The 119,626-nt window shown below is 48.0% G+C and overlaps 1 protein-coding gene across 2 annotated transcripts; it reads left to right on the forward strand.

Moving 5' to 3' along the window:
- Positions 1–5,955: 5,955 nt before the first annotated feature.
- LOC142303281 (lateral signaling target protein 2 homolog) lies at positions 5,956–91,491 on the forward strand. Of its 2 annotated transcripts, none has more exons than XM_075344525.1 (13): positions 5,956–6,067; positions 34,765–34,812; positions 37,620–37,757; positions 37,838–38,040; positions 38,402–38,491; positions 41,006–41,095; positions 44,290–44,391; positions 52,716–53,102; positions 54,350–54,429; positions 54,501–54,602; positions 71,912–71,989; positions 89,008–89,111; positions 89,587–91,491. In XM_075344525.1, exons 1-13 carry the CDS (start codon positions 6,026–6,028, stop codon positions 89,728–89,730), a joined length of 1,608 nt encoding a protein of 535 aa, XP_075200640.1. In that variant the 5' UTR covers positions 5,956–6,025; the 3' UTR covers positions 89,731–91,491. The 2 variants fall into 2 exon arrangements, with proteins under 2 accessions (XP_075200640.1, XP_075200639.1); XM_075344524.1 differs by having other exon boundaries at positions 34,765–34,905; positions 89,587–91,490.
- The last annotated feature ends 28,135 nt before the right edge of the window (positions 91,492–119,626 follow it).

A 119,626-nucleotide genomic window follows, 5' to 3' on the forward strand; every position in this document is an offset into this window, starting at 1 on the left:
CAGCGGGCCTGCAACAGCCACGCAGGAGACACAGACCCGGATCTCCATGGCTTGTGTGGTGCAAGGTGCACGGCCAAAGCAGGACACCAAAGATCACAGTAACAGCCCCCTGCAGACGAGCAGCCCTCTGCAGCAACGCCGTATAGCACCTGCAAGCAGTCCCACTCCAATCCAGGCTGCAGAGCAGCGCCGAAGGTCAGGGACCAGCGCCCAGGGAATCCAGACGATGATCTCGTCGGCATACCTGCTGCCAGGAGCAATGCCGGAGTGGGACCCCAGCATCTACCCTCGTGAGTAAAGATGAAGAGATGCTGAACTGTACATAGCCCCTGTCTGCCCCTTATTCTTTTCGAAGATGACACCCTTTCCTGCTGTACTGCCCCTAATGCTTTTTGAAGACGTCACCCCCCTTGTTATGTGCTACCGGGCCACTGAACTGGAATGTGGGCCCCGGTGGAAGTGTATGTGTCATGTCCTACCAGGCCACTGGACTTAGTGGCTGGTATGTTGTTTATGTGTCCTATGTAACCAGGCCATTGGACTTAATGGCTGGTTGATTTGTCCCATTATTGTTTGATTGAAAGAAACGAACTGCCGGGCTACTGGACTTGTTGTAGCCGAAAATGTAGATAGTTGCACCCGTTGTGCCCCCTACTAGAATTATGGGGGAAGTGCCCAAACTGTGCAATGAACTGAAAGTGCACACATAGTTTCTTTATAAGAAGTTTGCAACGTTAAAGTGATTGTGCCTCCCATAAAGGGAAGAAATGTTTTATTGTTTTATGTTTTGCATACCAAAAATGTTTTGCAGTTCTTCCACATGTTTTTGTTGTTTTTCAGCCCGAGGACGTGCTGGGATTTGCTGTGGGGGAGTGTGGCGCCCCTGAGGCTTCCGTCGCCACAGGTCATTGCACCCCACCAGCGGTGTGATGCCCCATTCTGGGAGAGGAGGAGAGTGAACTCCGGTCCCCTGGTAAATCCACACTACACCCATTGTTAGGTACATACTGGGACCAGGGAAAGTGGCAGGCAACCCTCCCATGCTGCATGCTGAGAGGGGCTGTAAGACCCATCCCTGCTCCCATAGGGAGGTAGCTTAGCAACTGGGGAGGTGGGAGGAGCCACCAGAGAGCAGATAGAGAAAGGAAGGTCAAGTTAGTTTCAGTCTACCTCAGGGAGAGCAAGGGTGAAGAGCCAGCATGTAGTTGGAGAAGAAGAACGAGAGAAAGGAGGGAGGAGGAGGCCTGCTGGAGGCAGGCAAGGAGGAGAAAGAAAAGAAAGAAAGAAAGAAAGAAGGAAAGAAAGCTCCAAGTCAGCCAGGAGCAGAGGAACTGAAAGAGACGCTTCCTGGTGAAGACCCTGGGACCCAGAGGTCCAGGTGACACCACGTAGGAACAGCAGGAGTCGCAGGGCCGCGGGTAGTCCTGGAGGTACCACGAGCAGTCCTTGATAGGTACCGAAGCGAGGGCCTAGAGGCGCCACGGGTAGTTGCAGGCTGCGGTGGCCTGTTCCACATTGACATCGGTGGAGTGATTAAGCTGCGACAGGGGACGGTCCGTAGAGACTGGAGGAGTGCAAAGACAATCTCCAAACAGTAAAAACCGAGGCCCAGGGAACGTTGTAAACTCCCAGGGCCAGAACCCATAGCAGACCTTCAGAAAAGGGGTAATCAGCCGACAGGTGACCCCCCAGCCTGGAGGCTGTAGTGGAGGCCAAGCCAGGTCCACCCTAACAAAGGCAAGGCTAAGGGAGACAGCGGAAGAAAGAGACACTAAGAGAAGGGCACCGGCTTTTACTCTCTGAATCACCCAGAAACGGCGGAGGTCCCTGACAGTAGTTCCAGCAGTCTGAGGGTCCCTACAGCTGTGACAAGAACTGTGAGTAAAGAACTTGAACTGCACCCTTGAAGTGGTCTCTGTTATTACCGCTGCATAGACATTCACAAGCACCAACTGTGCCCCGGGCATTGCTCCACCTGTGGGGAGCAGTACTACCATTGCTGCCATAATATCATCCCGGAGGCCTCACACAGCAGCGGCGGCTTATTAGCCGCATACCACAGGTGGCGTCACGAACACAACCATTAACAAGCAAGCCACATATTCTACTGACACCCACCAGGGCCACGGAGCCGGGCCCATCCACCACTGACTACCACCGGACTAGTCCGGCCCGGCACCGGGTGTCCCAAAGCCCTGGGGTGGGCGAGTCATACACCCCACCCAAAGTGGTCTACAAGCACTGCCTCTCTCTGGTGAAGGAGTGCAGAGCCCTCACAGCCTGGCGTCCGCACCTTCCTTCACACGTATTTTAAGAGACTTGGATCAGGTCTGTGTTTGTGGACCAGATATGGCTGTCCAACTCCACGCGCTCCGTGAGACACAGATGCAAATAGAAGCTTCTGATCTGCTTTTGTTTCTCATACATGCCTCGTAAACATATGGGTGAATCTATTTAGTGATAAACTAAAATATAATGTGACTTTCCAGTTTTTTTATTGGTTTAGAAGTGAACACGCCTCTTCAGTGAAAAATAAAAAACAGATGAGAAAAAAACCTGAAGCAACTCTAGGATGCCACCTGAGGAAACAAATGGGTCCATTTCCCCTGGATGGTAACACACAGGTGGGTGAATGTGGCCTTATTATACTGCCTATCTATAGAGCCTTTCAGAGAGGGGTCAGCAGATCGATCATCTGGGGGAACGTCTATCCCAGTCACTGCTCGGAGACCATACATCATTCTTGTGTGATCACATATTCTATGTGGGCATAAAAATGACCTTTGGTCAGGAGCACAAAGGGGTGTGACAGGCGGGGAAAAGAAAAGGAATGATCATCTGTACGGACCCCCTGAGATTGCTGCAACCGATGCCAATCAGTAATGCCAGAAGTCGATCTGCTGCTCCCCTGCATAAAGGATGCAAATGTGGCGCCCTGGACTAGGTACTACACATACACAAAAACAGCTTTTTTGCAAACATACACCCCCACCCCGAGACAGGCACATCAGCCAGACACAAAATCCTTGCTGCCTCCCTCCAGGGGCTGATGTCCACACCAAGTGGGGTGGAGCCAGGCGGTTGGCCCCACCCACTGAGGAGTTCACAGTCCTGGAGGCGGGAAAAGGAAGTTAGTTCAGTGGAGTCGGAGTTGAGAGTAGAGAGCAGTGAGGAGAGTGTGAGAAGTGGCAGTGGAGGAGTAAACTGACCGTGTCCGGGTGCGTGGCCCGGGCACTAAGAGCAAGGTTGGCAGACGGTGGTGGCCATCTGCAAGAGAGGCAGATCAACGCGGAACCGTAGGACCGGGGACGGGCGGTGGCCCGCTGGTACCGAACCGGGGAGCGAAGTGAAGCCAGCACACACAGGCAGGGCCTGAGGACCCCGACCAGGCTTGGAGCCGCCATTAGAGGTCAAATCCGTTAGTGACCGGAACCCCAGGGGTTTCCTAACAGCCAAGACCCAATTGAAGGCAACCGTCCGACCAGCAAAAGGAAATACAGCTACCGCCACAGCTAGAGTTCCAAGGGCCAGAGCCTGCGGGCAAAAGGGCTCCTCCGGCACATATACACGCTGGGGAGCGGGTTACCGGTGGGAAGCCATCGGGACCGAACATACACAAAGGTGCAGGGAAAGGCAGCCGCCACCAACCGTCCGGTAGAAGTCACAGCAGCCAGCTGCAGGACCCGTCCATCCAGCCGTTTGGTTTACCAGAGACTTTGCGTACCTTTGTGGCTGAGTGAGTACAACCGTGCCATCCGGCACCGCGCTGCGCAGTCCAGGTGACCCTGCACCTTGCCAACCCTGCCTCCCCGTCACCTCACCGGGCCCTGGGACCACCAACCCCTACCCACGGAGGGGGAAACAACATCCCAGCTGCTCCCTACCATCGCTCCCGGGATCCCCGTCACCAGCAGCTGTGGTGTCCAACCTCACCACAACCCGTGGGTGGCGTTGTCGCGGGCGGGGAGGAGGGTGTCAGCACTGCGCTCACCCCCACTGCTCGGGTGCGGCTGCTGCTGCTCAGTGGTGGCTCGAGCGGTGGGCCGGATCCCAGGGGTTCTCGAGCGGCGCTCCTCGCCCGTGAGTGAAAGGGGATTGGGTTTTGGGGATAAAGTCTATTGTCCGTGACGCCACCCACGGTTGTGGTGATTTGTTAGCACCACCGCTGCTCGATATGGGGATCCCGGGAGTGGTGATGTGGAGCAGCCAGTTGTTATGTTGCCCCTCCGTGGGTAGGGGTTGGTGATCCCGGGGCCCAGTGAGGAGGTGGGAGATGCAGGGCTGGATGGGCGCAGGGACGCGGGGGCAGCGCTATGCCTTGCGGCACTGTGGTACTCACTCAGCCAGTAATCAGGACACAGTTCTTGGTAAAACACTCGGCTGGATGGACGGGTACCCACAGACGGCTGCTGTTGTTCTCCCAGTAGGTAACGGTGATGTCCCTTTGACCTGCACCTGATGTTTCTAAGTTGGTAGCGATGGGTTCCCACCGGTAACCCGCTCCCCGACTTGGATATGGGCCGGAGGAGCCCTACTTTGCCCGCAGACGCTGGCCCTGAGGAGCTGGTGCCCTGGCGGTGGCGGTGTTCCTCACTAATGGTTGGACGGTTGTCTTCAATCGGGACTTAGTTGTTTGGAGACAGACGTCCCCTTCACTGACGGATTCGGCAAATTATGGCGACTCCTAGCCTTGCCGGGGTCCGAGAGGCCCCTGCCTTGGTGCTGACTGTCCTTTGTATACTGCTCCAGACCGCCGGGCCACTACCCGTCTGCGGTCCTTCCAGCAACCTCCGAGCAGTCCCCCTCCAGACAATCACCGCTGTTGCTGACCTTGCTGACACTGTCCTGCACTTAGCCGGACCAACTTCAGGCTTTCTTACTGACACTTTTACTCTTTTCTTCTGTTTCTCTACTACTACTTCACTTTCACTTAGCTCCTCTACCACTTCCTTCTACTTCACTCCCCTTCACTGTTCTTTCTGGTTCTTCCCGCCTCCAGGGCTGTTTACTCCTCGGTGGGTGGAGCCAACCGCCTGGCCCACCCCCTGGTGTGAACATCAGCCCCTGGAGGAAGGCAACAAGGATTTCAGTAGCCTTGGTGTTCCTACTGGGATGTAGGGTGTGGTGGTGTTGTGACCTGTGACCCCTGGCTTGCCCAGGGCGTCATAGCGTCACGGACCAAATCCCCAAACCAAACTACCCCCTTTCACTCACGGGCGAGGAGCGCCGCTTGAGGCCCCGGATCCGGCCCACCGCTCGAGCCACCGAGCAGCCATCGCAGCAGCGCTGGACCCGAGCGTTAGAGAGCGCAGCGGCGTCCTCCCCGCCCGCGACACAATCAAACAAGAAGGGAATGTTGTGGGGCTTCATCACTGGCAAATGACATGGAACAAAGGTTTGGATCAGGGGCAGACATAGTCTTGGTGCAGCCGCACAGGGGCCACTACAACAGGTGGCATTGTGCATTATGATGAGGTCTTGGGCTGCAATGGGCCATATATTGTCCGTGTACAGGGACCATTTCTGAGTCCACCAGTGGTTTGGATGATCATCGCCACATGTAAAAGGAAATAGGAGCGGAGTGGATTCCTGATCAGGGCTTTATAGCCCCTACTATCCTTTGCCATCTTGTAGTTTCCCACCTAGGTCATGTTTATGGCAGTGATAAAACTGTTTTATATAAATGTAGAATGACTTTTCTTGTTTCGTACAGTGAGTCATGGTGTGAACATTATATGATTCTGTGCTTCCAATAAAAGCCATAATTGAACTATAAAGCAGGATGACACCAGATGATGACATCCCCCACCGATATGGGAGCCGCTGCGATTATCACAGCGCACAGCGACCCGGCCCCTCCCCCACTGAAGCCGCGCCCACCGGTGAGAACACCGCACGGCAGATGTCCCAGTCTCGGTGACGTCAGCGCGGCAGTCATTGTTTGAACAGGTGAGGGCGGAGCGCGGTGTGGAGGGAGTCCTGTGCTGACAGGAGCGGCAGTGCGGGGCGCGCAGCGGACGGCGGCATGTTACCCTCTGTGGTGCGGAGGTGGCTGAACAGACCCAAGGTAAGGGGCGCTCGTCTCCATGCGGCATTGTGCGGGGCGCATGGTCCTGGCTGTAGTCCGTGCATGTGTGTGACCACATGGGCGGGATGCCAGGAGGAACGGGTCCTCCATAGAAGGCAGCACTTGTATAACCTGTCCCTGGAGATCAGCAGGACCCATCCCCGGCTCTATACAGAGGGCTGTGTGCTGCCGGCTACGTGCCCAGGGAAGAAGCGGAGAAAAGGGGCGACCAAGCCGTATAGGAAGTGTATAAAGGGGAACCCGCCCAGAGTCTCCTGACTACCCCATCACCGCTCATCTATGTAAGGAAGTATATAAAGGGGAACCCATCCAGAGTCTCCGGACTACCCCATCACTGCTCATCTATGTAAGGAAGTATATAAAGGGGAACCCGCCCATAGTCTCCTGACTACCCCATCACCGCTCATCAATGTAAGGAGTATATAAAGGGGAACCCGCCCATAGTCTCCTGACTACCCCATCACCGCTCATCAATGTAAGGAGTATATAAAGGGGAACCCGCCCATAGTCTCCTGACTACCCCATCACCGCTCATCAATGTAAGGAGTATATAAAGGGGAACCCGCCCATAGTCTCCTGACTACCCCATCACCGCTCATCAATGTAAGGAGTATATAAAGGGGAACCCGCCCATAGTCTCCAGACTACCCCATCACCGCTCATCAATGTAAGAAGTGTATAGAGGGGAACCCATCCAGAGTCTCCTGACTACCCCATCACTGCTCATCTATGTAAGAAGTGTATAAAGGGGAACCCAGCCAGAGTCTCCTGACTACCCCATCACCGCTCATCAATGTAAGAAGTGTATAGAGGGGAACCCATCCAGAGTCTCCTGACTACCCCATCACTGCTCATCAATGTAAGAAGTGTATAAAGGGGAACCCAGCCAGAGTCTCCTGACTACCCCATCACCGCTCATCAATGTAAGAAGTGTATAAAGGGGAACCCAGCCAGAGTCTCCTGACTACCCCATCACCGCTCATCAATGTAAGAAGTGTATAAAGGGGAACCCGCCCAGAGTCTCCTGACTACCCCATCACCGCTCATCTATGTAAGGAAGTATATAAAGGGGAACCCATCCAGAGTCTCCGGACTACCCCATCACTGCTCATCAATGTAAGGAGTATATAAAGGGGAACCCGCCCATAGTCTCCTGACTACCCCATCACCGCTCATCAATGTAAGGAGTATATAAAGGGGAACCCGCCCATAGTCTCCAGACTACCCCATCACCGCTCATCAATGTAAGAAGTGTATAGAGGGGAACCCATCCAGAGTCTCCTGACTACCCCATCACTGCTCATCTATGTAAGAAGTGTATAAAGGGGAACCCAGCCAGAGTCTCCTGACTACCCCATCACCGCTCATCAATGTAAGAAGTGTATAAAGGGGAACCCAGCCAGAGTCTCCTGACTACCCCATCACTGCTCATCTATGTAAGAAGTGTATAAAGGGGAACCCAGCCAGAGTCTCCTGACTACCCCATCACCGCTCATCAATGTAAGAAGTGTATAAAGGGGAACCCAGCCAGAGTCTCCTGACTACCCCATCACCGCTCATCAATGTAAGAAGTGTATAGAGGGGAACCCATCCAGAGTCTCCTGACTACCCCATCACTGCTCATCTATGTAAGAAGTGTATAAAGGGGAACCCAGCCAGAGTCTCCTGACTACCCCATCACTGCTCATCTATGTAAGAAGTGTATAAAGGGGAACCCAGCCAGAGTCTCCTGACTACCCCATCACTGCTCATCTATGTAAGAAGTGTATAAAGGGGAACCCAGCCAGAGTCTCCTGACTACCCAATCACTGCTCATCTATGTAAGAAGTGTATAAAGGGGAACCCAGCCAGAGTCTCCTGACTACCCCATCACTGCTCATCTATGTAAGGAGTGTATAAAGGGGAACCCAGCCAGAGTCTCCTGACTACCCCATCACTGCTCATCTATGTAAGAAGTGTATAAAGGGGAACCCAGCCAGAGTCTCCTGACTACCCCATCACTGCTCATCTATGTAAGAAGTGTATAAAGGGGAACCCAGCCAGAGTCTCCTGACTACCCCATCACTGCTCATCTATGTAAGAAGTGTATAAAGGGGAACCCAGCCAGAGTCTCCTGACTACCCAATCACTGCTCATCTATGTAAGAAGTGTATAAAGGGGAACCCAGCCAGAGTCTCCTGACTACCCCATCACTGCTCATCTATGTAAGGAGTGTATAAAGGGGAACCCAGCCAGAGTCTCTGGACTACCCCATCACCGCTCATCTATGTAAATATATAAAGGGGAACCCAGCCAGAGTCTCCTGAGTACCCAATCACTGCTCATCAATGTAAGAAGTGTATAAAGGGGAACCCATCCAGAGTCTCCTGACTACCCAATCACTGCTCATCTATGTAAGGAGTGTATAAAGGGGAACCCAGCCAGACTACCCCATCACTGCTCATCTATGTAAGGAGTGTATAAAGGGGAACCCATCCAGAGTCTCCTGACTACCCAATCACTGCTCATCTATGTAAGGAGTGTATAAAGGGGAACCCAGCCAGACTACCCCATCACTGCTCATCTATGTAAGGAGTGTATAAAGGGGAACCCAGCCAGACTACCCCATCACTGCTCATCTATGTAAGGAGTGTATAAAGGGGAACCCAGCCAGACTACCCCATCACTGCTCATCTATGTAAGGAGTGTATAAAGGGGAACCCAGCCAGAGTCTCCTGACTACCCCATCACCGCTCATCAATGTAAGGAGTATACAAAGGGGAACCCATCCAGAGTCTCCGGATTACCCCATCACTGCTCATCTATGTAAGGAAGTATATAAAGGGGAACCCATCCAGAGTCTCCTGACTACCCAATCACTGCTCATCTATGTAAGGAGTGTATAAAGGGGAACCCAGCCAGACTACCCCATCACTGCTCATCTATGTAAGGAGTATATAAAGGGGAACCCAGCCAGAGTCTCCTGACTACCCCATCACCGCTCATCTATGTAAGGAAGTATATAAAGGGGAACCCATCCAGAGTCTCCGGACTACCCCATCACTGCTCATCTATGTAAGGAGTATATAAAGGGGAACCCATCCAGAGTCTCCTGACTACCCCATCACTGCTCATCTATGTAAGAAGTGTATAGAGGGGAACCCAGCCAGAGTCTCCTGACTACCCCATCACTGCTCATCTATGTAAGGAGTGTATAAAGGGGAACCCATCCAGAGTCTCCGGACTACCCCATCACTGCTCATCTATGTAAGGAGTATATAAAGGGGAACCCATCCAGAGTCTCCTGACTACCCCATCACTGCTCATCTATGTAAGAAGTGTATAGAGGGGAACCCAGCCAGAGTCTCCTGACTACCCCATCACCGCTCATCTATGTAAGAAAGTACACAGGGGAACCCCTTTGGGGTCTCCGATCTATGTATATAAAGGGGAGCCCCCTGTAAATTGTACCTTCCATAGCCTCCTGACTGCCTTTGTTTCTAGTCTAGTCATTGTTGCAAGTTTTGAGACTGACACAAATTTTGGCTTTCTCTGATGTTTTTAGACTCTTCCCCCCTCCCCCGATGTTTGTGGTTACTAAAGTCCAATTCTAAGCGCACTGGATATCAGCTTCTGGGCGATACCAGACATGTGACAATATGCTTGCCTAATCAGTGCCTGTAGTTTATCACGATGTCTGCACTTTTGTTTGTCCAGGAATGACCACAGGTTGTCAATGGGATTGAGATCTGGGGGGCTAGTCATGGACCTGAAATGTCAGTGTTTTGCTCACTGAGCCACTAGTTATCTCTTGCCTTCTGGCCTAGCCTCCATCATGCTGGAGAAAGTATTGCTCCTGGATCGATGCTAGATGTTTCTCTTGGACGTTGTTTAGATACTATTCTTCATTAATAGCAGTGTTCTTAGGTGACGTTGCAGGGGGCGCACACATGGGTGCTCTCAGGATGCTTTACTGCTGACATGACACAGGGCTTGTGGGGTAAGCTCATCTTTTCTTCTCTGTACAAATTGTCCCTCCAGGGAGGAAGGAGACAATCTCTAGCGCTACCTATTGGAAGTAGAAATCCCAAAAGTCAAAAGTGGCTTTTTAAACAAGCCTTTTCATAAGACTTAGGATTTATTGCTAGATCAGAATCCCAGTTTGCAGACACGGTGTTTCGGTGTGATTGCCCCTCGTCGGTGCAAAGTGTGGGTATCTGATCCTGCTTATGAGAAGCTATGTGGGGACCACGTACAATCATTCTTCCAGATGTCCCAAACAGTATTAAGGGGTCTTCATCAGAGAAAAGATATTTGCAGGAACTAAAAGGATTGGACTGGAGAAGGGTCATTTTCACTAATGAAGCCCCCTCAGACTGTTTGGGACATCTGGAAGAATGATTGTCCAGAGAAGAAAAGCCTAGCGTTACCACGAGTCCTGGGTCATGTCAGCAGTAACGCGTCATGTGTAGTAGAGTTGCTTTTAAATTTGATTGCAATTTTGCCTTCAAACACTGCCATGAATAAATAATAAATATCTGAACAATCCTCCAAGAGCAACATCTACCAACGATTCAAGAGCAATTCGGTGCTTTTTCCCTATAATGGAGAACTATATCACAAGGTAAAAGTGATATGTGGCTCCATGAGCAAAATATTTAACGTGTTTGGTCCATGGCTAAAACTTACAGGAGCGTGATGCCACGGAATACATGCAAACGCCCACAGGGCGATGTGACACCCATGCGGCTAGAGACCTTGATCACTTACATAGCGAATATGTAAGAAAACATTTTTTGTTACTTTCATATTCCACAATATTACAACACAGGGATGGGTAGGAAGGGGTTAATAGGCCACACAACACTCTTTTAGCTCAGAATGCATATGGGACCTGACGGGTTCCCTTTAAAGGCATAGTACTTAGTGTATGATCTCTATCTCTCTCGTGTGTGATACATTTACTGTAGTAAAATGGTAACATCACTACTTATATCAGATTCATCTCCACTAAAAGCCGAGATCCTTTGATCAGGAATAGAACAGACATTTATGGAATATTTCAGAAGTTTCTCAAATTCTTATGAAAAAATATTCATCATACTGGATTGAACCACTGTACCCAATTTATTTTATATTTTAGGAGTTGTCCATTTTATAACTACTCCGACTCCACCAAAATGGACTCAAACTCCACAGCCCTGCCGAGCACAGTGATGCTCGCTCGAGTGGTTTGCATACGTTAAGCGCCTGATCTGCGAAGTTGAACACTGATGCATATGTATTTTAGGTTGTTTATTTTTTTTGTAAAGTCTATGTTTGGTATAAACATTAACATTCAGGTCCGCTCATCTCTAGTTATTGGTTGCCTGAGGAATGTTCTGCACGCTGAATGCAGTTTGTCAAAAATTAACATCAAGAGCCGCTGCTGGCAGCTTCTTCTACAATTGCCAACCAATGATGTCCCACATGCTTGCATGGGAGACCCAGCACGTTTATCAGACGCTAATCACAGTAGCATGATCATCAGGTGGCTTGATGTTGTCTTGTTGAAAAATAGCCTGTGTGGTACTTTCATGTTTCGTAGTGAACTGCTTTTCATGACATTGCCCGTGTGGTCTCCTTACCAACCTCTTCAGCTATCATTGCGTCAATGACAAAAGTGGGACTCGTCACTGAAAAGGATAGGTCTCCATTGCTGTCTTGCTCTGTACCACAATAGCCTTATGAGTGGTGGCATGTAGTCAATCGATGACCTGTATTTGGACAAATGTCTTGTAGCCCAAAGTCATGCGAATGCCATCTGATGGTTTTGTTGACACTGTTGCCTTTAAGCTTTATTTGTGACATCTAATTGTTCTTGCAGTACAGAATGGATCACTGTGCGCCGTTCTTGAAGTGGTTCACCCATATTTATTATTTCTCTAGTCCCTTCCACGACAGCATAGGAGGTTGTCTCTCCACGCCCTAATTGGGACAGGAAGTTCAAGAGGTTTAAAAGGACCCTCCCACCTCCCACAGCCAGTGTCTTTCCTGTCCCCATGGGGCATGGAGAGGTTTTGTTTTTCTCCTATGCTGTGGTGGCCGGCGAACTACAGTATATATATTTTTTTTTTTTCTTTTTCCTTCTTCCCCTGTTACCTTAAGCCGGACAGCATCGGTCGGGCCTTCACCGCTCCTCCCTTGCTGTTCCCTCACGCTGTGGGGGACCGCTGCTCCAGCCTTCCGGATCCTCCTGAGGGGTGATGCAGGCTGTTGAGCTCCCCGGCCGGCGTCCTCCCTGAGCCGCCGGCCGCTTCCCGCATGCACGCTGCCGGAGCGATCCGGAAGTGTTCCCGGGGGCGGGACTTCCGGTCTTGCGGACTTCCGGTCGAGCGCTTCCGGTTTGCGGAGGCAGCGTGGAGGCACGCCGACGGTGACACGGCCTGCCCAGGACCGGATGTGGGAGGCGGGGAACGTGCACCGTCACTGGGGGGGGCAGGCCCTTTTGCATAAGGGCTGCCACGAAGACATCAGATCATGGTAAGCAACCGTGCTCCCTGTCATGTCTTCCGCTGCAGCTGCATCTGCAGAACCCAGTGTGCCCCCTGCTACTGTGAGTATGGAGGGGAATGGTCCCTCGGACATAGGTCTCATCAGATGATTTATGGCTCTATGGTCTGTGTTTTCTAGGAGGACAAGGCCACCAAGAAAACTGACAGAAATGAAAAATCAGAGAAGCCTGAGAAGTCAGAAAAAACTGACAAGTCCGATAAGCCTGATAGACCTGACAGAGTGGAAAAAATTAAAAAATGTCCTATCTGTATAAAGAAGCTCCCTGCAGTATGGGATAAAAAGCTTTGCCAGCAATGTACGGACCAGATTATTAGGGCCGAACAACCATCTCTGATAGATGAGTTGCGGTCCATGATGAAACAGGAGATTAGGGCCTCTCTGGCCTCCCTTCCTGCTCCTGACCCTGCTCCTGGCCCTGCTCCTGGCCCTGCTCCTGGACCCTCTCCTCCAAAAAAGAGGAGACTCCAGTCGACCCCATCTGATCAGGAGGACGCTGATTCCACCTCTGAGGGTCCTGATGAAGGATTTCCATCTGGGGGGTCTGACCAGTCCTTTCTATTTCACTCAGAAGAGTTGGGGGATCTTATTGGGGCAGTTAGGAGCACTATGGGTTTGGAAGAAGTGCAGTCTCTTCCTTCAATCCAGGACGAAATGTTTGCTGGCCTGAAGTCAGTCAAACAGTTGGGATTCCCAGTTCATGCCAATGTTTTGGATATTGTCTCTCAGGAATGGGAATGTCCTGAGAGGCGGGTACGGAGTGACCTTAGACGCCGGTTTCCTCTGGAACCTTCGGGACTGCATTGGGAGGTCCCAAGAGTAGACGTTCAGGTGGCTAGGGTAGCTAAGCAAACGGCTCTTCCCTTTGAGGATACTTCCCAACTGAAGGATCAGATGGATAGGAAGGTAGAGGGCCTGATGAAGCGGTCCTGGGAGGCATCGTCTTCCTCTATTCAAGCCAACATTGCCTCCACCTGCGTATCCAGGTCCCTAATTAGGTGGTTAGACCAGTTGGAGGCTCATATTTCCCAAGGGACCCCTAGGGAGGAATTACTGGAATCCCTTCCCTTGCTTACAAGTAAAATATATCTTTGTACCGTGTTAGCCAGTAGAGATAAAAAAATTGTTTAAAAGAACAGAGAGTCCTCAGTGGTTGATACCTTTTAATGGCTCTTTCCCTTGCTTAGGAAGGCTTCCTGTTTTCTGGCAGATACCTCGGTGGAATCTGTCCGCCTGGCAGCCAGGACCTCGGTGCTGTCTAACTCTGCCCGACGTGCCCTCTGGCTTAAGGCCTGGAGCGGAGACTCCACCTCCAAAATGAGGCTTTGTTCACTTCCGTTTAAAGGGGATTTAGTGTTTGGGCCTGCCCTGGATGATATCCTGGACAAGGCGACCGATCGTAAGGCCTTGCCCGATCCTAGACCTAACAGGAAGCGGTCCTTTCGTCCCTCGATGCCTCAGGCCTCCCAGCCCAGAGGGAAAGGGAAGGCTGGCAGGTGGAGCTATCCCAAAGGTAGAGGGAGAAACATCCTCATACCTCCCCATCAGCAACGTCCTCAGCAGGACAAACAGTGACTCGGCCCGGGTGGGGGGAAGACTCTCAGCGTTTCTTCCCCAGTGGCAGTCCATAACCACTTGCCAATGGGTTCTGAAGATCATCTCGGACGGTCTTCTCATAGAATTCCTTTCCCCCCCTCTTCCGGGTCTCCGAGTCACTGCGCTGGCGTCGCCGGGTTCACAGGCTCTGTTGTACACAAAGATTATAGAGCTAGTGCACTCGGGGGTCGTTTCCCCAGTCCCGAGTCAGGAAGAAGGGGTAGGACACTACTCCCGTCTCTTCCTGGTCAAGAAGCCATCCGGCGACGTCCGTATAATTATCAATTTAAAACGTCTAAACCGTCAGGTCAGGTACCGGCGGTTCAAGATGGAGTCGGTGAACTCTGCTATTCCCCTGATAGGTCTACACCATCAGATGGCCTCTATAGATCTGAAAGACGCCTACTTCCATGTACCCGTCCATCCGGGACACAGGCAATACCTCAGGTTTGCGGTGCTTCACGGGGAGGAAGTACTTCATTTTCAATTCAATGTACTTCCCTTCGGGATCTCCTCAGCTCCAAGGATCTTTTCCAAGATCATGGCAGAGGTGGTCGCCTTCATGAGATTGCAGGGTATCTGTCTGGTTCCATATTTGGACGACTTTCTTCTCATGGCTCCATCTGCTCCAACCCTCCGGAGCCATGTGGAAAGGTCTCCTTCGGTCTCTGGGATGGATTCCCAATCTCAAAAAATCACAGTTAACCCCCTCCTCCACTCGGCAGTTTCTCGGAGTGCTGCTGGACTCCGACAGACGGGCATCTTTTCTCCCAGAGGGCCACAGGATAGCTCTGTTAGCCAAAATATCAAAGCTTCGCAGGCAGGCCCGCCCGACGCTTCGAGCGGCTATGTCAGCTCTGGGTTCCATGACATCCTGCATTCCTTCAGTCAGGTGGGCTCAGGCCCATTCTCGGTGTCTCCAGGATCATATCCTGACACATTGGGACAGACTCCCGTCATCCCTAAACAGAAGGTTTCGCCTCTTGGAGTCCGTCTCCTCATCCCTTCTCTGGTGGCTGAGTCCCGCCAACCTGCGGGTGGGGGTTGCCTGGACTCAGAAACCCCTGGTTACACTGACCACAGATGCCAGCCTTCGTGGATGGGGGGCAATGGTGGCAAATTCCCCATTCCAAGGGGTCTGGAGTCCTTACGTCAGCTCCCAATCCTCCAACTACAGGGAGCTCAGGGCAGTCAGGGAAGCCCTCCTTGCGGCTCAGGACCTCGTCCGGGACTCTCACGTCCTGGTATATTCAGACAATGTCACGACAGTGGCACATCTCCGCCATCAGGGCAGTACACGCTCAGGCGCCCTGAAGTCAGTATCCTCCCGAATCTTTCAATGGGCAGAACAATCTCTGCTCTCCCTTTCTGCGGTCCATCTGAAGGGCTCCCTCAATCTTCAGGCGGATTTCCTGAGTCGTCGGGATGTTCATCCAGGGGAATGGAGCCTGGATCAGGCGGTGTTCTGCTCTCTAGTGGCAAGGTGGGGTGCACCAGAGGTGGACCTCTTTGCCTCGGCAGGGAATATATTTCTCCCTGAACCCAAGGGACGAGGCGTTAGGGGTAGACGCTTTCTGCCACAGTTGGTCTTTTCGCCTCGCTTACGCGTTCCCCCCCTCTTCCTCTTCTCGCACGGGCCCTGAGGAAGATCAGAGACGAGGGGGTCCCAACTATACTGGTAGCCCCTCTGTGGCCCCGGAGGAGTTGGTACAGCCTGGTCATGACGCTAGGAATCGACGGCCCAGTCCTCTTAGGTTCGGACCCCAGCTTACTGTCACAGGGTCCGATTTTCCATCCGGCTCCCCAGAAACTCAACTTGGCTGCCTGGCTTCTGAGGCCCGGGCACTGAAGGCCCAAGGACTTTCTGACAAAGTTGTGGCTACGCTACAGAAGAACCGTAAACCTGTGACTAATAGTATATACAACAAAATCTGGAAGAGATTTTCCTCCTGGTGTGGTTCTCGGCCTCCTGACCCTCTTCGGCCTAATATTGCGCAGATTCTGGACTTTCTCCAGAGTGGTTTAGACTTAGGTCTTAGGCCTAGCACCGTGAAAGTTCAGGTGTCAGCACTCAGTGCAGTCTTTGACACGGCTCTGGCAGATCATCGTTGGATCCGTCGGTTCTTTGTGTCCGCTAGTAGACTCTGTCCACGTCAGAGGGTCCTGACGCCTCGCTGGGATCTCAATGTGGTCCTTACAGGACTATCTCAGTCTCCGTTTGAACCTCTGTGCTCTTGTAACATTCGTTCCCTTTCTCACAAGACTGCTTTTCTTGTGGCTATTACATCTGTTCGCAGAGTCGGCGAACTTCAGGCTTTGTCTGTTAGGGAACCTTACCTGACCATCAGAGATGACAGCATTGTTTTTCAGCTGGACCCTTCCTTCCTTCCCAAGGTGGTTTCGGATTTTCACCGTTCGCAGTCCATCGTCCTGCCTTCATTCTGTCAGAATCCTCGGACTCCGGGTGAGGAAGTGTTTCATTCTTTGGATGTCCGTCGGATAGTGTTGCACTACCTAGAGGTTACTGCTTCTTGGCGCCTTGATTCTAACCTGTTCATCCAGCCCTTTGGCCGCAATAAGGGCAAGAAGGTGGCTAAGAGTACCGTCGCCAACTGGATTGTGCGGGCAATTAGAGATGCATACCTCGCTCAGCATCTCTCTCCACCTACTGGATTCACGGCGCACTCCACCAGGGCTACCTCTGCTTCCTGGGCCGAACGGGCAGGGGCCTCCCCTGAGCAGATCTGCAAGGCGGCTACGTGGTCTTCGCTCCATACCTTCACGAAGCATTATCGTCTGGATCTGGATTCCAACAGGGATTTGGCCTTTGGCAGGAAAGTCCTGCAGGCTGTGGTCCCCCCCCTAGGTATCAATTCTTTGGTATTCCTCCTATGCTGTCGTGGAAGGGACTAGAGAAATAAGAATTATTCTTACCGATAATTCGGTTTCTAGGACCTTCCACGACAGCAGGTAATTCCCTCCCCTATGTATTCATATATTCCTGAATGTGTAGTACTTCTCATATGCTATGGATTCTTTGTAAGACACTGGCTGTGGGAGGTGGGAGGGTCCTTTTAAACCTCTTGAACTTCCTGTCCCAATTAGGGCGTGGAGAGACAACCTCCTATGCTGTCGTGGAAGGTCCTAGAAACCGAATTATCGGTAAGAATAATTCTTATTTTCTAGATCGATATGTTGAGAAACAAGGTTTCTCTCAAATACCTTATTTTGGCTATAGTGCCTGTGAGACCACTGTTCCCCATCACCTGACCCCCGGACTTTGTAACATCGGGGATCCGGTGATGTCACGTCAAGTTCCTGATCATGACATCACCACGGCCGGTGCCAGTCTTCTTGGGTTGCTGGGCTGTGGGCGGGGTTTCACTGCTCATCACTGCCCATTGTCTCCTGCTTGCAGCCCTTTGCTGTGAGGTAGCAGGGAGCTGATGGGCTGCCACGCTGGGCTGTGCTGAGCGGTGAAACACTGCTCACAACCAATCACACACGGAGACCGGCCGGTTGCGGTGATGTCAGGTTGAGAGGAACTTAAAGTTACATCACCAGATCCCTGAGGTCACGGAGCCCGGGGGTCAGGCGATGGAGAACAGCGGTCCGCAATAGCGCCTCTCACAGGCACTATTGCCAACATAAGGTATTTGAGAAAAACCTTGATTCTCAACATAATATTGATCTACAAATAAATATGGGTGAACCACCCCTTTTTAAAGTCTGAGTACATATGGGCAGTGCCATGAAGAGGCCTTTACAAGTGAAGTTACACCGATTCCACTCCTAGGAATATTATGTGGGCCGGCTTGATGTACCATAGCCTGACCTTTCTGGCCTTCACTCTAGGTACATGAACAGCTCAACTTTTGCATTGATCTGGTCATGGAACCTGTGGTACTGCCATTTCTACTTTCTCCCGGGAGCTGTTTTCGAAGTCATTTTGCTCATGCTAGTGTGAGCAGCCTGCCTGAGCTACCATGGCCTTCAGCATCTCCAGACTTGTCCCCCATTGAGTACATCTGTGACCTCATCTGGCCACAGTTGTAAAGCAGCTGCCAGCAGCGGATTTTGATGATTTGCATGTTCAGGTGCATTCAGTGTGGCAGAACATTCCTCAGACCACCATTGATGGCAGCCAAAGCGTGTAACTGTGTATTTGTGTGTGGTGAGATTTGATGCTGCAGAAATTGAGATGTTTTGAAACATTTGTTTACTTCAATGGTTTTCTGTATCATAAACAATATTTTTACTGATCCTGTGATTTTTTTTTTTTTTTTTTTCTTTTCCCCAATGACTTTTTCTTTATTACACTTTTCAACAATGAAATTGCTTCTGGATAAATATATAGAAGGAGATTCCACCGAAGCTGTATCCAGCCAGTCTGTCAGCCACAGAGTCTTCTGCCCACAAGTTCACTGACTAATTATGCCTACTGTTGTGGACTTGGCATCAATCCGTGTTGCCGTCATTCTGGCAGCCTTCTGCCAGGGAGAGCAGGATCTGACCCAGTCCTGGGTTGATTTATCTTCCCTGGTTCCGTTTATTTGGGTATATAATCCAGTGTTGGACTGGGCTGTCCAGGGCCCACCTGTAGCCTTGTTTCTGCAGGCCCACTCCTCAGCTACATGCGAAAATAACCTGACCCACAGTTAAGCAATTTACTTATGCTTCTATATAATAATTAACTGGGGAGTTTGTTTAGTGAATGATTAGGTTCTACCTTTGTCTGTAAATAGTGAATCATGTGTATTAGCATTGCTGATGTAGGAGGTTGGGAGGACCACTCCTTCACCGGGGCCCTCCTGGGAACTTCCCCTGGTCCTCGGTGGGCCAGACCAAGCCGAATATAATGTTCATTTATGCTGGTGAAATGCCATCTTTTCGAAGTCTAAATTCACACGTAATGTTTCAGAGAGCACAGATTCTATGTGGACGGCATCAGTGTAAGGCCATGTGCGCACTTTGTGTTCTTACCTGCGTTTCCGCAGCGTTTTGAACTGCAGCGTTTTCATGCCAAAATGCATGTGTTTTTGATTTTCCAACAAAGTCAATGGGAAATGGGGATTTCTTGTGCACACTTTGCTGTTTAAAACGCAGCGTTTAAGTTGGATATTTTTGGGCAAAAACACAGCGTTCAAAGAAGCAGCATGTCAATTGTTTTTGCCATTTTGACTGTGTTTTGCCAACATGTCAATGAGAGACTTCAAAACTGAGCCTGAATCAAAATTCCAGCGTTTTTCATGCTTTTTTGACAAAATAAAAAGTATGCGTTTATGCCTTTATAATATGTCCCTTTGCACACACATAGTCCGACAATTAAATTATTGAAAATCCATAATTTAACTTTATTTTATGCATAAATATTATAAAATAGTTATAATTTCAATGAAATGATCTATTTTGTACATGATTTTAAATGTTATGTTTTCAGTTTTTTTCAGTGTTTGACTGTTTAAACTTTATTTAGCAGTGTCTTTACGTTCAAAATGCATCTGTTTTTATGCAATGAAAAAGCATGTAAAAAGCGCTTAAAACGCGGTAAATACGCACACTTATTTATCGCGTTTTCGTGGTCAAAAGCAACTTTGGCAACAACCATTTCTACCAGAGGATGCGTTTAGAACTGCAACTACCTCGACGCAAAGTGCGCACATAGCCTAAAGGCTGTTCACAACATGAACCCGTAAATTGAAATATGGCATGCTTTTTGCTGACCATGGGTGCAGATAAGAAGGGGGGATTGAATGGGGTGGGCCTGTGTAAGTCATAAGATATAATGCATCTATGTGCTTGTCACATGTGTCAATGTGGCCTAATAGAACAGCAAAATAGTGTTTAATAATAGGAAGATATCATCCCAAACTAAAAGAAATGTGACCTCATCTGGCAGTCGCTAAATAAGATTTTCTGTATATTCCTCAAATGTATCTTAAATTTGCTCTGGAAGCTCTATTATAATTGACCAATAATAAGGTCAATCTCCACTGATGTTATCGGGTGACCATGTAATAAATGGCTGTTTACGAGACCTCAATAGCGTTGGTAAATTTTTCTTTGGGCTTTCCTCTCATTAATAAAGGGGAAAGTCTAGAGTCAGTGAGACCCCTTATGATTTCCATATGCCCAGGCTATGGTGGGGCTTTAACAAACCTTGCCTTTAAAGGGAACCTGTCAGGTGCAATATGCACCCAGACCCACGAGCAGTTCTGGATGCATATTGCTAATCCCTGCCTAACCGTCCCTGTATACACTATAGCATAGATAAAGAGATCTTTAGAAAAAGTATTTCTAAAGATCTTTTACTGGATGCTAATGAGCGAGGGGACTAGTCCCAAGAGCGTTGCGTCCCTTGCTAGTCAACTCCATTAGCATATTAGTACGCCCTTGTGCACATGCTAACATGCTAATGAATATGCAGTGTCAGAGGATGATCTCACTCACCTCTCCACTGCCATCCCATCCGACGCTGGATTTTGGCTCAGTGCACACGATCCTGGACTTTCAGCTTTGCAAACTACTTCAGTTTGAAGCCTGGACGCGTACACCCGGCTTCATTGTGTGCATGACAAACTCCGGTGATCGCTTCAGGTAATTGACAGCTGATTTGCAGTGGTTTAATAGCTTGTTTAGATAAACGGGACCTTCACAATCCCCCCCACCCCCTTCAGATGTGCACAGATTGATCAGTAGTACATTTATTTTGTACATATAGAATAGCATTATTCTCAGCAGTACGACTTGTTTACACAGGATGCTGTGCTGCCGAGACCGATCATTTCACGTGAAGAAATAGTATTTTGCTCCTCCGATGGCTGATTGCCGATCTGTGTAGACAAGCAGATTATTGAGAAACCAACATTATTAGAATTACATTCACATTTATATATACAGTATAAATGCATTTTTTAGGCTCTCCAATTTTGCTTTCTCTGTAACTTGTAAGTACTTTTTATGGTCACCCTTAACATATATTAAAAAGGTTTTCTCCACCTTGGGTTGACTCCCATCAACACCGTGGTAACTGGCAACAACCTATCTCAACTACAGTGGAACCTCGGTTTACAAGTAACTTGGTGTGTGAGTATTTTGCTATACGAGCAAAGCTTGCTGTAAATGTGTAACTCAGTTTACGAGCAAGCTTTGCTATACGAGCAAATACTCACCGCACACACTTCCGATTCCGTACTTTAACCGCACTCTGACCCGCTCTTACAGTCCGCACAAACACTCACACATTATGCTCACTTTACGTTCAGTTCCAACGCCGGCCTCATGGTTCTTGTAGTTCGCCGGTACAGGATTTTTATCGGGTAACCATTGCGACGGTGGAGGAACTTCCACTGTCAGCCGCTACTCAAAAGCAGCGCGCTGGCCAATCAGAGGCAAGCGGCTCATGCCTTTGACGGCAGCGGAAGCTCCGGCACCAGTTGCGATGGTTACCCGATTCACATTCTGTACCGGCGAACTACAAGAACCGGGAGGCCGGTGATGGAATGTAAGGTGAGCATTGTGTGTGTGTGTGTGTGTGTGTGTGTGTGTGTGTGTGTGTAATGGCACAATAGGGGACCAGGATGGGACATTTGAACAAGTTGTAGAACGAATTGTCTGAGATTCAACTATTTCCTATGGGAAATTTTGCTTTGCTAGACGAGTAACTTGGTTTACAAGCACACTCCCAGAACGGATTGTTCTCGTAAACCAAGGTTCCACTGTATTGCGCCTATCCCTATGACCCACCCCTGCTTGGAGAGACCCATTAGCATGGGCTAGAACCATACCAGAATAGGCTTGTCAGCCCTTCCCTCTCCTTCTTCCCCCTCCCCCTCTCTTCCTATCATATTTCTTAGTCTATTTTCTTTCTACCCCTCTCTATTTCAATAGCTTGTATCAGATTCTTTGTCATGTGGTTTTGGTTTTTTTGTTTGTTTAAACTTCTTGCAATGAGTACTCTCTCGTAGTAGACACTGGGTAGGGGAAAGTTTGATTTACATTGTATCATCAAAACATCAATAAAATATTTGAAACTAAAAAGGTGTTCTCTAGTTAAAGGGGTTATCAGGTCAATTTTAGTAATGTGTATAGATGGATATTACGTATACAGGGTGGTCCAAAAGTAGGTGGACAGAAAATAACATTTATTTTTATATATAAAATTATATTTACTAACACAAGCATAACATAGACAAATTTTATTCTGAACAATAATACAAAAGCCCTTAAATTTTATCAACACAGGTGCTCAAACGGTCTTCCATTACAATTTGCACAGCTTTTAAGTCTGCCTCTTACGCTTCGACAACCATTTTTGCACTAGTCTCTTTGGGTATTTAATTTCTTGAAATGCATCTGTAGCACCCAGGGATATGGGGTACTCAGTTCTGGGTAATGGCTCTATTGGGAGTGTCACGGTTGTGGTTGTTCCCGATTCCGTGCCCTGGGCCCTTTTTGTAATGGGGTATATTTACAGGGGATTTGTGAATAAAGTTATTTATGACGCCACTGGCAGTGTTGCGGCTAAGTGTAGGGAGTCGCTGCTGCAGATTTTGCTGGGGCTGATGGAATGTGCAGCTCTGATGACTTGGGCCCTCCGCAAGTAGGGTGTTACCCCAGCAGGTGTATGGTGTGGTGGACGTTGGAAGAAGTCCAGATAGGTATTCAGTGCAACTGGTTGCCCGAGGCCGGCTGGTTTCGCCTCCAGGTCCCCTTCGTCCCAGTGCCAGTCTGGTTCTCTGGTATTTTCTTCCCCTGCACCCGTCTCTGGTAAGTGGGTCCCTGTGGTATGGAACACTAGGGGTCCCCGGTTTGTGGTTTGTCCACCTCTGTCTGCCTGACATTAGCTTGAACCCTGTGGGGATGGAGTCTCTGGTCTTGTCCCCGGTTCTCCCTTTTGCTACTGAGACTTCGGATTCTTTAGGGTCAGCAAGGTCCTTGATGGTCCCCTTTGCTGTGCAGGTGTTAACAGGTAGATAGCATCCAGAGTGGATGAATCCACCCGGGTAGCAAGGTATCTGACAACAAAGTTGAGTAGAGAGCAGTGAAAAAATATAAATATTAAAACATAACCTTTAACCCCTTTACGACCGCGGGCAGTAAAATTACGTCCTATTTTAACGTGACTTAACGACCAGGGACGTAATTTTACTGCCTAAACTTCATTTGATTGCCGTGGCCATAGCAACGGCTTTCAAATGATGTCCCCTGCTGTTTCTTACAGCAGGGGACCTTTGCTTGACCCCAGGGGGGGGCGGCATCGCCACCCCCTATCGACGATCGATGTGATTGGCTGTTCAAATCTGAACCGCCAACCACATCGATCGCACTAATTTCGGCAAAAATAATGCCCGAATTAGTGCGATCCTGTGAGATCCAGCTATGAGATGCCGCAGCTGCTGCAGCATATCATAGGTGGACCTCAAACATGCCGCCCCCAGCCCCTGCAGCACTGATTGGAGCGATCGTGCTATGACGCGCAATCGCTCCAATCAGTGTGCAGTGGGGCGGTCTGATCTGCCGGTGGCCGCCCTCCCCAGGCCTGTGCTGGCCTGCGAGCCCTCCCCCAACATGTCTGCAGCGTGGTACTTGTGGTACCACGCCACCGCTTCTGCCGCCGCCGCCGTAGTAGCTGAGGTCACCGCTGCTGCTGCACGTGAGTACTGTGCTCACTTTGCAGCTCCCGTGGTGCCCCTGCGCGCTGCCGTGATAGCCCCTGCCGTGCCCCCCCGACATCCCGATCTGCTCCCCCCGACATCCCGATCTGCTCCCCCCGCGATCTGACTGCCTCCCCCATTATCTCTATTCTGCTTCTGCAGCTCCCTCTCTGGTCTCCCCCTCTGCTCTCTCCCCTCTCCCCCTCTGCTCTCTCCCCTCTCCCCCTCTGCTCTCTCCCCTCTCCCCCTCTCCCCCTCTGCTCTCTCCCCTCTCCCCCTCTCCCCCTCTGCTCTCCCCCGACGTCCTCTTACCTGTCTTCACTGGCCTGATCACATCTGCGTCCATCGCTGGGTCCTTCCTGGGCATTCTGCTGATCTGCCTGCTGCTCCTGTAAAGCTGTCCATCTCTCTGCCATCTGTTCCTCTGCAGCTCTTCTGGTCAGTGATCCTGCTAGTCCTCTGGGTACTGTGAGTATAACTTTTTTTTTTTTTTTTTCCCCCGTATCCCCTGTCCATTTTTACACCTCATCCGTCCGTGCGTCCCGCCGAGCGCTGATCAGGGATGCAGATAACGGATCTGCATCCATGGTCCGTTTTTGGCGTGACTTTTTTTCCGTATTCACGACGCTTTTTGTATCACATCCGTCCATGCGTCCCGCCGAGCGCTGATTAGGGATGCAGATAACGGATCGGCATCCCTGCTCAATTTTTGGCGTGATTTTTTTCCGTATTTGCGACGCTTTTTGTATCGCATCCGTCCGTGCATCCCGCCAAGCGCTGATCAGGGATGCACATAACGTATCTGCATCCATGGTCAATTTTTGGCGTGACCTTTTTTTTTTACGTATCCCCGACGCTTTTTTTTTTTTTTTTTTACCGCATCCGACCGTGCGTCCTGCAGCGGCCGATCAGTGCACTGCGTCTGTGCGTTTGAAAAGTCAAATGGCGCTCCTTCTCTTCTGAGCCCCGCCATGCGCCCAAACAATTACTTTCCACCACATATGAGGTATCGTCGTACTCAGGAGAAATTGCACAATACATTTTATGGTGCATTTTTTCCTGTTACCCTTGTGAAAAAAAAGCTACCTAGTTGAAGCAACCGTTTTGTGGTAAAAAAATTTTTTTTTTTCTTTTCACGGCTCAACGCTATAAACTTCTGTGAAGCCCCCAGGGGTTCAAAGTGCTCACCAAACATCTAGAAAAATTATTTGAGGGCTCTAGTTTCCAAAATGGGGTCACTTGTGGGGGAGCTCCATTGGTTAGGCACCTCAGGGGGTCTTCAAACCCGACATAGCGTCCGCTAATGAGTGCAGCTAATTTTGCGTTCAAAAATTCAAATGGCGCTCCTTCCCTTTCGACCTCTGCCGTGCGCCCAAACAATTGATTTTTACCACATATGGGGTATCAGCGTACTCAGGAGAACATGCACAATAAATTGTATTGTGTACTTTCTCTTTTCTCCCTTGTAAAAATGAAAATTTTATGGCTAAAGTAACATTTTTGTGTTAAAAAGTAAAATTTTCATTTTTTCCTTCCACATTGCTTTGGTTCCTGTGAAGCACCTAAAGGGTTAATAAACTTATTGGATGTGGTTTTGAGCAGTGTGAGGGGTGTAGTTTTTAGAATGGGGTCACTTTTGGGTATTTTCTGTCACCTAGGCCTCTCAAAGTCACCTCAAATGTAATGTGGTCCCTAAAAAAAATTATTTTGTTGGAAAAATGAGAAATTGCTGATGAACTTTGACCCCTTCTAACTTCCTAACGGAAAAAAAATGTGTTTTGAAAATTGCGTTGATGTAAAGTAGACAAGTGGGAAATGTTATTTAGTAACTATTTTGTGTGACACATCTCTCAGATTTATGGGCATACATTTTCAAAGTTTGAAAATTGCGAAAGTTTCAAAATTTTCGCCAAATTTCCTAAATTTTCACAAATAAACGCAAAAAATATCGGCCTAAATTTACCACTGACATGAAGTACAATATGTCACGAAAGAACAATGTCAGAATCGCCAGGATCCGTTGAAGCGTTCCAGAGTTATAACCTGTCAAAGTGACACTGGTCAGAATTGCAAAAAATGGCCCGGTCATTAGGGTGTTTTAGTGGCCGGGGGTGAAGGGGTTAATATAATCAGATAAAACATTTTAAACAAAAACGTGCTCATATAAAACACACTGTCAGCTTAGCAGTGGATATGTGGCACCCTATATTACAGACAGGCTACCCTATGAATGCCACTTCTCCTCCCAATGGGGAGAGAGATAATTAGTATTGGACGGACAATACTGCTTATTGCAAAGAAAGAGAAAAATAACTCTCATTCAGCCATAGGCACACATCCAGTAGATAACCTTTGGCAGGGAAATAGGACCATCCCAGTCAGAGAGAAGGGGTTAGGAGCAGGGCCTCATGTAGTGGGGACACACTAACCCTCGACCCACAAGCTCCCGCCCTTACAAGGGCAGTCCGCAACTGTCCCTAAACTGTGACTGCTCTACATTGATTCCAGTGCCTCCCTACACGTTTCACCGCTGTCAGCTCATCAGGGGAGAAGTGCACCACAATGTCAAATACTAGAACTAAATAAGGGTCCCCCACCAATTTCAGATGGGACCACTGACTGACAGGTGTTAACAGGTCGGCTTGAAGCGCTTTCCTGTCATAGGGTCCTGTACCCCGTCGGTGCATAGTTCCGGGAGTATTCCACCGTACTCCACAGGCAACTACCTCTCCTGGGTACCTGGTCACCGTCAACCCGAGTCAGGGAGTCCCTTCACTCAAACACTTTCACTTAGACTCCTCTAGTTAGACTCTACTACTGACTTCCTGTCTTCCGACTACTCTCCGCAGTCTGCCCCTCCCACCTGGTAAACTAGTGGACTGGAGTGGCTCCACCTCTAGGCGGCCATCCATGGTCCCACCCTAGCTGGGTACCAATGTATGGGGGATTGTTGGGGAAAACTGGGATTACCTGGGTGGTACCGGCACTGGGGTTCTGGGTACCTAAGGGGGTAGGCCCTGCATCCTGGTGGAGATGCAGAACCTTGTAGCACCCTGATGGGTTCAGGGGCGCTACACATCTCTCATGTAATTTTTAAAATCACTGACACTTTTTGGTTTTCAATTACAAACTTTGTCCTTGAGTACTCCCCAAAAGAAAAAATCCATTGGGGTCAAATCTGATGAACGTGCTGGCCAATCAAGTGGTCCTCTTCGGCCAATCCATTTATTAGGAAATGTTTCATCAAGATACTCGCGGACTACTCTTGAATAATGTGGAGGGGCCCCATCTTGGAAATGTAATTTGAATTAGGCTGTTGCTGTAATTGGGGAACAACTTGATTAATTAGAATTTCGAGATACTTATCTCTTGTGACTGTTCCATCAAAAAATATTGGTCCTAAAAGTTGAAATACCACCCCAAACATTGACACCAGGCTCATTTAGTTGTTGCTCTAATGTTAAATGCATGTTCTCATTATACCAGTAAATACAATTGTCTGTTAATATGGACGGATAATTTGAAAGAAGCTTCATCACTCCACATGTTATCTAAAATTACTGGATTTTCTTAAATTTCGTTAAGCATAATCTCACTAAATTGCAGCCGCCTGTCTGGATCGTTCTCCAACAAACCATGAAGTAGATGTGGACGATAAGCTTTCCACCCAATAGATTTCAGGATTCGCATGATAGAAGCTCGTGAAATTCCCAATTCTAAAGAGACTCTTCTGGGGACTGTTTAGGACTCTGAACAAATGTTTCAGCAACAAGTTGTTTGTTATTTTCTGTACAGGCTGTTTTGGGTCGACCAGTTTTGGAGCGTTAAGGATTGAGCCAGTGGCATCGAATTTGTCACTGAGGGACTGTCTGTAACCGCTCTGTGCCAGCAGAGATCAGCGCCGGGCACAGCAGGCTGGTAGTTGGCAGCTAACCGCCTGTTCTTAGCCTTAAAGTAAAAAAAAATTATAACCCCCCTTTTTTTTTTTATATAAACAAGCTCTCCTGTGAATTTTTTTTTTTTTTTTATTTAAACTTTTTGTATGTTGTCAATGTATTAATGGGGATGGCCACTACTCGAACAACCCCCTACTTATTCCCTTTGTTTGTAACCCTAAAAATAAATAAGCTTAAACTCCCCTCCGGTGCTGCTGCGGTTCCAGCGATGTCTGAAGCTGTGTTTCTGGGGCACGCGTGACATTATGACATATATGAGCACCGCGAGTAATCAGCGCCCAGCGTCTGTCTCCCCTTTTTCTGACATTATCAGGATGTGAGCGCTGCGCTGACTGCCTGCTCAAATGTCTGAAGGCGAGGAGAAGGAAGATGGCGCTGATTGGTTGCGGGGCCCACATGTCTCAACGCCTTGAACCGGGGGCGAACAAGGAGAATGAGCAGGGGTTGTCAAAAGTAGTGGACACCCTTTTTAATATACTCGCCTATCGCAGTCTTCTCCAGTGCCGTTCTGCTCCTGTTCTGTGTGATGTCACCACTTTTCAGTCTCTCTAGGCCGCACTGCGCTCTGCCTTTCCCAGAAGTGGCTTTTACAATGTAAGCCTATGGAGCTTCAGAACGAGGGGCAATTGCATTACTTTATACATCAGATTTCCGGCTGACAGAGCGATCCGGATAGTCTGTACTTCTGTCGTGTGCCTGAGAAGAGGTGAAACGGTGCTGGATAGCCGAGAAGAACCCAATGTGTGGTTGTATGAACTGATGTTGGGATTTGCTTACAAATTGCTTGCTTATTGTTAGTAACTGGTTATGCAGAAACTGCAGCCGTTAACCGGAACGCCCACGTTGCTTTTTGTTTTGTTTTTCTAGCATTTTTCCCGGCTTTTTGAAATCAATAAAAGCAAGGAAAAATTATCCCAGCAAAGTCTGACATTCCTGACTTTATGTGCACACGCTGCTTCTTTTCTCTTGCAGATTTTTTTGCGGAAAAAGCAGCAGCATGTCAATTGTTTTATTTCCTGCGTTTCTATTATCCTCTGTAGTCCTTTATTACTACAGTGGATTATATTGCAGCACTTTGCCTCACACACCGTGCATACAGCATGGTGTGTGAGGCTTTCGATAGCTCAGTATCCTGGGGTTGTCATGGTGACAGTGCGGTCACGAACAGGGACATGATCACCAGGGAGAGGTAAGAGATTCCTCTCCCTACCTCCTGAATCCTGCAATTGCATTGATCGCAGCATTTAGAGAGTTAAATTGCAAGGCACAATTCTGAGCAGGGAGAGTTTGGTCCCGACTATAACATCAGCTGGAGACCCAGCAGAGATGGTGCATGAACTCACACGGCCGCCCCACCATGATTAAAAAAAAAAAAAGCGTGGAAAAAATGCAAGAAAAGTTGCTTTTTTTCAGCTGTTTTTTTTTTCCTGCCAAAACATACGTTATGTGCAGATTTTCTGCACATAGGAACGCAACGTGGGCACATAGCCTAACAAGTGATCTGCGATATATTTTTAATGACCGCTGCAGTGCTTGTTATGAATTGGTTTCTTAGACTCCGCTCCCCAGATGTGCATGGACGTGCCGCACACCATGTGGGGCCCCAGCTTCAAACTCCTCCTCTTCACTTTTGACCGCAATCGATAAACATGCATAACAATCCTGAACATGGAAGCATTCAGTTTTGCGTCATGCTTGTAAAATGTGAGTTAGCCGGAATATAAAGATCTGCTCACAGAAGTATGTGTGTCACAACATGTCATTGTTGACTGTATGCAGACTAACCTTGCACCTGATTTGTAGCACATCTTTATATGACTGACTAATCCTAGTGTACACAAGCACTTTTTGAGCGAGCAGGAGTCTTCAAAACTGTGTGTGTGTGTGTGTGTGTGTGTGTGTGTGTGTGTACAATTTCCAAAATACTTTGTTATATAGTATTTCAGTTGATTGAAACTGGAATGCCCCTTTTAAAATTACAGCCCTCAGGTTGTCAGGAGCCTGTAGTCCAGAAGCCTGTGTATAAAGCCTAGGTCACACATAGCGACGCCGCAGCGATCACGACGACGATGTGACCTTATCAGGATCGCTGCTTCGTCGTTACATGGTCACTGGTGAACTGTCAAACAGGCAGATCTCACCAGTGACCAGCCAGCAGCGACGCGTGGAAGCTATGCTGCGCTTGGTAACTAAGGTAAATATTGGGTAGCCAAGCAAAGTGCTTCGCTTGGTTACCCGATATTTACCTTGGTTACCAGCAGACACTGGCTCCCTGCACTTTCAGATCGTTGCTCTCTCGCTGTCACACACAGCGATGTGTGCTTCACAGCGGAAGAGCAACGACCAAAAAATGGTCCAGGACATTCAGCAACAACCGGTGACCTCACAGCAGGAGCCAAGTTGTTGCTGGATGTCACACACAGCAACATCGCTAGCAAGGTTGCTGCTATGTCACAGAAAATGGTGACTTAGCAGCGTCGTCGTCGCTGTCGTTGTGTGTGACATGACCCTAAGTCTTGCTGCATTTGCCTGATTATAATAAGCAATAGGCTGGAATTTCCTGTTTGGTTTTTTGCTGACTTTACTTTGTCGATTGGTACATAGTTAGCAGTGCCATCTCATTGGAGGAGGATGGGAAGTTTCTGACATAAGACTGCCCTTCACTGGTGGCCTAGATGATGTTGGATATGGAGACTGACCGTTCATCTGTCTGTCACCTCCAGTTTGGGAAATAGGACTGGGCTTGATTATTTTCTGCCATTGCCCCCCCCTCCCCCTTCCCTTTTTCTTCCCTCCCAAGTAGTTTTGGTGTTATATTATTTTATTTTTTTTAGGTTTAGCAGCAAGTCAACACCCGTTCCACTCACCGGTTGATATGACTAGTCACCGTGACGCGCAGATGAACACCCAGCCCTACAGCGTTATTTAGAAACATGACCACACCGTCATTCCGGCAGTGTTTCCTGTTAAACCTGCCAGGTGACCGATTAATATTCTGCAGGTTATCTTCTAGTTTGAGAATAGACCTGCTTTCTGTATTTTACTTTTTATTTTTGTGAAGTATAGAATTATTCAACATTCAGTCATTGACATGAAGGAAAAAAGTTGCATTAACGTGCACAAAGCAGGTCATGAAGATTGATATTCCTATACACAGATTGTGTGTACACAGGCCAGTAAACGACCGCTAATCGTCTTGCATTTAGTGGATTGGCAGTCATTTAACAGCCGCTCTCGGGGCAGTGTAAGTGCACCCTAAGGTGTTCAGTGCGCATAGAGCATCATTGTTCTGTCTACACAAGGTGACGTGCTGCAGAGTGATTAAGCTAAAATTTCAGCATAAATCAGCTTTTTGCTTGTTCGTTGAGTGACTTGCAGCCTCTCTACACGGACTGATAATCTGAACCAAATGTTCCTGATTATCGGCCTGTGTAAATTTCCCTTTAAGGCTATGTTCACACGCTGCGTTTTTTTGACGCTGCGTTTTTGTGCGGTTTTGGCTGCTAAAAACGCACAAACGCCTCAGTAAAAAACATGCGTTTTTACCGCCTTTTGGTGCGTTTTTGATCTCTGCGTTTTCAATGCATTGCAAGGGGGACAAATGCAGGAAAGAATTAACATGTCCATTTTGTTTTTTTTTCTTTTTTTTTTTTTTTTTTTTCCTTTAAAGTCAGACACAACTTAAAAAAAAAAAAAAAGTTGTGTGCGGATAGCAAAAATGAAAACTCATAGACTTTGCTGGGGAAGCAAAGTCATGCAGTTTTGAGCCAAAAACGCACCCAAAAAACGTGAAAAAACGCACTGTGCGCGCACAGCCTAATTTATTTTTTTTTCCTTGTGTGAACCTGTTTGTCACCTATGTCTGAGTTCCCTAATAATCTTTCAGGTTGGCCTCAATGGCTGGTATCTCTTGATCCTTATTTACTGTCAGCTTGTCTTGCCTGGCCTGAACTACAGAAAACGTCAGCAGCTATCCATGGTTTCTCCTTAAACTATGATTCTTCTGGGTGATATAAACACAGTATGTAATATTAAAAATAAAAGAAAGCCATGGCTTTCCTCGCCTGAAGAGCTGGATGTTTCTCCTTTTATTTGCAATATCGGGCTGTGGCAGTGCCTGTCCGTGCTCCAGGGAGTGAGCGTGTACACGGTGAGCTGATATACATAAATTGGATGTAAAATTAAACCTTCTTTTGTGCCACATGACCAGAATGTCAGCGAATTTGCCACATTAATGGGCAGGTGTTATGTGGCTCTATTACCGTCTGTATACATAACATGCAAGTTAGTTTACATTTTGGTTATTTAAAGGTTTGCCAAACACTATGAAAACCGTAGTGCTTTCTTGCAATAGTGTACCTTTTAGTAATGAGCAAGCATGCTTGATATGAATTCGAGCATTGCGGGGGTGTCCAGGTATGCTCAAACGAGTATTATGGGTGCTTGAGTGAAAGCGCGAGTCCTCGCCCTGCAGGCTACTGGCATTACTGTGATTGGCTGGCCGCAGTCCCACGATGCGCAGCGCAGTGTCCTTTTAGAAGCAGTTCAGGGACAGTTGATGTAGTAGGGAGAGTGGAGTTAGAAGTCACCGCACACTAGAAATGCCAGGTCAAAATGAGGCTCCATATGTTGGATATTAGCACCAGGGCAATCGGGAAGAGCCGGGCAAAGCTTTAGAATTGGGGTGTGTGTGTGTGTACAAGGGCCAAATATCCATGGACTTTCCCAGGCTGACATCAGCCCCTAGTTGGCTGCTTTTAGGCCTTGTGCGCACTAGGCGTTTTTGCCGCGTTTTTGCTGCGTTTTTTGCCGCGTTTTTGTGCTGAAAATGCAGTGACCTTGCTTCCCCAGCAATGTCTATGGGTTTTCAGAAGTGCTGTTCGCACACAGCGTTTTTTTTGTAGCTGCGTTTTTGTGGTGACCACAAAAATGCAGCATGTCAATTATTTCTGCGTTTTTCACTGCGTTTTTCACCCATTGAGTTCAATGAGATGTTCAACAACGCAATGAAAAACACATATAGCTGCGTTTCTATGACTAAAAACGCAGCTATAAACGCAATGGGTGGGCAGTAAAGTGACGTGTACAGGAAGAGGATTCCTTCTTTTGGTAAACACAGAAGCATGAATCCTCCCGGTACCGTCACCGCTGCGTCCACATGTCTGGGCGGGAGGTGGAGGCGGCGGTGAAAACAAAAGTGAACAGTAGAAAAAAAAAATGTCATATATACTCACCTGTGTGCAGGGTCCCGGTGCCATGCCCGCTCCAATCTCCTCCTGGTAGCGCCGCTCTGGCTGTGTGCAGTCTCCCCGGGGCACGTACGAAGCTTGCAGGACCTGGCGGTGGATCACCTGATGCAGTCACCTGACGCATCAGCTGATCGTAATTCTCGCGGTGTCGCCGGCTTTTTCGCGCCCACCCGGCTATCAGCTGATCCTGCCGTCAGGAGACTTCAGCTGATTACTGGCAGCTCCTGCAGTGATGGGACAGGATCAGACTCTCATCCGATCGCTGCAGGAGCTGCCGGTAATCAGCACAGACGTGAGTATTTTTTTTTGCACTGATGCATCAGCTGATTGTATAATCGGCTTTTATACAATCAGCTGATGTGTGATGTGCTTCAGCCCCTAGAACCTGACACATCATCTGATCGCATTGCCTTCCAGCAAACCGATCAGATGATATTGGATCCGGATTGGATGGCGCGGGACCCTGACCCAGGATTACTGCGGAGTGGGGTTCTTTATTTCAATAAAGATGGAGTCACTAATTGTGTTGTGTTTTATTTCTAATAATATTTTTCTGTGTGTTGTGTTTTTTTTTTTATCATTACTAGAAATTCATGGTGGCCATGTCTAATATTGGCGTGACACCATGAATTTCGGGCTTAGGGCCAGCTGATAATATACAGCTAGCCCTAACTCCATTATTACCCAGCGAGCCACCCGGCAGCTGGAAGAGTTGGATACAGCGCCAGCAGATGGCGCTTCTATGAAAGCGCCATTTTCTGGGGTGGCTGCGGGACTGCAATTCACAGCGGGGGTGCCCAGAAAGCATGGGCACCCTGTACTGTGGATTCCAATCCCCAGCTGCCTAGTTGTACCCGGCTGGACTCAAAAATTGGGCGAAGCCCATGTCATTTTTTTTTTTTTTTTTTTTTAAATTATTTCATGAAATTCATGAAATAATAAAAAAAGGGCTTCCCTATATTTTTTGTTCCCAGCCGGGTACAAATAGGCAGCTGGGGGTTGGGGGCAGGCCGTACCTGCCTGCTGTACCCGGCTAGCATACAAAAATATGGCGAAGCCCACGTCATTTTTTTGGGGGGCAAAAAACTCCTGCATTCAGTCCTGGATGGAGGATGCTGAGCCTTGTAGTTCTGCAGCTGCTGTCTGCTCTCCTGCATACACTAGTTCTGCAGCTGTCTGCTCTCCTGCATACAATGAACATTTTGAAGAAGGAAATGACATCAGACCTTTTTTTTTTTTTTTTTTCATCAACAATCTTTGTCATTGTGCACTGATTAAAAACGCAGTGAGCAAAACGCACCAAAAAACGCACCAAATTGCGGTAAAACGCATGCGTTTTTGTCGTGTTTTTTTAGCCGCGGGTGCGTTTTTTGAGACAAAAACGCAGCGTGAAAAAAACGCCTAGTGCGCACATACCCTTACACTGGCTGGTTACAAAAAATACATAGGACCCAATGTCTTGTTTTGTGGTTTTTTGTTTTTTTTCTTTTTTTTTTTTTCTATGAATGTGATTACTTGCTTCCCAGCAGCGTGCTATAAAATGTCCAGGAGTCTTCCCCATGCTGTTCCCAATCCATTTGAGTGCTGTTTTCATCAATTTCAGCGTGGTTGGTTTTTTTTGTTCATTTTCTGTTCCCCACCCCTCACTAATCACTAGTAACCTTGTGTTATTTGTTATTTCTCTATAGAAGTCTGATCCTCGCTTGCTGGCCAAGTTCTTCTATGTTGATGAAGAGGTGAGCTCGATTGTACATGAATTACAATGCCTTGATGTACGGAAGGCTCCTCAGAACTACTTGGTTTTGCTCAGCCAGTTACACAACTGCCAGGTAACTTGGGCACTCTGGATGGCTGCTCTTGTAATTTATTGATTGAATGTTTATAGTATCTCTCCCCAAGTTTTTTTATGCTGGAACTTCATATCTTTAGGAGTATGTGGGAGTTTCTGGCTCCAAATCTGAATTTGTCCTTCTGCAGTCTAAGGCTATGTGCGCACGTTGCGTTCTATTACGCAGCGTAATAGTCACTGCATGTGCGTCTCAGAACACAGCCGAAAAGCTGCGTTCTGGGATTCATTCGGCAGAACGCAACGTGCGCACATTCCTGCAGAATTCATGCGTTCTGGATGCTTTTTCTGCCATGGGAAAAGCATCCAGTGCGGTCCCACTCGTCTTTGCTGCATCCCCATAGACTTGCAGCAGAGCCGACTGGGACCGGAATGTCAAAAAGAGCACATGGCTGGCTGCGGGAGACAGCCGCGCGATCAGAATGAACTTTACCCGACTTCATTGTGATCGTGCGGCTGTCTGTGTGCTGCGGCTTGATTTGCGGTCACAGGTGAAGGCTTCACCTGTGACCGCAAATCTGAGTGACTGCAGTGAGCCACGCGATCACCGGTGCCATCACTCAGGTTACCCGCGGCCAGCTCGAGTCCTCCACCCGAGACCTGTGGCCGTGGGTAACCTGAGTGACGTCCCCACACACATCCCGACATTCCCGCACACAACCCGACATTACCTCCGACATCCCCCGCACACATCCTGACATCCCCCGCACACATCCTGACATCCCCCGCACACATCCTGACATCCCCCGCACACATCCTGACATCCCCCGCACACATCCTGACATCCCCCGCACACATCCTGACATCCCCCGCACACATCCTGACATCCCCCGCACACATCCTGACATCCCCCGCACACATCCTGACATCCCCCGCACACATCCTGACATCCCCCGCACACATCCTGACATCCCCCGCACACATCCTGACATCCCCCGCACACATCCTGACATCCCCCGCACACATCCTGACATCCCCCGCACACATCCTGACATCCCCCGCACACATCCTGACATCCCCCGCACACATCCTGACATCCCCCGCACACATCCTGACATCCCCCGCACACATCCTGACATCCCCCGCACACATCCTGACATCCCCCGCACACATCCTGACATCCCCCGCACACATCCTGACATCCCCCGCACACATCCTGACATCCCCCGCACACATCCTGACATCCCCCGCACACATCCTGACATCCCCCGCACACATCCTGACATCCCCCGCACACATCCTGACATCCCCCGCACACATCCTGACATCCCCCGCACACATCCTGACATCCCCCGCACACATCCTGACATCCCCCGCACACATCCTGACATCCCCCGCACACATCCTGACATCCGCAGGAGAAGCCGCTGGAGCAGTGACAGCCGTGCAGCTGATCGGTGAGTATGAGAGATGGGGGGAGAGGGATAGACCAACAGAGAGAGAGACCGACATTACAACCAATACGCACAAAAGAACGCGCGCTTCGGGCAGCAGCCGAAGCGCTGCGCTTTAATACGCTACGTGCGCACGGCTCCTACATAATCTTCATAGATTATGCAGGGGACGCATGCAGTTACGCTGCGCTACAAAGCGCAGCGTAACTGCATGTAATTATGCAACGTGCGCACATAGCCTAAGTCTTGGATTAGGGTCGGGAGCCTGCAAAAAAAAAAAAAAGTAGAGCAATTTTGGGAAGATTATTATTTTGTATTCTACCTTTTCAGAATGATTGGGGATAATACCTATATTTACGGTTGGCCCTAATAAATTTAACAAGGCCTGGGCAAATAGTGGAGTAGAATTTATTCAATGAATCTGGGTAAGGTTTTGTAAATATGGAAGTCAGGAGGAGTATTTTTGGAAACTAAAATTATTAAGCTCTGTGTATAAGATTTTTCACTTTACCTATTTTGTGTGACTCAACAATTGTTAGTTTTAAGTGATCCAGAAAAACCAAGTACTCATGAGACGGATGCCAATTAACCTAAACTAGAGTGTGTTCTGGCTGATGGATTTTCAGTCCATGTGGAAAGCTAACTCTACCCCAATGTTTTAGGTTATGTGCTTGTTCACACAGATTATTTTTTACAAGTACCTCCTGGGAGGAGAATTGCAGGATTCGATAGTCTGGTCTATAAATTACACAAGAACATCACCTGTAATAGCCAGTAAATATAGGGACCAATGTGAACCTTTGAAGGGAACAATTTCTCCTTTCCACCAGTTCTGGTAACCCGGATTCATTCCTCTGTGATCATTCATGTCATTGGCAGGATTTCCACTATTACTGGTGAATAGATGGATATTTATCGTGTGACTTGCCCATCTTTGAGCTTTTTAAGGATTTGTTGATGCATTTACATTGGCCTTTTGTGGGGTATAGCTCTCACTATCGGCATTCAGTAATATGGCGACAGCTGGCCTGTTCTCCCATCGATCTGCCCCTGCCGGAGCAGTCCTCTACCTGTGGTCTGAGATGTTCGTTTTGTGTAAAAAAAAACAAAACAAAAAACTTTTGGTCAATTTAAAAACCAGTGTTTGAGGCTATACGAGATTATGGTGTCTTCTCTCCTTACCTAGACTTGTCAGTCATGACTTTCTGCTTTGACTTTTGGGTTATTTTTAACCTTTGGTATGTAATTATTTCAGACAATGAACTTGGCCATCTTGTGACCTGGAATGTTCTTTCTCCTGTAGGAGCGCATGCTTGCCATACTAGAGCAGATTCTGGAACAGTGCGTACCCACAAAGAGGAGGCAGAGGGACTATCACCTCAAGTTCCCCGATGACATTGTAAATAATACTATGACAACACATCTACTCTTTGCTGCTGAGGTAAGGTTGTGTGTTATCACCTTAGCAATCCTCATAGATCTATACTCTGGAGATTATAACTATAAAATATTATTTTCAAGCTCTTGGTAGGAGGTACATATGTTGAAGTCGAGGAGGCAGATGGCATTTTACTTCGCCCCCTGGCCCAAGAGCTGCTACGGAGTCTGGAAAATCTGAGAAGAGTCCTAAGAGAGCAAAGCCTTGAAGATCCTGGGATATATCCAGAATCCACCCACAAGGCTATGCTACAATATGACAACCTGTGTGCCGAGTTTGAGCTGAGGTGGGTACCTGCCAGCACTATGCTGTGGGGTTTTTATAAGTAATGGTTCCCTTTATCTGTGGCATGATGGAAACAGATGTGGACCGCAATAATACCTCTGTATGGTAGGCTGGTTTTGGATATCGGAAAGTAATTTACAACGGCTAGGCAAACTGTAGAGAACACACACAGCCTACTCTGTGATCAGTTACTAATCCACAAGCATAGTTCATGCTTACTAGACACAGAATGGGATAAAAAGTAGACCTGCAGAGATGAAAGCTTGTATGGGCTCAGGGTACTGCATTATGTAGTGATCAGGAATATACACGCTCTTCCTTATGTCTATTGGTAAAATGCTTTATTCTTATCTGTCTTGTAGGTATATGTCATTGGTGGTCAGTGTAAAGTCTCCGGAAGAAATCTACGAGCAGCAGGAAGTAGCTGTACTATTCTGTGAGACGGTCTCCAGGTAATCGAGCCATTCTCCATCAAGACTCCCCAGACTAAACTCTAATTTTATTTGTTTGTTGGAGATGGACGTATACATCCAAACAGATTTAGTTGGACACACGGCACAATTTTGCAAACCTTTTTGAGATGGATGTCGACCGGGTACATCTATAGATGTACAAATGTGAATCTAGCCTAAGATGTGAAGACATTTCTGCAACGAATCTGCAGAATTGCCTTTCTGGAGAACCATGAGGCGGGATTTTTATTTTATTTTAATTTTTTTATTTATTTTTTTAAAAAAAAAAAGGTCGATATTGACTTTTAGGACTGCTACTTCCAATAGGTGTCACTAAGTTTCCTGTCCTCTTAAAATGTGCAAATTAGACATTCTTTTGGGGTTTAATAAGCTATGTAAAATGGCCTTTACTGCCTCAAGGTGGGTTCATGTTCAGATCAGTAGTCTGGCTCTCGGACATAAGCCTTCTGCGGTCGCTGCAGGAATGACCGCGCTTGTGCGAGATCTCAGGTAGAGGGAATTTGTCAGAGAAGATTAACCTCAGTCACTGACTAGAGGTGTGCGGGCAAAAGTCAGAAAGCTGTTCATCATGAAAATTGGCAAATGGAGTTGTGTAAAACAAAGATACAGACATTAACGTTATCCTTTAGTTTTAAGGGGAGCATTACTTGGCTTATAAGTCTCTACACTGCCTTGCCGCTCTCCAGAAGGAGAAACTTTACCTAAAACCCCCTGCAACAAATCGGTCATATGAAATTCTAGTCACCAGTGTTTTACTCTCTCCCTTCACATTTCAGACCTATGTATACAATGCCTTGAAAAAGTATTCAGCCCTCTTGAATTTTGCAACCTCTTCCCATATTTCAGGCTTTAAACATAAAGATAAAAATTTTAAATTTGAATCAATAAGTGGGACACAATTGTGAAGTTGAACGATATTTAATGCTTATTTTAAATTTTTGTAAAAAATAAATAACTGAAAATTGGGGCGTGCAATATTATTCGGCCGCTTTAAGTTAATACTTTGCAGTGCCACCTTGTGCTGCGATTACAGCTGCAAGTCGCTTGGGGTATGTGTCTATCAGTTTTGCACATCGAGAGACTGAAATTCTTGCCCATTCTTCCTTTGCAAACAGCTTAAGCTGAGTGAGGTTGGATGGAGAGCGTTTGTGAACAGCAGATTTCAGCTCTTTCCACAGATTCTCGATTGGATTCAGGTCTGGACTTTGACTTGGCCGTTCTAACACCTGGATACGTTTATTCGTTAACTATTCCATTGTAGATTTTGTTTTTGTTTTGGATCATTGTCTTGTTGAAAGACAAATCTCCGTCCCAGTCTCAGGTCTTTTGCAGACTCCAACAGGTTTTCTTTAACAATGGTCCTGTATTTGGCTCCATCCATTTTCCCATCAATTTTAACCATCTTCCCTGTCCCTGCTGAAGAAAAGCAGGCCCAAACCATGATGCTGCCACCACCATGTTTGACAGTGGGGATGGTGTGTTCAGGGTGATGAACTATGTTGCTTTTATGCCAAACGTATCGTTTGGCATTGTGCTCAAAAAGTTTGATTTTTGGTTTCATCTGACCAGAGCACCTTCTTCCACATGTTTGGTGTACCTTCCAGGTTGCTTATGGCAGACTTTAAACAACACTTTTTATGGATATCTTTGAGAAATGGCTTTCTTCTTGCCACTCTTCCATAAAGGCCAGATTTGTGCAATGTGTGACTGATTGTTGTCCTATGGACAGACTCTCCCACCTCAGCTGTAGATCTCTGCAGTTCATCCAGAGTGATCATGGACCTCTTGGCTGCATCTCTGATCAGTCTTCTCCTTGTTTGACGTGACATTTTTGAGGGACGGTCGGGTCTTGGTAGATTTGCAGTGGTATGATTCTCCTTCCATTTCAATATGATCGCTTGCACAGTGCTTCTTGGGATGTTTAAAGTTTTGGAAATCTTTTTGCAACCAAATCCGGCTTTAAACTTCTCCACAACAGTATTACGGACCTGCCTGTTGTGTTCCTTGGTCTTCATGATGCTATCTGTGCTTAAAACTAAACACTGAGACTATCACAGAGCAGGTGCATTTATACGGAGACTAGATTACACACAGGTGGCTTATATTTATCATAATCAGTCATTTAGGACAATATTGGATTATTCAGAGATCCTCAATGAACCTCTGGAGTGAGTTTGCTGCACTGAAAGCAAAGGGGATGAATAATATTGCACACCCCACTTTTCAGTTTATTTTTTACAAAATTTAAAATAAGCAATAAATATCATTCACCTTCACAATTGTGACCCACTCGTTGTTGATTCTTCACCATAACATTAAATTGTTTTATATTTGAAGCCTGAAATGTGGGAGAAGGTTGAAAAATTCAAGGGGCCGAATACTTTTGCAAGGCACTGTATATAATGGTGTAAGGTCACTATTGCCTATAGAAATATAATTGATTTCTTTTTTTCACTAAAGGGGGAAAAAATCTCTATACTTTTTTCATTACAGAGCTCTACAAAGTGGGTACCTGACACAGGAGATGATTGATGACTGTGAGCCGGAGTTGATGATTTCCATTCCTCGTTTGGCAATTATCAGGTCAGATAACATTCCAGACTGTGGTGGGGAGTCTGCAGGTCACCATGCTTCTGCTTACTGTTGGTTCTCCTATGCTGTTGCCATTAATTTAAGGAATCGCATCCTGGATCTTCAGACGAGTTGTGTTTTGACCTGCAAAGGATAAAGAATAAAGGCCCAGTCACACACAACGACTTACCAGCGATCCCAAAAACGATGCGACCTGATAGGGATCGCTGGTAAGTCGCTGGGAGGTTGCAGGTGAGATGTCACACAGATCTTACCAGCGATGCAGGAACAATACAGGTCGCAGTAGCGACCTGTATAACGATCTCGGCAGTCACTGTGACCCTGTCACACAGTGTCAAACGCAGCGATGCGTCCTGCCCAGCAGGACATCGCCTTTGAAGAAAATGGCCTGGACCATTCAGCAACAACTAGAGATCTCACAGCAGGGGCCTGATCGCTGGTAGGGGTCACACATAACGAGATCGCTAACTGGATCGCTACTGCGTCACGGAAACCGATCGGGCTAGCGATCTTATGTGTGACGGTAACTTAAGGGATCAGTCACATCTGCATATAAATAGGTCGAATGCACTCAAACCAATGTTAATCAATGAGACAGTGCTGATCTGAAATTTATTTTTTCCTCCGCTGTATTCGTCCACAGCATGCTCGATTGCATGCGTATATCTGACGAGACTCGCCAATGGGAGTGAGAAAAAAAATCAGACGTCACATGGCCCATCCGTATGCCATACATTTTTTACAGCTAAATTACCATTCTGTAGCATAGGACACTGTAAATGGTCCTCTAGATGTTCAGAAAATACCCACATTGCATAAGGATGCTAGGTGAGAAAACAAGTACTCACTCGCATGACTTTGAATACCAAATGGATTTCACTTGCTCAACTTTTCTGGATGAAAATCGGACTGACTTATTATACGCAGATGTGAGTGAACCCTAAAAGATGGAATTTGGTCTTCTTTAGGTCATGGAAATTTTTTTCCCAAAGCTTTAGAACAGCTTTAGGCCACAAGCACATGTTGAGTCTTCTAAGGTTTTTTTCTTTTTGTTTTAACCTCAGTATTTGTAAGCCAAAACCAGGAGTGGATAAAAAAAAAATGCAGAAGAGGGACCAGAATTTCTATTATACTTTTCCTGATTGTTCCCACTGCTGGTTTTGGCTTACAAATACACTGCTAAACTCTTCAAATAGTCAGTGTGCACATAGCCTGCACTTATCAATTCGGTTTTTGGCTCGGGGTCTAATACAGCCATGTGTGCAGCGTTTGAGAATGGCTATTATGTAACAGTCTGCCTGAATTGGGGTATCCTTCCCCAGAACAAATGTGGATCTCCTTCACATGCTGCTGAGAAGTTGGCCTGAAAACTGTCCTTTGCTGCGATTTTAAAGCCTGCAACATGTGAATTTTTGTCGCAGATGTCCCTATTTAGCAACAAAATTCAGTGGATACTGTGCATGGGACTCTCCACCACCATCATGTGATGCGAGTATGCTCTTCTAAAGTAGTCACCATGCCTTCAAGGGAATCGGTCACCGGGATTTTGCAATGTAAGCTGAGGACCGCATGCTGCGAGGGTTAGGCTATGTGCCCACAGGACTCTGTATCTGCGGATTTTTCTGCATCAAAATCCGCAGCTTTCCCCCGGAAACCGCACCTTTTCATAGGTGCGGATTTTGCGTTTTTTTTTTTTTTTTTCTCTCCAATTGAATAGGCAAAATCCGCAACAATAATTGACATGCAGATTTTTCCGCATGAAAATCCGCACGATTTCCGCTGTGGAAAAATCCGCAGCGTGGGCACAGCATTTCCCAAATGCCATAGAAATGGCTGGGGAGTAGCTGTGCTGCAGATTTCTGGAAAATCCGCGGCTTTTCCGCGAGGAATCCACGGCAAAATCTGCGCATTTTCCGCAGCGTGGGCACATAGCCTGAAAGTAAAGACATCTGTGTTTCTTATCTGGGTCTGAGCTATGGTTTACCTATACTATATACTAAAGGGTTTATTGCTCTGATTTAACATTGGTGTAACTCGGTGCCCCCTGCTGTGTGCATTGACTGAGGTGTCAATCAAGCTCTAGAGAGCCTGGTGTGGACAGGGAAGCTCACTCGGCTCTGCTACACTTTATTCTGAGATAGTCTGAACTCTGCATGCAGTGATCTAAGGTAAGCATTGTAAGTTTCATAATACCTTTGCCTAAGCAGGGCTGTGTGCACACGTTGCTTTTTTTCATGTTTTTTCTCTCAGATTTTAATCAATTCTGCAAGAAAAAAAACTGATGCCAGCAAGGTCTGAGAATCCTGACTTGTTGTGCACATGTTGCTTCTTTTTTCCTTGATGTTTTTGCAGAAAAAAAAGCAGCATGTCAATTTTTTTATTTTTTTTTCTGTGGATATAATCCACTGTAGTGATCAAGCACGAGCACTGCAGTGGATTAGATCTGTTAGTGAGGCTCTCCATAGCTCAGTAACCAGGGTCGTTATAGTGACGACCCAGGGTTGCCATGGCAGCGATCAGGTTCCTGTGATCGTATTACAGGGACTTGATTGCCAGGGAGATGTAAGCGATCTCTCTCCCTATCTCCTGAATGACGTGATAGCATTGATTACAGCATTCAGAGGGTTAAACTACCAGGAGTGGTGCTGGCTTCCCTCTGGGCAGTGAGAGCTGGGTCCTGACTGTAACATCAGCTGGAGAGCGGCGGGGTATAGAGCAGGAACCCCCTTGATGGCCATAAAAAAATCCATTTAAAAAAAAAGAATTGTGATAAGCGAGTGTTTTTGTCAGAACAGTTTTTCCTGCGAAAACATATTATTTTAATAATTTCTCATGTGCAGAAAATCTGCACACTAAAAAGCAACGTGTGCACATAGCCTTATGCTGCTTTCAGATGGAGTAGCAAAAACCTGGTGACATTTTTTCTTTAAGTTCTACCCAATTGCTGCTACCCATGGGGTTTTCTATATACGGTAAGTGTTTAGGAGGAGCTTTGAGCTGACCAAAAGATTTTACTCTAGCATCCAGAACATTCCCAACTGTTCCTTAAATTTGCTACATGCAAAAAAAATAAATAAAATATAATGTATGTATGTGTTTGTGTTTATATGTATATATGTGTGTGTATGTATATACACCGGCTCTGTATATTTGGATCTCCTAATATGGAAAGATATCTTTTACAGTGGGCTTCTAATATTTCCTGATGGCCCATTGAACTTGGAGAAACAGCCAGAAGAGATGTGTGAACTTTTCAGTCCATTTTATGGTCTGCTGAAGAAAATAAGGTGAGTGAAAATCAGGACTTGTATTTCATTTACTGTCTGCCCAGTCGCCCAGCGGCTGGGAAGGTGGCGCCCTGTCTGCCCAGCGGCTGGGAAGGTGGCGCCCTGTCTGCCCAGCGGCTGGGAAGGTGGCGCCCTGTCTGCCCAGCGGCTGGGAAGGTGGCGCCCTGTCTGCCCAGCGGCTGGGAAGGTGGCGCCCTGTCTGCCCAGCGGCTGGGAAGGTGGCGCCCTGTCTGCCCAGCGGCTGGGAAGGTGGCGCCCTGTCTGCCCAGCGGCTGGGAAGGTGGCGCCCTGTCTGCCCAGCGGCTGGGAAGGTGGCGCCCTGTCTGCCCAGCGGCTGGGAAGGTGGCGCCCTGTCTGCCCAGCGGCTGGGAAGGTGGCGCCCTGTCTGCCCAGCGGCTGGGAAGGTGGCGCCCTGTCTGCCCAGCGGCTGGGAAGGTGGCGCCCTGTCTGCCCAGCGGCTGGGAAGGTGGCGCCCTGTCTGCCCAGCGGCTGGGAAGGTGGCGCCCTGTCTGCCCAGCGGCTGGGAAGGTGGCGCCCTGTCTGCCCAGCGGCTGGGAAGGTGGCGCCCTGTCTGCCCAGCGGCTGGGAAGGTGGCGCCCTGTCTGCCCAGCGGCTGGGAAGGTGGCGCCCTGTCTGCCCAGCGGCTGGGAAGGTGGCGCCCTGTCTGCCCAGCGGCTGGGAAGGTGGCGCCCTGTCTGCCCAGCGGCTGGGAAGGTGGCGCCCTGTCTGCCCAGCGGCTGGGAAGGTGGCGCCCTGTCTGCCCAGCGGCTGGGAAGGTGGCGCCCTGTCTGCCCAGCGGCTGGGAAGGTGGCGCCCTGTCTGCCCAGCGGCTGGGAAGGTGGCGCCCTGTCTATGCTGTAATACAGAGGAATCAGGAAAAATTACTGTATGGGTATTTTTTTTTTTTGTTTTTTTCATAAAAAAGTTAATTTTGTAGTTGATTTTAATCAATAGATCTTGGAATAATATTTTCTTTTTCGCTCCTAATTGGGAGACCCAGACAGTGGGTGTATAGCTACTGCCTCTGGAGGCCGCACAAAGAACTACACTTAAAAGTGTAAGGCCCCTCCCCTTCTGGCTATACACCCTCCCGTAGGAGTACGGATTCCTCAGTTTTAGCTTTGTGCGCAGGAGGTCAGACAAGCACGCATAGCTCCATTGTTTTTAGTCAGCAGCAGCTGCTGACTGTCGGATGGAAGAAAAGAGGGCCCATACAGGGCTCCCAGCATGCTCCCTTCTCACCCCACTGTATGTCGGAGGTGTTTGTAAGGTTGAGGTACCCATTGCGGGTACGGCGGCAGGAGCCCACATGCTGATTCCTTCCCCATCCCTTTTTACAGGGCTCTGGGTGAAGTGGGATTTACTGGTCTCCAGGCACTGAGACCGTGCTCCATCTACAGCCCCTGGAGAAGATGCTGGATGGAGCGGAGTACATCAGGGACATGGCCCTGCTTCCTCAAGGTACTCTGTGTCCCCGTGCAGGCGCTCACACCGCAGCATGCTGGGTGTTGTAGTGCGCCGGGGGACATCAGCGCTACGGCGCTTGTGCCATGGCCTCATTCAGCTTCGCTGAAGCAGGCACACTTCTGGGAATCGGTCGCGCCGGCCGCTGGGACTGCGGCGCGGCTGGCACTTGTGGTGCGCCGGGGACTTCAGCGCGGCCCGCGCTTTTACGGCGGCCGCGCTGATAACTCGAGTCCCCGGCTTTTGCGGCCTGCTTCCGTTCGTTCCCGCCCCCAGACCTGCCAGTCAGGAGAGGGGCGGGACGCTGGCCACTTCTAGGAATCGGTCGCGCCGGCCGCTGGGACTGCGGCGCGGCTGGCACTTGTGGTGCGCCGGGGACTTCAGCGCGGCCCGCGCTTTTACGGCGGCCGCGCTGATAACTCGAGTCCCCGGCTTTTGCGGCCTGCTTCCGTTCGTTCCCGCCCCCAGACCTGCCAGTCAGGAGAGGGGCGGGACGCTGGCCAGTGCATCAGCGCCGAGGGCTGGAGTCTTTTTTACATACTCCAGCCCTCACAATCGGCACAGAGGGGACACTGTTTCCCGCACTTTTGTTTGGAAACTCCCACGGACCGCCCCTCTCCACAGACGCCGGCAGCCATTCCTGCTGACACGCTGAGCTGCAGAGGGGAGCCGGGGAGACCCAGACAAGGAATTCTGCGCCTCTTACCCGCTATTCAGCGGGCGGTAAGCAGCCCTCAGGGCTCACCCCCTCTTGTGCCAGTAGTATTCTTAGTATTTTGTTTCTACAAATACTTGGTATTACATAGCGCTGGTCGCCCTTTGGCTATAGACTCTCTCACATTGCAGAGAGCCAGCAGCATGTCGCCCGTAAAACGCAAGGGTGCCAAGGCACAGACATTATATGCTTCCTGCACCGCATGTGGGACTTTTCTACCGGCAGGCTCCACGGACCCCCATTGTGTGCAGTGCTCGGCCCCTGCGGCGCTTGCACAGTCGGGACCTCTGCTGGACGTGACCCAGGGTGTACCACCTGTGAATGCTGTCCAGGTGACAGGAACTGAGTTTGCAGCTTTTGCTGACAGAATGTCTCTCACTATGTCACAAATTCTTGACACATTGCGAGCTAGGCCTGTACTGCAGGCCACGGACACTGTGCGATCATTGCCCCCTGGTCCCCCTCAGCTGAATTACCTCCAAGCTCCGGGACGGGCATATACACCTCAGGGTGAAGACTCTGACTCGGACGATGGCCCCGGGCAGCCTAAGCGGGCTCGCTATGACGGGCCTTCACATTCATCTCAATGGTCAGGATCCCAGCGAGATGAATCTATGGGTGATGAGGCGGACGTAACTGATCAGGATTCTGATCCTGGGACCGCTCTCAATCTAGATACACCAGATGGTGACGCCATAGTTAATGATCTTATATTTAACATCAATAAGATGTTAAATATTTCCCCACCAGCTCCTCTTGTAGAGGAGTCAGCTTCGCAGCACGAGAGAATCCATTTCAGATACCCTAAGCGTACATTAAGCACTTTTCTGGACCACGCCGACTTTAGAGACGCAATCCAGAAACCCCACGCTTATCCTGAAAGGCGTTTTCCTAAACGGCTTAAAGATACACGCTACCCTTTTCCCCCTGAGGTGGTCAAGGGTTGGACCCAGTGTCCAAAAGTGGATCCTCCAATTTCCAGGCTTGCAGCTAGATCCTTGGTTGCAGTTGAAGATGGAGCGGCACTTAAAGATGCCACTGACAGGCAGATGGAGCTCTGGCTGAAATCCATCTATGAAGCGATTGGAGCGTCATTAGCGCCTTCTTTTGCGGCCGTATGGGCACTCCAAGCTATCTCAGCCGGGCTTGCGCGAGTCGACTCAGTCACACGTGCATTTGCCCCGCAGGTAGCACCATTGACCTCGCAAATGGCGGCATTCGCGTCGTACGCGATTAATGCTGTTCTTGACGCTACAAGCCGCACGGCAGTGGCGTCAGCCAACTCCGTTGTTTTGCGTAGGGCCCTGTGGTTGAGACATTGGAAAGCAGATTCTCATTCCAAGCAGTGCTTAACCAATTTGCCTTTTTCTCGTGACCGATTGTTTGGAGAGCGTTTGGATGAAATCATCAAACACTCCAAGGGTAAGGACTCATCCTTACCGCAACACAGACAAAACAAACCCCAACAGAGGAAGGGTCAGTCTGGTTATCGGTCCTTTCGAGGACCGGGCAGGTCCCAATTCGCCTCGTCAAAAAAGACTCAAAAAGACCAGAGACGCTCAGATTCTTGGAGGTCTCAGTCACGCCCAAAAAGGACAGCCGGAGGAACCGTTGCCAAGACGGCGTCCTCCTGACTTGCGGTCTCCGATTCCCACACCCGCGGTCGGTGGGAGGCTTTCCCACTTTGGCGACATTTGGCTGTCACGCGTCAAAGACCGTTGGGTGAGGGATATTCTGTCTCACGGGTACAGGATAGAGTTCAGTTCTCGTCCGCCAACTCGTTTCTTCAGAACTTCTCCACCACCAGACCGAGCCGATGCTCTGTTGCAGGCGGTGGCCGCTCTAAAGGCGGAAGGAGTGGTGACCTCCGTCCCTCTTCAGGAACAAGGTCACGGTTTTTACTCCAATCTGTTTGTGGTCCCAAAAAAGGACGGATCGTATCGACCCGTCCTGGATCTAAAGTTGCTCAACAGACACGTAAAAGTCAGGAGGTTCCGGATGGAATCCCTACGCTCCGTCATAGCCTCAATGTCTCAAGGAGATTTTCTAGCATCAATAGATATCAAAGATGCGTATCTCCACGTGCCGATTGCACCAGAGCATCAGCGTTTCCTACGCTTCGTCATACCGTATCTAGACTACCTGCTTATAAAGGCACCCTCTCAAGAGGCATGCCAACACAGTCTGAAGGTGGCACTAGATACTCTCTAGAGTTTCGGGTGGATTATCAACTTTCCAAAGTCTCATCTAACCCCGACCCAATCTCTGACTTATCTTGGCATGGAGTTTCATACTCTCTCAGCGATAGTGAGGCTTCCACTGGACAAGCAGTGCTCGCTACGGACTGGAGTGCAATCTCTCCTTCAGAGCCAGTCGCACTCACTGAGGCGCCTCATGCATTTCCTAGGAAAGATGGTAGCAGCAATGGAGGCAGTCCCGTTCGCGCAGTTTCATCTGCGCCCTCTACAATGGGACATTCTACGCCAATGGGATGGGAGATCGACGTCCCTCGACAGGACTGTCTCCCTCTCTCAGACTGCCAAGGACTCTCTGCGTTGGTGGCTTCTCCCCACCTCATTGTCACAGGGAAAGTCGTTCCTTCCCCCGTCCTGGGCAGTGGTCACGACGGATGCGAGCCTATCAGGGTGGGGAGCGGTGTTTCTCCACCACAGGGCTCAGGGGACGTGGACTCAGGAAGAGTCCACCCTGCAGATCAATGTTCTGGAAATCAGAGCAATCTATCTTGCCCTGCGAGCCTTCCAACAATGGCTGGAAGGCAAGCAGATTCGGATTCAGTCGGACAATTCCACGGCGGTGGCGTACATCAACCACCAAGGGGGAACACGCAGTCGCCAAGCTTTTCAAGAAGTCCAGCGGATTTTGACGTGGGTGGAAAGCAGAGCGTCCACCATATCCGCAGTTCACATCCCAGGCGTGGAAAACTGGGAAGCAGACTTTCTCAGTCGCCAGGGCATGGACGCAGGAGAATGGTCCCTTCACCCGGACGTGTTTCAGCAGATCTGTTGCCGCTGGGGGACGCCGGACGTCGATCTGATGGCGTCACGGCACAACAACAAGGTCCCAGTTTTCATGGCACGGTCTCACGATCACCGAGCGCTGGCGGCAGACGCCTTGGTTCAGGATTGGTCGCAATTCCGACTCCCCTATGTGTTCCCACCTCTAGCATTGTTACCCAGAGTTCTCCGGAAAATCAAGTCCGACTGCCATCGAGCCATACTCGTCGCTCCAGATTGGCCAAGAAGGTCGTGGTACCCGGATCTGTGGCATCTCACGGTAGGCCAACCGTGGACACTACCAAACCGTCCAGATTTGCTGTCTCAAGGGCCGTTTTTCCATCTGAATTCTGCGGCCCTTAACCTGACTGTGTGGCCATTGAGTCCTGGATCCTAGCGGCCTCAGGTTTATCTCATGAAGTTGTTGCCACAATGAGACAGGCTAGAAAACCATCCTCAGCTAAGATCTATCACAGGACGTGGAAGATATTCTTAGCGTGGTGCTTGGCTCAAGGGTTTTCTCCCTGGCCATTTGCATTGCCAATTTTTCTTTCCTTCCTGCAGTCTGGGTTGGAAAAAGGTTTGTCGCTTAGCTCGCTTAAGGGTCAAGTCTCCGCGCTATCCGTATTCTTTCAGAAGCGCTTGGCACGGCTTTCTAAAGTACGCACGTTTCTCCAAGGAGTTTGTCATATCGTTCCTCCTTACAGACGGCCATTGGAACCCTGGGATCTGAACAAGGTTCTCATTGCTCTCCAGAAGCCGCCTTTCGAGCCTTTGAAAGAGGTTCCCCTTTCTCGGCTTTCACAAAAGGTAGTTTTTCTTGTGGCGGTCACGTCTCTTCGAAGAGTGTCCGAGCTAGCGGCGTTATCTTGCAAATCTCCCTTCCTGGTGTTTCACCAAGACAAGGTAGTACTGCGTCCAATTCCAGAGTTTTCTCCCAAGGTGGTTTCTTCCTTTCATCTCAATCAGGATATCACTTTGCCATCTTTGTGTCCGCATCCAGTTCACCAATTTGAAAAGGGTTTACATCTGTTGGACCTGGTGAGAGCACTCAGGATTTACATTTCTCGCACGGCGTCTCTACGCCGTTCTGATGCGCTCTTTGTCCTAGTCGCTGGTCAGCATAAGGGATCGCAAGCTTCCAAATCCACCCTGGCGCGGTGGATCAAGGAACCAATTCTTCACACATACCGTTCTGCTGGGCTTCCGATCCCATCTGGACTGAAGGCCCATTCTACCAGAGCCGTGGGTGCGTCCTGGGCATTGCGGCATCAGGCTACGGCTCAGCAAGTGTGCCAGGCGGCTACCTGGTCGAGTCTGCACACGTTTACCAAACACTATCAAGTGCATACCTACGCTTCGGCAGATGCCAGCCTAGGTAGACAGGTCCTTCAGGCGGCGGTGGCCCACCTGTAGGAAGAGGCTGTCTGACAGCCCGTTCATGTGGTATCTTTTTACCCACCCAGGGACTGCTTTTGGACGTCCCACTGTCTGGGTCTCCCAATTAGGAGCGAAAAAGAAGAAGGGAATTTTGTTTACTTACCGTAAATTCCTTTTCTTCTAGCTCCAATTGGGAGACCCAGCACCCGCCCTATTTGTTCTTAGGGTTTCGTTTTTCGGGTGCACATGTTGTTCATGTTGTTTCTTAAGTTCTCCGATCTTGTTATCGGATTGAATTTGTTTTTGAAACTGTTATTGGCTTTCCTCCTTCTTGCTTTGGTACTAAAACTGAGGAATCCGTACTCCTACGGGAGGGTGTATAGCCAGAAGGGGAGGGGCCTTACACTTTTAAGTGTAGTTCTTTGTGCGGCCTCCAGAGGCAGTAGCTATACACCCACTGTCTGGGTCTCCCAATTGGAGCTAGAAGAAAAGGAATTTACGGTAAGTAAACAAAATTCCCTTCTTACACAAATGGATGTGTTTAAAAAAGAAAAAAAAGCTATTCCTGTGCTGCGATAATCTTATATATGTGTCCCTGCTATGTACGGTGTAATGGCCGTGTCTGACCATACAGGGACGTGGTCTGATCATACCACCGCTCCTGGGCAGGGGAGAAAGAGAGGGGAAAAAATGTATACAGACCTTACAGCACACTCTTCTTCTTTGAGGTAAACAATATTAAAAAATTGGCAGTGAAATTATGCATCTCCACAAAAAGAATCAGTTGTGATCCCATGCTGTAATGACTTTTTACACTTTCATGTCCTCTCCGGCCCAGGAGCGGTGGTATGATCAGACCATGTTCCTGTACAGTCAGACACGGCCATTACACAGTACATAGCAGGGACACATATATAAGATTATCTCAGCACAGGAGCTTTTTAACACCAATTTTGGAAATTATTCCAAGATCTATTGATTAAAATCAACTTATGCTTGTTGGAAAACCCCCTTTTAACAGACACCTTAACAATAAACCAGCCTGTCAAGTTGTTTTTTTTTTCTCATATTTGGCAGGTACTTAAATTGCCTGTAGATTGGTGGGGGGTCGGGGTCTTGACACCCTCTCACCCCCACAATTTTCCTCAGTTGACCCCAAAAACCGAGCAAAGCTCCTATCTGAGCACACAGAGCAGACTAGACTACGGAACCTATGCTTTCTAACAAATCCCTCTGTGTGAGCACTCAGATTTGATCTGCCACACGGGACTTCTCCTTCATAGTGATTGTTGAATAATCACAAATTAATTCAACTCTGAAAGGAGCACCTCAACAAAATAAGATGGAGTTGTCCCTGCCCCCTGGTGACATCTTTGGAAATCTTTTGCAGCTTGTTGAATCTTAATGTGTAATAAACACACCAGTAAGATTTGGCTCCGCTTGCCTGATCCAAGCAGTCAAGTGACTGGAAATATAAAATTAGATGGCATGTGAGTGCAAGTATGCTAGTCTCATCCACATTTTGCAATTGTCTACTGAGAGATGCAGTCTACTGTGTGGCAAAGTGCTTACACCCCACTAGAATCCTGCAAGCTGCAGTTCTTGAAGATTTCACCAGCGGTGGACAACCCTTGGTAACACTTGTAAATGAGATTTGTCAGATACTATTTGCATAGGGATTTATGGCATAAATGTGTTGTTAGTAGTCTGGCTGATCTTTACAATATTCAGAAGTAATTCTTCTTCCTCAGGGAGCTGCTGTGCATACTGACTGAAGATGAGTTATTATCCCTTGAGAGAGCATTGTGCTCTTCCTCTGAAGATCCCTCCAAGTGCCTGTCCTCTACTGTGCCAATTTCAACTGAGACCAGTTCTTCGGACTACAGTGACCAATCTGTGACTACCAAGCTCTTATCTACTAGTGAGCAGAACTTCCAAAATACATCATGGACAAACTTTCCGCGTAGTAACATTGGTGCATGTAATGGTACAGTTCCTGGTACATACTATCCATGTGGACAGCAAGGTTTTGTGGCCGTAGACTCTGAATACAGAAGAAGCCAAGATGTCAAACTGCAGAATGGTACAAGACGACCTGCAGAAATGCTCCGTAATGTGCACGTTCGGTGTTCCATTAGGTAAATGGATGCATAAACCTCTCCCGCTAGGCTTCACTGGTCCAGTGCTATCTCAGACATCGATTATCTCCTATAAACAGCATATTTTTGAGTAAAACCAACAGGTGCACCTGTAGCACTGCGAACACACGGCAGTGTCACAGCTGTGTGTGCACATTACTTGCAGTCTTATTTTCATCTGCATTGAGTATAGCTGTTAAAAGGGGCCAACTCCTCTAAAATAGAATTTTTATGTATTTGATAGAAATTGAAATATAGCCATTAAATATTATTCTATTTCATCAGTTTGGCAAGCCTTGCCCCTTATGGTGGCAAAATCTTTCTCCCCAACGGCACCACCAATCCTTAACTGAAAATTGGCATTTTATGGAGGCTCATATGATGCATCTATCCACCATATTATTTGTATACTACTGCTGCAAAAGCAGGTAATGGCTCTTCGGTAGGATTGTCGGACCTCTACTGGTCAATAAGCCTCGTAATAGGGTGTCATAGAGATGCCTTTTTTTTGATGGCTTAAATTAGTAAAAACATTTTGGCTGGTTCCCTTTTTATCTTCTAGACTAGGGTTGAGGAACCTTTTTCTGCCAGGGGCCATTTAAAAAATTTCTACCATTGTTCGGGGGCTGCACGACATTATCAACTTGAAAATTACCCTACTATATTTGGTCAAACAATTAACTCCCTCCTACTGTGGCGGCTGAAGCTTCTTGTTTTTTTGTGCGGCTGTGATATTAGGCAATAAGCAACGAAATCAATGTCACAACTGGTTTACCAAGTTTGTGTCGGCTGGGAATACTGGGGGGTATATACATCACAGGAGGGGCTGGGGGCATATACATCACTGGGGAGCATAGACCTCACAGTAGACATTGAGGGCTTATATATCACTGGGGAGGGCTGGGAGGAATATGCGTCACTGGAGCGCACAGACATAGATGAGGTGACACAAACATTGCTGATGATATATACAGCACTGCGGAGGGGCACACATGGGCCTGTTGGCACAAACAAATCTGGGGGATGCAGGTTTACCTCTCCCACAAAATACATCCTGGTTTTGTTCCACTTACCAGTGTTTCCGGCTCCTCTCCTGCACTTGTCAGGTCAGCATTCCTGATAGCCGCCTCACATGATCATATCTATACAAGAGGAGAACATGTAATATTGATAGTGTATTCTGATACATTTGAAAACCAGTAAAACCACAGTAAAAGGGTTGAAATAATGACTTGTTTATATTGTAGGGGATCGAAGCTTAGTGAAGTGCGTTCCCGCTACCGCAGTGACAGTGATATGCTCCATCGTCTTTTTGTATGCATTGCTGGTGAGTCTCCTGACACTTGCTCATATCAGTATGCAGCCGTGGATGTGGACTAATTGTACGGTGTCTTGCAGGCGTTGCTGACCAACTACAGACTAACTTTGCAAGTGATTTGCGTGTTATCCTGAAAACGGTATTTGAGACGACGAGTTCCAGGCAGCAGGCGGATACACAAAGTAAGGCAGCTGAATAATATGTACCACTATATTTGCTGATCTGTTCTGTATATTCATTAAAGCATGTTAGATATTAGAGAAGCTTTCTTAACCTATGGAATAATCAGAACATTTTAACAAGCCTGGTCCTGCGGGTTCTATAGGGGTGGTTGTGGTCTAAGGCTATGTGCGCACTTGTGCGTAATTCATGCAGTTACGCTGCGCTTTGTAGCGCAGCGTAACTGCATGCGTCCTGCGTCCCCTGCACAGTCTATGGAGATTGTGCAGGGGCTGTGCGCACGTGGCGTCTTAGAGCGCAGCGCTTCGGCTGCTGCCCGAAGCGCTGCGTTCAAGAAGTGACATGTCACTTCTTCTGTGCGCTTTGCCGGCAGCTCCTGCTCTATGGCAGGAGCTGCAGGCAGAGCGCATGGAATCGGCTTTTTTTTTTTCTATGGACATTTTCTGCAGCGATTTGAAGCGCACGTGTGCTCTTCAGATCGCTGCAGAAATTTCTGCAGGGCTAGTACGCAACGTGCGCACATAGCCTAACAGTCATCCCCTACCCGCTGGATTGGTGATAGTTAGGGATGATCGAATATCACAAATATTCAGCAATATTCGGCTTCGCGAATATTCAATGAATAGGTCGCAGCTATGCGAATATTCGATGCGCAATGTAAGTCTATGAGAAGCCCGACTAGTTGCTATTCGGCAACTATTCGGGCTTCCCAAAGACTTACATTGTGCATCGAATATTCACAAATAGTCGAATAGCGGTGACCTATTCATCGAATATGGGCGTAGCAGAATTTTTGAGGTATTCGATCATCCCTAGTGATAACTCTTATCCTGGAGCTCGTCATACTAATGACCAGAATGGAGAATTTGTGGTATTGATTATCTACACTGATTGGTGATCCTCAGAAATAATTACCCCCCACACCCCCCCTCCCCCCCATCCTCCTCCCAGAGCTTCGGTAGTTGGCGGGATGGAAAGCAGTCACAAAATGTTATGCAGTCCAATGTGGTACCAATAAAAATTTCAATTCGGCTTGCACAATAAAAAAAGGAAAGGGAAGGTGTTATCTCTCAGAATATGGTGATGCACAAAACTAATTAATTTTTTTTTTTTTTTTTTATGTACATAACAAAGTTTGTGTCTGTGCAATATAAAGCCTTAAAAAGTGTTGCAGTACATATTGGGTAAACTTTAGGCTATGTGCGCTCTGCACTGCACCTAAAAGGTGCGCTTCAGAGCGCAGCGGAAAAGCTCCGTTCTGAAGCGCATGGTGCCGGCAGAGAACGTGCGCTCTGCATGCAGCTCCTGCCATAGACAGAGCAGGGGCAGCCGGCAAAGCGCACGGAAGAAGGGACATGTCACTTCTTAGAACGCGCGCTTCGGGCAGCAGCCGAAGTGCTGCGCTCTAAGACGCCACGTGCGCACGGCCCCTGCACAATCTCCATAGATTATGCAGGGGACGCAGGACGCATGCAGTTACGCTGCGCTACAAGGCGCAGCGTAACTGCATGTAATTACGCAACGTGCGCACATAGCCTAAGACACACTTCATATAGGTACATGGTTTGAGGCTCTGTAGTTTGGACAAAGCGGTTACAGACCATCACCCTTACTGCTACGCTGCTTCTACTGAACCAATTGCTGGGGACATGGTTTTGTGGCACTTGTATTTCAGGTTCTCCTTTTGCAAAACACTGACCATGTATTTGTGGTCTTCCTCACACAGCACAGTGCTTCCATTTTTAAAATGGTAGTTGGAGGAACATGTGATCAGACCTGTCCATTAGTCTCCTCAAATTGGAAAAAGCACTCTCAGTTGTGTTTGTGTGCGTTTGTAAGAAGCTGATGGACAGATCTGAACACCTTCTTAAAATTTAAGCCCTGTGCAGTCTGTGAGGAAGACCAAACCAATAACTGCAGGAGGAGAACCTGTAATACTCCTACACTCAACAATGCAATTGCAACACCATGAAGGAAAAGTTGTGGGATTATAGAAATCACAGGAGCGCTAGACATGTTAATATCTGCAAATCATGAAAAGGAAATCTAATTTCCAATCACAATTTTTATTCAGCATAAAGTGAGAACTCAATGTGAAGAAATACATGTTCTTAACCCCATTAATAACATCAGCACCGATTAACAGCAAGCAAGCCCATATTAAGTTTCAAAAATACGTTATTCATGAATAAAAAAACACATAAAAATAAAAACCCAAATGGACCACCTCAATTGACGGATGCTATTGATATGGGGAGCCTGCACTCACAAAACAAATATCGCAATATGTAATAGTATACAATAAATTAGATTAAATTACATCCAGTTTATATAAATAGTGCATAGCAGAGAAAACTTTATTTTTTATTTATTGATAAAATATTTTTGAAACTTAATATGGGCTTGCTTGTTAATCGGTGCTGATATTACTTATTCATATGGCCCTCTTTACTAGTTGTGGCATTGTTCATAACATACCAAGGAGTGGAACGGCCTGCACTTGGGCACAACGTCAGGATCTTCTGCTGGCAGCTATTTGTGCATTTGCCAACCAATGATGCACAGATGTGCTTGATGAGACCAGTTCTTACCTATTGCAAGTTTAACCCAGGTAGACTGCTCACAGTAACACAAGCGACATATTGCAAGGTGTTGTCTCCAGTACACCATGGGGCAATGTCTGTACTACTGGTTCCCTGACTAATCCATTCTGTACTGAAACTGTAATTGGATGTCACATAGTAAGCCTAAGGCAGAAAACCATGTCTGAACAACCATCAGAAGGCGCTTGCATAACATTGGGCTATGAGCCAGACGTTGGGCTATAGATGTTCCATTGACCTCACACCACTACTTTCAAAAGCTATCATGGTGCAGAGCAAGACGTGCAATGGAGGCTGGCATAGAGGTCTGTCCTCATCAGTGAGGAGTCCTGCTGTTGTTGTCTTTGATACAATGATAGATTTGGTCTGGAGACCAAGTCGTCAATATCACGAAGAAGCCTTCACAATGAAAATGACTGTCCAGCAGCCTTCTTTCAAACACCAGTCCACATGTTGCTTGTACAACATGATGAACAGATGAACAGACTGTGCGGTCTAAACCTCCTATTATGGCCTGAAACGTTTCTGGACTTGTATACAATCGAGCAGGTTTGGGGCGACATTTGTTGCCAATTGTAAAGGAACATGGCAGCACACTCCTCAGATAACTATTAACGACATGGCTCTTTTCAGTTTTTGCGTTTTTTGTTTTCCATCCAAGAGCCATAATGTTTGTTATGCCATTTATCGATCAGGCTCATCCTATATTTTGATAGAGCGGACTTTTAGGACATAACCGTGCCAAATGTGTAACTTTTTTCAGTCTCCTATGAACGATACTTGCTAGCTGGCTTTCACAGGAGTACCACCATCACAGGCATGGAGGTCTGCAGCAAACCCCTGGCCTTCAATGGAAACAATTGGCGCCCCACGATTGTGTCACGGGCACATAAAGACACTCCCTGTGCAAGTGCACTGTAAATACCAATGTCAGATTCCGTGACATTTAACAGGTTAACAGCCGCATGAAGAGCTACACATCACCTGCAGCTGTTAGAGGCAGATGATGGCTGAATAACAAAAGCTGAGCCTGCACTGAAGTCACAAAGCCAGCATATGATGTACTAGTATGTCATATGTTACTAAGGGGTTAATATGCCAAGGTGTGTACGTTCCTGTATTTCTGTGCATGGCGCCCATCGTAGATGCTGAATGTCAAAGTTTTGAAAATTGTGGGGTTTTATTTATTTATTTATTTTTTTTTGGTGTTGCAATTTTACTGTTGTATGTTAGTAAGTGCCCCAAAATCATGTTCCCAATACATTTTAGAGAGTACCAATGATTAACGTGGGCTACCATTTCTCATATAGCAAGGGTGGGCAACGCCAAACTAATTTGGTTTTTTTTCTAAAAATATATCAAGTGCTCAGTAGGGTCCCTAATGTTCTCCAAAATGGCCCGACTTTTTATTCCGAGTTGTTGGATCCCTACAATCCTCCAGTCACTGGAAGGGCATGATCTGGCATATTGCACTGATTGAGCACTGCCATGTAGTTTACCAAGATATTACCAAAGGTTAACCTCATTAGATTGGTGACCGTACAGTAACAGGCTACTAAAGTTTGCTGCAGCATTGAATTAGTGCAGAAAGCACGATATCACTTTTACTGAGCGGCTGTGGATGGGGCTTGGATGTTCGGACCCAAATTTTGCTAAACACGCGCCCTTTCAGGGGGAGCACTTTTTTAACCCCTTCACAACCGGCCGATTTTTCGCTTTCCGTTTTTTTCGCCTTTTTTTCTGAGACGTAACTTTTTTTTATTTTTCAGTCAATATGGTCATGTGAGGGCTCATTTTTTGCGGAACAAGCTGTACTTTTTTAAATGAAACCATCAGTTTTACCATATAGTGTACTAGAAAACTGCAAAAAAATTCCAAATGCTGAAAAATTGCAAAAAAAGTGCAATAGCACTATGGTTTTTGAGATATTGTATTCACTGTGTTCACTATATGGTAAAACTGATGTGTGGGTGTGATGCCTCAGGTCAGTGTGAGTTCGTAGACACCAAACATGTATAGGTTTACTTTTATATAAGGGGTTAAAAAAAAAATCGGAAGTTTGTCCGAAAAAAGTGGCGCACGTTTTACGCCTTATTCCGTGACCCGTAGCGTTCTCATTTTTCGGGATCTATGGCTCAATGAAGGCTTATTTTTTGCGTCTCGAGCTGGCTTTTTTTAACTGTACCATTTTTGCGCAGATGCTACGTTTTGATCGCCTCTTATTGCATTTTGCGCAAAAGTTGTGGCGACAAAAAAACATCGTTTTGGCGTTTGGAATTTTTTTGCCGCTACGCCGTATACTGATCAGATTAATTGATTTTATATTTTGATAGATCAGGCGTTTCTGAACGCGGCGATACCAAATGTGTGTATATTTATTTTTTTAACCCTTTAATTTTCAATGGGGCGAATGAGGGGTGATTTGAACTTTTTTAGGTTTTGTGTTTTTTTTTTTAATTTTTTAAAACTTTTTTTTAACTTTTTTTTTTTTTTTTTTCTTACAAGTCCCCCGACGGGGCAATTACGATCAGCATTCCGATCGCTCTGCAGTATCTGCTGATCACAGCTACAAGGCTGTAAACAGCAGATACGCTCTCTTTCTCTTTTGCTGTGCCGCTGGCACAGCGAAAGTGAAAGCAAGTCAGGTGTAGTACAGGAGTCATCACATGACCCTGTGCTACCATGACAACTATCGGGAGTCACGTGATCGCTTCACGTGACTTCCGGTATCGGGCAGTAAGGAAATGTTTACCGCGATCGCGCTTATAATGGCGCTGTCACATATTGACAGCGCCATATAAGGGGTTAAACGGCACGAGCAGATAACGATTCTGCTCGTGCCTAGCAGGCACACATCTCAGCTGTGAAAATCAGCTGATGCTGCCGGCAGACCGCAGGCAGTAACATTATGACCGCAAGGACGTAGTTTTACGGCCCGCGGTCGTTAAGGGGTTAATATTTAAAAAAATCACTGTCTGGGTCTGCCCTCTTTTATAAATACAAGGGCAGCCCCAGAATGTTGACGAGTACTTTTTAAAGATAAAATGAATTTTCTTTATCGTTCCTTTGGGAGACCCAGACCATGGGTGTTTAGCTTCTGCCTCCGGAGGACACACAAAGTACTACACTAAAAAGTGTAGCTCCTCCCTCTGAGCTTATACACCCCCTGGTGAGCAGACCCAGCCAGTTTATCGCTTTGTGTTCAGGAGGCATACATCCAGACATGCATTCTCATATGATTTTTCCCTTTTGGAATGAGTTTGAAGAACTGTGGGTCCACGTCTGGACCCCCGGCATGTCCCTTCTCACCCCACTGTGTCGGCGGTGTTGTAAGGTTGATTTCCTAGGCTGGAGCCTTACATGCCGTGCTCCATCACCATCCCTCCTGGGCTCTGGCTTGAAGTGGGAGCCAGCACGGTCTCCATGCCTGGCAGGAGACCGGTCTCCATCCGCAGCCCTTCAGGACCCTGCTGGACCGGGTCACTCATCCCCAGGGACATGGCCCTGCGTCTCAGCAGCTAAGTACTTGAGACGTTTATATTGGGGGTCCCTGTGCTTTATTGTTGGGGGAGAGTGTGCTTATTGTATTTTCTGACATTTCCGGCGGGTTTTCTAGCTGTCGCCCGAGAACCGCGCCGATGGTGCCTGCGCGTCAGCCTCGCCGCTCAAATTTAGGCCCCAGCTTCGCCGGAGGCCTAGTTTCATTTCACTGCCCTAGCATGTCACTCATGCAGAGGGACAGCGCGGCTCCTCCCGGCGGCCGTTCTTCACAGGGGAGGGACACTCCCCACTGCTGTGCGTGTCTCCTCCCCAGTAGGTCTCTATGGCTCTCCAGATCCCGCTCTTCATGCAAGTCCCGCCCCCTCTCTTCGCTTCGGCGGCCATTTTCTCAGAGTTCTCTCAGCGTTGGTCTGCGTTCTGCATCCCTGCTGAGGTTCTGTGTTTGGGGGTCCGGGCTTCGGGATCTGGAGGGCACACAACACCGCTCTGCACAGCACAGCGGTCTGGTAAGCCACAACCGGCTCTGCTTTTGGACCTCTGATATACTCTCTGGGGTTCATTCTCTGGCAGAGCCCCCACTCCAGCAGCATGTCTCACACGAGGAGCAAGGCTCCAAAGCTTTACTCTGTATGCGCTGCATGTAAGCTCCTGCTGCCTGAACCGAGCACCTATCCACATTGTGATGCCTGCTCTAGCTTGGCAGTGCCACAGCCTGGAGTCTCTCCCCCAGTGGTCTCTCAGGCTGCTCCTGCTCCTGTGGCTGAGCCCCCGGCCTGGGTAGAATCCTTTTCTAGGTCTATCTCCCAGTCTTTTGCGGAGTCCATGGGACTTCTGTCCAGGACTTTGCTGAATATGCATCAGCCCCCCTCACAGGGTGCCTCTGCTGCTAGGGCTCTCTCAGGACCGGAGCTTACAGAGGATTCATCATCAGGTCCCAGACCCCGTCCTCCTAAGAAGAGACGTAGGGTTCCCTCTCCCTCCTCCTCCCGAGGCTCTGATTCAAGAGCGGACTCGCAGGATGAGGAGGATGCCTTTACAGGGGGCTCGGAGGCTAACTCCATGTACCCCATTGATCTGTCCGAAAGTGACTCAGATCTTAGTGACTTGATTGCTTCCATTAATTCTGTTCTGGATCTTAATCCGCCAGTATCAGAGGAGCAACCCTCTCTGGCAGAAAAGCACCAGTTTACCTCGCCTAAGAGGACAAAGAGTGTGTTCTTTAACCACTCCAGTTTTCAGGCCGCTGTGTCCAAGCCCAGGGCCTGTCCTGACAAACGCTTCCGAAGCGTGGTTCTGATGACCGTTTTCCCTTTCCACCTGAGGTGGTCAAGGAGTGGGCTCAGTCCCCAAAGGTAGACCCCCCCGGTCTCTAGGCTCTCAGCCCGGACTGTTGTGTCGGTGGCTGATGGCACCTCCCTTAAGGATTCCACTGACCGCCAGATTGACCTTCTGGCCAAATCCGTATATGAAGCGGTGGGGGCCTCGTTTTCCCCGACTTTTGCAGCAGTGTGGGCTCTCAAAGCCATATCTGCTTCTCTAGAGGAGATGCATTCTCTCTCCAGGGAATCTATGCCCGAAATGGTTGCCTTGACTTCCCAAGCTTCAGCTTTTTCATCCTATGCCATGTCTGCCATGCTGGAGGCTTCTCACCGCACTGCGGTGGCTTCGGCTAATTCCCTCGCTATCCGCAGGATCTTGTGGCTTCGAGAGTGGAAGGCAGATGCTTCTTCTAAGAAGTACCTTGCTGGGCTCCCTTTTGCTGGGTCCCGGCTGTTCGGAGAACAGCTGGATGAAATTATTAAGGAAGCTACTGGCGGGAAGAGTACTTCCATGCCACAAACCAAAGCCAGGAAACCTGCCCAGGGCAGGAATCAGTCGAGGTTTCGCTCCTTTCGTTCCTCCAACTGGTCGTCCTCTAAGCCCTCAGCCTCGTCCACTAACTCAGCCAAAGACCAGAAATCCAGCTGGCGCCCAAAAGCGCGTCCACAGAAGACGGCAGGAGGTGCTGCCACTAAGGCAGCCTCCTCGTGACTATCTACCCGCTCCAGCAACGTCCTTGGTCGGTGGCAGGCTCTCTCACTTTGGCGACGCTTGGTTTCAACACGTCTCCGATCAGTGGGTGAGAGATATCATCTCCCACGGCTACAGGACAGAATTTTCTTCCAGTCCGCCAAACAGATTTTTTTCTCTCAACCCCCCCCCCCCTCTCCAAGGCCGCCGCCTTCTCACAGACCGTGGCATCCTTGCAGGCCAACGGAGTAATTGTACCGGTGCCCGCCCGGGAACGGTTCAGAGGTTTCTACTCAAATCTCTTCCTAGTCCCCAAAAAGGATGGTACTTTCCGGCCCATCCTGGATCTCAAGCTTCTCAACAAGCATGTTCAGGTGCGGCACTTTCGCATGGAGTCTCTGCGATCAGTCATTGCCTCAATGACCCAAGGGGATTTCCTGGCATCCATCGACATCAGAGATGTTTATCTGCATGTGCCAATTGCAGTCTCACACCAGCGTTGGTTACGTTTTGCAATCGGAGAAGATCATTTCCAATTTGTGGCTCTCCCCTCCGGGTTGGCCACAGCCCCTCGGGTATTCACCAAGGTCATGGCTGCAGTGATTGCGGTTCTGCACCTACAGGGGTTGGCAGTGATCCCTTACCTGGACGACCTTCTAGTCAAGGCTTCATCCAGCGCAGATTGTCAGCGGAGTGTCTCGCTCACTCTCTCCACTCTAGCCCAATTCGGGTGGCTGGTCAATCTTCCCAAATCCACTCTGATTCAGACCCAGAGTCTCATGTACCTAGGGATGCAGTTCGAGACTTTGCCGGCACTTGTGAAGTTGCCCTTAGTCAAACAGCAGTCCCTCCAACTGGCAGTGCGCTCTCTGCTGAGGCCCCGCCGTTATACCCTCAGGCGTCTGATGCAGGTGCTGGGTCAAATGGTGGCGTCAATGGAAGCTGTCCCCTTTGCCCAGTTCCATCTGCGCCCCCTGCAGCTGGACATTCTCCGCTGTTGGGACAAGCGGCCTTCCTCCTTACACAGGCTAGTGGCTCTGTCGCCACAGACCAGGAACTCTCTTCAGTGGTGGCTTCGGCCCCTCTCTGTCCCAGGGGCGCTCCTTCCTGGCCCCGTCCTGGGTGATCCTCACCACGGATGCCAGTCTATCCGGCTGGGGAGCGGTATGTCTCCACCACAGAGCGCAGGGCACTTGGACTCCGTCCGAGTCAGCCCTTTCAATCAATGTGCTGGAAACCAGAGCCGTGCTTCTAGCTCTCCTAGCTTTTCACCACCTGTTGGCGGGCAAGCACATTTGAGTCCAGTCAGACAACGCGACAGTGGTTGCCTACATCAATCACCAAGGCGGGACACGCAGCCGCCTGGCAATGTTGGAGGTACAACGCATCCTTCAATGGGTGGAGAACTGCAAGTCCACCATATCCGCAGTCCACATCCCAGGCGTGGAAAACTGGGAGGCAGATTATCTCAGCCGTCAAGCCATGGACAGTGGCGAGTGGCCCCTGCACCCGGCAGTGTTTCAGTCAATATGCCGCAAATGGGGCACTCAGGACGTGGACCTAATGGTATCCCGTCACAACAACAAAGTTCCTGTTTACGTGGCTCGCTCCCACGATCCTCAGGCATTCGCCGCGGACGCTCTGGTTAAAGACTGGTCCCAGTTTCGTCTGTCCTACGTGTTTCCCCCTCTAGCTCTCTTGCCCAGAGTCCTGCGCAAGATCAGAATGGAGGGCCGTCGAGTCCTCCTCATTGCACCGGACTGGCCCAGGCGAGCTTGGTATCCAGACCTGCTCCACCTGTCTGTAGAGATGCCGTGGCATCTCCCGGACCGTCCAGACCTTCTCTCGCAAGGTCCGTTTTTCCGCCTGAATTCTGCGGCTCTCAAATTGACGGCGTGGCTCTTGAGTCCTGGATTTTGACGGCTTCTGGTATTCCTCCTGAAGTCATCTCCACTATGACTCGGGCCCGTAAGTCTTCCTCCGCTAAGATCTATCACAGGACTTGGAAAATTTTCCTATCCTGGTGTCGCTCTACCGACCATCCTCCTTGGCCTTTCTCCTTGCCGACCCTTCTGTCTTTTCTACAGTCCGGTCTGCAGCTAGGTCTGTCCCTCAACTCTCTCAAGGGACAAGTCTCAGCTCTGTCTGTTCTGTTCCAGCGGCGTCTCGCTCGGCTGGCTTAGGTCCGCACCTTCATGCAGGGCGCGTCTCACATCATTCCGCCTTACCGGCGGCCCTTGGATCCCTGGGACCTTAATTTGGTTCTCACGGTTTTGCAGAAATCCCCCTTTGAGCCTCTTAGGGAAGTTTCCTTGTATCGTCTTTCACAGAAAGTGGCCTTTCTGGTGGCCATTACTTCCCTCAGGAGAGTCTCTAATTTGGCTGCGCTCTCTTCGGAGTCACCTTTTTTTGGTTTTTCATCAAAACAAGGTGGTTCTCCGTCCGACTCCGGACTTTCTTCCTAAGGTGGTCTCTCCTTTCCACCTTAACCAGGACATTACCCTAACTTCCTTTTGTCCGGCTCCTGTTCATCGCTTTGAAAAAGCGCTGCATACTCTGGATCTGGTGCGTGCTCTCCGGATCTATGTGTCTCGCACCGCTGCACTTAGGCAGTGCACTTCTCTTTTTGTGCTAACCACAGGTCGGCGCAAAGGTCTCTGCTTCTAAGCCGACCTTAGCCCGTTGGATTAGATCGACCATTTCGGACGCCTACCAGAGTTCTCAGGTGCCTCCCCCGCCGGGGATAAAGGCACATTCGACCAGAGCTGTCGGTGCCTCTTGGGCTTTTAGGCACCAGGCTACGGCTCAACAAGTCTGTCAGGCTGCCACTCGGACTAGCCTGTATACCTTTTCGAAGCACTACAAAGTGCATGCTCATGCTTCGGCAGATGCGAGCTTGGGCGGACGCATCCTTCAGGCGGCTGTCGCCCATTTGTGAAGTTAGGTTCTGCCTACTTCTTAGTTTAAAAATTCACTGGCTGTGTGGACAGTATATAAAATTTAACCTTTATTAATAATTACTTAAAACCCAATTCACCAATTCCACACTTATACTCGAAGCCTATCTGAACCACACAGTCATAAATAACTGGGTTCAGATACTAAATTGGCAGTAAGACTGGCATCTACCACTTCAGTCCAAACTGCTATATTTATAAAATCAAAGGGTGTCCGGACATACATGAGTAATTAACCTCATATAGACTCACATAGGCCACTATAATCTAATCAGGACACAAAATCAAAACTGTTATTCCGATATCAAAAGGAAAAACAGATTATTTTACATGAGATGGATATTCAAACCTTCATCTCAATACCACACCCAGTTATCCAGGCTAAATCAATGTTTGCTGCTGGGATATATATAGTGATGTCATCACCTATAATATTGTGTTTCACTCCCAGCTACATAGATAGAACTCTATAGGATAATACTAACAGTTCAATTTTTAGCATTAATCCTATTAATGGCCTCAGTACCTCAGTACCTCAACGCGTTTCGTCTCCCCTATAACGGAGAGACACATCAGGAGGTATTTTAAACACTCAGATCAATGATATCAGACCAGGTGTTATACTGTGCCTGGGTCACTCAGTCTAACAGCACCATATGACTGATCGATCTCATAGGTGGAGATCCCAGGCAACAGTTTCTTATATAGAGTGTCAGCAACACATTAGATTCATTTATTTGATCACAGCCCTGCCTGGTACATATTAGCACAGAGCGCTGCTTAGTATGGTTCAGATATGCCCAAATATAACCCCTATATCAGTAGCACGCGCCGCGCCCGACGCTGCCACTGAAATAGGGAAGTGCCCGCCCCTCACCTTCCTGACGCGCGCTCCAGGTTAGCCACTCACACTGGCCGTCTCAGCGGACCAATAGTAGCTGGCCACGTCACCCGGAAACGCTGCAGCGTCATCAGAAGAGCCTCACAGCGTTACCAAGACACAGAAAGAAAACAACGTCACGTGACCTAGCGTCGTCACGTGACTCACAGAGATATGGGTCCCTCTCATTTTAAGGAAGTGTTCCACGGCCTCACAGCCATATTCATGAGGGATCGAGCTATATAGAGCCTCGACATCCAGAGTTATTAGCAGCACACCATCTTCCAGCTGCACATCCTCAAGCCTCCGGAGGACGTCCATAGTGTCTCGGACATACGACGGCAACGCCAGTACAAATGGTCTTAATACAGTGTCAATATATGTACTAGCGTTTTGCGTTAAGCTGTCGATGCCCGAGACAATTGGACGCCCCCTCAGAGGCGGATGACCCTTGTGCAGCTTAGGGAGACTATAAAAAGTTGCAATCTGCGGACTCTTAGATTTCATAAAAAGCATCTCTTTTTTGTCTATTAGCCTTTCTTCAAATGCTCTTCTCAAGATACATCCCAATTCTAACAAATATTTGTTAGTCGGATCTTCCCTTAGGACTTCATAACCATCTCGATCGGACAGTAGATCCAAGCACATCTGTCTGTACTGTGACCGGTCCATTATAACCACATTGCCCCCCTTATCGGAGGGCTTGATTATAATGGACGGGTCAGCCTCCAGGGATAACAAAGCATCAAGTTCAGTCTTACTCAAATTATTTTTCGTTCTTGTACTTTGAGTAATCTCTTCAAACCCCTTTTCTACCAGATGTTCGAAAATGTCAATGTGGCTAGTATCAAAGAGAGGTGGTGTTTTAGTACTTTTGGACCTCAAGCTCGTAAAGGGTCCCTCACCTTCTCCTCCCTGACCTTCCTCCCACAAACTCTCCAAAAGACGCAAATCAGATAGATCCTCCACCTGTATCCCAAGTTCAGTACATCTATTGTTATCGATTTGTTTATGGTATTTTGCCCACCGTAATTTCCTTGTAAATAAGGCCAGATCTTTAACCCAGTCAAAGACTTTAAATCTCGTCGTGGGTACATATGTCAAGCCTCTCGAGAGCAGAGCTTCATCTCCTTCAGTCAAAATTCTTTTAGACAAGTTAACTACCTGCATTTTATCTGCAGTGTGTATATTTGGTTCCTTATAAATCATAAGAGGGTCCGGAGTCTCAACAGTTTTTTCTTTATATGGTCGTTTAGGTCTAGCCCCCAATTCCTCCGGGCTTCTTGAGCTACCAGTTCTTGACACAGATCCTTCTACCACTCCTATGCTGTTGATACGTGCCCTGTTATAACTGGTATCCCCCGATCTAAAAAAGATAACGACGAGGAGGAGGAGGTAGCCAGGGATTCCGTAGAGGACATGTTGTCTAATCTGTGACATTGTTCCGTGAGATTTTGTTTCTCCTTCACTTTCGATCTCGTGAATTCGTATGTTCTTCCCCGACCAACTTCCTGCTGTCTCCCTCTGGATCGATTTCGACCTCTGCCTCTACCTCTCCCTCTCCTATTAAAGTCTCCTCCCCTTTCACTGTCAGAAGTATCGTACTCAGTAGATGGAATCTCACTATCTCTATTGATTAGATTTTGGGGGTCGTATGCTCTATTTTCTCTAAAATCGGCCAAATCCCTCTGAAATTGATGATGTTTCCTACCCTTAATATACGAAGTAAACTTGTCGATACTGTTCTGAAGGAATTTCTCCTTCTTTTCAAACTCTGGATCTGTGGAGAACTTCTTTGTTTGCTCTATAGTCTCCCTCAACACCTTTCCACTCTGCTCAAGGATAGCTTTCTCTTCCTCCAGTAACAGCGCAATAAATCTTAGGGAGCTATCCGTTGCTTCCTTCTCCCACTTCTGTATTAAAGAGGCTGTTCTAACCCTTTTACTTGGCACAATAGATATCCTGAGTCCTCTTGGGACTATTTTATTTTCCAGGTAGTTCTGTAATCCCTGGACTTCCCACCAAGATCTTACGTAGTCCTTATAAACAGACGTCAATTTCTTAAAGGCTGCACTAATCGATATAGCATATGTCTCTGCTGGGAGGTCTTTTTCAGAAAAGACGTTTTTGGCCTCCACCAGCCACCTTTCCGTGTTAATATTCGCAGATAAAAAACCTGCCATCAGTGCTTAAAGGTCTTATTAGAAATATAATAATCTGTCACTGTAACGACCTATTGATCTGTCCACTAACTTTAAAAATTCACTGGCTGTGTGGACAGTATATAAAATTTAACCTTTATTAATAATTACTTAAAACCCAATTCACCAATTCCACACTTATACTCGAAGCCTATCTGAACCACACAGTCATAAATAACTGGGTTCAGATACTAAATTGGCAGTAAGACTGGCATCTACCACTTCAGTCCAAACTGCTATATTTATAAAATCAAAGGGTGTCCGGACATACATGAGTAATTAACCTCATATAGACTCACATAGGCCACTATAATCTAATCAGGACACAAAATCAAAACTGTTATTCCGATATCAAAAGGAAAAACAGATTATTTTACATGAGATGGATATTCAAACCTTCATCTCAATACCACACCCAGTTATCCAGGCTAAATCAATGTTTGCTGCTGGGATATATATAGTGATGTCATCACCTATAATATTGTGTTTCACTCCCAGCTACATAGATAGAACTCTATAGGATAATACTAACAGTTCAATTTTTAGCATTAATCCTATTAATGGCCTCAGTACCTCAGTACCTCAACGCGTTTCGTCTCCCCTATAACGGAGAGACACATCAGGAGGTATTTTAAACACTCAGATCAATGATATCAGACCAGGTGTTATACTGTGCCTGGGTCACTCAGTCTAACAGCACCATATGACTGATCGATCTCATAGGTGGAGATCCCAGGCAACAGTTTCTTATATAGAGTGTCAGCAACACATTAGATTCATTTATTTGATCACAGCCCTGCCTGGTACATATTAGCACAGAGCGCTGCTTAGTATGGTTCAGATATGCCCAAATATAACCCCTATATCAGTAGCACGCGCCGCGCCCGACGCTGCCACTGAAATAGGGAAGTGCCCGCCCCTCACCTTCCTGACGCGCGCTCCAGGTTAGCCACTCACACTGGCCGTCTCAGCGGACCAATAGTAGCTGGCCACGTCACCCGGAAACGCTGCAGCGTCATCAGAAGAGCCTCACAGCGTTACCAAGACACAGAAAGAAAACAACGTCACGTGACCTAGCGTCGTCACGTGACTCACAGAGATATAACAAAAGCAACACTAATATTAGAAGAGGCTTTCATTTATTCAAATCAGAAGATTAGCGCCTTTACAGGAGTTTATATAAACTACAAGGAGGGCCGAAGTGTTTTCATCCTATCCTGTGAAAATAGAATAAAGTATTGATGCCCCTTGTTAGCCTATAAACAATGCCTCCTTGATGGAATGGCTGTGAACACTCTTTGTTCACAATATAGTATATTTGGTCATAATTCATTTGTCTGTACTTCGGCCCTCCTTGTAGTTTATATAAACTCCTGTAAAGGCGCTAATCTTCTGATTTGAATAAATGAAAGCCTCTTCTAATATTAGTGTTGCTTTTGTTATATCTCTGTGAGTCACGTGACGACGCTAGGTCACGTGACGTTGTTTTCTTTCTGTGTCTTGGTAACGCTGTGAGGCTCTTCTGATGACGCTGCAGCGTTTCCGGGTGACGTGGCCAGCTACTATTGGTCCGCTGAGACGGCCAGTGTGAGTGGCTAACCTGGAGCGCGCGTCAGGAAGGTGAGGGGCGGGCACTTCCCTATTTCAGTGGCAGCGTCGGGCGCGGCGCGTGCTACTGATATAGGGGTTATATTTGGGCATATCTGAACCATACTAAGCAGCGCTCTGTGCTAATATGTACCAGGCAGGGCTGTGATCAAATAAATGAATCTAATGTGTTGCTGACACTCTATATAAGAAACTGTTGCCTGGGATCTCCACCTATGAGATCGATCAGTCATATGGTGCTGTTAGACTGAGTGACCCAGGCACAGTATAACACCTGGTCTGATATCATTGATCTGAGTGTTTAAAATACCTCCTGATGTGTCTCTCCGTTATAGGGGAGACGAAACGCGTTGAGGTACTGAGGTACTGAGGCCATTAATAGGATTAATGCTAAAAATTGAACTGTTAGTATTATCCTATAGAGTTCTATCTATGTAGCTGGGAGTGAAACACAATATTATAGGTGATGACATCACTATATATATCCCAGCAGCAAACATTGATTTAGCCTGGATAACTGGGTGTGGTATTGAGATGAAGGTTTGAATATCCATCTCATGTAAAATAATCTGTTTTTCCTTTTGATATCGGAATAACAGTTTTGATTTTGTGTCCTGATTAGATTATAGTGGCCTATGTGAGTCTATATGAGGTTAATTACTCATGTATGTCCGGACACCCTTTGATTTTATAAATATAGCAGTTTGGACTGAAGTGGTAGATGCCAGTCTTACTGCCAATTTAGTATCTGAACCCAGTTATTTATGACTGTGTGGTTCAGATAGGCTTCGAGTATAAGTGTGGAATTGGTGAATTGGGTTTTAAGTAATTATTAATAAAGGTTAAATTTTATATACTGTCCACACAGCCAGTGAATTTTTAAAGTTAGTGGACAGATCAATAGGTCGTTACAGTGACAGATACTTCTTAGTTTATTCTGTTTATTTCCCACCCAGGGACTGCTTTGGAACGTCCCATGGTCTGGGTCTCCCAAAGGAACGATAAAGAAAGAGAATTTTGTTTACTTACCGTAAATTCTTTTTCTTATAGTTCCGTATTGGGAGACCCAGCACCCTCCCTGTTGCCTGTTGGCAATTTTTTCTTGTTCCGCGTGTTCTCACCGGCTGTTGTCGTGGACAGAGTCTCCGGTTGTTCCGGCTCTTGCTCTGTTCTACTTGTGGGTGGCTATTCTCCTTCAGCTTTTGCACTAAACTGGCTGGGTCTGCTCACCAGAGGGTGTATAAGCTCAGAGGGAGGAGCTACACTTTTTAGTGTAGTACTTTGTGTGTCCTCCGGAGGCAGAAGCTAAACACCCATGGTCTGGGTCTCCCAATACGGAACTATAAGAAAGAATTTACGGTAAGTAAACAAAATTCTCTTTTTTCAGAATCACAAGCGGGATGGATTTAGGGCTGTCTGAAACGATCTCCGATCATAACCAAACTCCATTCTTCTTACATTTAACACATAGCAAAGTAGTGTAGCGAGTGATTTCTATGTGTGGTATAGGGGCTTAATAAAATGGTAATTGTCCAATTTTATCCACCACAGAAACCGCTGAAAATTCCTTCCGTCTACCAGATTGCTCAGCTTGCCAAAAGGAACAGGACGTTGGGGAAAGAGTCTTTGGTAAGTTTAATATGGAGGAGACTTGGAACAAGTCAGTATTGCTCAAGGAAACTCCTAAGGCCGATTTTATGAAGCCATAAACACCTTTGTGTTGTGCAAGAAATGTTGTAACATTTTGAAGTTGTACAAAAAAACTTGACTACATGATTTCACAACAATATCGGCCAGCACACCCGAAAAATTCAACAAAAGTTGTGGTGTCCCTGACTGGAGGAACCTTTCTGGCGAGCCCGAGGAGCAGCTCTTAATGGATTTGTGCATCTTAGTTCTGCTCGTCCATTTAGACTGGCGTGCACAACGTCCATTTTAATGAAGTTGGCATTATTCTCTATAAAATCATATTGTTTGTGATTTGTGTAATATATTTTGTCAGTAGTGGCAATTTTCTCAATTGGCCAAATGAGACCCTGACTGTTGTGAAGGGCCAAACCAACCAGCCGTACTTACATTTTTATATTAATCCTTATGACTTAATATTGAGCAGAAACTACTGTTGATATTTGTTACGATACGATTTGTCGTGTTCTTACCCACAGCAAATAATCAAAACCATATAATTTACTGCTTGTTTATAAAGGCAGCAAATTGTACTGCTCGTTATTTAGCCAGAAGTAGATTCTATAAGTATAGATCAACTGCTCCTGCACAGTATGATGGCCCCCCCAGCTTCATACACAGTATGATGGCCCCCTCCAGCTTCATACACAGTATGATGGCCCCCCCAGCTTCATACACAGTATGATGCCCCCCCCAGCTTCATACACAGTATGATGGCCCCCTCCAGCTTCATACACAGTATGATGGCCCCCCCAGCTTCATACACAGTATGATGGCCCCCCCAGCTTCATACACAGTATGATGGCCCCCCCCAGCTTCATACACAGTATGATGGCCCCCCCAGCTTCATACACAGTATGATGGCCCCCCCCAGCTTCATACACAGTATGATGCCCCCCCCCAGCTTCATACACAGTATGATGCCCCCCCCCCAGCTTCATACACAGTATGATGCCCCCCCCCCCAGCTTCATACACAGTATGATGGCCCCCCCAGCTTCATACACAGTATGATGGCCCCCCCCAGCTTCATACACAGTATGATGGCCCCCCCAGCTTCATACACAGTATGATGGCCCCCCCCAGCTTCATACACAGTATGATGGCCCCCCCCCAGCTTCATACACAGTATGATGGCCCCCCCCCCAGCTTCATACACAGTATGATGGCCCCCCCCCCAGCTTCATACACAGTATGATGGCCCCCCCCCAGCTTCATACACAGTATGATGGCCCCCCCCAGCTTCATACACAGTATGATGGCCCCCCCCAGCTTCATACACAGTATGATGGCCCCCCCCAGCTTCATACACAGTATGATGGCCCCCCCCAGCTTCATACACAGTATGATGGCCCCCCCCAGCTTCATACACAGTATGATGGCCCCCCCCAGCTTCATACACAGTATGATGGCCCCCCCCCAGCTTCATACACAGTATGATGGCCCCCCCCAGCTTCATACACAGTATGATGGCCCCCCCCCCAGCTTCATACACAGTATGATGGCCCCCCCCCCAGCTTCATACACAGTATGATGGCCCCCCCCCCCAGCTTCATACACAGTATGATGGCCCCCCCCCCAGCTTCATACACAGTATGATGGCCCCCCCCCCAGCTTCATACACAGTATGATGCCCCCCCCCCCCCCAGCTTCATACACAGTATGATGGCCCCCCCCCCCAGCTTCATACACAGTATGATGGCCCCCCCCCAGCTTCATACACAGTATGATGGCCCCCCCCAGCTTCATACACAGTATGATGGCCCCCCCCAGCTTCATACACAGTATGATGGCCCCCCCCCCCAGCTTCATACACAGTATGATGGCCCCCCCCCCCCAGCTTCATACACAGTATGATGGGCCCACACAAGTATAAGGCTGTGTTTATTGGTGCACTTTGTTGCCCAAAACATCGTCTTTCTTCCAGCAAAGTCAGAGTTCAGAAATGATGTGCGCACATTATTTTTATTTTTTCCTTGCAGTTTTGAGTGCAGAAAAAAAGCAGCATGTCAATTTTCTGCGTTTTTTTTGTTTTGTTTTAGCCCTTCCAGCCATTGAAAACAATATATAAAGAAACACATGGCGCTAAAGTGTGCTTTTTTTTTTTTTTTTTTTTTTTTACACTTCTCGGCCATAGGATGCGTCTCTGTCACAAGGTGCAGTTTTAGGTGCAGAAATTTTCTGCAGCTTGCGCACACCCCCTAATACTTCCCGTGGCCCCTCAGTGTTGCATTCCCTCCATCAAAGACAAAACGATAATTAAAACTACTCCCATCACCCAGTTCTCTCCATTGCGCTACTCCACAGTGTGCGCGGTGTACTGAAGCTCCGCACAGCAGGCACAATCTGTTGATGTGTTTGCACCCACTGAGCGGAGACTCAATTTAACAGGCTGAATGGTGGACAACGGAGCAATACAGTTCTGTCTTTTGGGGAAATGTACTTTCTTTTTCGCTCCTAATTGGGAGACCCAGACAGTGGGTGTATAGCTACTGCCTCTGGAGGCCGCACAAAGAACTACACTTAAAAGTGTAAGGCCCCTCCCCTTCTGGCTATACACCCTCCCGTAGGAGTACGGATTCCTCAGTTTTAGCTTTGTGCGCAGGAGGTCAGACACGCACGCATAGCTCCATTGTTTTTAGTCAGCAGCAGCTGCTGACTATGTCGGATGGAAGAAAAGAGGGCCCATACAGGGCTCCCAGCATGCTCCCTTCTCACCCCACTGTATGTCGGAGGTGTTTGTAAGGTTGAGGTACCCATTGCGGGTACGGCGGCAGGAGCCCACATGCTGATTCCTTCCCCATCCCTTTTTACAGGGCTCTGGGTGAAGTGGGATTTACTGGTCTCCAGGCACTGAGACCGTGCTCCATCTACAGCCCCTGGAGAAGATGCTGGATGGAGCGGAGTACATCAGGGACATGGCCCTGCTTCCTCAAGGTACTCTGTGTCCCCGTGCATTTGGCGCTCACACCGCAGCATGCTGGGTGTTGTAGTGCGCCGGGGACATCAGCGCTGCGGCGCTTGTGCCATGGCCTCATTCAGCTTCGCTGAAGCAGGCACACTTCTGGGAATCGGTCGCGCCGGCCGCTGGGACTGCGGCGCGGCTGGCACTTGTGGTGCGCCGGGGACTTCAGCGCGGGCCGCGCTTTTACGGCGGCCGCGCTGATAACTCGAGTCCCCGGCTTTTGCGGCCTGCTTCCGTTCGTTCCCGCCCCCAGACCTGCCAGTCAGGAGAGGGGCGGGACGCTGGTCAGTGCATCAGCGCCGAGGGCTGGAGTCGTTTTTACATACTCCAGCCCTCACAATCGGCACAGAGGGGACACTGTTTCCCGCACTTTTGTTTAGGAACTCCCACGGACCGCCCCTCTCCACAGACGCCGGCAGCCATTCCTGCTGACACGCTGAGCTGCAGAGGGGAGCCGGGGAGACCCAGACAAGGAATTCTGCGCCTCTTACCCGCTATTCAGCGGGCGGTAAGCAGCCCTCAGGGCTCACCCCCTCTTGTGCCAGTAGTATTCTTAGTATTTTGTTTCTACAAATACTTTGTATTGCATAGCGCTGGTCGCCCTTTGGCTATAGACTCTCTCACATTGCAGAGAGCCAGCAGCATGTCGTCCGTAAAACGCAAGGGTGCCAAGGCACAGACATTATATGCTTCCTGCACCGCATGTGGGACTTTTCTACCGGCAGGCTCCACGGACCCCCATTGTGTGCAGTGCTCGGCCCCTGCGGCGCTTGCACAGTCGGGACCTCTGCTGGACGTGACCCAGGGTGTACCACCTGTGAATGCTGTCCAGGTGACAGGAACTGAGTTTGCAGCTTTTGCTGACAGAATGTCTCTCACTATGTCACAAATTCTTGACACATTGCGAGCTAGGCCTGTACTTCAGGCCACGGACACTGTGCAATCATTGCCCCCTGGTCCACCTCAGCTGAATTACCTCCAAGCTCCGGGACGGGCACATACACCTCAGGGTGAAGACTCTGACTCGGACGATGGCCCCGGGCAGCCTAAGCGGGCTCGCTATGACGGGCCTTCACATTCATCTCAATGGTCAGGATCCCAGCGAGATGAATCTATGGGTGATGAGGCGGACGTAACTGATCAGGATTCTGATCCTGGGACCGCTCTCAATCTAGATACACCAGATGGTGACGCCATAGTTAATCTTATATTTAACATCAATAAGATGTTAAATATTTCCCCACCAGCTCCTCTTGTAGAGGAGTCAGCTTCGCAGCACGAGAGAATCCATTTCAGATACCTTAAGCGTACATTAAGCACTTTTCTGGACCACGCTGACTTTAGAGACGCAATCCAGAAACCCCACGCTTATCCTGAAAGGCGTTTTTCTAAACGGCTTAAAGATACACGCTATCCTTTTCCCCCTGAGGTGGTCAAGGGTTGGACCCAGTGTCCAAAAGTGGATCCTCCAATTTCCAGGCTTGCAGCTAGATCCTTGGTTGCAGTTGAAGATGGAGCGGCACTTAAAGATGCCACTGACAGGCAGATGGAGCTCTGGCTGAAATCCATCTATGAAGCGATTGGAGCGTCGTTAGCGCCATCTTTTGCGGCCGTATGGACACTCCAAGCTATCTCAGCCGGGCTTGCGCAAGTCGACTCAGTCACACGTGCATTTGCCCCGCAGGTAGCACCATTGACCTCGCAAATGGCGGCATTCGCGTCGTACGCGATTAATGCTGTTCTTGACGCTACAAGCCGCACGGCAGTGGCGTCAGCCAACTCCGTTGTTTTGCGTAGGGCCCTGTGGTTAAGACATTGGAAAGCAGATTCTCATTCCAAGAAGTGCTTAACCAATTTGCCTTTTTCTCGTGACCGATTGTTTGGAGAGCGTTTGGATGAAATCATCAAACACTCCAAGGGTAAGGACTCATCCTTACCGCAACACAGACAAAACAAACCCCAACAGAGGAAGGGTCAGTCTGGTTATCGGTCCTTTCGAGGACCGGGCAGGTCCCAATTCGCCTCGTCAAAAAAGACTCAAAAAGACCAGAGACGCTCAGATTCTTGGAGGTCTCAGTCACGCCCAAAAAGGACAGCCGGAGGAACCGTTGCCAAGACGGCGTCCTCCTGACTTGCAGTCTCCGATTCCCACACCCGCGGTCGGTGGGAGGCTTTCCCACTTTGGCGACATTTGGCTGTCACGCGTCAAAGACCGTTGGGTGAGGGATATTCTGTCTCACGGGTACAGGATAGAGTTCAGTTCTCGTCCGCCAACTCGTTTCTTCAGAACTTCTCCACCACCAGACCGAGCCGATGCTCTGTTGCAGGCGGTGGCCGCTCTAAAGGCGGAAGGAGTGGTGACCTCCGTCCCTCTTCAGGAACAGGGTCACGGTTTTTACTCCAATCTGTTTGTGGTCCCAAAAAAGGACGGATCGTATCGACCCGTCCTGGATCTAAAGTTGCTCAACAGACACGTAAAAGTCAGGAGGTTCCGGATGGAATCCCTACGCTCCGTCATAGCCTCAATGTCTCAAGGAGATTTTCTAGCATCAATAGATATCAAAGATGCGTATCTCCACGTGCCGATTGCACCAGAGCATCAGCGTTTCCTACGCTTCGTCATACACGACGAACACCTGCAGTTCGTAGCGTTACCTTTCGGTCTGGCAACAGCCCCCCGGGTCTTCACCAAAGTCATGGCAGCAGTAGTAGCTGTTCTGCACTCGCAGGGTCACTCGGTCATCCCGTATCTAGACGACCTGCTTATAAAGGCACCCTCTCAAGAGGCATGCCAGCACAGTCTGAAGGTGGCACTAGACACTCTCCAGAGTTTCGGGTGGATTATCAACTTTCCAAAGTCTCATCTAACCCCGACCCAATCTCTGACTTATCTTGGCATGGAGTTTCATACTCTCTCAGCGATAGTGAAGCTTCCACTGGACAAGCAGTGCTCGCTACGGACTGGAGTGCAATCTCTCCTTCAGAGCCAGTCGCACTCACTGAGGCGCCTCATGCATTTCCTAGGAAAGATGGTAGCAGCAATGGAGGCAGTCGCGTTCGCGCAGTTTCATCTGCGCCCTCTACAATGGGACATTCTACGCCAATGGGATGGGAAATCGACGTCCCTCGACAGGACTGTCTCCCTCTCTCAGACTGCCAAGGACTCTCTGCGTTGGTGGCTTCTCCCCACCTCATTGTCACAGGGAAAGTCGTTCCTTCCCCCGTCCTGGGCAGTGGTCACGACGGATGCGAGCCTATCAGGGTGGGGAGCGGTGTTTCTCCACCACAGGGCTCAGGGGACGTGGACTCAGGAAGAGTCCACCCTGCAGATCAATGTTCTGGAAATCAGAACAATCTATCTTGCCCTGCGAGCCTTCCAACAATGGCTGGAAGGCAAGCAGATTCGGATCCAGTCGGACAATTCCACGGCGGTGGCGTACATCAACCACCAAGGGGGAACACGCAGTCGCCAAGCTTTTCAAGAAGTCCAGCGGATTTTGACGTGGGTGGAAAGCAGAGCGTCCACCATATCCGCAGTTCACATCCCAGGCGTGGAAAACTGGGAAGCAGACTTTCTCAGTCGCCAGGGCATGGACGCAGGAGAATGGTCCCTTCACCCGGACGTGTTTCAGCAGATCTGTTGCCGCTGGGGGACGCCGGACGTCGATCTGATGGCATCACGGCACAACAACAAGGTCCCAGTTTTCATGGCACGGTCTCACGATCACCGAGCACTGGCGGCAGACGCCTTGGTTCAGGATTGGTCGCAATTCCGACTCCCCTATGTGTTCCCACCTCTAGCATTGTTACCCAGAGTTCTCCGGAAAATCAGGTCCGACTGCCATCGAGCCATACTCGTCGCTCCAGATTGGCCAAGAAGGTCGTGGTACCCGGATCTGTGGCATCTCACGGTAGGCCAACCGTGGACACTACCAGACCGTCCAGATTTGCTGTCTCAAGGGCCGTTTTTCCATCTGAATTCTGCGGCCCTGAACCTGACTGTGTGGCCATTGAGTCCTGGATCCTAGCGGCCTCAGGTTTATCTCATGAAGTTGTTGCCACAATGAGACAGGCTAGAAAACCATCCTCAGCTAAGATCTATCACAGGACGTGGAAGATATTCTTAGCGTGGTGCTTGGCTCAAGGGTTTTCTCCCTGGCCATTTGCATTGCCAATTTTTCTTTCCTTCCTGCAGTCTGGGTTGGAAAAAGGTTTGTCGCTTAGCTCTCTTAAGGGTCAAGTCTCCGCGCTATCCGTATTCTTTCAGAAGCGCTTGGCACGGCTTTCTAAAGTACGCACGTTTCTCCAAGGAGTTTCTCATATCGTTCCTCCTTACAGACGGCCATTGGAACCCTGGGATCTGAACAAGGTTCTCATTGCTCTCCAGAAGCCGCCTTTCGAGCCTTTGAAAGAGGTTTCCCTTTCTCGGCTTTCACAAAAGGTAGTTTTTCTTGTGGCGGTCACGTCTCTTCGAAGAGTGTCCGAGCTAGCGGCGTTATCTTGCAAATCTCCCTTCCTGGTGTTTCACCAAGACAAGGTAGTACTGCGTCCAATTCCAGAGTTTTCTCCCAAGGTGGTTTCTTCCTTTCATCTCAATCAGGATATCACTTTGCCATCTTTGTGTCCGCATCCAGTTCACCAATTTGAAAAGGGTTTACATCTGTTGGACCTGGTGAGAGCACTCAGGATTTACATTTCTCGCACGGCGTCTCTACGCCGTTCTGATGCGCTCTTTGTCCTAGTCGCTGGTCAGCATAAGGGATCGCAAGCTTCCAAATCCACCCTGGCGCGGTGGATCAAGGAACCAATTCTTCACACATACCGTTCTGCTGGGCTTCCGATTCCATCTGGACTGAAGGCCCATTCTACCAGAGCCGTGGGTGCGTCCTGGGCATTGCGGCATCAGGCTACGGCTCAGCAAGTGTGCCAGGCGGCTACCTGGTCGAGTCTGCACACGTTTACCAAACACTATCAAGTGCATACCTACGCTTCGGCAGATGCCAGCCTAGGTAGACAGGTCCTTCAGGCGGCGGTGGCCCACCTGTAGGAAGAGGCTGTCTGACAGCCCGTTCATGTGGTATCTTTTTACCCACCCAGGGACTGCTTTTGGACGTCCCACTGTCTGGGTCTCCCAATTAGGAGCGAAAAAGAAGGGAATTTTGTTTACTTACCGTAAATTCCTTTTCTTCTAGCTCCAATTGGGAGACCCAGCACCCGCCCTATTTGTTCTTAGGGTTTCGTTTTTCGGGTGCACATGTTGTTCATGTTGTTTCTTAAGTTCTCCGATCTTGTTATCGGATTGAATTTGTTTTTGAAACTGTTATTGGCTTTCCTCCTTCTTGCTTTGGTACTAAAACTGAGGAATCCGTACTCCTACGGGAGGGTGTATAGCCAGAAGGGGAGGGGCCTTACACTTTTAAGTGTAGTTCTTTGTGCGGCCTCCAGAGGCAGTAGCTATACACCCACTGTCTGGGTCTCCCAATTGGAGCTAGAAGAAAAGGAATTTACGGTAAGTAAACAAAATTCCCTTCTTTGAGATTGAGGGAGAACTGGCAGGAAAATCAGGACGTAAATAATAAACTGCAAGGATGGCTAAAAAGACTAAGGGAAGCTAAACAAACCCCAGAACAATAGTAGTTGATCTAGCTTGTTGGTAATCACACAGAGTGAATTATACTATATTAAGAAAATATTTGATCCCTTGCTGATTTTTGTAAGTTTGCCCACTGGCAAAGACATGAGCAGCCTATAATTTTAAGGGTAGGTTAATTATAACAATGAGAGAATATCCAAAATAAAATGCAGAAAAATTACATTGTATACAAATTTATTTGCTTTTTGCAGAGAGAAATAAGTATTTGATCCTTCCGGCAAACAAGACTTAATATTTGTTGGCAAAACCCTTGTTGGCAGCACAGCAGTCAGACGTTTTTTTGTAGTTGATGATGAGGTTTGCGCACATGTCAGGAGGAATTTTGGTCCACTCCTCTTTGCAGATCCATCTCTAAATCATTAAAATTTTGAGGCTGTCACTTGGCAACTCGGAGCTTCAGCTCCCTCCATAAGTTTTTCTATGGGATTAAGGTCTGGAGACTGGCTAGGCCACTCCATGACCTTAATGTGCTGCTTTTTGAGCCACTCCTTTGTTGCCTTGGCTGTATGTTTTTGGTCATTGTCGAGCTGCAATACCCAGCCATGACCCATTTTTAATGTCCTGGTGGAGGGAAGGAGGTTGTCACTAAGGATTTTATGGTACATGGCTCCGTCCATTTTCCCATTGATGCGGTGAAGTAATCCTCTGCCCTTAGCAGAAAAACATCCCTAAAACATAATTTCTTTGTCGCTCTATTGGGAGACCCAGACAATTGGGTGTATAGGCTATGCCTCCGGAGGCCGCACAAAGTATTACACTCAAAAGTGTTAAGCCCCTCCCCTTCTGCCTATACACCCCCCGTGCTCCCACGGGCTCCTCAGTTTTCTGCTTTGTGCGAAGGAGGTCAGACACGCACAGCACAGCTCCACAGATTAGTCAGCAGCAGCTGCTGACTATGTCGGTTGGAAGAAAAGTGGGCCCATATAGGGCCCCCAGCATGCTCCCTTCTCACCCCACTCTTGTCGGCGGTGTTGTTAAGGTTGAGGTATCCATTGCGGGTACGGAGGCTGGAGCCCACATGCTGTTTTCCTTCCCCATCCCCCTCAGGGCTCTGGGCGAAGTGGGATCCTATCGGTCTCCAGGCACTGAGACCGTGCTTCATCCACAACTCCTGTGGAGCCTGATGGATAGGAGCCGGGTACCGTTCAGGGACATGGCCCTGCTACGTGAAGGTACTCTGTATCCCTGTGGGGACCGCGCACGGCAACACCTCAGCTTTGCTGGGTGTGCTAGTGCACCGGGCCGCGGCGCTGACCGGGTTAAACTGTGCCATTACACACTCAGCGTCGCTGAGTGTGTTTATATGTAGGGGCTACCGCGCTAACCGCCGCTGCCATGGGAAACTGCGGCGCGGCTGGGACTTGTAGTTCGCCGGGGACTTCGGCGTGTGCCGCGCTTTTACGGCGGCCACGCTTGTACTCGAGTCCCAGGCTTGCTTGCGGCCTAGTTTCCCTTTCTCCCGCCCTCAGCCCTGACAGGCAGGGGGAAGGGCGGGACGCTGCAGGGAACGAGCAGCACTGAGGGCTGAAGCATGATTTCCATACTCCACCCCCCCCACTGTGCACAGTGTGAGCACCTCGGCCACGCCCACGGCTCCCTCCTCTCGTCAGGACACCGCAGCCATTTCTGTCAGCTCCTCCGACGCTGCAGAGGGGGACAAAGTCTGTGAGACCCAGACACGGTCTCTGGTGGCCTCATAACCGCTTTTAGGCGGATGGTAAGCAGCACATGTGGTGCTAGCCCCATGGTGCTGTAGTGTATTGATGCATTATTTGTTTATAGTATATATTTCACACTGTATGAGCACAGTTCATTCTGGCTATATACCCTATTGTGTTACTCAGGGAAAACAATAGCATGGCGCCCACAAAAGGCAGGGGTGCCAAAACACAGGCTTATTATGCTGCCTGCGCTGCTTGTACGACCCAGCTGCCGGCAGGTCCCATTGACCCTCATTGTGTGCAATGTTTGACCCCGGTGACACTTCTTCAGCCAGGGCCTCTGCTAAGAGGGGCCCAGGGGGAGCCACCTGTTGACACTGTCCTAGTGATGGGGACGGAGTTTGCGAAACTCTCTGAGACTATGGCTAAGATACTAGAAGCCTTGCAGTCCAGGCCGGTATCTCAGCAAAGGGACTCTGTTGAATCATTGTTCCCTGGCCCCCCTCAGTTGGACCAACAATGTCCCCCCGGGGTGTCTCATACATCCCAGGCTGAGGGTTCTGACTTAGACCCCAGCCCCAGACCGACTAAGCGGGCTCGCTTAGAATTTCCCTCAACATCATATTGTTCAGGGTCTCAGCGGGGGGAATCTCTGGTTGATGATGCGGAGACAACTGATCAGGATTCTGATCCTGAGGGCGCTCTCAATCTTAATACTCCAGACGGGGACGCCATAGTGAACGTTCTTATTGCGTCCATCGATCAAATGGTGGATATTTCTCCCTCAGCTCCTCCGGCGGAGGAGTCGGCTTCTCATACACCGAGTATGTTTCTAGACCACTCTGATTTCAGAGAGGCAGTCCAGAATCATCATGCTTGTCCAGATAAGCGTTTTTTCTAAGCGCCTTAAGGATACACGTTATCTTTTTCCCCCTGACGTGGTTAAAGGTTGGACTCAGTGTCCCAAAGTGGATCCCCCAATCTCCAGACTGGCGGCTAGATCCATAATTGCAGTGGAAGAGAGGGCCTCGCTCAAAGATGCCACTGACAGGCAGATGGAGCTCTGGTTGAAATCCATCTATGAAGCTATCGGAGCTTCTTTTGCCCCAGCATTCGCAGCCGTATGGGCGCTACAAGCTATCTCAGCAGGTCAAGCGCAAATTGAAGCAGCCACATGCACGGCCGCGCCACAAGTGGCATCCATTACCACCCAGACCTCGGCAATTGCGTCTTACGCTATTATTGCTGTCCTGGACTCTGCGAGCCGTACGGCGGTCGCGGCCGCCAATTCGGTGGTACTCCGCAGGGCCTTGTGGCTACGGGAATGGAAGGCAGATTCTGCTTCTAACAAAGCGCTTAACCAGTTTGCCAATTTCTGGCGACAGGCTGTTTGGCGAGCGTCTGGATCAAATCATCAAACAATCCAAGGGAAAGGATACATCCTTACCCCAGCCCAAACAGAACATACCCCAACAGAGGAGAGGGCAGTCGAGGTTTCGGTCCTTTCAGGGCGCGGGCAGGTCCCAATTCTCCTCGTCCAAAAGGTCTCAGAAAGAACAAAGGAACTCTGATGCATCGCGGTCTAAGTCACGTCCTTAAAAGGCCACAGGAGGCGCCGCTAACAAAGCGGCTTCCTCATGACTTTCGACCTCCTCTAGTAGCATCCTCGGTCGGTGGCAGGCTCTCCCGCTTTTGCGACACCTGGCTGCCACAAATAAAAGACCGCTGGGTGAGAGACATTCTGTCTCACGGTTACAAGATAGAGTTCACCTATCGTCCCCCGACTCGATTCTTCAGGTCATCCCCGCCTCCCTAGCGAGCCGAGGCTCTTCTGCAGGCGCTGCGCACTCTGAAGGCAGAAGGAGTGGTGATCCCGGTTCCTCTTCAGCAAACTGAGCCACGGTTTTTACTCCAACTTGTTTGTGGTCCCAAAGGAGGACGGGTCTTTCCGCCCGGTCCTGGACCTGAAACTGCTCAACAAACATGTAAAAAACCAGACGGTTCAGGATGGAATCCCTCCGCTCTGTCATCGCCTCAATGTCCCAAGGAGATTTCCTTGCATCGTTCGATATCAAAGATGCGTATCTCCACGTACCGATTGCTCCAGAGCACCAGCGCTTCTTGCGCTTCGCCATAGGAAACGTACACCTGCAATTCGTGGCACTGCCGTTCGGCCTGGCAACAGCCCCACGGGTTGTTACCAAGGTTATGGCTACTGTAGTAGCGCTCCTACACTCGCAGGGTCACTCGGTGATCCCGTACTTGGATGCTGATCAAGACACCCTCTCAAGAGGCATGCCAACGCAGCCTCGACGCTTCCCTGGAGACTCTCCAGGGTTTCGGGTGGATCATCAATTTTCCAAAGTCAAATCTGACACCAGCATAATCGCTGACATAGCTTGGCATGGAGTTTCATACCCTCTCAGCGATAGTGAAGCTTCCGCTAATCAAGCAGTAGTCACTACAGAAAGGGGTACGATCTCTCCTTCAAGGCCAGTCACACCCCTTGAGGCGCCTCATGCACTTCCTGGGGAAGATGGTGGCAGCAATGGAGGCAGTCCCTTTCGCGCAGTTTCACCTGCGTCCCCTTCAATGGGACATCCTACGTAAATGGGACAGGAAGCCGACGTCCCTCGGCAGGACCGTCTCCCTCTCTCAGGCGACCAAAGCTTCCCTTCGGTGGTGGCTTCTTCCCACTTCATTATCGAAGGGGAAATCCTTCCTACCCCCATCCTGGGAAGTAGTCACGACGGACGCGAGTCTGTCAGGGTGGGGAGCGGTTTTTTCTCCACCACAGGGCTCAGGGTACGTGGACCCAGCAAGAGTCCTCGCTTCAGATCAACGTTCTGGAAATACGGGCAGTGTATCTTGCCCAGAAAGCGTTCCAGCAGTGGCTGGAGGGCAAGCAGAACCGAATTCAGTCGGACAATTCCACAGCGGTGGCATACATCAACCACCAAGGCGGCACACGCAGCCGGCAAGCCTTCCAGGAATTCCGGCGGATTTTGATGTGGGTGGAAGCCACGGCATCCACCATATCCGCAGTCCACATCCCAGGCGTGGAAAACTGGAAAGCAGATTATCTCAGATGCCAGGGCATGGACGCAGGGGAATGGTCCCTTCACCCGGACGTGTTTCAGGAGATCTGTTGCTGCTGGGGGGTGCCGGTCGTCGACCTCATGGCGTCCCGGCACAACAACAAGGTACCAATGTTCATGGCACGGTCTCAAGATCCTAGAGCTCTGGCGGCAGACGCCTTAGTTCAGGATTGGTCGCAGTTTCAGCTCCCTTATGTGTTTCCTCCGCTGGCACTGTTGCCCAGAGTGTTACGCAAGATCAGGACCGACTGTCGCCGCGCAATCCTCGTCGCTCCAGACTGGCCAAGGAGGTCGTGGTTCCCGGATCTGTGGCATCTCACGGTCGGCCAACCGTGGGCACTACCAGACCGACCAGACTTGCTATCTCAAGGGCCGTTTTTTTCCATCTGAATTCTGCGGCTCTCAACCTGGCTGTGTGGCCATTGAGTCCTGGATCCTAGCGTCTTCAGGGTTATCTCAAGACGTCATTGCCACTATGAGACAAGCTAAGAAATCGACGTCCGCCAAGAACTACCACAGGACGTGGAAAATTTTCCTGTCGTGGTGCTCTGCTCAGGGTATTTCTCCCTGGCCTTTTGCCTTGCCCACTTTTCTGTCCTTCCTTCAATCTGGACTGGAAAAGGGTTTGTCGCTCGGCTCCCTTAAGGGACAAGTCTCAGCGCTCTCTGTGTTTTTCCAGAAGCGCCTAGCCAGGCTTCCACAGGTACGCACGTTCCTGCAGGGGGTTTGTCACATCGTCCCTCCTTACGAGCGGCCGTTAGAACCCTGGGATCTGAACAGGGTGCTGATGGTTCTTCAGAAACCACCATTCGAGCCAATGAGGGATATCTCTCTCTCACGCCTTTCGCGGAAAGTGTTTTTTCTAGTAGCAGTCACTTCACTTCGGAGAGTGTCTGAGCTAGCAGCATTGTCGTGCAAAGCCCCTTTCCTGGTGTTTCACCAGGACAAGGTGGTTCTACGTCCGGTTCCGGATTTTCTCCCTAAGGTGGTATCCTCCTTTCATCTCAATCAGGATATTTCCTTACCTTCTTTTTATCCTCATCCAGTTCACCAATGTGAAAAGGATTGGCACTTGTTAGATTTGATGAGAGCACTCAGACTCTACATTTCTCGTACGGCGCCCCTGCGCCGCTCGGATGCACTCTTTGTCCTTGTCGCTGGCCAGCGTAAAGGGTCACAGGCTTCCAAATCAACCCTGGCTCGGTGGTTCAAGGAGCCAATTATCGAAGCTTACCGTTCGGCTGGGCTTCCGGTTCCCTCAGGGCTGAAGGCCCATTCTACCAGAGCCGTGGGCGCGTCCTGGGCTTTGAGGCACCAGGCTACGGCTCAGCAGGTGTGTCAGGCGGCTACCGGGTCGAGCCTGCACACTTTCACGAAGCACTATCAGGTGCATACCTATGATTCGGCGGATGCCAGCCTAGGTAGACGAGTCCTTCAGGCGGCGGTTGCCCACCTGTAGGAAAGGGCCGTTTTACGGCTCTTACGAGGTATTATTTTACCCACCCAGGGACTGCTTTTGGACGTCCCAATTGTCTGGGTCTCCCAATAGAGCGACAAAGAAGAAGGGAATTTTGTTTACTTACCGTAAATTCCTTTTCTTCTAGCTCTAATTGGGAGACCCAGCACCCGCCCCTGTTTTTTTGTGTACACATGTTGTTCATGTTGAATGGTTTCAGTTCTCCGATATTCCTTCGGATTGAAGTTACTTTAACCAGTTTATAATTCTTTTTCCTCCTTCTTGCTTTTGCACCAAAACTGAGGAGCCCGTGGGAGCACCGGGGTGTATAGGCAGAAGGGGAGGGGCTTAACACTTTTGAGTGTAATACTTTGTGCGGCCTCCGGAGGCATAGCCTATACACCCAATTGTCTGGGTCTCCCAATTAGAGCTAGAAGAAAAGGAATTTACGGTAAGTAAACAAAATTCCCTTCGTTTCGACCTCCATGCTTGACAGTGAAGATGGTGTTCTTTGGGTCATATGCAGCATTTCTTTCTCCAAACATGGTGAGTTGAGTTAAGGCCAAAGAGCTCAATTTTTGTCTCCTCTGACCACAGCACCTTCTCCCAATCACTCTCAGAATCATCCAGGTGCTCATTGGCAAACCTCAGATGTGCCTGCTGCACATGTGCCTTCTTGAGCAGTGAGACTTTGCGGGCACGGCAGGATTTTAAGCCATACAGCATTGTTGCCAATGGTTTTCTTGGTGACAGTGGTCCCAGCTGCCTTGAGATCACTTATAATTCCCCCCGTGTAATTTTAAGCTGATCTCTCACCTTCCTCATGATTCTGGATACCCCACGAGGAGAGATTTTGAATGGTGCCCCAGATCGATGTCAATTAACACTCATTTTGTATTTATTCCATTTTCTTACTATTGCACCAACAGTTGTCTTCTCACCCAGCGTCTTATGGTTTTGTAGCCCATTCTAGCCCTGGCAGGTCCATGATCTTGTCTCTGACAACCTTTAGAAAGCGCTTTGGTCTTGCCCATGTTGTAGAGGTTAGAGTCTGACTGAGTCTGTGGACAGGAGTCTTTTATACAGGTGGTAATGTAAGTTATCTGCCTTAATGCAGGTAATGAGTGGATTAGGAGCGTCTAAGTGATCTGTAGGAGCCAGAACTCTTAAGCTGGTGTCACACACAGCGACAACGACGTCGCTGCTACGTCACCATTTTCTGTGACGTTGCAGCGACGTCCCGTTGCTGTCGCTGTGTGTGACATCCAGCAACGACCTGGCCCCTGCTGTGAGGTCGCCGGTCGTTGCTGAATGTCCAGCTTCATTTTTTGGTCGTCACTCTCCCGCTGTGACACACACATCGCTGTGTGTGACAGCGAGAGAGCGACGAAATGAAGCGAGCAGGAGCCGGCACTGGCAGCTGCGGTAAGCTGTAAACATCGGGTAACCAAGGGAAGACCTTTCCCTGGTTACCCGATATTTACCTTCGTTACCAGCCTCCGCTCTTGCTGCCAGTGCCGGCTCCTGCACTGTGACATGTAGCTGCAGCACACATCGGGTTAATTAACCCGATGTATACTGTAGCAAGGAGAGCAAGGAGCCAGCGCTAAGCAGTGCGCGCGGCTCCCTGCTCTCTGCACTGTGACATGTAGCTGCAGCACACATCGGGTTAATTAACCCGATGTGTACTGTACCTAGGAGAGCAAGGAGCCAGCGCTAAGCGCGGCTCCCTGCTCTCTGCACATGTAGCGACGTTATGATCGCTGCTGCGTCGCTGTGTTTGACAGCTAAGCAGCGACCATAACAGCGACTTACAAGGTCGCTGTTACGTCACCGAAAATGGTGACGTAACAGCGACGTCGTTGTCGCTATGTGTGAACCCAGCTTTAATGGTTAGTAGGAGATTAAATACTTATTTCTCTCTCCAAAAAGGCAAACTTTGATAGTTATATATGTGACTTTTCTGGATTTTATTTTGGATATTCTATCTTGCTGTTACTGGGATCAAAAAAAATTCCTTCACTGTATGTTAACACTTTCTATTTGTACTGGGCTTTTGGTACCAAGGAATGTATGAGACTTGTTTTACTATGTGTGTGGTTTTTTTTTTTTTTTTTCTTCTTGCCTAGATCCTGCAGAATGGATTCCAGACCATGCCAGTACCCAGTGCATGAGTTGCTGTGCAGCCTTCACTCTGTTGCGGAGACGGCATCACTGTCGAAGTTGTGGCAAGGTAGCGATTTAGTTTGTCTGATGAATTGACCTTAAGGCTATGTGCGCACGTTGCGTTTTGCCGTGACAAATATTCCGCAGCGTTGTCACTGCATGTGCGTTTCAAAACTCTGCCGAAAAGCTGCATTTTGGATGTATTTTGAGTGCAGAATGGATGCAGAGTACATGCGTTCTGGATGTTTCCTCTCCCATTGACAGTGGGAGAAGCGTCCAGAATGCACAAAAGTGACATGTTGCTTTTTAGAACAGTGATTCGTCCACAAATTTCAGCATGCAAATCGCTGCGTTTTAAAACTCAACGTGCGCATGGAATTTGCACAAGTTACATAGACTTTGCTGGGGATGCAGAACGCATGCGTTTACGCTGCAGTGCAAAGCACTGCGTAAATTCATGCAAAACGCACACGTGCGCACATGGCCTAACAGTTGCAGTAGAATACAACATTGTATTTATTTTAGATTTTTCTTTTCTTTAGATTTTCTGCTCCCGCTGCTCAGGGTATACAACGTCTCTTCCTCACGGTCACAATACCCAGTCTGTTCGCGTATGTTCTCATTGTTACCATGTGCACTGCAGACCTCACAATCGGCAGAAAGCAGCGCAGGAAATCACCACCTAGCTTTATACATTTTTGGAAACTGAAGTAAAGTGGTTTGAAAGCACATTTCATCTCCCCAATACTGACTGGCCTTATGTACACATATTTTACACAGACCTTTGTGTTTACAGGAGAGAGCATTGCGCCCCTAGTTTACAGGTCATCAGAAATGGGTCAGGTCTCTTTTACAGATGAGCAAACCCGATGTTTGGTTTTTGACCTTCCCCCTCAAAAAAGTTTGGGTGCTATACGTATGCTGACCACTCTCTCCATAATCGCTGTGCCCTGGTACGCTCATTGCACAGACCAGTGGGAGCCGCTTTCAGTGTAAAAACAGCATGCACCGGGGGTAACGGCGTGATCTGATGTAGTGTGCAAACCCCCGAACTGCCAATCAGTGACTTCCATTGGGTTTGTGTCAAGTCCGAACCCATGGAGGGTCTGCTCGGCTGCACCCACCGAACCAAACTTCCACGGGTTCGCCCATCTCCACTCTTTATATAACGGGCCTACTAATTTGGACCCATTGAAAAGCTTCCTTTTTTAGCATCTGAAATAACTGTGCTCTTAGTGTTTTTTACAGATTTTTAAGTTGTGGATCTTTTTTTACTTTGCATAAATGATTGCTTTGTGTGTGTATAATGTATCTGTAATTTACTACTTCAACTGTGGCCAAACCCTTAGCCCTAAACTAAGGAAATGAATTGGTTGTAGAGAACTGTTGTCCACTTTCAATCATCCCCTCTTTCTATTCACCAACTAAAGCACAGTAATTGAAGTAACATGGCAAATTCAGCATTTTACTACATTACTATTTTTTTTTCTTTTACTCATCTCATTTAATACACTTACTGTTCATGTAACACTCGCATAGACTAAATGCTGCAATGGGTTGAGACTGTTGTTGGGGAGGGGGGCAATTTTATATAGACAGTCCTTAAAGCTAAATATATTTTATCGTTTGTAACAAAGTACTTTTGTATGTTTTTGACATTCCTCTAAATTGTGCATCACTCAGGGGCTGTGGCACAAGGGTGTGCAGGGCGCACCATCTTACTATTGTTGTGGCAATAAAATGTTTTATATTTATATACAGTTTTTGTGTATTTCATTGCTAACGTGTAAGGGTTAGAAAGGGTGTTTTGTACAAAGGTCATTCAGTAAGGAATGGGAAATGTGGTGAATTCACCAGCAGTAGTCTCAGTGCTGTACGTGCACTGGTGGGGGTACAATAGGGAAGAGCCCACCACTGATGACCAACACTATTTCTTACACTGTAATTGATACCAAAGTAAATTCCCTCTACTATTCTATGGTAGAGGAATTCTTTTTTTTTTTTTTATTATATTATATAATGTTATATTATATTGATCTGATCCTTTTAGTACTCCACTACAATTCCATGAATGTTATCTATGGATATTAGGAATTGGCTGCTGTTAAATACTCATTAGTTGCTTTACCAATGCTCGGAGAATACAGGATATATGTGACCTGTTCTTTTTGTCAGTCTGCCTCTGCTGTCAGGTGCTGCATACATGTTTCATGGTTGACGCTGACATGGAGAGAAAGATGCAGTCATCGGGTGCACATACCACTCAGCTCTTACTGCGGTACAACTGTGTTAGCATGATCCTCCTGGCCGCGGGTCGCACCATTCGGCCGAAGATCCTGGGAGGACTTTTTACCAATTCTTTCAAACTGAACGGAGTCCTGACGCCGCTGCAGCCTCTCTCCCTGCCGCTAATGCCAGTCCCGGATCTCCACTGCAGGCGTCCTCTCACCTCACATTGTGATCCTGTCACCCCTTCACCCATGAGCATACTCTGCAAAAACGTGTGGAACCTTACCATTATTTGCAAACCTCCGGTTGTCCTCCGAGACCCGTAGTTCCTTACTCTGACCAGTGATGCAACGATCTTGAGAAAGGCTCTATGCCGAAACGTTGGTGCTGTTGCTCTGGTTAGGTTCCTTTTGCAGTGTATCAGTCAATAAATTCACTTTTGCATAATTCCCCTCTTGTCTTCAATTTGAGTGCTGGGATTCTTTTTACTATCTGGATCTAATGGTGGCCGCAGAGCAGGATAAAACTACAACCTCTGTCAAAAATTATGGAATCGCCTGGCTCTGAGGATGTTCATTCAGTTGTTTACTTTTGTTTAAAAAAAAAAAAAGCAGATCACAGACATGACACGAAACTAAAGTCAAGTCAAATGTCAACTTTCTGGCTTTAAGAAACACTAAAAAAAAATCATAAACATAATGTGCTAGCCAGTTTCCCCTGTTATGATTCAGGGACAGAGGAGGATCAAAAAATGCGGAAACACAAAAGGTAAGAGTGGCTGGAACCTTAACTGACTGCAGACCTAATCCTGACCCGCAACTAGAAGTAGCCGTGGGACAAGCCTACGATGACCTAGTCGTCTTGACACAGCCGGAGAACTAAATATTGTTACAGAGAGAAATATTAGAAAAGCTAATCTGCCTCAGAACAATCCACAAAGAATAGATAGCCCCCCACATGTAAAGACTACGGTGATATAGGAAAAGACAATACAAAGCTAGAAAAAAACAAAAGGTGAGGCCCAAACTATCTTTATAGGAAAGGATAGGAAGGAGCAACTGTCTGCAGCTGTAAAAAAAAACAAAAAAAAACCCCTAAGAAATACTAGCAGCCTGATATGGAAAAACCCTGAGGTCATACGACCTCTCCCCCGCTATATCAGCACACTGCAAACAAATGTGAAAACACACAATGGAGTATAAAAATCCACTAAATTTATTCAATATAATATTAAAAAGACATACATTTAAAGAGAAAAGACTCTGTGTTGATACACGATAAGGAAAGGGGCAAGTAGCAAGGCGGTAGTAAATCTCAAGATGGTGGAGACCACATGACTACATGTATTAATAATCAAGGAGGTCTGGGGGGGCAAAAGGACACCGAAATACAGATAGAGCAAAGACGTTCATAAGTCCACCTCCCACAAACCAAATTCCAATAATATCCCACTAGTAAAAGGCGGGGCTAATCACTCATATATATGCTTATCTCCACGTTCCGATTGCTCCAGAGCACCAGCGCTTCTTGCGCTTCGCCATAGGAGACGAACACCTGCAGTTCGTGGCACTGCCGTTCGGCCTGGCAACAGCCCCACGGGTTTTCACCAAGGTTATGGCTACGGTAGTAGCGGTCCTCCACTCTCAGGGTCACTCGGTGGTCCCTTACTTGGACGATCTCCTGATCAAGGCACCCTCTCAGGAGGCATGCCAACACAGCCTCGACGCTACTCCGGAGACTCTCCAGAGTTTCGGGTGGATCATCAATTTTCCAAAGTCAAGTCTGACACCGGCACAATCGCTGACATATCTTGGCATGGAGTTTCATACCCTCTCAGCGATAGTGAAGCTTCCGCTGATCAAGCAGCGTTCACTACAGAAGGGGGTACAATCTCTCCTGCAAGGTCAGGCACACCCCTTGAGGCGCCTCATGCACTTCCTGGGGAAGATGGTGGCAGCAATGGAGGCAGTCCCTTTCGCGCAGTTTCACCTGCGTCCTCTTCAGTGGGACATCCTTCGCAAATGGGACAGGAAGCCGACGTCCCTCGACAGGAACGTCTCTCTCTCCCAGGCGACCAAAGCTTCACTTCGGTGGTGGCTTCTTCCCACTTCATTATCGAAGGGGAAATCCTTCCTACCACCATCCTGGCAGGTGGTCACGACGGACGCGAGTCTGTCAGGGTGGGGAGCGGTTTTTCTCCACCACAGGGCTCAGGGTACGTGGACCCGGCAAGAGTCTTCACTTCAGATCAATGTTCTGGAAATACGGGCAGTGTACCTTGCCCTGAAAGCGTTCCAGCAGTGGCTGGAAGGCAAGCAGATCCGAATTCAGTCGGACAATTCCACAGCGGTGGCATACATCAACCACCAAGGCGGCACGCGCAGTCGGCAAGCCTTCCAGGAAGTCCGGCGGATCTTGATGTGGGTGGAAGCCACGGCCTCCACCATCTCTGCAGTTCACATCCCGGGCGTGGAAAACTGGGAAGCAGATTATCTCAGTCGCCAGGGCATGGACGCAGGGGAATGGTCCCTTCACCCGGACGTGTTTCAGGAGATCTGTTGCCGTTGGGGGGTGCCGGACGTCGACCTCATGGCGTCCCGACACAACAACAAGGTACCGACATTCATGGCACGGTCTCAAGATCCCAGAGCTATGGCGGCAGACGCCTTAGTTCAGGATTGGTCGCAGTTTCAGCTCCCTTATGTGTTTCCTCCGCTGGCACTGTTGCCCAGAGTGTTACGCAAGATCAGGGCCGACTGCCGCCGCGTCATCCTCGTCGCTCCAGACTGGCCGAGGAGGTCGTGGTACCCGGATCTGTGGCATCTCACGGTCGGCCAACCGTGGGCACTACCAGACCGACCAGACTTGCTGTCTCAAGGGCCGTTTTTCCATCTGAATTCTGCGGCCCTCAACCTGACTGTGTGGCCATTGAGTCCTGGATCCTAGCGTCTTCAGGATTATCTCAAGAGGTCATTGCCACTATGAGACAGGCTAGGAAACCAACGTCCGCCAAGATTTATCACAGGACGTGGAAAATTTTCCTGTCGTGGTGCTCTGCTTAGGGTTTTTCTCCCTGGCCTTTTGCCTTGCCCACTTTTCTGTCCTTCCTTCAATCTGGACTGGAAAAGGGTTTGTCGCCCGGCTCCCTTAAGGGACAAGTCTCAGCGCTCTCTGTGTTTTTCCAGAAGCACCTAGCTAGACTTCCACAGGTACGCACGTTCCTGCAGGGGGTTTGTCACATCGTTCCTCCTTACAAGCGGCCGTTAGAACCCTGGGATCTGAACAAGGTGCTGAGGGTTCTTCAGAAACCGCCATTCGAGCCAATGAGGGATATTTCTCTCTCACGCCTTTCGCAGAAAGTGGTTTTCCTAGTAGCAGTCACCTCTCTTCGGAGAGTGTCTGAGCTAGCAGCGTTGTCGTGCAAAGCCCCTTTCCTGGTGTTCCACCAGGACAAGGTGGTTCTGCGTCCGGTTCCGGAATTTCTCCCTAAGGTGGTATCCCCCTTTCATCTCAATCAGGATATCTCCTTACCTTCTTTTTGTCCTCATCCGGTTCACCAATGTGAAAAGGATTTGCACTTGTTAGATCTGGTGAGAGCACTCAGGCTCTACATTTCTCGTACGGCGCCCCTGCGCCGCTCGGATGCACTCTTTGTCCTTGTCGCTGGCCAGCGTAAAGGGTCACAGGCTTCCAAATCAACCCTGGCTCGGTGGATCAAGGAGCCAATTCTCGAAGCTTACCGTTCGGCTGGGCTTCCGGTTCCCTCAGGGCTGAAGGCCCATTCTACCAGAGCCGTGGGCGCGTCCTAGGCTTTGAGGCACCAGGCTACGGCTAAGCAGGTGTGTCAGGCGGCTACCTGGTCGAGCCTGCACACTTTCACGAAGCACTATCAGGTGCATACCTATGCTTCGGCGGATGCCAGCCTAGGTAGACGAGTCCTTCAGGCGGCGGTTGCCCACCTGTAGGAAGAGGCCGTTTTACGGCTCTTACGAGGTATTATTTTACCCACCCAGGGACTGCTTTTGGACGTCCCAATTTTCTGGGTCTCCCAATGGAGCGACAAAGAAGGGAATTTTGTTTACTTACCGTAAATTCCTTTTCTTCTAGCTCCAATTGGGAGACCCAGCACCCGCCCCTGTTTTTTTGTGTACACATGTTGTTCTTGTGGAATGGTTTCAGTTCTCCGATATTCCTTCGGATTGAAGTTACTTTAAACCAGTTTATAATTCTTTTTCCTCCTTCTTGCTTTTGCACCAAAACTGAGGAGCCCGTGGGAGCACGGGGGGTGTATAGGCAGAAGGGGAGGGGCTTTACACTTTTAGTGTAATACTTTGTGCGGCCTCCGGAGGCATAGCCTATACACCCAATTGTCTGGGTCTCCCAATTGGAGCTAGAAGAAAAGGAATTTACGGTAAGTAAACAAAATTCCCTTCTTTATCTCTACTGGTTAACACTGTACAAAGATATATATTTTACCTGTAATATAGATGAGGGACTGAATTAATACCAAGCATGACAAAACACATTGTAGAATCTTGGAGCGAAGTCTACAGACACTCCCAGCAGGGAATGATCCAATTCCACCAAGAACTCCACACAGACAAAATAGGAATCAAGCATTAGTATCAAAGCAGACTAAAACAAAGTGGAAAATAATTAGCAGGGCTACAAAGACCAGTTATCTGAGGGGAGTTCTGGTAGTGAGCAGGGCTGGTTACAGAATGTTCTTAACACACAGGACATCCATTGTGCACCGGCAAGTAACAGGAGAAAACTGCTCAGTTATATAGTCCAATCTGAAATACCTGATTGCTAGTCCTCCACAGGTGTGTGGCTTTCATTCCACACATCAACTGCACTGCCAGCACTGACCACAAGAGGGAGCCCCAAACTGGAAAATGTATTCACAATAGTCCTCCCTCACTGGTTTTCCTCACTGACTTCAATAAATAGTTAACTTTTTTGAAGTGCTGGAGACTTTTTACAATTTTGTCTCAGAAATTTCGTTCCACAAGCGTGAAAGATATACTCTTCATTTCATAATTGGATGATTTCCTGGTAGTCGGAAGAACAAGATTGGACAGCAGTCGGGCAGTAGATCAGGTATCCAGCATAATAGTGTCCTTAGGATGGCTGGTGAATGTGAGGAAATTAAAAATCGGTTTGCACCAGAGATTTTTTTTCTGGGAATTCTTCTGGATTCTTGCAAACAGAGGTACTTCATTCCAGAAGAAAGAATAGTGAGGTTAAACAGGATTGTTTCTTGTCTTAGCAGGAGCCCAGTAATTCCTCTGAGGGGTGCCATGTCAGTGTTAGGGTCCCTAACATCGTGCATTCTGGCACTTGCTTTGACAGTCATTTCAGATCTCTAAAATGGGAAATTCTAGAAGCAATAAAGAGGGGACACCTGGACAAGAAAATATGAATCTTGAAAACAACTTTGCAGTCCCTAGTTGGTGGTTCTGATGTGGAAATCTTTAAAACTGAGTTCCCTGGGAGATTAAGAATCCATTAATGATTATAACGAATGCCATTCCCTTCGGTTGGGGGGCACATCTGGGCAGCAGAAACTTTCAGGGTCCTTGATCCCTTGCTGTGTGAGTATAGCATCCTCAAGGAGATGGGGACTGTAAAGCTGACTCTGGTAGAGGCCTTTGACTGAAGCAGAAAAACTTTTTTGGTTATGGCAGAATGAAATCTTCTGTCATTAGCCGCAGACTATCTGAATGCAAACGACAACCTCAAGGTGGTTTGAGTCGCCATCAACTGGATTAGGATGAGTGGTCTTTTCAAAAGATTGGTTTACTTTGGTCACAAAGAGGTATGACCCCAAAGTAACAGTGCAGAGGTTTTTTTGTTTTTTTTTCCCCCCCCCTCAAATGAACATATGGAGTGAATGCGTTTCTCCACAGCTGACCTGACTGGTTACTTTTCTCTAGTCCCTTCCACGACAGCATAGGAGGTTGTCTCTCCACGCCCTAATTGGGACAGGAAGTACAAGAGGTTTAAAAGGACCCTCCCACCTCCCATAGCCAGTGTATTTCCTGTCCCCATGGGGCATGGAGAGGTTTTTTCTTTTCTCCTATGCTGTGGTGGCCGGCGAACTACAGTATACATTTTTTTTTTTTCTTCTTCTTCCCCTATTACCTTAAGCCGGACAGTTTCGGTCGGGCCTTCGCCGCTCCTCCCTTGCTGTTCCCTCACGCTGTGGGGGACCGCTGCTCCAGCCTTCCGGAACTCCTCTGGGGTGATGCAGGCTGTGGAGCTCCCCGGCCGGCGTCCTCCCTGAGCCGCCGGCCGCTTCCTGCATGCACGCTGCTGAAGCGATCCGGAAGTGCTCCCGGGGGCGGGACTTCCGGTTGAGCGCTTCCGGTCGCGGAGGCAGCGTGGAGGACACGCCGACACTGACTCGGCCTGTCCGGGACCGGATGCAGGAGGCGGGGAACGTTAGCCGTCACTGGGGGGGCAGGCCCTTCTGCATAAGGGCTGCCGTGAAGACGTCAGATTCATGGTAAGAGATTCGACCGTGCTCCCTGTCATGTCTTCCCCTGCAGCTGCATCTGCAGAGCCCAGTGTGCCCCCTGCTATAGTAAGAGCGGAGGGGGATGGTCCCTCAGGCATAGGTCTCAGGCAGATAATTTATGGCTCTGGTCTGTGTTTTCTAGGAGGACAAGGCCACTAAGAAAGTTGACAGAAATGAAAAGTCAGAGAAGTCTGAGAAGTCCGATAAGCCGGATAGACCTGACAGATTTGAAAAGATTAAAAAATGTCCAGTCTGTATAAGGAAGCTCCCTGCAGTATGAGACAAGAAGCTTTGCCAACAATGTACGGACCAGATTATTAGGGCCGAACAACCGTCCCTGATAGACGAGTTGCTGTCCATGATGAAATAGGAGATTCAGGCCTCACTGGCCTCCCTTCCTGCTCCTGGCCCCTCTTCTCCAAAGAAGAGGAAACTCCAGTCAGCCCCGTCTGATCATGAGGATGCTGATTCCACCTCAGAGGGTCCCGATGAAGGATTTCCCTCTGGGAGGTCTGACCAGTCCTTTCTGTTTCCCTCAGATGATTTGGGGGATCTTATTGGGGCAGTTCGGAGCACTATGGGGTTAGAGGAAGTGCAGTCTCTTCCCTCAATCCAGGATGAAATGTTTGCTGGCCTGAAAACAGTCAAACAATTAGGATTTCCGGTTCATGCCAATGTTCTGGATATTGTCTCTCAGGAATGGGAATTTCCTGAGAGGCGGGTACGGAGTGACCCTAGACGCAGGTTTCCTCTAGAACCTTCTGGATTACATTGGGAGGTCCCAAAAGTAGATGTTCAGGTGGCTAGGGTAGCTAAACAAATGGCGCTTCCCTTTGAAGATACTTCCCAACTTAAAGATCAGATGGATAGGAAGGTAGAAGGCCTAATGAAGCGATCCTGGGAGGCATCGTCTTCTTCTATTCAGGCTAACATTGCCTCCACTTGTGTATCCAGGTCCCTACTTAGGTGGTTAGACCAGTTGGAGGCTCATATTTCCCAAGGTACCCCTCGGGAGGAATTGCTGGAATCCCTTCCCTTGCTTAGGAAGGCTACCAGTTTTTTGGCAGATACCTCGGTGGAATCTGTCCGCCTGGCGGCCAGGACCTCGGTTCTTTCTAACTCTGCCAGACGTGCCCTCTGGCTTAAGGCCTGGAGTGGAGACTCCACCTCCAAAATAAGGCTTTGCTCCCTTCCGTTTAAAGGGGATTTGGTGTTTGGGCCTGCCCTGGATGATATTCTGAACAAGGCGACTGATCGTAAAGCCTTACCTGATCCTAGACCCACCAGGAAGCGGTCCTTTCGTCCCTCGATGCCTCAGGCCTCCCAGCCCAGAGGGAAAGGGAAGGCAGGCCAGTGGAGCTATCCTAAGGGTAGAGGGAGAAACATCCTCATCCCTCCCCATCAACAACGTCCTCAGCAGGACAAACAATGACTCGGCTCGGGACGACTCTCGGCGTTTCTCCCCCAGTGGCGGTCCATAACCACCTGCCAATGGGTTCTGAAGATCGTCTCGGAGGGTCTCCTAATAGAATTCATCTCCCCCCCCCTCTTCCGGGTCTCCGAGTCACTGCTCTGGCGTCGCAGGTTTCGCAGGCTCTCTTATACGCAAAAATTCTAGAGCTAATGCACTCGGGGGTCGTTTCCCCAGTCCCGAGTCAGGAAGAAGGGATGGGACACTACTCCCGCCTCTTCCTTGTCAAAAAGCCGTCTGGCGACGTCCGGATAATGATAATAATCAATTTAAAGCGTCTCAACCGTCGGGTCAGGTACCGGCGGTTCAAGATGGAGTCAGTAAAATCAGCTATCCCCCTGATAGGTCTACATCACCAGATGGCCTCTATAGACTTGAAGGACGCCTACTTCCATGTGCCCGTCCATCCGGGTCACAGGCAATACCTCAGGTTTGCGGTTCTACACGGGGAGGAGGTGCTTCATTTCCAATTCAATGTACTTCCCTTCGGGATCTCCTCGGCTCCAAGGATCTTTTCAAAGATCATGGCAGAGGTGGTCGCCTTCATACGATTGCAGGGTATCTGTCTGGTTCCATATTTGGACGACTTTCTTCTCATGGCTCCCTCTGCTCCAACCCTCCGGAGCCATGTGGAAAAGTCTTTAGGAATCCTTCGGTCCCTGGGATGGATTCCCAATCTCAAAAAATCACAGTTAAACCCCTCCTCCACTCGGCAGTTTCTCGGAGTGCTGCTGGACTCCGACAGGCATCTTTTCTCCCGGAGGGCCACAGGGTAGCTCTGTTAGCCAAAATATCAAAACTTCGCAGGCAGGCTCGCCCGACGCTTCGAGCAGCTATGTCGGCTCTGGGTTCTATGACATCCTGCATTCCCTCAGTCAGGTGGGCTCAGGCCCATTCTCGGTGTCTCCAGGATCATATCCTGGCGCATTGGGACAGACTCCCGTCATCCCTAAACAGGCGGTTTCGCCTCTCGGGGCCCGTCTCCTCATCCCTTCTCTGGTGGCTGCGGCCCAACAACCTGCAGGTGGGGGTTGCCTTGACTCAGGCACCCCTGGTTACACTGACCACAGATGCCAGCCTGCGAGGATGGGGTGCTATGGTGGCAAACTCCCCATTTCAGGGGGTCTGGAGTCCTTATGTCGGCTCCCAATCCTCCAACTACCGGGAGCTCAGAGCAGTCAGGGAAGCCCTCCTTGCGGCTCAGGATCTCGTCCGGGACTCTCTCACGTCCTGGTATACTCAGACAAAATGTCACAACAGTGGCACATCTCCGCCATCAGGGCAGTACACGCTCAGGCGCCCTGAAGTCGGTGTCCTCCCGGATCTTTCAATGGGCGGAACAATCACTGCTGTCCCTTTCTGCAGTGCATCTCAAGGGCTCACTAAATCTTCAGGCAGATTTCCTGAGTCGTCGGGATGTTCATCCGGGGGAATGGAGTCTGGATCAGGCGGTGTTATGCTCTCTGGTGGCACGGTGGGGTGCTCCGGAAGTGGACCTCTTTGCTTCAGCAGGAAATCGCAAGGTCGCAACATTTTTCTCCCTGAACCCTCGGGACAAGGCGTTGGGGGTGGACGCCTTCTGCCACGACTGGTCCTTTTGCCTCGCCTACGCTTTCCCCCCTCTTCCTCTTCTCGCACGGACCCTGAGGAAGATCAGAGACGATGGGGTCACAACTATCCTGGTAGCCCCACTGTGGCCTCGGAGGAGTTGGTACAGCCTGATCATGACTCTCGGGATAGACGGTCCGGTCCTCTTGGGTTCAGACCCCAGTTTACTATCCCAGGGTCCGATTTTCCATCCGGATCCCCAGAAACTCAATTTGGCTGCCTGGCTTCTGAGGCCCGGGCACTAAAGACCCAAGGACTATCTGACAAAGTTGTGGCTACCCTACAGAAGAACCGTAAACCAGTGACTAATAGTATTTACAACAAAATCTGGAAGAGATTTTCCTCCTGGTGTGGTTCTCGGCCACCGGACCCACTCCGGCCTAATGTTGCGCAGATTCTAGACTTCCTCCAGAGTGGATTGGACTTAGGCCTTCGGCCTAGCACCCTGAAGGTTCAGGTATCAGCACTCAGTGCAGTCTTTGACACTGCTCTGGCGGATCATCGCTGGATCCGCCGGTTCTTTGTATCCGCTAGTAGGCTCTGTCCACGTCAGCGGGTCCTGACGCCTCGCTGGGATCTCAATGTGGTCCTTACCGGACTTTCTCAGTCACCTTTTGAGCCACTGTCCTCCTGTACCATTCGTTCTCTTTCTCACAAGACTGCCTTTCTTGTGGCTATTACGTCTGCTCGTAGAGTCGGGGAACTTCAGGCTTTGTCTATTCGGGAGCCTTACCTGACAGTCAGAGATGACAGCATTGTTTTTCAGCTGGATCCTTCCTTCCTTCCCAAGGTGGTTTCGGATTTTCACCGTTCTCAGTCCATCATCCTACCTTCCTTCTGTCAGCATCCTCGGACTCCGGGTGAGGAAGTGTTTCATTCTTTGGACGTTCGTCGGACTGTGTTGCACTACCTGGAGGTTACTGCGTCTTGGCGCCTTGATCATAACCTGTTTATCCAGCCCTTTGGTCGAAATAAGGGCAGGAAGGTGGCTAAGAGTACCGTCGCCAACTGGATTGTGCGGGCAATTAGAGACGCCTACCTCGCTCAGCATCTCTCTCCACCTACCGGATTTACGGCGCACTCCACCAGGGCTACCTCTGTCTCCTGGGCTGAACGGGCAGGGGCTTCTCCTGAGCAGATCTGCAAGGCGGCTACGTGGTCTTCCCTACATACTTTCACGAAGCATTATCGTTTGGATCTGGATTCCAACAGGGATTTGGCTTTTGGCAGGAAGGTCCTGCAGGCTGTGGTCCCCCCCTAGGTATCAATTCTTTGGTATTCCTCCTATGCTGTCGTGGAAGGGACTAGAGAAATAAGAATTATTCTTACCGTTAATTCGGTTTCTAGGACCTTCCACGACAGCAGGTAATTCCCTCCCCTTTTTGGATTCATATATTTATGGATATGTGGTACTTCTCATGTGCTATGGGTTCTTTGTAAGACACTGGCTATGGGAGGTGGGAGGGTCCTTTTAAACCTCTTGTACTTCCTGTCCCAATTAGGGCGTGGAGAGACAACCTCCTATGCTGTCGTGGAAGGTCCTAGAAACCGAATTAACGGTAAGAATAATTCTTATTTTTTTTTTTTTTTTTTTTAATACCTTTCCAACAATTACAATGATCCCGTTTAGTATTACGGCAGATTCGGTCAGATCAGGCCAAGGTGCTCCTAATAGCGCCCTTTTGGCCTCTTTGTTAAAGAGGTTGTCCTCTAGTTAGATACTGATGACCCATTCTTATGACAGGTCCTTTATGACTGAACGACATTCAAATCAATAGGAGGCGGAAGTGCGGTACCCAGCCACGGCCCCTTTTCAAAGACTGAACAGCTCCAGAACTGAGCATTTCCAGCCACCTGCTGCCGGCACAATGAACAGCTAATCGGCACGGATGCCAGGTGTCAGATCCCTACCGATCAGATATTTATGACCAGTCCTAAGAATAGGTTGTCATTGTTTAATGGTTAAGGTTAATGGTTGTGGGAGACCCTTGGGTTCTTCCAGATATCCTTCCAGTCAGGTGTCCGGGGAGTGACCTCTTCATTTTTTTTTTTTTTTTCCCCAAGAATAATTTTTTTTTTTTTTTCCATTTAACCTTGACAAACATGAATAAGCAAAACATCAATATTTGACATACAATACAATAATTCAGTAAATCATAGGTCCATGTACATAGTGTGAAGACCTGATGATTATTTATACTACTATTAGAATTCTTACAAACTTAGTAAAAAATCAGTATGATATTAGATCTGCTAACACATTTGTTTAAGGCCCGTTAAACACATCCGGCATTTCGCGGATCCGGCACACTCCAGTTTAGTTTAATACAGTACAATGGCATCGCGGCAACCTCCGGTCACATGCTGTCATGTGACCGGAGCCTGCCGCGATGCCATTGTACAGTATTAACACTATACTGGAGTGTGACGAATCCGGCGAAATGCCGGATGTTTGAAACAGCCCTTCTAGGCAAAACTTGAGAAATAGGTCTAAGGCCAATGAGGTACAGATAACAAAAACTAGACAAATCTTCATTCAACGAAATGGCGTTTATAGTGCCAATCCCTTGAATCAAGGAGATTTTCCAAGAATTTAGTCTCAAGCCTGTTAGTGTGTAGGAAAAGTTACAACTAATATTTGTGAGGGTATGGAGGAAGTTTTTACTTTTCCAATTTCAAATCCCTTGGTAAATAACACAGTTCTGTGGGCTACTGTGTTGGAGTTTTTTTACAGAAAGGTCGAGAGATGGGTCAGTCTGTTAGCACCTTGAAGGTACAGCTAGCAGACTTGGGTGTTTGTGACCAAGATTTATGACCACCCTTGAGTTATCAGGTCCATAGGCAGATCTAAACCCCTGGCTTTACCTCAGGTTCCGCCGTGGGATCTGTTTTGTTCTGGATGCCTTGACTAGATCCCCATTTGAACCGTTAGCCAAAATACAGGTCAAAGCTTTGACCCTTAAGACAGTCCTTTTGACAGCGCTCCCTTCAGTTAGAATAGGGTAATTGCAGGCCCTATCAACCAGCTGTTCACCAATATCCTTTCTGATAGGCTGGATCTGGTTTAAAGACAGACCATTCTTTCTCCCTACAGTGTCCTCTACCTTTCATAGATCACAAGAAATTGTGTTACCCTCTTTATGATTATCCGAAGAATGAGAAGGAAGCAAGATTTTCATTCTTGATGTTTAATTTATTTAGAGGTGACGTCTAGTTGGCGAATTACTACTTCTCTTTTTGATCATTTTCAGGGTCTGAACACAGTCTGAATCAAAAGGGACCCCGTCTTGATGGGTTAAAATGGCAATTTTGTTAGCCTGTACTTGAGGCGCTCGCCCAGCTCCTCAAAATGTGAAACTACAAGTATGGTGTCTTCCTCTTGGGCAGAAAGAGCAAATGTTTCCCTAGATCAGATTTGCAGGACAGTCACATCTACCTGCCTGTTTTGCACAGGTATCTCTGCTAGTTCACCTGGTGATTTCTGCTGCTTCAATCCACCAATCTTCAACAGAGCAGAGAGTACCGGTATGCTTTGTGGATGGGAGTGTCACTGCAATGTCATGATTGCCAACCAGCTGCCAGCTATTGGGCAGAAGGGAGCTGGCTGTCAATCAGCATGTATGACATCAGCAAAGACACCCCGTCAACTGAGGAGAGTGGAAGAGAAGAATCTGCTCTTGTGACGTGCTGTCAGCAGAAGCCACAGAATCACCAACAGAAGATTGGAGCTGGGCAGAATAGGCAGGCAGTTGGCAACAACATGCCTAATATTGGAAAAGGGGGAAAATATGGTGGGCATGTGATTTCAAGAAATTCCATCCACTCTGCTGGAACTGTAAAATTCTATAACCCTCAGGTAGCCAATATATGCAGTGTAAAAAAATATATATGTCAACACATCCTCAGTGGAAATTTACACATTCCTACCTCTGCTGGGCAGTGTTAATAAGTGATTTTTAACATTACGGAATGTATGTCCTACCGAATGGCTTCAGCAATTGCAGACCAATTGAGACTACAGCTCCTTACTGTCATAATACCATCAATTGGCCAGCAGCTGCTCTGTGGATGCAACCTAGCGGCGTCTGCAGTAGAGGTCAGACAATAATTTTATTTATATTGCGCCAACATATCCCACTTTCAGGAGGCGTGAGGCCCCTGCTTACAATCTACAAGGGAAAAGGGGGGGGGCACACAATAGGTAGATTGTGCTTGTCAGGTGCGGTCCAGCCATCATTATACATTTTCATATAAAGTTGCATGATCCGGTCATCAGTCGGCATCTGAGTACAGTTGCTAAGGGTTACTAGGTGCATTGAGGTGTAGACAGGTGGATAGAAGGGACTAAATTCTGAGGAACATTTGGAAAGCGGGAACAGCAAACAGTTAATTTGTGAAGTGAAAAAACTAAATGTTTTTAGGGCATGCTTAAAAATATATCTCAAAATGAGTGATTACCATAGCTTTCCTGGGATGTTTTGTGGAGTTGCTTTCTGTAACCACTTATCATATTATTGGCCGATTTGAGTTTCCTGACAATCTACTGAATTTGAATAGTCAGAGCCATGATCATCGTTCTGATGCAGATGTGAACGTATTGTAAACACTACCTGCATTCTCAAGCATCTGGAAGTAATACTTCAATGGCCTGTCCATAGGGTTATCAGTATGACAGGACTGTGGCAGAATGACGTCCATAAAACTATATTGCCCTTCAATGTCTACATACTTGAGTAGGCTGAGCTGCTGCATCCTAGATACATCTCCTACTGTGTCCAAGCATTGCACTTAAGAGGCTGTGGTGCTCCAATGAACAAGCACTTTTTTTTTTTAATTAACCTAGGACATGCATCATTTCGTTTCCTGTCCTTGAATGAGAAACCTTTTGTGAAGACAGCGATATGCAGCAGGATTTCTTCCCAGGACTGGCCAAACCGATGCTGACAGTGGCCCTGTTGTGCAGCAGTGCCATGCCCTATGGTTTCTGGCTGCTGCACGATCAGGGTCTGAGCATGCGCCGGGTCCACACCCTAATGACGTGCTTGCCAATGACATTTACATGGAGGTGGTATTCTGCTTCTGGGGTGGAACCGGAGGAGAATCATCGGGGGATGCGGCTGTCCCTGGTAGGTTCTGCATCTTTAAAATATGGTCTGACAGCAAAGTGGCCTCTCTGCTCAGGCTTTATTCATTCGGCGTAATTGAGAATATGAAGCAACCGCCAGAGCAGCAGTGGAAGTCACGGAAGGTGCATGGATTGCAGCAGCCACACCAGTGACATGCTGCAGAAGTGTCAGCAGAACCAGCCAACAGAGCCACAGTTCCAGTACGGTAGATCCAGATAGAAAATAGGAATCCGCAGACTAAAGAAAGGACCTGTTAGTGGACCTGCTTACTGCTCCTAATCTGGTACCTTGATACAATTTGAGGATATGAACTTCGTGAAAGTTAATTTTCTAATAGGTTGTTCTCTTGTCATTTTATTGGTAGGGAAGACCCATGAAATGTGCTATCAAGTAAAAAAAAAATGGAATGTGCCCTCTGTAAAGTAGATTACCAATTTCCTGGCCTAGAAGGATTGGTCAGTCTTGCATTGAACATACTGTAAGTGAGGAATCTGCTAATTTTGCCTCGACAGTGAGGTGAATCTTCTGGGCAGAAGTCAGGAACTTCGTAAGCTCCCTATCTTAGGGTGGAGAAGGAATTAAAAGGAGAAGGAATTAAAAGGGTAAGGAAGACCAGAAAAACCTCCCTTCTGTTGGTTAAGTCCAACAGATCAGATGGTGAATATCCTCTGACTTCCATTTCCACATTGAAGATACGGATAGGCTGGTAAAATCTGTCAGCCCTACAGCGGGCTTGGTTGAAGAGAAGACCAACAAAACTATCCAGGACATTATGTTTGGGGGCCTAGTACAGAAAAAATGTTGGGCCTTTCTGGGTAATGAAAAAAAATCCAGGCCCTCATTATTAGGAAGTGGAAGAAGCCCTTTGATAAAGGGGTGTACTCCATCATCCTTGAAAAGGAAGTACCCATTTGATGAAGGTTCAGCATCATCTTGGGATAAAGCCCCCAAATTGGATATGGCTATCTTGAAGGCTTCCAAATGATTTGCCTTTCCCTTTGAAGATATGCGTTTTCTTAATGATCCCCTGGATAGGAAGGCAGACATCTTCTTTAAGGGTACTTGGGAACCTTCAGCAGGTGCCCTGAAACCAGCCATATCAGTAATGTGCTGTCAGATCACTTGTGGTCTGATTAAATCTGGAAGATCAATTGATGAATAAGATGGATAGAAATATTTTGACCACTATTCGTTTTGATGGGGCAGCAGCATTTTTATCTGATGCTTTGGCAGATTCTGCAAGATTGTTGGCTAGATCAGTTTCATTGTCTAACACAGTCCGTAGAGCTGTCTGGTTAAAGTTTTGTCCGGGGTGTTTGAAAGGTAAGTCGAAACTGCACTATCTTGTGTGAAGGAGAATTCTTACTCAACCCTGTGTTAGATGATATCCTGGAGAAGGCAGGCGACAACAAAGTTTCCGAATCTGTCCTTTCAATCTTACAGAAAGTCCTTTCAGAGGAGGAATGTTAATCTGAGAAGACCCCTTAGACATCAGGGGATGGTCCGACCAGAAGAAAATAAGCAGTGGCTTTATGCTAGGGGGTCCTTCTCGGGATGGAAAGAAATTCTCCCAGTGACTTCTCTCACCAGGTAGAAGGAAGACTCTCCCCTTTCTCACTGTCTGGGAGAAAATGTCCACAAGTAGCTGGATCCTCAGTTTAGTGAGATATGGGTTAAAATTGCAGTTCCAGGCTGTTCGTCCGCAGAGGTTTTTCCTTGTATCTCCGTAGACTTCTCCAGGGGAACAGCTGGCACTAGATTCATAAGTTCTGTATCTAGTGAGGAAATATGTCCGATTGGAGGGTCCTGTGCAAGAGATAGGGAATTTTATTCCCTTTTCTTGCAAAAAAGGAAAAAAAAAGCCAGATCGGTCATTCCAGACAATATTGAAGTTGAAACGCCTGAGCAGATTACTAAAGGTTCAGACTTTCAAAATGGAGTCCCATGAGGTCAACAATAAATATGCTGTTCCCAGGCCGTTACATAGTACGCGTCCTTCAGATCCAGGACCACTATCATGTGCCTATACTCGTGCATTATCAGAAGTTCCTCAGGGTAGCCTTAACTGTATAGGTGAAGATTGGACACTTACAATACAGAGCCGTTCCCTTCAGGTTGTCAGTTGTTCCACCAGTTTTTACAAAATTAATAGTTTAAGTGACAGCTTACCTGCTAGAAGAAGAGACTGATAGTCCCTTTTCTGGATGACTTTCAGCTGATCACTACATTACCCATCTACATACGTGGGAACACTCATTTCCCCTGCGAAACGTGCGTTGGTGGGTGTTGGGGGGAGCCTCTCTGCTACAGGACATTGGCACTGGTCACCTGAGGAGCACTTGGCATTTTATTGGGTATGTGTTATCATCTATGCGCCATGGGTACTTGTTTATTAGATCCACTATTATGGGTTGCTAGATGGGAAGTAATCCTATCCCCCTCTTTTTTATGCCTCATTGTGGATGACTTTGCACTTGACACTTTGTGAATAATATCCCAATAATATATTTGGTATCTTCATAATTACAGGCTCTCTTATGTGTATATATCAGCTGCTATATTTATCTAATGTGTACCACTCTAGATCCCTTTTTTGACAAAGGAAATTTTTCCTGTGTCAATTAATCTGTTGATGTCATTTATGTCCTGTTTTTATGATTGATCTCTCTGCTTTTATGTACCATCACTTTTTGTATTTAATAAACTTATTTACACGTATGAACTCTTGTCGTCCTATATCTCTACCATTTTCATGAGTTTGTGTTAGTTGTCAGATGACCAAAATTTGGTATCCTCCCACGATTGTTATGTCTAGTTGTTTGGAGATTTGTGTATTTAGCTACAAGGGCACAACTTTAAAAAAATCTAGGTTGGTTCTTAAATCTGAAAAAGTCAGTTAGAGTTGCTAAGAGTCCAAGTGTTCCTGGGCCCTGTGCTAGACTCCAGGACTTTAGATTGTTGCCTTTCGGAGATCAAAATGGAGAAGCAACACTGTCAGATCTTGAAAGCGATGAAAGTTTCCACTGTGCCATTCAGGAGGGCTATGAAGCTTGTTCTTTGACCCCGTGCATCCTGGCAGTATTTTGGTCACAGCTTCATATCCAGGAGATTGGAGTGGGATACATTAAGGAATAAGGTCGCCTGGAAGGGAAGTTTACATTATCCCAGTTAACAGTCCAGTCCCTTTTTTGGTGGTTGGACATAGAAAATCTAGCCAGAGGGGGGGTACCCTGGATATCCCAGATTTCGAGAATAGTTACTACAGATGTGTCAGGGGGTGGGGAACCCATTTACAAGATCACCTGATCCAAGGAGGAGGGTTAGGGAAAGGAAGGTCAGCTTCTTCGAACATGAAGAAATTGCTACCGGTGGAATATGCCGTAAAAGGACTCTTCCCCTACATGCAGGTTTGTCACATTCGAATCCTCTTGGACAATCATGGACGGGGTCTTATATAAATCGTCAAGGGGGGACTTGGTCCAGTTTCTTGATGGAAGTAAACGACCGGATACTCTGTCGGAAAAAATCTTTTGTCTTTTAACAGGATTACCTATAAAAGGGAAAGAGAACGACTAGGCGGACTTCTTAAACCACAATTGGCTGAAGCAGGGGGAATGGGTTTTAGGTCCATACATTTTCAGTCAGATTGTGGACATGTGGGGCCTGCTGGATATGGACCTTTTTTGCAAAAAGGCAAAACAGAAAGGTGGAGGTTTTGTTCTCTAAATCCCAGAGAACTTCCTCAGGTGGCGGACGTTTTCCTGGTTAACTCGTGCTTCAACCTGGTATATGCATTTGCACCAGTGATTATTATCAGCAGTTCTGAGAAAGATCAGGGAAGACAGTGCAAGGATAATCCTAATAGCACCATTCTGACCGAAAAGACTGTGGTTTGTCTGGCTAAAAATGTCAGCCACTGATCCTTGGGTATTAACGGAAGTTCTGAACCTGCTCTCACAGAAACCAGTTTGACACCCGCAAGAAGCCAGCTTACATCTAACAGTGTGGAATTTGAAGGGGAAAGGGTTTTCTCCTATCCTCATCACTATTTTGCTCCAGGGTAGGAAAGCGGTCACCACGGATATATAAGGTAGAACATAGAGAAAATTCTTGTCCCTCTCAGGAGCTAGGTTGGAGGAAGGAATGCTGTTTAACTCCATTTTAGAATTCCTTCAGAAAGGTTTAGAGCAGGGTCTCTCTACTAGCACCCTTAAGGTCCAGGTACAACTCTAGGAGCCCTTTGTAACTGTGATCTGGCAAGCAACTATTGGGTCCTGTTTTATCAAAGCTTGCTCTAGATCAGGGCCTGTTTCTAGATCAAGGTTACTTGCATGGCATTTGAATCTAGTTTTGATGGCACTGACAGAACCTCCGTTTGAACCCATACGCTCTAAATCCATTAAGCTTCTCTCGCTAAAGACAGACCTTTTAGTGGCTTTTAACATCAGCCAGTAGCGTTAGTGACATTCAGGCCCTATCAGTAGATCTTCCTTTCACTCTGAGTTTAGAAGACCGGGTCAGTTTGAGGCGTGATCCCGGATATATGCCTAAGGTAGCTTCTAAATTTCATAGTTCTCAGAAGGTAGTTTTGTCCTTTTGCGACAGTACCAGAAATCACAAAGAGGAGAAATTGCATACTCTTATGCGGGTGTCACACGGGATGATAAATCGTGCGATCGCATAAGCGACGCACCCGCCCCCGTCGTTTGTGCGTCACGGGCAATTAGTTGCCCGTGGTGCACAAAGTCGTTAAACCCCGTCACACGTACTTACCTGCCGAACGACCTCGCTGTGGGTTGCGAACATCCACTTCCTGAAGGGGGAGGGACGTGCGACGTCACACTGCAGCCGGCTAATAGAAACGGAGGGGCGGAGATGAGCGGAACGTAAACATCCCGCCCACCTTCTTCCTTCCGCATTGCCGGCGGGATGCAGGCAAGCTGTATTCGTCGCTCCCGGGGTGTCACACGGAGCGATGTGTGCTGCCACGGGAGCAACGAACAGCCGGAGCACAGAAGGAGGAACGAGATTATGAAAATGAACGACGTGTCAATGAGCAACGATAAGGTGAGTATTTTTGCTCGTTAACAGTCGTTCGGAGGTGTCACACGGTACGATATCTCTGACAATGCTGGATGTGTGTCACTAACGACGTCACCCCGACGACATATCGCCAGATATATCCTACCGTGTGAAGCCCGCATTAGGCTATGTGCCCACGAGACTATGCAGTGGTCCTGCAGCGGCTCCCCGGAATCCCACAGCTATACATAGCTGTGGGATTCCAGCGAAATATCTGCGGAAAACATGCTGACATTCATGCGACTTACCTGCGGAAGTCCCAGCCTCTATCGCCATAGATTTCCGCAGGTATTTCCGCATGAATAATTGACATGCAGTTACGTGCGGCTGCATCCGCAGCATATTCCGCAGCCGCACATACCACAGCATGGACAGACTCCCCATGTCCCATAGGATAACATGGGGAGTGTCTGTACTTGCTAAAACCTGTGGATTTATCTAGAAAATCCAGATAAATCCACAGGTTTTCCGCGGCAAAATTCGCGGGTACATAGTCCTGTGGGCACACAGCCATAATGTTAGAAAGGGGTCTTAGGCCTCTTTTACACGTCCGTGAAAATCACGCACGTGTTCCACGGACGAGTCAAAGGTGCGTATTGAACTCTGTGTGCTGTGTGTATGGCCTACATGTGTTCTCCGTGTGTTATCCGTGATAACACATGGGGAACGGGAACTTTCTACTCACCTGTACCTGGCGTCGCTGTCCGTGGTGCTGAACTTCGGTCTCCGGTCATGCCGACTCCACACTGCTGCTGCTTCCGGGCGCAGTGAAGTGAATATTCAATTAGCATAATGAGCGGCGGTCGGAAGCAAGCGACAGCAGTGGCAGAGACAAGAGGGCTGGAGAAGGTGAGTAAAGTTTTTTTTTTTTTTTTTTTTCTCTGACACATGTCTGCTCTCCGGTGCGTGTCACACAGAACACATCCGTGTGGTCTGTGTGTGTGACACGTTTGCGTTCCATGTGATGCCGGAGATAAGACGGACATGTCGGTGTGAGAAACACACGGACACACGTAAGTACGGAACGGACACACGTTCCGTGCGCAAATACTTACGTGTGTCCAAAACCATAGGAATACCTAGGTTTACGTGTGTACGTGTCTCCGGTATGTGAGAAAACTGCTAAACACGTACCGGAGGCACATACGTGTGAAAGAGGCCTTATGTAGTACTTGTGGTCTCTAAACCTTGGAGGGTTGTATTTCTCCTTTCAGGGTCATAGGAAAGGACTTAGGGCATGTAAGCGTTCTTTAGCCAGATGGATTAAGAAGGCTTTTAGTTTGGCTTATTCTTTGACAGGTTAGGCTGTTCCAGATGAGTTGAAGTCTCATTCTACAAGAGCCATGGCAACTTCCTGGGTGGAGAGATTGGCTGTGTCCATTCAACAAATTTCTAAGGCAGTGACATGGTCGTCTCCCTCTATTTTTATAGACACTATAGGTTGAATTTGCCTTCCTTGTCTGATCTCACCTTTTAGTAGAAGGGTTTTCTCCATCGTGCGGTCATGGTTGAGTGAAAACTACGTAATTACTGGTAGTGTGTTTTCCAAAACCCATGATGGCACCGTTATATTCCCTCCCTTTACTTTTATGAGTGATTAATATTTCTTTAGGTTAGGACACGGGGGAAAAAGATGGGGGAAAAAAGATATGTATAGATGCATATGCTGTTAATTTAGAGGTCCTCTCGTACTCTATAATCCAACTGATGTGTGGGAGAGGTACCAACCATTTACACTGTAGGTTTCCTTGAATTGCGGATCCCCTGTCACCCTGGTGCTGTCTTTGGTTCCGAAAAAAACTATTACCGGTAAATTACGTATTTTGTTCTGAAAGATCTGAATCTTCAGCTTGAGCCCCCCAATCATTTATTGATGGCTTATACTTAGGATAAGCCGTCTATGTAGTATCCCAGAAAATAGTTTTGACTGCTATAGTATTGCTTGATTATGGAAAAGTGTATATGTGAGGGAAACTATAACATCAGTAAAATAACTAGTTTGTGTGCATCTACATGACTGTCTCTGCACAAAGGACATAACCCCTAGTTACTTTTATTACAGGAACTCAGAACCATAGGAGGGTTTTTCTGAGATTACAGAGGTGCCAATTGTGACACTTTGGCCTGGTGAGTATGAACTTCAAAGGGAAGGTGTCGCGTTTTCTAATTTTTGTATTAATAGTGATTATGGAATCCATTATTTTTAATACAAAATTAAATTGGTTGTTTAGTTTTTAGTTAATTCCATTTTTACTCAAACATTGGGGGCTGCCATTTTGTATTTGCAGTATGTAATGACAGTTACCTCAAATACGACAGTCCCTCTGCATAAGAGATGATGGGGTCAGACCTCGACTATCTCCTGCATTGTAACTGCCTCCCGCTGTGACCTGGACACGCCCCATGGGTTTGCCTTGGGCCCCTGCTTCTGGAAGCTCCTCCTCACTGCTCTGAGCTCTCATCACTGATAGGAGGAACAGCCGAGACACCAGGCTGACGGGAGAGGCTGCCGGGGGTGCAGATCTGAGGTGAGTGCATGCGGATAGGAATGGTGACCGCGGCATGACCTCTGTAGTGCAGTGTCAGGCTCCGGCTGCAGATCACCCTTCCTCGCCGCATGTCACCTTGGACATCTGCTCCCGGCAGCCTCTCCTGTCAGCCTGGTGTCTTGGCTGCTCCTCCTGTCAGCGCTCAGGACACAGGAATATGGAGGCAGAGTATATGGGGCATAATATACAGTGGAGCACTATGCAGCTGTCCTTGGTGATACTTTAGACATATTAGGATCACTTTGCAGTCACTAACAAATTGGCTCTGTACTGTGATCCTAAACTTCATCTTCCCTTATCCTTTTGGAAACACCCAGAGCAGGAGGGGGAGGTGACATCACACACAGGAGAGCAGACTCCGCCCACTTTTACTGCAGTTGTAATCCAGGCTAGTTGTACACTAGGATTTCAGCAGCTGCTCCCCCTAGTGTTCAAGAGAGGATAATATCAAACGTTTAAAATTATTTTTTTTATATTTTGCTCAATTAAAATCGATGAATATTTTTTAAAAATTAATATTTTGCATTTTTTCAGTTATTTAATTTTTTTTTTTTTTTTTTTTTACAACACATTCCCTTTAAAGTGTGGGCAGTTGGTCATTGTAGCTTGATTCCCTAGTTAATATGTGGAGGGCGGTTAGAGACACAAACTATTTAAAATGCAAGGTGCTTGCCTCTAAATTAGCCCAGGGGCCAGTAAGAGACCAGAAATTGTATGTAATATTACAATCTAGGCCGTCCTGGAAACATACACCCAGAACCAGGTTTTTAAGGCTATGTCCGCACTAGAAACTGACTTTTTCTTAAGGAAAAGCCGGACCCTGTGAAAGAATTCCGCGCCTGCGGTAAAAACACGCAACAAAATCCACATGCTGTTTTTGTGCGGAATTTCTGCGGTTTTTCCATAGGTTGGTCCCTGCGGGTTTTTACCAATAATCGCAAAACTGCAGGGACCTGCAGAAAAGAAGTTGACATGCACATTAATTCCGCGGGTAAATCCGCAGGGACAAAAAAACGCAGTGTGCGCACAGCATTTTTTTATATCCCCAATATTTTGCTGGAGAAGGACTGCGGAAATGCTATAAACATTTTCTGCAGCCAAATCCAATTGTGTGGTAAATCCGCAGCGTGCGCACATGGCCTAAAAAAAACATGGTTGCCCAAAATAAAGTGGTCCAAATGTGAGGGCCTGCCTATGCTGATTGAAATCCATAATTAATTTTCTCCTTCCACAAAGAAACAAAATATAACTTTACACTGGAATGTGTAGGCTATGTGCCCACGGTGCGTTTTTAAGTACAGAAAATCTGTACATAAAAACACATGTTTTGGCAGGAAAAAAGCAGCTGAATAAAACACGCATTTTTTATTGCATTTGCGTGTTTTTTCACATGCCTTTTCTCTATGCTTTTTGTGTGCATATTGTAATCACTGCAATCACGGGAGATTCCTCCGCTGTACCCCCGCAATCGCCGCCGGGTTAGAGGCTGGTGTTACAGCTGTCACCTGGCTCTCACTGCCAGGAGTACTGCCCGTGACGCTCCCAGCAGTATAACTCCCTAAATGCTGCGATCAATGTGATTGCAGCATTCAGGAAGAAGGGAGAGGGATCTCTTACCTCTCCTTGGCAATCGGGTCCTTGTAATGCGATCACAGGGACCCGATTGTGGCCATAGTAACCATGGGTTGTCACCATGACGACCCCAGGTTACTGAGGTACTGATCACCTCACAAACCAGGGCACCTACGTCACCAGAGTTCCTTGCAGCAAGGTCCTGTGGTAAAGACCACGAGATGAAAACCACTGGCTATGTGGCCTAGGTGCATTGAACCCCGGTGACATCACAAGGTGAACAGACGTCATGCTGGCGAATCTGCAGGAAACCACGGTGATCTGCCAGCATGAACTTTATTCACCTTGTGACGTCACTGCAGTTCCCTGCAGCAAGGTCCAGAGATAAAGACCGCAAGATGAGGAAATGGCTGCAGGGAATCCCAGTGACGTTAAAAAAAGCACATAAAAATGCAAAACAAAATACATGCACATGCATTTTCTCCTTCGTTTTTGACTGACTCCACTGAAGTCAGTTGGGGAAGAAAGCGGAAAAAACGCAGAAAGGCCTTGTGCCCACAGGGCTTTTTTCATGCTTTTTTAATCAATAAAAAGCAAGGAAAACACATCCCAGCAAAGTCTGAGAATTGTGACTTGCTGTGCCCACGTTGCTTCTTCTTTTTTTCCTTGATTTTTTTTTTTTTTTTTTGCTGCTGAAAAAAGAAAACAAATGGGGAACACAATCCTAATTCACACAGAAAAAAAAATTGCTGTGCAATTTCTCCTAAGTACACAGATACCTCATATGTGGTGCATGACCGGGTTCAGAAGGGAAAGAGCGCTATTTTGTTGAGGATAAGAATTAAGTAATCAGAAATACTTAATTCAGCCATTTCATAGACTCAGGTATGTAGTTTAGTAGATGTAAACTAACACACATATTTATGAATGCTTTTGTTCTTTTTACTAACACGTGTATATATATGTATATTGCATATTTAGTGATTTTCCTTAAACACCGTATATACCAATATATGTAACTTAAAGATGGCTGCCATATCCTGTCTACACCCAAAGGAGATGATGAACAAAGGAATTCCTAAGTCTGGACTGACCAATCAGGAAGAGACTATGCTAATTTCTATATGTCCTGAGTCCAGCCTGCGATACTTGATTGGACTAAACTTTTGTATACACCCTCCACTTCTTAAGAGCTATAGAAGTTTCAAACAAAAAAAAGACCAGTCCTGGTCAGTGCCAGTCATGGAGATAGATATAACTGACTCGTTGTCCGTTATTTAGTCTCGCGTGCACTCATGACATTATAATTTGAAACAGCAGTCAGATCCAAAGAGTGACCGGTTGAGTCACGTCCTTAACAATTTGACTTTTTGAACACTAAATTGTCTGGAATCATTAGCGGACGCCATGTTGCATTTAGAGAGCCCAAACAGTGGAGTTCCCCCACAAGTGACCCCATTTTGGAAACTTTACCCTTCAAGGAATTTATGTCCATGTTTAGCAGTAGAAGTCCCAGAAAGGGGTCATTTAACATTTCTACCTTTGGAACCCAGAGATGGTTGGCATGACATTCTTTTGTTTACACTCTCTTACAAGACCTTTGTTGAGGTGGATCAACACAATTGCCCCCTGCAGATTCCTCAGGCAATGGCCACATTTACAAATGAAAGGATGCTAATTGGAGCCATCAGAGTTGTCAGTTTGGACGCTGGGTTCATACACAACGACAACAACGTCGCTGTTACGTCACCATTTCCTGTGACGTAACAGCGACCTTAGATGATATCTAGTAAGCTGTCAAACATGTAATTTTAAGCAGCGACGGAGCAGCGATCATAGCGACCTCGACGGTCGTTGTGCGGTGTCACACACGTCGCTATGCGACAACTCAGACCTTGATAGAGGCGTGGTGTTTACCCCTAGACATGTTTTTCACGCCCCTCTGTTCTGATTTGTGATCGCTACAGCGCCTTTGTGTTGCCTTTTTTCACGCCCCTCTATTCCGATTGGTGATCACTACAGCGTCGCCTGATTGGGTGACCGTGCCAAACAAAGGAAGATGCAGTAGTGCTTTCATTCATTCTATTTCATTTCATTCAGATCCACAAAGAACGACACACTAGCGACACCAGACAGAGAATCTACTACGTGGAACAAAGAATGGAACTTAAAGAATGAAATCACTGTAACGCCTTCGGCAAGTTACCCAATCGTAACGCTGTTGTAACCACCAATCTAAGTCGTAAGGGCGTTGCAAAATACACCGCAAAAACACGCCCTTGTCCTGCCTTCAGTCCTACGTCACTGCCTTCAGCGTCGTCGCGACCGTCGCTGCTGCGGTGTCAAACACAAGGATGCTGAGCTTATCATCATGGCTCAGCGGGATAGCAGCGATCAAAAAATGACCTGGAATATTCAGGAGGGAGCAGTGATTTCACAGCAGGGGTCTGATTGTTATGTGTCACACAAAGCGACATCGCTGTTGAGGTAGTTGCTACGTCACAGAAAATGGCGACTTAGCAGTGATGTCGTTGTCGTCATCGCTGTGTGTGACACCACCTTAAGGGTCATTTGACCCTCTTTCGGGACTTCAGGGGGGAGCTCAAAATTTCTGGGACTTCTAGTGTTAGTGAGCACCATGAACCCTCAGGTGCGTCACAATTTTATAACAGTAAAATAAAAAAAATACATTTTTATCACAAAATTTTGCTATAACCTCAAATGCTTCATTTTCACAAGGGTAATAGGAAAAAAATGGACAACAGTTATTGTGCAATTTCTCCTGATTTCCCCAGTATGTTACTGAAAACTGTTTTATGGAAAACAAAAGGATTGGTCTAAACGAGTGCTAATGAAGGGAAAGAGGAGACATACTGGTTGTCAAAACGCATTGTGGCTATAAAGGGACCACTAACAAAAAGGTTTGAATTTTAAAATCATTGGAATACTCCTCCTGATAAAGCCTTAATTTAGGTTGATGCAAACTAGTCATGCATCCCTCTTAAACTGTCTGCAGTCCAAATTATGAGTCACTCGTGGTAGCATGCATACCACTCTCTTTCACTCACACTAGAGACGTACTCAGATATGAATAGAAAGTAAGACTGCTTTATTCCGGAAGTTGTACAAATATTTAAAGGGTATTCTTGGCTAGGTGCCAAGAATACGTAACACGTCTCCTATTGGATAAAGTAGAACAGCTTATTCTGTGATATACAATTTACTGTAATGTGCTTAGTTCCTCATTTATATTAAGCAATGTCAGCATGATTCACTTGCCACAAGAATAGCCCAGACTGTCTGAGTCTTATGCCAAGAGATATGTGTGGTACAGTTCAAACACAATCTTAAATCCTGTTCTTTATGGATATCTCCATGTAACACTTATATACTCATAATAATTCATAATCTTGTCCATAACACTCCTTCCCTTCATTAGCGTTCCTTTAGACCAATCCTTTTGTTTTCCTGTATACATTCCCCTTTGTGGGAAGTTCAGTAGGAGCTGCTCTGAGGGAAGGCGTTTGTGGAGCCTAACCGCATTGATGTTGCTGGAGACCGGGCGTAACAGCATGGAGACGGCAGGACCTGGAATGATGAAGTGCTGCCGAGTGTGTTCACGTGACCCGGACCGAGCACACTACACTACTGCAGTCGCAGCGTTCAGTGAGAGGATGGCTGGAACTTCTCCCTTGAAAAGTTCGGCTTTAATTGGGGTTTTGCGGGGACGCACAACTCCTCTAGGTGAGCAGAAGAATTATTTCATTTTACATTAACCATTTCACGGGTGCTTCTCATCGTACTCCCCTTGTTTTGTTTTTCTCTTCCACTGAAAACTGTTTTGAGACACACTACAACGTGAAGTAGGGAAGAAGCGCCACATTTGAGTTCAGATTTTGCTGGAATGATTTACGGGTGCCATGTCACAAAGGCAGAACCCCTAAGGTACCAGAACAGCAAGAATCCCCCACAAGTGACCTTATTTTACAAAGTATACACCTTAGTGAACTCATTTTGGGGTGCATTGAGCATACTGATACTACAGGTGTATATGAAATAATCCTACACTCAGTTGCATAAAGAAAAGGTTCTGTTTATTTCTTGAAATCCAACAACCAAGGTGTGTACATGTGTATCGTTTTGGTCAATTAGACCGGTGTCAAACACAAAGGGGTCCCGATCACTTGGGAGTGGTAGTACACTCCCTCTCCAAGCCCCTAAATGCTGTGATCGCTATTGATTGCAGCAGTTAGGAGGCTAAACAGCCAGGAGCAGCGCGGGAATCACTCGTGGTTGTGAGAGCTGGGTCACTGCAAAAATGTTACTTTAGCTCTAAATTTTGCATGTTCATAAGGGTAACCAGAGAAAATGCACCTTACAGTTTGTGCAATTTTTCCCGAGTATGCAGATACCTCATAAGTG

The sequence above is a fragment of the Anomaloglossus baeobatrachus genome, chromosome 4 (assembly GCF_048569485.1).
Source record: "Anomaloglossus baeobatrachus isolate aAnoBae1 chromosome 4, aAnoBae1.hap1, whole genome shotgun sequence".
NCBI lineage: Eukaryota > Metazoa > Chordata > Amphibia > Anura > Aromobatidae > Anomaloglossus > Anomaloglossus baeobatrachus.

Excerpts from the sequence above, each read along its gene's own strand:
- LOC142303281 (XM_075344524.1), top strand. The coding sequence starts at position 6,026 with ATGTTACCCTCTGTGGTGCGGAGGTGGCTGAACAGACCCAAG. Across the intron at positions 34,906-37,619 it reads GCCAGTTACACAACTGCCAG|GAGCGCATGCTTGCCATACT; the intron begins GTAACTTGGGCA and ends TTTCTCCTGTAG. Across the intron at positions 54,430-54,500 it reads TCTTTTTGTATGCATTGCTG|GCGTTGCTGACCAACTACAG; the intron begins GTGAGTCTCCTG and ends GGTGTCTTGCAG.